At 40.6% G+C, this 120,418-nt stretch overlaps 8 protein-coding genes across 12 annotated transcripts; 4 read left to right on the top strand and 4 right to left on the bottom strand.

The window, feature by feature from the left end:
* Window positions 1–5,583: 5,583 nt before the first annotated feature.
* LOC115781361 (very long-chain acyl-CoA synthetase-like) lies at window positions 5,584–18,823 on the bottom strand. 2 transcript variants are annotated; one of them, XM_030730992.1, is made up of 10 exons: window positions 18,304–18,823; window positions 15,334–15,543; window positions 15,090–15,245; window positions 11,724–11,848; window positions 11,429–11,623; window positions 11,251–11,341; window positions 10,742–10,940; window positions 10,561–10,658; window positions 6,300–6,430; window positions 5,584–6,197 (listed from the first exon to the last, which is right to left on the bottom strand). In XM_030730992.1, the coding sequence occupies exons 1-10, from the start codon at window positions 18,761–18,763 to the stop codon at window positions 6,021–6,023; spliced, it is 1,842 nt and encodes a 613-aa protein (XP_030586852.1). In that variant the 5' UTR covers window positions 18,764–18,823; the 3' UTR covers window positions 5,584–6,020. The 2 variants fall into 2 exon arrangements, 1 of the variants encoding a protein (XP_030586852.1); XR_004020078.1 differs by lacking the exon at window positions 10,561–10,658 and having other exon boundaries at window positions 6,063–6,197; window positions 18,304–18,802.
* A 3,554-nt stretch (window positions 18,824–22,377) lies between these two features.
* Window positions 22,378–37,452, bottom strand: cep152 (centrosomal protein 152). 2 transcript variants are annotated; one of them, XM_030731662.1, is made up of 27 exons: window positions 36,921–37,452; window positions 36,694–36,812; window positions 34,141–34,250; window positions 33,947–34,007; window positions 33,146–33,445; window positions 32,633–32,795; window positions 31,774–31,914; window positions 31,142–31,281; window positions 30,641–30,841; window positions 30,338–30,485; window positions 30,136–30,227; window positions 29,888–30,051; window positions 29,565–29,766; window positions 29,329–29,433; window positions 29,114–29,244; window positions 28,881–29,009; window positions 28,507–28,807; window positions 28,159–28,416; window positions 26,532–26,663; window positions 25,795–26,448; window positions 25,454–25,529; window positions 25,155–25,322; window positions 24,989–25,073; window positions 24,388–24,470; window positions 24,083–24,239; window positions 23,892–23,995; window positions 22,378–23,804 (listed from the first exon to the last, which is right to left on the bottom strand). In XM_030731662.1, the coding sequence occupies exons 2-27, from the start codon at window positions 36,781–36,783 to the stop codon at window positions 22,993–22,995; spliced, it is 5,007 nt and encodes a 1,668-aa protein (XP_030587522.1). In that variant the 5' UTR covers window positions 36,784–36,812; window positions 36,921–37,452; the 3' UTR covers window positions 22,378–22,992. The 2 variants fall into 2 exon arrangements, with proteins under 2 accessions (XP_030587522.1, XP_030587523.1); XM_030731663.1 differs by having other exon boundaries at window positions 22,378–23,765.
* Window positions 37,453–38,982: 1,530 nt separating this feature from the next.
* Window positions 38,983–44,069, top strand: galk2 (galactokinase 2). The gene is made up of 10 exons (XM_030731953.1): window positions 38,983–39,193; window positions 39,282–39,370; window positions 39,805–39,928; window positions 40,063–40,156; window positions 40,270–40,416; window positions 40,590–40,688; window positions 40,799–40,951; window positions 41,143–41,353; window positions 41,973–42,174; window positions 43,551–44,069. The coding sequence occupies exons 1-10, from the start codon at window positions 39,144–39,146 to the stop codon at window positions 43,756–43,758; spliced, it is 1,377 nt and encodes a 458-aa protein (XP_030587813.1). The 5' UTR covers window positions 38,983–39,143; the 3' UTR covers window positions 43,759–44,069.
* A 141-nt stretch (window positions 44,070–44,210) lies between these two features.
* Window positions 44,211–60,416, bottom strand: atp8b4 (ATPase phospholipid transporting 8B4). Of its 2 annotated transcripts, XM_030731951.1 has the most exons (29): window positions 60,258–60,416; window positions 59,930–60,055; window positions 59,461–59,522; window positions 56,819–56,877; window positions 56,623–56,736; window positions 56,437–56,535; window positions 56,274–56,335; window positions 54,858–54,930; window positions 54,603–54,673; window positions 54,367–54,446; window positions 54,046–54,204; window positions 53,828–53,916; window positions 53,232–53,428; window positions 52,901–53,109; window positions 52,261–52,304; window positions 52,005–52,170; window positions 51,733–51,921; window positions 51,419–51,534; window positions 51,121–51,285; window positions 50,925–51,036; window positions 50,714–50,819; window positions 50,370–50,511; window positions 49,795–49,978; window positions 49,082–49,305; window positions 48,278–48,361; window positions 47,536–47,781; window positions 47,307–47,445; window positions 47,097–47,227; window positions 44,211–46,887 (listed from the first exon to the last, which is right to left on the bottom strand). In XM_030731951.1, the coding sequence occupies exons 3-29, from the start codon at window positions 59,492–59,494 to the stop codon at window positions 46,558–46,560; spliced, it is 3,624 nt and encodes a 1,207-aa protein (XP_030587811.1). In that variant the 5' UTR covers window positions 59,495–59,522; window positions 59,930–60,055; window positions 60,258–60,416; the 3' UTR covers window positions 44,211–46,557. The 2 variants fall into 2 exon arrangements, with proteins under 2 accessions (XP_030587811.1, XP_030587812.1); XM_030731952.1 differs by lacking the exons at window positions 56,274–56,335; window positions 56,437–56,535; window positions 56,623–56,736; window positions 60,258–60,416 and having other exon boundaries at window positions 59,930–60,204.
* A 6,102-nt stretch (window positions 60,417–66,518) lies between these two features.
* On the top strand, window positions 66,519–79,572 carry sqor (sulfide quinone oxidoreductase). Its single transcript, XM_030731817.1, has 10 exons — window positions 66,519–66,663; window positions 67,358–67,562; window positions 67,730–67,900; window positions 68,006–68,059; window positions 68,168–68,362; window positions 68,455–68,664; window positions 68,873–69,056; window positions 77,978–78,045; window positions 78,163–78,341; window positions 78,431–79,572. Exons 2-10 carry the CDS (start codon window positions 67,365–67,367, stop codon window positions 78,486–78,488), a joined length of 1,317 nt encoding a protein of 438 aa, XP_030587677.1. The 5' UTR covers window positions 66,519–66,663; window positions 67,358–67,364; the 3' UTR covers window positions 78,489–79,572.
* A 684-nt stretch (window positions 79,573–80,256) lies between these two features.
* ctdspl2a (CTD (carboxy-terminal domain, RNA polymerase II, polypeptide A) small phosphatase like 2a) lies at window positions 80,257–91,834 on the top strand. 2 transcript variants are annotated; one of them, XM_030731891.1, is made up of 13 exons: window positions 80,257–80,570; window positions 82,697–82,908; window positions 84,818–84,953; window positions 85,272–85,418; window positions 85,603–85,830; window positions 85,967–86,060; window positions 86,559–86,670; window positions 86,775–86,861; window positions 86,994–87,056; window positions 87,156–87,235; window positions 89,123–89,249; window positions 89,357–89,452; window positions 90,660–91,834. In XM_030731891.1, the coding sequence occupies exons 2-13, from the start codon at window positions 82,720–82,722 to the stop codon at window positions 90,723–90,725; spliced, it is 1,425 nt and encodes a 474-aa protein (XP_030587751.1). In that variant the 5' UTR covers window positions 80,257–80,570; window positions 82,697–82,719; the 3' UTR covers window positions 90,726–91,834. The 2 variants fall into 2 exon arrangements, with proteins under 2 accessions (XP_030587751.1, XP_030587752.1); XM_030731892.1 differs by lacking the exon at window positions 80,257–80,570 and adding an exon at window positions 80,696–81,408.
* An 8,239-nt stretch (window positions 91,835–100,073) lies between these two features.
* Window positions 100,074–106,192, bottom strand: parp16 (poly (ADP-ribose) polymerase family, member 16). The gene is made up of 7 exons (XM_030731961.1): window positions 106,129–106,192; window positions 105,034–105,230; window positions 103,731–103,868; window positions 103,438–103,644; window positions 103,117–103,288; window positions 102,621–102,765; window positions 100,074–100,792 (listed from the first exon to the last, which is right to left on the bottom strand). The coding sequence occupies exons 2-7, from the start codon at window positions 105,220–105,222 to the stop codon at window positions 100,657–100,659; spliced, it is 987 nt and encodes a 328-aa protein (XP_030587821.1). The 5' UTR covers window positions 105,223–105,230; window positions 106,129–106,192; the 3' UTR covers window positions 100,074–100,656.
* A 1,364-nt stretch (window positions 106,193–107,556) lies between these two features.
* Window positions 107,557–119,013, top strand: scamp5a (secretory carrier membrane protein 5a). Its single transcript, XM_030732565.1, has 7 exons — window positions 107,557–107,755; window positions 108,587–108,662; window positions 108,790–108,909; window positions 109,796–109,952; window positions 110,037–110,138; window positions 115,733–115,850; window positions 116,714–119,013. Exons 2-7 carry the CDS (start codon window positions 108,656–108,658, stop codon window positions 116,900–116,902), a joined length of 693 nt encoding a protein of 230 aa, XP_030588425.1. The 5' UTR covers window positions 107,557–107,755; window positions 108,587–108,655; the 3' UTR covers window positions 116,903–119,013.
* Window positions 119,014–120,418: the final 1,405 nt, after the last annotated feature.

Below are 120,418 nucleotides of genomic sequence, written 5' to 3'. Positions count from 1 at the left end.
GCATACCAGCCACATATATAAAAAAAAAAAAAAAAAAAAAAAAGGTAATCAGCTGGAACTTATTGCAGGTCGTGGTGAAGATCTGCATGAATTTCTAATGCAAGGTGATTACCAGAAAAATTCACACATCTTGACTGAGGAAAAAAATAGGACTTCTGGAGCTTTATTTCTATTAACTTTGCCAAAATGACACACACAACATAACTTTGTCTTGAAATGCATTAATATAATAAATGATACTGTTATATAACACAGTGTTTTACAGAACGAGAATACATATATAAATAAAAAAAAAATAGGACAGGTTGTTTTTGGTCTGATGAACGGAAATCAGCAGCGGAGGCGCACTACCATAAACCTTAGGGTAGATGCGCAAGAAAATTTAAGCAGCTACTGGCTTGAACTGCGGCTCAGAGTTGACGGCTCACTTGACCACGGTTGGTAAAAAGGGCGGTGAGGAGGAGGAGGAGCGCAGACCCAATGCCAAAGGTTTAAAAAACGCTTCATATGTAGCTACCGAATAACCAAATAATCTACATCAATGATTTACAGCATAATGCACTGCTTTCACTCGTTTTATGGATTATTACTTTAAAGCCGCTTTAGATTGCATTAGTGGGACCAAACAAACCCCAAACAGATGATGAGAGGAGTAGCATCCCCTCTTGCTGAAGTTATTGGGACTGCTTAACCGGCTTTAACTGATGACTACCAACACCTGCGTGAGGCACGGAGGACGGCTCATCAATAAAAAGCTGCCGGTGAACACGAAGAGAGGCTGCAGACACTCACAAGACAAAAAGACGGAGCTTTGCTTTGCTGTGGTCCCTCATACAGAGGGGTGGGTGTTGTTCATAACTTTTAGTTTTGCCAACAGCCACTGGCAGTTAGGGCTTTAAGCAAAAAAAACAAACAAACAAACAAACACAAATCACAAAACTAACCAAATCACCTGCTATATCAATATAATAATAAAATTAGTACATGGAAATACACGCTTTTTTTGTTTGTTTGTTTGTTTTTACATTTTCTCCACATTTAACCAGAAAATGAGTACAGTCAGAGGTTAAAATTGCATTTGGCAGTTGGGGGACTCTAAGATCAGTTGTAGTGGTTCAGCGTGGGGAAAAGAATCATAATTTCTGAGAGCTTCAGGAGATTTTCTTTGTGAACTGGCTGTGTCTTACTTTAGTGCACATGTGTCAAACTCAAGGCCCGCGGGCCACATAATTTCATATGACTATTATTAATGGCCCCAGTAAATAGCGCTGACACCACTTATACTACAAATCCCACTATGCACCGCAACAGCTGCGCAGGTCAAGACCTGTGCACTAACCCGTTTTCCCGCATTGCCTTGACTTTGAAAAAAAAAGAGATTTTCAAAACAGGCTGTGTCTCTTTTCCCCGCCTGCGATGTGTGGGTAAAGGAGCAGATTGGTCGGGCAGGAGAAGATACAGAGGGAGACCACAGGTGAGCTGACAGTGCATCACTGCGTCACACAGCAGGAAACGCAAAGTCCTAAAGACAGAACGCATCACCAGCACCGTCACCGTCATCAGCTTGAAATATTATTTTTTCCTGATGTGATTCTTGAAGAAAAATTAAAATTTATATTTTATTTAATGTGTTGAGGAAAAAGTTCCTGTATTCTGGCCATTCAAATTCATATTGCTGATTAAAATATTTTCCGTTTTAGACTGTTGGCCAGTGACTTAGACTGTTTTCAATTTTGGCCTGTTCTGTGACTGAGTTTGGCACCCCTGTTTTACTGGGACCAGTTCTCACAGACCTGCTTGTTTACAGCAATCACAAAGCAGCAAATACATACGTTTGTTCATGTAGACATGGTCAAACTGACCTGCCAAAGGTAAAACTGAGCATCAGAACTGGTATTTAAATAACTTTGAATGTGGCATGTTTTTTGGTGCCAGGCGGGCTGATCTGAGTATTTCAGAAACTGCTCATCTGCTGGGATTGAGCAGTGTCTGAAATACTCAGATCAACCCTGCCTGCCACACAGCACCACCTCTACACTGAGCTGTGCACTTGAGCCAGAAGTCAGAAATGGGACAGCAGCAGACAAATTGTTTGTGTGCAGTTTGTGTGCTAACCTGTACATGCAAAAAAAAAACCATACAGGCAGAAAAAAAAAAAAATTAATATACTGTAGCATGATGTTTAGTTAGTGTTGCACAGTAGGTGGTAGAAATGACACCAAAAGAGCTATTTTATGCTTTGAGCACATGTAATTGGTTCTTACATATGGCCTGCTGTGTTTTACACAACATAAAGGTACAGTCTGTTATGGAAAACTTCATCAGGACTTAGAAATAATGTGCAATATAGTGAAGGTTCCCATGAAACTACTATGCTGACCTCTTCACATCCAAAATCAAACCCTGTGCTACAGGTAGTGACAGTGACTGAGTTGGGCTACCTGTAAGTGGTATAATGGTCAAACACTTGATAGTTTAAAATGATATTGAGGTCCCGAGGAGAAGACTGCCTTCATGATCAGCTCCTTGTGTCATGGATCAGCTAACATGGATTCAAACGGAGGACTCTTTACGAAAAGTTCACAATTTTATTTACAACACAGATAAGTCACGAAACAAAGTGAGGGTCCAGATGGCAGGGTCCGGATCCACAGAACAGGTAAGTCCAGAAACAAATGCAACGCTCTCTCAAAATCAGAGAACTCCTCTCAAGAAGCACCAGAGAAATCTGCACAGAGGAACACTGGTAAGAAAATGGATATTTGCCAAAAAGCAATTCAGACAGGAATAATGAGACGACTTAACTAATGTGGATAGCACAAGAATCACAACAACTGAAGGTCGCTCATCTGTTTAAGTAGATGCAGCCAAATGAGATGACACAGGTGTGCTCATCACCTCCAGGTGTGCTCATCACCTCCAGGTGTGCCGAGCAGGAGAGCAGGAACCCAAGGAGGACCCACCCACTGTAGCACAAAGGTGGGGTTATAGACACACAGACAGAGAAAGAAACAATAAACCAGCCTGGCCAGCTGTCACACCATGACACCTTGAGGGTAGCTGCAGCAGATTCTCCAGATGCTCTTAAGAGTCTGCTAAATATAGATAAATTGTTTGAATCATAAAGACATAAAATAAAAATCTTTATGGTAAAAAGTACATGTGGAGGTTTTGTGTCTTCATAGATCAACTTTGTGTAAATTGTAAACTGATTGGAATGTACAAGAGTCAAGACAGGAGACTTAAAAAATGTGGAAAAACTGGGATGTGTTGTTGAAATTGCTTTCATTTTTCTTAAGCCCTCACTAGGGTTTAAACACCTGGCAGTCTCCACCTGTTGCTTTTAGAACTAAAGAAGCTTCATTAGTGAGAGGTGAAATGTGTTTTAAAAACTTGGAGGTCCAGTCACCTGTTTTTTTCCAGCTCTTGATATTACCATGACCTGGATCACTGAAAACTTGCACAGACACAAGCTGCGTAATCACAGCTGTTCCCAGTTACAGATGATATTTTATTTCCCACACAGCTCCAATACTAATTCTTATGATAGCTACTGAACGAACAAACACGTACTTACAGTAAGCACACGGTGGACCCACAGTGATCTGTCCATCTGACCCTGCCTTGGTCACCACTGCCAGCCGGCTAATGTGAGAGTGAGTAATACGCCCCCTGGTGGTACCTGAGTCTGCGAGCAAGGCTGAGCCTGTAGTAAGACTGAGTTGAGGGTTAATGAACCCTCGACTTACAAATCTCTCCACACGTACAAATTGCTGCACGGATATGCCACGGTACAAGTGCAGCAAAACTCACGTAAAAAAAAAAAAGCAGCCCACTGAAACGCTGGGTGACGTGTATTTTCAGCGACCATGGAGTTTCGACAGGTACCTGCTGCTTGTAGACAGGCAAAGGGCCAGGATTCCCTTTTATACTTTATTTATTCATTTATTTATTTTGACGGACCAGAGTTATTTGGGCTGGTCCTTGAAATTACTGAATTAAAGTTTTTGATACTCCAGCTTCTATTTATTACAATACCCACCCATGTTAATAGTTTTGCTGTGGATGTACTGCACGAAAAAGAAAACACAAAAAACACATCCATTAATTACAGGTGACCTATTTTTAAATAAATGATTTTGAATTTTTTTCTTTCCTTTCTTTATTCTCACGGACACTTCTGCTGTAAATATCTCACAAACAAAGCGTACAGCTTCCATGTCACCAAAACCTCAGCAGACACAATAAAGTCATCCTGCCCTTATCTCAATAGCATCATAGCAGCATAAGCTGCAAATAAAGTGAAGGAAAGTTTCTTCACCCTCCGCTGATTAACCTCTGAACTGTGACGTGCTCAGATTTGGACTGATGCGATTGGTTAGAATTAACCTATGATAACTTAATAAATGTTACCTTTTAAGGTTGTTTTAAAGAAGAAAAATATATTTAACCATTTATTTTTTATTTAATTGAAATTAAAACCTAAAAGCTTAAAGATCAGCCAAACACATCCAGCTGAAAACCTGTGTGCTTATCACAATAAACAGTGTTTGCTCCATATATCTTTTTCCAGGAATTGGTTGTTGTCCATTGCACTGAATTACTAAGTAACTGAAACAGCCTCACGTTTGTTAGCAGAGGGAGAAAATAGTGGTGCTGAAACACGCTGCTCAGTGTAGTCACTGCTTTAACAATCTCAGTGTTTTCTTTTGGTTTTTTGTTCCTTATTTGTATGAAGATTTCTCCAAAACTCTGTTAACCAGTCTGATATATTAGTAGCCTTTCTTAGCGCTGTGCAACGCTTACCTCCATCATTGTTTCACAGAATCATTATCAAGATGCAACGACAGCAAAAGTGGCCAGGTGGTGTCACTGTGGAGATGCGTGTCACATTATTTCGAAACCTCGATACAATTCCGGAACAATTGCTTCAAACATTTCACAAACCCTCCCTTTGCCCATCAATAATTTGAGCAAAAGAGGAGGCTGAGGGTGGAGCCGATTTAAATGCAGAGGCCAACCAAATGGACTGAACCATCTGCTGTGACTGAATGGGGAGAATGGAGTTTCCTTAAACTTAATGTCGCTGTAGTTTCCTCCATTGATTTTTGAGTAGCATTCTGTTTAGTTGACCTATTTTATAAAAATAGCCTATTTTCATGATTATGTTTTTTTTTCTCTCTCCTTTGGGTTATAATAAAAACCCACATTTTGAAAAGTACACCTGTCCATCCTTTAACCCTGTAAATAGATTTATGTTTTGTACCAGCAAATCTGCAGCATACCACAGGGTTGGAGTTTATTTACCATTATAGTTATTTAACCAAAACAAACTTGGTGCCCAGTTATTTCTGCAGGAACTCGTTTTCCTCCCTTCAAACCAAACACACAGAAATCAACACTAAAGTGAGTTTGAGTGATTTTTTTTTTTTATAGATGCTTAACAGGAAACAAATTCAGTTCACACTGAGGACAAAAGAGTAATTTTTAAATCAAAAAGCTATAAATTTCATTAATTTCATCAGCTTTCTCTAACAAGTTTTTTAAAGTGTTATTTTTACCACAGTGATATCCTGCATAAAACTGTTCACTTATTAAAAATAAAAATAGAAATAGACTTTATTTAATAGAGAAGAGCAGCTTAAATTGTACCGAAGCTATAAAGAGGGCAAAACAACAAATGAATGATAGAAATATATACTCGCTCCCACACTGCCAACAGCCTACACGGACCAGAATGCAATGCAGCAAGAAAGCTCACAGCAATCAGTTTAATCAACTAGAAAAACTTGCTGAGTGAAACCATCACTACACTCACAGCTCGGTGCATCAAGCTCAAACATGTTAGCCTGAGGAGGAAAAATCATTTTGGGGGTGTGCATAAAATCCCAGCTAAAATAAAATTATGGAGGAAAAGACAGAAAAAAATGTTTTTACACCTTGTCATTAAAATGTGCAGCCAACACACTCATTAAAGTGATCCCCTAATATGAAAAGGTGGATTTTTTTGTGCTTTAAAATTAGATTTTGATGCTTCCTGCTATAACTGAATCAAATACATCTGGTGTGAGTGGAGTGTAATTCTTCTCTTTTTCATTCAGAAAGTAGAGCCGGTCTGTTATTTCATTTGTGTTGAAGCCCTGCTCCACCAGTTTCGTCTTTATTAGCTTGAATGTGCCTGTAACATCCAGTGACACCTGCAATAAAAATCACAGTGGACGAAACAAATCATGTTGGCAACAAAAAGGCTAAAGCACAAATGCATTTGAAAAACTGGAAGATAACTGGAGTAAACTTGCTTGAATCCTGATAAAGCGTGGCCTGGCGTAGGTCGGCAGGAAGTTCTCAACATGTTTAAAAACAGCTGAGGAGTCAAACTTCAGTCCTTCTCCTAAAGTAACAGCAGCCATCCCAGCTCTTCCCTCCTGACCTGATAACAAAAGTTAAATAATCACAAAACAGGAGTTACCTGAAGTTCAGTGTTACTAATTAAAAGCAGGTGTTTTTCTTTTGTTTTCCAGCCTGTGCAGTACTGTGCAAATGTCTTGAACCACCCCTCATTTCTTTTTCAAAGTTTTTCTTTGGACATTGGCTGCTTTTTCATCCATTTTCAGTCCAGCCCTTGTACATGACCATTTTCAGAGGCATGTTTGATGGGCTTGACCTGAAAAACATGGAAAGCATTGTGAATCCTCATACTGTATGACAGGCTAACCGCAGACGAACAGCGACAGGATTAATGACAGACGGGATCTCAAATTCTGAGACAATTTTTTAGATTCAGTATGTAAATAAATATTTTTAATCGATAACCAGACTTTCTGACCTGGATGTACTTGGGTGGTAGATTAGTTTTGAGGAGTGCCACCTGTGTCGCCCTGCAGAGGTGTCTGCAGCAGCACAGATGTGAGTACACAGAGGGCACACAGAGATCAGCCTCCCAGGAAGGAAACAGGGGAGGTTAACCAGGCTGGCTTCAAAAAGAGAGTCAGACCCATGGCTATTGATGTTAAGCTGTTGTGGGTGTACTGAACCAATGCCAGCTCCAGGTGGTCTGGTTGGAGGAGGTTACATAGTGAAGTGCAATTTCCAACTCTTGTTTCAGCCGTTCAGTCTATTAGTCTGTGGATGAAAACTTGATGACAAACTGACCTGTGAGCGGAGTGAAAAACAGAATTCCTTCCACACACAGGATGTGAACTAGACGATGTCTAGTGGAATGCCTTAGAGTCTGAAAACACGCTCTGTTAGCAGTTGTGCTGTTTCTAATGCTGTGGGAAGTTTGGGTAGCACATCCAAGTGCACTGCCTTGGAGAAGTGTTCAACAACAGTCATTATTGTGGTGTTACCTAAGGAGGGCGGTAATCCAGTCACGAAATCCAGGAATCCAAGAAGATGTGGGACCAAGGCCTTCCAGAAACAATTAATGGTCTGATCAGTCCCACCAGAGGAGGGTTGGAAGATTTATTCTGTGTGCAAACAGTACATGCCCCTATATATTCTCGGACATCTTTGACCAAATTTGGCTACCAAAACAGTCTTTGGAGAAAGGTTATTGTTCTGTGAACCCCAGGAAGACAAGTGAATTTTGCACTGTGTTCCCAGTGCAGTCTCAATAGCTATATATGGCCTCCGCCCTTGGCCGCCGCCCCACAAACATTGCACCTGACCCCTAGGACACCTCCTGCGGGTGGTGGGCCTACAGGAGGGCAGGCCCATGTCATACCAGGAGGAGACTCCGAGGCAGACCCAGGACATGCTGGAGAGATCTCTTGAATGCCTGGGAACACTTTGAGAAGGAGGAGGTGGCTGGGGAGAGGGAGGTCTGGGCTTCTCTGCTTAGGCTCCTGCCACTGCAACTTGGCCCCGGATAAGCAGAAGAAGATGGATGGATAGATGGATGGATGGATGGATGGATGGATGGATGGATGGATGGATGGATGGATGGATGGATGGATGGATGGATGGATGGATGGATGGATGGATGGATGGATGGATGGATGGATGTGCCCAGTGCAATACTTGAAAGAGAGAATGGAAAATACTACAAACAGATGATTAGGTGGCCCACCCACCTGGACAGGCTCGTTCTGCTGAGCTGTGCGAACTACTGACTCAATTTCCCAGGTGAGTAAGACGACCACACAGGAAACAGCAAATATGCAAGAAAGAGCATCTGGTTTGATGTTACAAGAACCTGGAAGGTAGGTAATGGTGAAATTGAACCTGGCAAAAAACAATGAACACTGGCTTAGCGAGAATTAAGGCGCTTAGCTGTTGATGTATGTCAGGTTCTTGTGATCAGTCTAGATGATAAATGGCTTATCAGCCCCCTCCAGCCAATGTCACCATTCGTCTAAGGCCAATTTTACTGCTAACAGTTCCCGGTCTCCTATGTCGTAGTTGTGCTCTGCTGCAGATAGGCAGTGAGAAAAGGCGGCACCAGGATGCATTTTGTCATTGATTCTCTGAGACAATACTCCACCTGGAGCTGTGGTGAACAGTTCCTCGAGATGATCAAAGATGGCCTAGTCTAAGGTGTTCCACTGGGAGAAGTTAGACAGGTTAAAGATGAAACAACTTTGTAATAGTTTCTGATGAACCAGCAAACCCCCCAAAACTTGCAACTGTTTTCTGGTGGCGGGAACTGGCCAGTTGACTACTGCTTCAACTTTGGTGGGGTCTACCCAGATACTGTCTTTTTCAGTGATATGCACCAGAAAAGAAACTGACTGAATATCAAATTCACACATTTCCCCTTTAACAAACAACCAGTTCTCCAAAAGCATTTGCAGTTCATGATGGATGTGGTTGTGATGTTCTGTGAGGCCCTTTGCAAAGATCAGGATGTCATCTAGGCAGATAAAGCAGTTGAGGAAGTCTCGGAGGACAATATTGACTAGAGCAGTTAGAGAGTCAAACTCAAGGCCCGCAGATCCGGCCTGCGATATAATTATATTCAGTCTGCGAGATAATTTCATCACTCCCGTGGAAACACTTTGCATCTTCCTTGAACCTCATGCAATATTTTTTTCTACAGTCAGACTTTCTCCTTATTTTTTGTCTTAAAGTTGCAGGCTTCTCTCTTATAAAATTGTTACCACTCTCTCTGCTTCAACAACCATCCATGTATCCTTAGAGAAATGGGGGCAAAGCAGAGTACAGGTAGTATGCAAATTGTATGGAGATTGAGTCTGATTTACTAACATGCGCACAGTGATGAGAACAAAATAGGCCAGTAGAAAATGTTTCATAAATTTTGTGTGTGAACTCACTTCTTGTGAATGAGGTCCAGAGGTTTGGATCGATGAGACCAAAGTGGAGGTGTTTGGTCATAATGCATAGCACCATGTTTGGTGAAAGCCATCGCAGCATATCAGCAGAAACATTTCACACTAACTGTCAAGCATGGTGATGGAGGGATGATGTTTTACATTTGTTTTGCAGCCGCTGGACGTGGGCACCTTGCAGTCACTGCACCAAGGATAACTGATACAGATACAGATCGATCACATCATACCAAAAACAATCACTTTGAGCTGTTGCTGCTGAAGGTTGTTCCACAAGTTAATAAATTGTGGGATGTACTTTTCACACACAGCTTCTACACTTTTAGTTAGTTTTTGTTAAATAAATAATGACAGTGTAATATGCCATCTGTTTTTTTTATCTGAGTTTATATTTAAGTCATTTTAGAACCTGGCAAGGATTAAATTATTTTTCATTAGGTTCTTATCAAAACCTTAGAAGTAAAAGTGGGTCGACATTCTTTTAACATGAATGTATATTATGTGAGGTGTATTCAGTTATCATGACGGATGCCCTTTACCCCCTGTAATCACTGCTTGAGATAAGCTGTGTTGAAATAAAAGAGTGTGACCCTCTGACAGACAAAGTAGGATGAGCCTGCTGCACTCTAGTGTCTCAGGCTCTAAAGTTAAAAACTTTATTTACTCATGAAGTCAAATGTGTCAGTTACAGTTCATGGCCACCACATTAACTTCAACTGACTTACTAAGTGCAAACACTACTGACAAAGTAGGGTAGGTTTCATGATCCATGACATTAATGAACAAGTTGTCCTTTATTAAATATGATAATTCAGAATATCTGAGAATTTCTATATTAAAGTAGCGTAGGTGTCAGATTTGCAGTGTTATATCAGCTGTCAAGAAAACAAGGAAACTTTCCATAGTTTGAATAAACACACCAATAAGTAAAGTTTCAAAGTTTGCTGAGGATTTTAATAGCTAAAAGTTACCCATTTATCAAGAGTTTGGTTAAATATTTTGCAAAGGAAGAATGCTGGAACAGATTGCAACACTTTTTGATTAATGATTTGTTTATAAAATTAACTTTGGTGTACTTGTGGTGGATAAGAGCTGTTGTGTAATTTTGTTCCTTATACATCACAACATCATTTTATTGTTGTTTTCACTGTGCTGCTGTGGAGAATATGCAATATGCATTCCTCACTCAATACAAATGAATGAACACAGTGTCTTCTTGAACATCTTGTTATTGTTTTTGGCAACAAGTGCAGCAGAAAGCAACATTTACCTGGCACTTTGACTCCATAAACATTGGCCTCTTTAATGCAGTCAGCCAGTGTGAGGATGTCAGCCACCTCAGCTGTAGCTACGTTCTCTCCTTTCCATCTGTCAAAAGTTTTTTGTTTTTGTTTTTTTAGTGCTTCGTGTGAACTCCGATTTTTAAGCTTCAATTCAAAAGATGAACTCACCTGAACGTGTCTCCAACACGATCACTGAAGTAAATGAAATTATCCTCATCGATGTGCAGCAGGTCGCCGGTGTTGAAGTACAGATCACCTTTCTTGAAGACATTATGCAGCTTCTTTTTCTCAGTTTGCTGCAAGTCTCTCGCATAACCAACAAATGGAGATTTTGCTGTTATTTCAGTCACCAGAAGTCCAGGTTCACCTGATCAAATTAATTATGAAAGAAATAATCTTTGGGGCTGTTACATTTAAAGGCAGCATACATGACATTGTTGTAAAGACGTCATATTATTGAGTCTTTTAAACATCCACTTTGTGCGTTGTGAAGTACACTGTGGCTGAGCAAACAATCTGTAGAATTAGGAAAGCACAGAAACTGTTTTGAGCATTTATAAAGATGCATGGGTGAGAACTTTAGAAATAAAACAACAACAAAAAATGGACAGAAAAAAAACAATAACCATCATCAGTGTTATAAGCATCAGTATTATAAGTTATATGTGGCAACAGACCTTTGGCAGCCTCTATGCAGAAACCAGATGAATCCCTCAAAGGCTCTCCTTTGTCTATATCATATTTGATCACAGCATATGGAAAAAGCCACTGCAAATTTAAAAGAAAAAAACTGGAACACTGCTTACTGAGTGACAGGTTTTCCTTCTTAATGTGGACTCAAACATGGACTTTTACCTTGTTCAGGAAGGTGTCTCGCCCAATAGCTCCCACCTTGCCGCTATAATTCAACAGAGAAAAGTTCCCCTCAGTCGCTCCGTAAAATTCTCTGATTTGAATGTCTCCAAACCGTCTTACAAAGTCCCTCCAAACATCTGCTCTCATCCCGTTGCCTATTGCAAGTCTGACTTTGTGGTTTTTATCACTGAGTTTCTGTTTGAAGAGAAAAGAAGAAACATGAATTTGTTTGCTGTTTTTGTAACGTTTCTGTGTGTGACAGTAGCATTAATATTGATGTTATGTTGGTACAAACCTGTGGGGTGTTGCAGAGATAACGCATAATTTCTCCTATGTACTGTATAACAGTGACGTTATATTTTCTACAGTCGTCCCAGAACTGAGAAGTAGAAAATTTACTCCTCAAAACAACAGGAATACCTGCACACAGCAACAGATAACAGCACACTTTCAAGAGTAGCAATGGCAGCAGTCACTATTTTTCCTTTGTCAACAAATTAAAAAAAAAACAACCAAGCAAAAAACACATGAAACATAAAAATCAGCCAACAGTGTTTGCAGCAGATGATTTTGTTTCATCTTCATGAAAGAGAACTGAGTATGAACTAGTGGAAACACAGCAATAGTTTGCTTTTGATTTGGATTCCCGGTTCATTGTTGGTTTTGCAGTCCTGACTGTGTTCCAGTCTGGAATTGCACTTGGTGAGAGGCGGTGAGCTGGGGTGGGTATTCTTGTATCCCCTCAATATACTCACTCACGTGGACAATGATGGAGACCTGGAGGGGCATGATTGGGAGCAATGATCTGCCTGATCTGAGTGATGTTTTGTTATTGGACTGCTGTGCAAACCACAGTTTGTCCATAATAAACAGCATGTTCATAAGTGCACGTGGCACCAGGATACACTAGGTCGCAGGTTGATGATGAATTTTGTAATCATATCATCAGATCTGCGGCCATAAGTTCTGGACACTCGGGTGAAGAGAGGCACTGAGCTGTCAACTGATCACCACCTGGTGGTGAGTTGGATCAGCTGGTGGGGGAGGATGCTGGATAGACCTGGTGCACTTAAACTGTATAGTGAGGGTGTGGCAGAGGCCCCAGTCCCCAAGATCTCCAACGCTCACCTCTGGCAGAACTTCAACAACATTCCAAGGGAAGCTGAGGACATTGAGTCTGAATGGACCATGTTCCGCACCTCCATTGTTGAGGCTGCTGCTCAGAGCTTCAGCTGCAAGGTGGTTGGTGCCTGTCGTGGTGGTAATCCCAGAACCAGATGGTGGTCACCAGAGGTTAAGGGAGCCAACAAGTTGATGAAGGACTCCTATGAAGCTTGGTTGGCCTGTGGGACTCCAGAGGCAGCTGACCAGTACCGGCAGACCAAGTGGAACGTGGTTCTGATGGTGGCTGAAGCAAAAACTCAGGTGTGGGAAGAGTTCATTGAGGCCATGGAAAAAGACGAAGCGATTCTAGCAAACCATCAGGTGACTCAGGAGAGGAAAGCAGTGCTCTACTCACGCGGTTTATAGTGTGGGTGGGGCACTGCTGACATCAGCTGAGGCTATAGTCAGGAAGGAAGGAAGGAATACTTCGAGGACCTCCTTAAATCCTCTGACACGCCTTCTGTAGTCGAAGCAGAGTCTGGGAATGAGGGGGACGACTCGCCCATCACTGGGGGCGAGGTCATTGAGGTGGTTAAAAGGAAAGGAGGTTCCTTTCTTCAGATTCAAGTGGAACAATGCAGTTTTCATCCTGGTTGTGGAACGCTGGACCAGCTCTTTATCCTCTCGAGGATATTCGAGTGTGCATGGAACTTTGCCCATCCAGCCTACATGTGTTTTGTGGACTTGTGGAAAAAGCATTTGACCACATCCCTAGGGGTATCCTGCAGGAGTATGGGGCTTTTGGCCTGTTGTTGCAGGCCATTCAGTCCCGTATGACTGCAGTGAGAGCTTGGTCTGTATTGCTAGCCATAAGTTGGACTCAATTTGTCAGAGATGCCCTTTGTCACAAATTCTGTTCATAATTTTAATGGATAGAATTTCCAGCTGAGCTGGAGGAAGTGGCTGGGAAGAGGGAGGTCTGGGCTTCTCTGCTGCCCCCATGACCTGGTCATGGGTAAGCGGAAGAAAATCAATGGATGGATGTTTAGAGTATGAATTTAGAGTATTTAGTGCTTTTAAAGTGCTTTGAGTTTTCTTTCAGTGTTCCTGCCTCCTTTGTGTTGCTGTATCGTTTTCTCTTGGCTTCTCTGTAGCCCGTGCCTGTCCTGTTCATTGTGCCCTTTGTTTTCTGCCTACAAACAACTCGCACCTTCACAAAATGTGTGGAGGCTGTGTTAGCTCCCGTCCAAAAGAGGGGCGTCTGCATCTTAGCCTATTTAGACAATTGGGCTCTTGTATCAGGCTTCAGAGAGCAGGCAGCAACACAACTGTTTCTGTTACACACTCAGGCACTGACTTTCCCAGTGAACTTTCAAAAAAGCTTGCTGACTCCAAGCCAACAGGTTTCTGTCCTTAAGCTGGAAACACGCTCGGTTCCTGGTTGCACACATTTTTCAGAGTACAGTGTGGCCGCATTTCATTGCTACCTCACCCCATTTTCAGTTGGGACACAGACTTCATTTCCCAACAATCTTATAGTTTTTGGGCAAGATGGCGTCCATGACTGTCATTTCAATAACAATAACCGCACTTTGTATGCCAGCTGTCAAGCATTTTTGTCCAGTTCTGATGGGCGAGCATATCATAGGCAGGATGGACAATTCAGGCAGAGGGTGACATGCTCAAGTGTAAATTATACCACCAATTTTGGAGAGATTGCATGAGCAGCACCTTTCTCTGATTTTAGTGGCCCCTTGGTGGTCAGCAAAATCGTGATATGCAGTGATAATCAGTCTGTTGTCAACAAGGCCCTGGCAGCTACTTCTATACAGGGACCTCCTCTCTCAGGCAAGAGGAGAGATAATCCACCTTCTCCTAAAACTGTAGTGGGTGAATGCTTACCTGCTGAGAGGTCAAAGGGTCTGCCCCCAAGCATGGTGGCAATGTTCCAAAGTGTTAAGGCTTCATCCAGTACAGGGTTGTATACAAATGGTGAGCCTTTGAGCAATGGTGCCAGGACTGGCATGTTCTCCCATTCCAGTGCTCAGTTGTGGATGTTTAGATATTCCTGCAGGAGCTGTTAGATTAGGATTCCTTTCCTACAATGAACATGTTTATTTGGCAGCTATATCACCTTGTTGGCTTTGACAAGGTGACACCAGATGCACATCCCCTTGCCATGCAGTCCTCTGAGTGAAAATGCCTTGTTCATGCCAGAGATCAGAGGCCAGACTTCTTTAAACTGATAGAAAGTCAGCAGTAACTCAAAAAACAAATAAAAATCCCCATTCATTATAAGCAAGGCACACAGAAGAGCATCTCTGAACACTCAGTATGTTGAACCTTGAAGCAGATGGGCTAAAGCAGTGGAAGACCACACCAGGTGCCACTCCTATCAGCTAACAACAGGAAACTGAGGTCACAAACTGCACGGCCTTACCAAAATTGGACAACAGAATACTGGAAAACATTGTCTACACACAATAAAATGCAATATTCACTAACATCTGACAGATGTTTCAATAAAAACACGCAGTTATTACCAAAGAGTGCATACCTCTCTCAATGGCCCCAGTGAAGACGAGGAGGCCGGTGCTGTGATATAGAGGGAGGCTATTATAAATCACATCTTTGGAGTCCACTCCTGATATAGCCAGAAGTAAAGACAAGCTCCACAGTTTGCCATGAGTGACCACAGCTGCTTTAGGAAGACCTGTTAAAGAAAAGCCAGAGGCCCAGGTAGTGAGTCAACAGTTTCTTTTATCAATGAATCGTGAATCTCAGCACCTGAAGTAGTTTACCTGTTGTTCCTGAGGTGTATATGTAGACTGCTGGACTCTGCAGGGTCAAATGTGACCTCAATGCCTTGGGTAGAGGCTCAGAGGAAGCCTCATTCATTTTGTCTTTGAAGCTCTCCAAACCTGCAGTTTTGCATCTGTCAGTTAAGATGAAAACAGTGACCTGCTGTTCGAGCAGATGGGGCAGGACCTCCTTCACTGCATCCAGTAACTCTAGAGGAAAAACAGACGAAGGATGGATGTTCTTGTATTTTAATAATCTTCAACTATATCTTCTCCTGCAGCTTTGTACTTGTAAACTTTTTCACATGACTGTAGGTTCCTTTTCAAGTTATCCCCAAACAAACAGCAGGAATAAAATTACATGATATTATTATTACATACAAAATATCAATGACTGTGGCTGCATTTTATATACTGCTTCGAAAATTAAAGGAACACTTTGAAAACACATTAAAAAAAATTATGCCGTTTAATCTATACTGAAAGTGTTAGGAATGAAAGGATGCCACATCATTTGATGGAAATGAAAATAATCAACCTACAGAGGCTGTCATGGGCCCTGTTTGCATTTAGTACAGTATTCCCTGTGAGTTACACCAAATAAAGCTGAGTTTAAGTTTATTCCCTGTCCTTCAGTACTGTAGCTCCTACTCTGCCTGAAAACATCAGGGCATACTCCTAATGAGATGTCTGATAGTGTTCTGGGGGCTCTCCTCCCACATTTGGGCCAGGGCATCACAGAGCTCCTGGACAGTCTGAGGTCCAACCTAGGGCATCGGATAGACCGAAATATAATGTCCCAGAAGTCTTCTAATGGATTTAGGTCAGGTGAGCTGTAGAGGTCTCTGTTTCCCTCACTGACCCACCACCAAACCAGTCATCCTGAACAATGTTACGGACAGCATAAAGTTCTCCACAGCTTCTCCAGACCCTTTCACATCTGTCACATGTGGACAGGGTGAACCTGCTGTCATCTGTGAAAAGCTCAGGGCACCAGTGGGGGACCTGCCAATTCTGATATTCTGTGGAAAATGCCAAACTATGCAAAACTAGTGAAGAAACAGTCTGAGGAAGGAAAAAATGTCAGTGGCCTCCACCTGTAAAACCATTCCTGTTTTGGGGGTTGTCACATCGTTGCCCATCTAGTGCACCTGTTGTTAATTTCAGTAACACCAAAGGAGCTGAAATTGATTAACAACCCCCTCTGCTACTTAACCAACTAGATTAATATCTCAGAAGTTTAATTGACTTGATGCTATACTCTGATTAAAACGTTTTTGAACAGTGTAGATCAGTATAAATTACTTTTGACTTGACTTTGTACCTGATTTCAAAGTCAAAAAGTCCTGGGGGAGGGGGGGTGAGGCAACAAATCTACCAGTGGAAACCTATATGTACATATAATATATGAACTATTACCTTGTCAATGCTGTTAATGCTTTACATGCTCCTCAGCTATTTAGTTACTCATTACTAAGACAGGGATTTGTCCCCTTCCAAGAGGATACAGATAAATTTGAGATTCAAGATTGATTTGTGGTACAGAAAAAAGAAAAAATATAACATTTTCCTGAAGAGGTGGACTACATTAGTTTTATTGACAATTGTAATTGAATCTTTATCACACTGTGAAGTTAGTAAATCTTTTTTTTTTTTTTTAAAGCCTGTCATGTCTGGTAGTTTTCGCAATCAGAACATTGATCTTGACAGGCAGGAAGAAAAGAGTAAAAAGAAGAAGAAGGGAAAAAAAGGTAGAGTAGAGAAAACAAAGCAATCTGATATAGATGAGAACTTATCTATAAGTGTGATTGTCTTTAGATGAGCAGTTTGCAAGTTCCCAAGGACAAGTAATACATCATCAGCATATAAGCTTATCTTATAGTCTTTGTTTTCAGTTTGAATTCCTTTAATATCTACATTTTGACAGATTGCTGCTGTTAGTTGCTCAATGAAGATGACAAAAAGTGAAGGGGAAAGTGGGCAGCCCTGCCTGGAACCCCTCTGCAGACTGAAGCATTGGGAAATAAGATTGTTTGTCCTAACACGTGCCTGTGGAGGGCTGTATAGTGCTCTGATTCAGTTTACGAAGTATGAGCAAAATCCAAATTTGTGTAAAACTGCTAGTAAAAATTTCCAATTTACTCAGTCAAATGCCTTCTCTGCATCTAAAGAGACAACTGTGGTTTCTAAATTGTTAATGGAACAGTAATCTATTACGTTGATTGGTCTGCATGTATTATTGGCTGAGTGTTGACCCTTAATGAAACTTGTTTGGTCAGGATGCATAATAGATGGAGTGATTTTTTTCTAATCTTCTGGCAAGGATTTTGCAAATTATTTTAAGGTCTACATTTATAAGAGAGATTGGGCGGAAGCTGTATGGGAATGTAGGGTCTGCTTGGTTTAAGAAGCAGGCTGATGTTGGCAGACTTTATATTTGGAGATAGTGTGTGATCATTCTGAATTTCAGTAACCATTCTGGGAAAAGTAAGTGTTAGCATAGGCCAAAATTCTTTATAAAACTGCTGGAAAACCATCTGGACCTGGGGCTTTATTATTTGGAAGATGCTGTAGGACTTCGTGGAATTCAAACATAGAAAGAGGAGCCACAACCTGTTCATCATGTAGTTTTGGCAGATTTATGTAGTTAAGAAATTCTTTAATGGAAGCATCAGATGGATTAATCTGTAAGACTAGAGCTTCAAAGAAGTCTTTAAAAGATTTGCTTATTTGTTGTGGGTCATGAGTAATGTTCCCAGTCAAGTCTGGTTAGCGAGGAATTTTATTCCCATGTTCAAAGTTCTCCAAACTCCATCTCTGACACACTGTGGATACTTCGGATTTTTACATGCCACTGTAGTTTGATGTCAAATTATTTATTTATGCATTTATTTGATTACTGAGTGTTCAATAAATGTGTTCTGTACTCTGTCCACCACTATAAAAAGCAGACATAAATGCAGATCCTACCTTCAGCTGCTACCAGAGTTTTGGCTCCGCTGCAGTTGAGGCAGTGTAACAGAGACTTGGACCTGATGTTGTTGTTGAGCAAAGTCCCGGAACATCCAATCTTCACCAAAGCCAGCCAGAGCCACAGGAACATCGGCTGGTTCTCCAGGAACAGCGCCACCGTGTCACCTTCTTTTATGCATCCAGACTGCAAAAGCGCTCTGGCGGCTTTGTTGCTCAGGAGATCTGCATCCCGGTACGTGAACGTTTCGTCCTTAAAGTAAATGAAAAGCTTGTGCGGCTGCGTCTTCACCAAGTCTAAAAACCGGTCCAGGATTAAGTAATTAGTCCGCATGCACTTTAAGATGAAGCGCCTTACTTTTATTTTATAGAGCACATATTGAACATCCTGGAAGAAGTAAGGATGGCGGAGTAAAAGGCCACCTAAAATCAAAGCTGCGCACACTATCCAGACCAGCATGTTTATCTCTAAGATGTCCTGATGAAGAGAGAGCGCTGGTATAAAAAGGGGTGAGGGGGAGGAGGAGCCCAGACACAATGCCAAAGGTTAAAAAACACTTCATATGTAACTACTGAATAACCAAATTATCTACATCAATGATTTACAGCATGATGCACTGCTTTCACTTGTTTTATGATTTTAGTGCTTTATAAAGCCCCAGGTGACCACTTTAGATTGTATTAGTGTAACAAAACAAACCCCAAACAGATGATGAGAGAAGTACCATTCCCTCTTGCTGGGACTGTTTAACAAGATGTGACGACCAACTCTGCCCCGCCTTCCTTTTGGTCTGTTTGTGTAGCAGGTCATCTCTGCAAGCACTGAAAGGCTCATGTGGCTCGTTTCCAGTCAGTGACACTGGCCCAATTACCTGGGCCCAATGTGTGCCAGTGCTCTATAAAAGTGCTCACAGCTCAGAGCTTTTGCTGGGCTGTGGTCCCTCATATAGAGGGGTGGGTGCTGTTCATAACTTTTAACTTTTAGTTTTGCCCACAGCCACTGGCAGTTCTTGTCTGTTGGGGCTCTAAACAAAAATTTTGGTGTATATTGACATTACGTGCAGTCATGGAAACCAATGAGCAATTAATTTTAAAAGACTTGTTTTTCTCATCCATTATGCAAATCTCCTGTTCCATCCGTTCTCTTCCACTTATCCAATTCAGGATTGCAGGGATCAGGCTGGAGCCTATCCCAGCTGTCACAGGGCAAGAGGCAGTGTGCACCCACGACAGGTCACTAGCCTGTTGCAGGGCTAACATAGACATGTAGACAACCATTCACTCACATTCATTCCTAAGGCCAATTTAGAATCAACAGTTAACTAATCCACTAACTGCATATCTTTGGACTGTGAGAGGAAACCGGAGTACCCATGCAAACATGGACAGAACATGCAGACAGAACAGGGGCTAACCACTGTGCCACTGTGCTGCCACCTATTGGATTGCGATCTGATGACCATTGAGGCCACTTGAGTACAGTGACCTCATTGTTATGCACAAAATTGAGATAATCTGAGCTTTCTGACATGACATGTTATCCTGCTGGAACCATCCACTGCTGTTTGTTTCACACAGCTAAAATATACAATAAAGCTACAGAAGATAAAATAAAATATGCAAATGAGCTGTTACCTTAGTCTGATACCATGTTTAAATCAGACAGCTCGCTGAAGGCTGATGACAGCAGTCCTACTTTATATGGGGGGGGACATGGTGTGTACTAGACTATATTTATTTCAAGGCTTTAGTAACATTATTTTGTCACTGAATTTCACTATGTAACTGTAAAACAATAAAAAATGCCCATTATTCCAGTCAAACTTTACTTTTGTGGCTTTTACAATGATTTTTTTGCCCTTGAAAAGCTAAATTTCTAATTTCATTTTTAGGTGAAAAATGTGCAACATTTGAGAACCACTAGTAACTGGCATTATATGGGACAATGACAAATTTGTAAAATCATTGCCTGAACCACAAAAAAGCACAAAAGCAAAGTTTGGGGATCAAAAACATAATTTTAGTTTGTATACACATACAGAACTAGAAACACAGTTTAAACCCAAAGACAAGACAAAAGTGGAAATTTGTTACCTAGAGTTGTTATTAATATTAATTATTAACATCTACAGCATCAGAATATTTGGAAACACTCCATCAAAGCACAGGACAAATATCAGCCCTGAGAGCAGTGATATGCACACTTTTTTTTTTCAATGCAGCCTTTAAAGACTCATTCACTAGCACACTTAAACACACAGATACAACAGATACAAACACACACACACAAAAACACATTGGGGGGGCAAAAGTTCTTTTTTTTTTCTGTAATCCCTGGCCACAAGCAGCAGGTTGTGTATAGAATATAAGCTATAAATGAATTTTGAATTATAAACTCACAACACGTAAAACAAATGTAAAAATTAAAAGAAAAATGGCTTAATGAAGACAATAATTTACGAGAGCTAGCGATCCCCAAAGAACAAAAAGCAAATGTCAATTTAAAATTTCAGCCATGAGCACTGAAGCTGCCACATTCATTCTCACACTTCAGGCCTGAGAGTCTTCCAGTGTTTTCAGGCTGACTCTAAAACCTTCCAAAGTACTGCACTCTGATACTTTGTGGAAATAAACTCAACATCCCAGCAGCTGTAACTGAAAAACAGTTTTGCTCAAATTTAGAAGCTCTCATTAACCTTAAACCCATAATCTTCTAAACTAACACCAAACTTGTCTTGTAGTTTGTTTCATTGTTTGTCTCTTTGGGGTGCTGTACTTTAAGAGCCTTAACAGGGGCATGGTCTGCATTTCATCTAAATACACTATATTGCCAAAAGTATTCACTCACCCATCCAAATCATTGAATTCAGGTGTTCCAATCACTTCCATGGCCACAGGTGTATCAAACCAAGCACCTAAGCACGTAGACTGCTTCTACAAACATTTGTGAAAGAATGGGTCGCTCTCAGCTCAGTGAATTCCAGCCTGGTACTCTGATAAGATGCAACAAGTGCAGTCATGAAATTTCCTCGCTACTAAATATTCCAGTCAACTGTTAGTGGTATTATAGTAGAGTGGAAACGATAGGGAAATGACAGCAACTCAACCACAAAGTGGTAGGCCACGTATAATGGCACAGTGGGGTCAGTGGATGCTGAGTTGCATAGTGTGCAGAGGTTAGCAATTTTCTGCAGAGTCGATCGCTACAGACCTCCAAACTTCATGTGGCCTTCAGATCAGCTCAAGAACAGTGTAGAGAGAGCTTCATGGAATGGGTTTCCATGACTGAGCAGATGCACCCAAGCCTTCCATCACAAAGCACAACGCAAAGTGTCAGATGCAGCGGTGTAAAGCATGCCGCCACTGAACTCTAGAGAAGTGGAGATGTGTTCTCTGGAATGACAATCTGGCAATCAGATGGACGAGTCTGGGTTTGGTGGTTGCCAGGGGAACGGTATTTGTCTGACTGCACTGTGCCAAGTGTAAAGTTTGGTGGAGGGGGGATTATGGTGTGGGATTGTTTTTCAGGAGTTGGGCTCGGCCCCTTAGTTCCAGTGAAAGGAACTCTTAATGCTTCAGCATCCCAAGACATTTCATGCTCCCAACTTTGTGGGAACAGTTTGGGGATGGCCCCTTCCTGTTCCAAAATGACTGCACAGCAGTGCACAACACCTTTGGGATGAATTAGAGCGAACACTGTGAGCCAGGCCTTCTTGTCCGTCGTCACAAATACACTTCTGGAAGAATGGTCAAGAATTCCCATAAACACTCCTAAACCTTGCGGAAAGCCTTTCTAGAAGATGTGAAGCTGTTGTAGCTGCAAAAAGTGACATCGTATTAAACCCCATGGATTAAGAATGAGATGCCACTCAAGTTCATATACGTGTGAAGGCAGACGAGCAATATAGTGTATATTCATGTTTATTAATGTTCCCATATATCTTCCCAAATAAATGGAGGACTGACAATAAATCAGCTGCTTGTTTGCTGGTGACATTCAGCTTTCATAATAAATTAGTTCCTTTCCAGTTTCAGTTAAATAAGATTTATTAAAAAGACTTCAAGAAATACACACACAGTATAGAAAGACATTTAACAAACATTTAAAACAAAAAACATAAAAACACCAACTGGGACTGAAAAACCTAACAACCACAGACAGAAAACAGGACCCTTGTTTTGCTTATTATTTCAATAACATATCATTTGTTAATTGTTGAGTTTATACTGATGAGGGTTATAACGCCACTGGGGAAAAAAGAACTGATAGAAAAAGAAAAAAATACTTTCCCCCCCCTCTCAAAATCCTGAAAATTCATGACCAAAAAATATTTTTTTCAATGACCCTAATCCTCTTTGGTAAGTTTCAAACATGCTGGTAGGCTGAGTTTGTTAAGATTCAGAGCCAAATTAACAGTTTCCTGTATTTTCAGCTTTTCTGCTGAACTAAGCCAACCAGCTCCTGGCTGTAGCTTCATGCTTAACATGAGTTTTATCAGTCTTCTCTTCTAACTCACCAAGAAAAGCAAAAACGCTGCCCAACAGATCAAACTATCTCTTCAACAATAACTCAACATGCACACACTGCAAGCACCTTTAGGACAGTCTCTATATAATGTAAACATTTAACACTTTATTAAAAGGCACTATTTGATAAAGCTAACTGAAACTGTACCTCACGTCTGCCCTTCATTTGTCATTTTTGTTGGTAGAGGGACTGTCAAAGCCGCTGTCCTGTTGGCACCGTCTCAACTCAGAGAAAAGAGGCCTTGACCAGACTCCCTGCTCCTTCTCACATTCAGAGCCAGGTGTAGGCTCTCTGTGCATACTCCTCTTTGCATGCGCAAATGTCTCGGTGTGAGGTGTGTTCTTGGCAATCTCATTATAAACAGTGAGGTCAGAAACATTGGGGCTGAGGCTGCCAAACTCCCCTATATTGCTGGCTGATACAGAAGACACAGAGAAGGGTTTCACAGGTTCTACTTTCTTTCCTGAGTAGGACAGTCTGGGGACTTGGAAGTCTGTGTCAGAGTCAGCACTAGTCATGCTCCACTCCGTCTGTTTATCGTCCCTAACAGGAGCATCCTGGATGAGGACAAGTTTGCTCTGATTCTGGTTTTCAGCTTTCCTCGAATCACCTCCCTGCATGTAGATCTCCCTGCTTTTACACCTTACAGAAACATTGACGTGATCCATGTGGGATGGAGAAGCCATCTGATTAAAGGGTTTGTAAGAGGGTTGGTTGGTGTAAGCAATTTGGGGCTTCACCCCTACATCCACAGAGGTCTCCTCCTTCCTTGATGCAGGGATGTCCAGGTGGCTCAAAGGTTTAGTTCTCCCATCTGTGGTTGATTTCTGCTCTGAATCAGCACAAGTCATTTCCCTTTGGGATCTCTCCTCTGGCCTGAAGTCAGGAAGCTCAGTAAGGGTTGACAGGTGCTTAGTGAAACCTGCGTTTCTACCTGGAGGGCAACCAGCGGTGGACACGGCCGTCAAACAGCCTGTCAATGCAAAATGCAGAAGCAAACCACATTGACATAGAGGGAAAAAAAATCCACAGTATAACAGTTAAGTAGAATAGCACTCACTCGGTAAACTGTGGTTCTTTCCAGATTTACTTTTGATAGGTGTCTCCAGCACTTTGGCCATGGCTGCCAGCTTGCTTGCAGCATTCATTATTTTCTTTTCAGCACTGCAGAAGACGGGACGATCAATGCAATTAGCCAGAGAAGCCATGATGAAGCAAGCAAACAAGTTGAGGATAATTATGGCCTCTTACCCTGCACTCTGTCCTCCATCTTCCAATAATTCCTGCAGACAGGTCAAATAATAGTGCCGCATCTTTCTGGCAGTATCCTGCCTCTCCCTCTGCACCTCTCTGCGGATCATCTCGGCTGCACGCTCTCGACTTTCCTGGAGATAACGCAACATGTCTCCTGAAACCAAAAAGGTAATCTGTTTTATTTACAGGTACACCAAGGAACTGACTTGGTGAGCTTTATACTTGTAAATGAATGTGCAAATACACAGAATTTGGCACAAAATAAGATACATGTATACAATTTGCCCAGCACTAACACCAACCTCTGATCTTTTCTACAGTCATCAGGTACTGCTGCTTCATCTCCTCCAGGCCTTGCTGAAGATTTTGATGCTGACCAAAATTTCTGCAAACAAAATAATCAACAATTATTAAATATGTATTGTTTTAGACTTAAACTGCATAGTTCAGAAACTATCCAACTGTTAACATATGGGACAGTCCTTGTCTCTTTTTGCTCTTTCCTAATATGGATCAGATAAATAAAGAGCAAATCAAATAATTATAAATTTAAATGTAGTAGAACCAGAGTAAAAAAGCTTTAATAGACCCATGACCCGGCTTTGAAATCTCTTAATTTCTTTACAGTTTGTAATTTTCCCCACAGATGAAGATGTTGACATAATTTAGATACTCCAAGTTTAAAGTAAAGGTCCTGCTCAAACGACTTATCTCCAGACATTAAACTTTATTAAAAGATAAAATGGGAGAAGCTTGTTGAGTGGCCTATTTGAACGTGTAGCTCAGAAATGTATTTGTTTGTGAAGCCATTAGTTTTTGACACAACTGAAATGCAGTAAGACAACAGTATACAACAATATTCCATTGTACTTTAAACTAAAGGTGAGAATAAGAAGTACAAACCCTGAGGATTCTTTGGCTCGCTTCACTTCCTCTAACTGTTGAAGATGTTCCTCCTTTACCCTTTGTAAGCTGCTTTCATGCTCATCTGCAGTAGACAGCATGTATCCCATCAGCACAGTGCCAGCTCATGAAAAAAATATTTACAGAAGCATTTTAAATGCACTACCTTTAAGATGCTGCATGGCAGTTTTGTGCTCTCTAACACTGCGCTGGAGTTGCCGACAGGTTTTCTCCAAATGTCTCTGGAGCTCCTGGTTCTTCTTCTGCAGCTTACTTAGAGTTTCACTGCACTCCTTCCTGCAATGAGATTGTTCCCTCCGCTGGGATAAGACAGCTGAGAATAAAAGACAATGGCACATAAACTAGTGATAACCACTATTGCTGCAGTCAATGAAGAGCATGTGATTTTGATATACAAGTAGAAAGTTTTCATATCTTTTTAGGAGAGAAGAGCACATTACGCACTTTGCATTTTCTTGATTTCTCTTGCATGCTGTTCCTGTGTTTCCTTTAACACACGGCTCAGATTCTCTTCACTCATCTGTGGAAGCAAAAATGAAACCTTAAGGAGGGGAAACAAACAAGTTCCCACTTAAAAGACATAAACTTAAAAAAAAACAAAAAAAAAATTAACTGCTGCACAATGCATTCAGGGCAACACTTGTAATAAATTAAAATTTGAGAAGAATTGTGTGTAGATTTCTTATTTGTCTATCTGGTTACTCTAGCATTTACCTCTTGCAGAGTCATTAAACTAATCAATTCATTAATCGTTTATTTCATCTTGAGAAAAAATAACAACTCACTGTTTTCCACTCCTTCTTAGCCTGGGCTACTGCTCTTTTCAACATGTCTCTGCATGACGATTGGATGATGTGTGTTATCGTAGCCTCTGATTTGGCCCCGCTGGTCCTCTGAGTGTCTTCAGTACCCTGGTGATCTCTCTTAGGATCCCTGAGAAGTTGGGCCTGGACCTCTGCTAGCACTGCCTGAAGCTCTGCTTGTAATTCATCTCTTATCTGCTGTCTCTGAATCAGCTCCATCTCTGCATGCTGGCATTTCCACTCCTCTTCTCGAGCCCTCACAGTTTGCTGAAGCTTGGCCTCCATCTGCAGGAGCAGCTCCTTGTTCTGGAGATCAGCATCCTCTCTGGCTTGGTGCACAGTCTGTTCCAGCTTTTTGCACTGCTCTTGTAGCTTGGCTTGGTACACCTGCTCACTGCGGGCCTGGATGATGGCCATCTCCTGCTGTTTGTCTCTGTTCCAGGCTGCTCTTGCAGCAGCTAACTCTGCTTTCAATAAGGCAGCTTGCTCTCTGGTCACTTGCTCCAGCTGGCTCTGGAGAGCTGCCAGTTCCTCTTGCAGCTCCTCCATCCTTTGTACCCCAGAGCTGTTCTCTTCCTGCTGGTTCTTGTGCTTCCCACACCCTTGCTCTTCTGCTTCCTTCAGGGCTTGGGACACCTAAAACATTTAAATAAATAAATAAAAAACCCAATGGCAGCAGTGACACTTTCCAAATCATAAAGATAAAAACTATTTCATACCCGCTGGTCTGTGCGTTTTTCTTGCAGTTGTTCCCATTTCTCTTTCTCTGTTAGGAGAGCAGCTTGGTATTCTGGCAATGAAGTCAGATCCTCAATCCAGCGATTGTAGGCTCTGGTTACTGCGCCTTCCACCTGAAACATAAAAAATAAACACATTTTTGTCCTCTCACTGAAACCAAATGATGGAGCCATAATTTCAAAGAAGCTAAAAAGTGTGCAAAGAGAAAATAAAACTTACTATATTTACATATACAATATTTACATAGGTGAAAAATAGTGGCTCCATAGTGTAGGGGTTTACACATTTGCCTAAGAAGCAAAAGATCCCAGGAAGAGATCCCTTTGGAGTTGCATTAGGAAGGACATCCGGTTTAAAAATCTGTGATATCAACACATGCAGAGCTACTTTCTGTGGCGACTCTGTGTGAATAACAGAGCACCTTAAAGTAATGTCTTCTACACAGATGGAAAAATGGCTTTACAAAGACTTGTGAGAGTTAAGGTTTATTTTGATTTGGTGATTGAAAATGTACAGTAAAGCTCGCTGTCTACGGGTTAAATGGAAATTTCTGTGCTGAAAGATATGAAGCTGACATTAAGGGTCTGACATGTCATTTCCTGCCCTCTGGTGAATTTTTATGCAACAATTTCTCATAAATGTTTAGTCAGGGCAATACAAGTGTTATTAAACAGTGACTACAAAGTGACCTGTCATTACCATAATACTGTGATATAAGAGGTTTACGGTACCCTGGACTACAAGCCAAATGGATGATCCACATAGCAAGAAAATCCATTACTCATCTTTTTCTTAGCCAGAAACCAGAGTCTGGTAATTTGATTTAAGTCCAGGGCAACTTTCAAAGAGTGGTTGAGAGCATCATAACAACATGCATCACCGTGTGTTAAGGGAACTGTTCTGTTGCAGACAGGAAGGCTCTGCAGAGGGTGGTCAAGTCTGCACAGATCACCAGCAGCACCTCTGCGATTGTTGAGGACATCTATGTCAGCTGATGCAGGAGCAGGGCTGCCAGCATAATAGAGTATCCCATTCACCCCGCCCATGAACTGTTCTCCCCACTCCCCTGCTGCATCAGAGTGAGGTCAACCAGGCTGTGAAACAGCTTCAATCCTGAAGCTGTTAGACTCAGAAACTCTGCTCCTCACTGACAATATTCATGTGCAATAAAACCACTGTGCAATACAGTATCCAAGGGCCACATAACCAGTTTTTTTTTTTGATAGTTAATTATTCTATGCTATTTTCTTAAACTATTCTATTTATTTGTAAATGCACACTGTACATTTTCTTTTTGTTGCCACTTGCACTGGAAGGACCTCAAACTAAATTTTGTTCCTGTCATGTATTTCATGAGAAGAATGACAATAAAGCTTTTTGAATCCTTGAAACTGACATGATTGCAACCACGGCACAAAAACAAAGCCAGAAGTCTTAAACTGTTTTGCAGTTTTATTAAAGTTATCCCATCATTTGGCAGTAAACACTTTTTTTTTTTTTTTAATTAAAGTAGGTCTACTTTACTAATACAAAATGCATGCACATGTCTGTTAAAATAAACAAAAAATATTCACCTTTAAATATAATAATTAAAAAAAACCCACTGACTTGCTTAGCCATGTCGTCCAGGTGTTTCTCCTGTAACTCTCTCTGAACTTGTTTCCTGGCTTCCTCCACAGCTTTTCTTCTGACTTTTTCAGCTTCCAGTTGCAGCTGCTGTTTCTGGGCACTGAGCCTGGAGTCCAGCTCCTCAGCAGAAATTGTCAGCCTGACCTCATTCTCATCGATCTGACAGCTCGCCTCAGCAATATCTCTGTGTTTCTCTGTCTTAGCTTCCTCCAGCCTCTGAACCCAAGTCTCCTCCATCTGCACAAAAAGAATACAAAAAAAAATGTCTTGCATGAAATACCCATTAGTTAGATGAGGGAGCTGGGCAGCAATTTTTAAAGGGCATACCTTTTGCAGTTTATCCTTCCATGCAGCCTCCGCAGATGCTAAATGAGAATTCAATTGCTGCTGGAGCTCAGCCTCTTTCTCTTTAGACCAGCGAGCTTTGAGTTCCATTACTGAGGCCTGATGCTGAGCCTCAAGTTCACGTCTTAGCTTCTCCATAGCTGTGCCACTCTCTTCTCTGATGAACACCTCCTCCTTCTCTCTGCTGCGTATGCTTTCTTCAAGCAAGTCCTTCTCCTTGCAGACAGATATGTAACATTCTTGTACTGCCAACATCTTATCATTAGCTTCAGAGAGCTGGGTTCTGTGAAGAAAATAAAAAGTGAGCCACAAAAGTCTGAAAATGACATTTTTAGCATGAGGTGGAGGACACTTACTGCAACTGCTGAACCTGCTGCTGGTGCTGTGCCATCAGCTGCTCTACCTGAGCATCGTGTTCCAGCATGAGCTCTGTTCTGACCCTGTTAACAACGTCATCCCTATACTGCTGATGAATCCGCTCAGATCTAAACAAAAAAAGCACATAGTACAAACATGTGAATACACACAACTCAAGAAAGGGGAGGCAGAGAAAGGGTTAAGTGTAGTCTCTTTCACATTTCAGTCTTACCTCTCAGCAGCTTCTTGCTTTTCTTGGTCGAGCTCCTGGATCATCTCCCTCATTTTGGTGCACAACTCAGAATTGGCAGACCTCAGTTTTTCCTCGCTCTCTTTCAGCTCCTTACTCTTCTTTTCTAGCAGCTTCAGTTTAGAGACGAAAACAGTCTTTATTCAAAAAAAAAAAAACTAAGAACACGATAAGTCAGATGACGAACTTCAACCAACCTCCACTTGTTCCTGCAAGTGTTTTTTGTCCTCCTGTAATCTCATCAACTCTTTTTGAGTGTCTCCAGTCAGGTCTGGATGTTTCATCTGGCTGGTCTCTCTCACCTGGGTAAATCACCATGGTCTGCATCAATTACTTAATCACAGTCACTTTCACTTTTTTTATAAAATATACTGATGTTGTATGACAATAAATCTTAAATGAGTGGAGAAAAAGTATTGTTAAGAATGCTCACTGAAGAGTTGAGTTTTGCTTCATCTAACTCAATCTGCAGCTCATTCACTCGACGCTGACACTGCTGGAGTTCCTCTTGCAGCTGACTGATCTTCTGCCGCTTCCCCTTTAAACTACCCAGACAGCGCTGCATCTCCACTCGTAACAACCTTAAAGCCTCATCCTTGGGCAGCTTAGAGTCTGACAGGTGAGCCAGAGCAGTACTGAGAAAGCAACAGGAAAAATGTGTTTTCAAGGGTTACTCTGGAACGTTCAGCCCAAGAGGTAAAAGGCTACAGCCTGAGACAGTAAGGATCACAATGCCTGCTCTATATTCAGTGTTACCTCTGAAGCATGCCATTTTTCCTGTTTGTTTTCTTCAACCCTAGATCCACACAGGATTCAGACAGCTGGTTCTCCCAGTCGCTGCTTAGGTCTATTGCAATAACACCGTGTTTCACCGCAGACTCATACAGGGCGATCTGCTCCTTCAAATCAGCCATATCCTCCTTTAGGGTGAAAATTAAAACACATCAAAAGTTTGTACAACTTGTTTGTAAGAACCAACAGGAGTGGCTGTGTTTTAGACAAACCTGTAAAACTTTGTTCATGTTCTCACTCAGTGCCTTGGCTGACTGTGCCTGCTGTAGTTTGATTTGCATTTGACTCATCTCTTGCACTGAACCTGAAAATAAACAGATAATTAGGCCAAGTCAGTGTGAATAAGAATAATATAATGTGCATTCATGTGCATGTAGTTTGCTCAGTAATGTTCATGTGGACCCCTCTACACACTTGTCTGCAGCAGCTTGGCAGATTGTTGTTGACTCTCCTCAAGCCGCTGAGTGAGAGCATTCACCACTCTGGCTCTCTCCAGTTGCTCTTCTTCTCTCTGGCGCTCCAACAGCTTCACATGCTCCCGTAACTTCTGACCAACATCAAGCTAGAAGCAGCAAAACAACAAACACAAATGTGGACTCTGACTTAGATGATAATAATAATAACAATAATAATCATAAAAACATTTGCCTGTTGCTAAAGTACGCCTTATGGCTAACTTGTTACTTTCTCTACTGCTGAGACAATGAAACTCCAGACCTGTTCATTCAAAGCCTGAGAACTGGAGTCTAGCTTCTGCTGTAGGGCTAACAGTGCAGCCTCATGCTGTTCCTTTATGACAGCCAGGTCTCTATCATGCTGTTCTCGTGCTCTGGACAGGGTGTCAGATCGACAAAGCTCCAACATCTGTTGCTTCATGCTGTCCACTGCAGCATCTGCCACCCTCTGCTTCTTCATGTTCTGCAAACAAAATAAAGGCACTGCTATATACACTAAAAAGAAGCATTCTTATCCAAAGGTTTCATTCATCCATCATGTTTCAATAAGCAACAGAGGCAGACTTCCTTTAAACACATTTATATACATTATTTAGATCATATTTTTAAATCTATAAAGCTGAGACAGCTTTTGACTGCAGTAAATGCATGTTTATTTAGTTTCTTCATTAGTTACAGATAACGATTACATTACTGTCCTGAATTTAGCTTTAAATAACTAAGAAGGTACAGTGATAACGGTGTGTGTCAGCCCAGAACATACCTCCTGGTCTTTCTCGTTGAGGATCTGCACTTGCTGCTCCACTGCCTTCAGCTTCTTTTGCATTTGGACTTCTCTCTCCTTGGCTTCTTCAATCAATCGACTCGCTTCCTTTAAACTTACTGCTAGGCCATCTTTTTCATCTATTGATAATTTTTTTTTTTTTTTAAATGACCATCAGTACCACATCTACCAAGAAATACTACACCTGCTAACAACCACAAGGGGGCAGACATTTTAACTTTAAAGACAAACTGATTTTCTTCTGCAAGTCTCAGTGCTCTAACCTGACAGCCAACCACCCATTTGGCTTACAATGGTGTAATAACCAAGAAATAAAATAAATAATAAAGATAAAAACATTTCTCAAAAGATATAGATGAAGTGAAGCACCATTCAGAGAGATTTTGTTATAACTATTCAAAGTCTTGAGCCAATTACTGATTCAAAGTTCTGGTGATTTTTTTCCACAATTTCAGTTTTACATTTTTCAGGCTTGTAAAAAAAATGTACTAACATTAAATTTGAATGCTGAAATTATAAAAAAAAAAAAATCTCTATAATCATATAACTTACATGCACAGCAATAAAGTAAGATGCACCTAATTTCAGGGTAAAATTAGGGTTGAACAAACCTTTGACGATTACAAACTGATGCTCGAGGTATCTCATGTTACGCCGTGAATCCTCAAGTTTTTGCTCCAAGTCTTCGATTTGCCTCTGTTGAGCTTTGTTCAAAATCTGCAGCTGGGCAAGCTGCTCCCTGTCAGCATTTTCTGGAACCAAGATCATTTTTTTGTTTAATTACGGTCATTTACCAGGGTGAAGAACAATTCTCAGAATGCTACCCACCCTTCTTTCCCCAAAAAGTCAGCTAGTAAAGCTTTTTACCACTGACGAGTCAAATTACACCTTTCTGCCAAACAGCTGATTAGATTTCTTTATGGCACAGAAATATAACCAGGATCATTTTTAACAAACTCCAAGCTAACTGTACTGTTTGTTTTTTTTTAACAATGAATGTTAGGAACAAAACACTCAAGCCAGTGCGCCCCCTTAGAAGCTCAAAATTTATTAACCTCAAAAAAAAAAAAAAAAAAAGAAAGTGGTAAACAGTAGTATAGTTGATAATATCACTACTTTGTATGATGCAAAATAATGAGTTCCTACTGTCTTAACACTTTGCAGTTTAAACAACCTACTTGAAAAAAAATAATTTAAGTGCAGCTGTCGAGACTTCAGCATTAAAAGTAAGAACTATTTCACAGTATTGTTACACTGGTGGTCAAGTTTAGTTTTATTCTTTGTCAGTGACCACGCATACAACTTTGATCTCATAGGAGAAAAGAATGCTTTGTTACCAGATTAAGGTTCTAGGTCATCTTCATCTGCACTCCCTGTGCACGCACACATCATATTTATTTGTCTATATTTAAATGTCAGTGTACTCCAGTGCTATTATTCCATCAATGAAACAAAGACTGTAAGACTCACGTTGTGTCGAGTCAAGGAACTCCCTCTGCAGATGGTTGAATTGACCTTCTTGCTCCACAGACTGTGGCTTAAACATCTTTGGCTGATGGGCAGGATGATGATGATGATGATGATGATTGTAGCTGACTTTGTACTGATTTACACCTCTGTCACACACTTCAGACTATAAACACATTAAATACAAAAGCACATGTATTTTAGTAGTGAAAATGTTGCCGTTTACATATAAAAAAAATTAAATTATTGGCAGACAATGAAAAATGCACAACTACAAGCTGCCAGTTAACACGATGTTATTTTAAAGTGGCATTTAAGGAAATTTCATACAGGGAGAAGCTAAGTATGATTCTTATAAAAACTAAATGCTAAACTTTTAAGTGCTAGTAGCATTTTCATGCTATTATTTATTCAAATGATTATAGGGCACAATGACTTAAAACCTTAGAGGAAAGAACAGCACGGTAATAATTAGAACCCTTTTGATGGTTTTCAGTGATGAAATGGTCCACTCACTTGAAATTGGTGGCTTTGCTTGTTCATATATCCTCTTTCTCCATTATATTCCACATGATTACCAGCACCCTGAGGATATGGTTTAGACTCAAACTCAGTGGAAAAATCACTGGTCTCTGTCATTTTTTCTGTGCCCATGCTTGTGCATGTATAATCTGCTTGTGTGAACTGATGATCCTGGTTCCAGGTGTGAGGCAGAGGTTGACTTTGAGGGTGGCTCTGATGTCCATTAATGTGAGCAGCTCCATCCTGATATGCATACTCATTGCTAGAGCCTTCATCATAGTGCTCTTCATAGTTCTTTAGAGAGACAATAACAGAAAGAGTGATTCTTCCCCCCCCTTGGAGCCTTACATACATACATAGTGGCCTTTTTTTAAATGACAACAAAGATTTTTACATCATGGTAATTTTGTTCTTTTGTAAACAGAAATGGGCCCATAGGCATGGCAGTGCAGATTAAAAGTTATGACCCCAGAAAAAATATGCATTTTCTTTTTTAGCATTACAGGCTTTGATTCTGTTGCAATTTTCAACATCTAATCACATCATTGTCATTTTTTGCAGGGAACATGGTTAACAAATCCAGATTAGCAAGATTTGAAACCCAGAATTAACTGCATTAAAACATTTTGGAATATCTGTCATAGACAGGAGGTAGTATATTATCCACAAATAAAGCCAATAAAATAAGTATGCCCATGTAATATACAATAATTTTTATGACTAAAATAGCTCCCTCACTTGAGGATTTAATTCCAGAAAGCAAAACTCTACTCTAAAAGCAACCTAACACTCTACCTGTGCATGAGGAGCTGGTCTTGGATGATCAGACCATTGCTGAGTCCAGCTGGACTGTGGGCTAAAGTAGAGAAAGCAAAGCAAATAATGACTGATGTTTCAGTGCAGTGACAATAAGTTTGCCTGTCTTGAACCACATCCAGAGTTCTCTAAATCTGACATTAATAGTGGTGTCATCAGCAGTAACGTGTTACCTGTTGCCAGTGTTTTTATTACGGCGTATAGTATATTCCAGATCTGGGGAGGAGGAGTCTATGCTGTCTTCCAGCATGTCATCAGGCAGGTCTGTGAGCAGCTTGTGTAGCTACCATAAAAAAAAAAAAAAAAAAAAAAAAAAAAAAAAGAGAGAGAAGAGAAAAAAAAACAGCACATGGAAATGAGTCACCAAGGTTGCGCCGCAACCAAGTTATAAAGTAACAAAGATATAGGAAAACACCACAGCTAAGCACTCACTGACAGCTTAAAAGGCTGTCAGTGAGTTTATCTCCAATTTTGAGAAACACTTGTTCCATTAAATTTCATTACAATATACTGTGCAGATTTACTAAACCAAAGTCAGTAGAGCTTTACCTCAAAAACACTTTCACAAGCTTTTTGTTTGCATGTGAGATTTTTAAGCATATACTCAGATTAAATGATTAATCATGGAAGGCTATTAAGCTACAACATTCTGTGTGTAACTGTAAACATTTAAACACTGATTGAATTTTGTACATCCTTGCACTGTGAATCTTAAGCCTTTTTGTGAAGAGACAATCTCCTGCTTCGAATAAATATTCACACATTTTGTTCATATTGTACACATTTATATTCATACCTTTGTGACTGAAATTGATGAACTTGCTCCAAAAATCACTCATCTGGACCAAATGCCAAGTCAAATTCCCCACATGTATAAATACACTTTGTTTTGAGTAAATGTACCCTTGTTGATTATTTTGACATTTACCAACAAAATGGCACAAAAAAGGAAAATTCTTCAGTAACGGACTGACCAAGATTGCTTAACAAACAGTCATGTGTGATGAAACAAGCAGAGCCAGCTAGACTTACTTCCCATAAGGACTGCTGAATACTCCTCAGATCCTCCACTGTGTCCACAACCGAAGGACCCATATTATCCCACTTACACATTCAACAAAATTTGAAAAGGCACTTTTGTTTCAGCTGCGAAACCACGAGATAACCCCTCAGCCTAATCTGCCTGTAGAGAAGGCCTTCTGTGTGAAACATCCAAAACGTGCCTGGCATGTTGTCGGCTCCCTGTGGTATTGTCTTGTTTGCCTCCCAAAGACCTCCATTGTTTAGACAAAACATATAGCAAAGTTAACTGGAGCAGAAACATTCCAGTTACTGCTGGCAAACATTTTCTACTCGAGCAGCTTATGTATAAGTAGGCTATAACCTCAGAAAAAAAAGGAAAATAAATCTATTTAATAATTACTATTTAAAGTCCTATTAAGCTAAGCCCTGCAGCCCACTAATAAGATGTTCAGCAAATGCATCCTAACACTTTCTCTATTGTAGCCAAGTAACCTAAATAGACAGAAAGTGGGGAAGCCAGAGGGCAGAGCTGGTTTCAGTGTGACACACCTGGAAGGAGGCCTTTTCCTTGAGCCAATAATAACTCAGGCTCACAGCACAAGATTGCAGATGTGAGTAATAACCGTGAAATTCAAACAATGCACATGTCAGTGATTTCCCAGACAGCAATACAAGCTCACAAAGACAAATATGATCCACAGAAACAGCACAATCTGGTAAATGCACAACCAGGATATGCATTATCAGTGTGTAACGATGATAGTAAATGTAAAGCAAGAAGAGATGAATAATGACTGCTTATCATTTTGTCATTTTAGTACAACCTGAGCAGGTTGTTGTGTTCTCACATGTTGAATAACGTGCACAAGGTTTCTGACTTGTTGACTGATATCAGAAACTATGACGGCAATTTTGCACATGGTAAATGTCCAAAGACAATTAGCTTAAAACCTGAAAGTCACTAACAGATTTTTATAATTAGGATTTCTTAGTTTTTTAAGTCCAGAAACAAGGCTTATACAATTGAAGTACCACTGTACAGTGTATCACAAAAGTGAGTACACCCCTCACATGTCTGCATATATTTAAGTATATCTTTTCATGGGACAACACTGACAAAATGACACTTTGACACAATGAAAAGTAGTCTGTGTGCAGTTTATATAACAGTCTTCATGTAGCGCAACAATTCGTCTTTTAAGATCCTCAAAGTTCTTTGCCATGAGGTGCCATGTTGGAACTTTCTGTGACCCGTATGAGAGAGTGTGAGAGCGGTACTACAAAATTGAACACACCTGCTCCCTGTGCACACCTGAGACCTAGTAACACTAACGAGTCACATGACATTTTGGAGGGGAAATGACAAGCAGTGCTCAATTTGGACATTTACAGCTGTAGTCTCTTAGGGGTGTATTCACTTTTGTTGCTGCTGGTTTAGACATTAATGGCTGTATATTGAGTTATTTTGAGGGAAGAATAAATTTACACTGTTATATAAGCTGCACACAGACTACTTTTCATTGTGTCAAAGTGTCATCTTGTCAGTATTGTCCCATGAAAAGATATACTTAAATATCTGCAGAAATGTGAGAGGTGTACTCACTTTTGTGATAAACTGTACACAAATCGGTCCAACAACGGGATGTACAACTGTAACACGTTATCTGAATAACTTTGAAAAGCTGCAGCTGTGAGTGTTGCACCTCTTGCTCTCTCGCGTAGTCCTCTTGGTCGTATTCTTCTTCATCTTGCTGGGTTTGAAGCGCAGCACTGTCAAAATCAATAGACATCATGCACACCCTCCTGGTGCTTTAGGGGGATGCTGGGAAAACACGTACAACAAACTTAATTTGGCTTCAACATCAGCTAACAATTCAAAGTAACTAAAATTACCCATTGATATAAACCAACAATATATATTACAGCTTACCCGTTGGAAGAAAAAAAAACGTGGTAGACCTTTCCTTTGTTGAGCTTCTTAACCCTTTATCTGAGTATTAGCTTTAACTGTTAGCCACGCTGCTGTTTACATTACAAAACAGTGAAGCTAACTAGCCAGCGGTAACTCCGGCCATGTCTAAAACAAGGGGGGGCCCAGCCGTATTCTAGAAGTCTGTGCCAAATACATTTAATTAGAGATGCAGATTTATCACCCAATATGGGCCAGTTTGCGAGCATTTAAGCTAGAAGTTAAATTTGTAGTGGGCAAAGCTAGCCCCTGCTAGCTGCAGCCTCTGTAAGCAGACTCACCCACTTTGAAAACTCGCGCGCGTTAGCAGCGCCAAACCACAGAGCGGCTTTCCCGAGCTGACTGCAGCCGGACACTCTATATCACCGCAACTGACGCTCACTCACCGACGCGAAAATATCACTTTAAGGACCGTTTCCCGTTACAAAACATACCAGGAGAGGGTATTTCCAAAGTTTTTCCTTACTTTGAACCCCGGAGCTACTTAAGTCTGTATCCATGGTAACGGTGTTTTAGAATTATGGGTAATGTAGTTCCCGAGCTTCCTTGGAAAAGAATAAGCCTCAAGCCCACAGAAAATATAAAAGTATTAGTAGTAGTAGTAGTAGTAGGAAGAGGAGTATTATGCCCATAAAGAACATTTCCAGTTGCATGAATCATATTTTTATCTGAAATTTTAAAAATTAGAAGTTGAACAAATTATCATCTGATGCTCAACATATGAGTACAAAAACGTTATATATTAATGAAATATCGGTTTAGACTGAAAACTAAAATTTCCCGGGGACTTTTTTCTTTCTTTTTTTAACTATGCCATTTGCATATGTTGCCTATACATGGAATACACATGTGGATGTGGAATACACACACACACACATATTATATACATATATGTGTGTGTGTGTGCCTGTATATATATATATATATATATATATATATATATATATATATATATATATATATATATATATATATATATATATATATATTTATATGTGTGTGTGCGTGTGTGTGTGTTTATTTTGTTTTGTTTTTGCAAGAAAAAATGTAAATGTAATGATGATGAAAAATTTTTTTTAAATTAATTAATTAATTTATTTATTTATTTTATTTTTTTGTAATCATTTTATTGATTAAAATTAGGGCAATGAAATATTTATTTATTTACTTATGATGAAATGTGGATGAAATTTTGTTTGGCTTTGTTTTTTGGTATGTAATGATGTTGAAATATGTCCTTTTAATGATGATGATGTAGTGATGTAATTTTTTTTTTTTTTAAGCATGTACGTATATTTTAAATGAGGTGATATTAGTTTTGTTAGATGGAAATTAGCCTTAAGGCTATAATCTGGCATATTTTACATTGTTACAGATGTTTGTCAATATGTGTTGTCCTTCTTAAACAAATAAAGAAATAATAATAATAAAAAACGTGAATCAACCCCATGCCTTACTGATTTAAACACAACATAATTTGTAGTAAGACGCAGACAAAGAAAAACAACTGGCATATACTCTTTCTTGCCACATGTGTGTTGGAAACAACATCTAGGTCACTTTTAAGCAATCTAGTGTTTCCACCTTGTGGTAAAACAGTGACATAACAGCTAATTTCCAGCAGTACAGCAGGCTTGCAATTATCTTACAGTAACCTACTCATTCATTTCAAAGCAAACCGATCCAGATACCTTGCATTTAATTTGAACTAATTAGATATTAAAATTGAGTCTGTCAAATCAGGAAATTAAACCAGAAAATGTGTGGTCTAATGTACTTTATTTTTATCTTCAGTTTATTTTACTGCAGTTCGTTACCGTTTACATTAAACCAAATAGATTTAAAGTAGGCGACTCTATTTCTTTTTAAGCTCTTTGCATTAAATTTATGAATGACTATATCGTGGAGTGAGTCCATTCAGATTTGTGGACGTGGCCCCGTAAGACACGCCCCCTTTTCCGTCTATTAACTTCCGCATTTTGCCTGTGCTGCCTCAGCTGCTTCAGAGTCAGTTCCTCCTTTGTAGACAGACGCTAAACTCAGCTGAGCTCTGACCAGAGTTCAGCATTTTGGTATCCGGGCGCCTCTTGTGACAGTCAGCTGATCTCGACCCGGATATATGAAAGCTCTGAGCTCTCCTGTCTGACAACAAGTGCACTCATAATTACTTTTAAACGGGTAAAAATGGCCACAAACCCGCCCAAGTTAAAGACTGCGAAAGCTGCTAATGAGAGGTGAGAATCAACGATGTCGCATGGGTATTGTCGTTGTGTAATATTATGATACTTTATTGCTTTTTGTTGTTGTTTTGGTCATTTGCAGGATGAAAAACTTGAAAGAAACATTTGAGTCAAAGTTTGGGGAACCTCCTCTCTTCTATGCATGTGCACCTGGAAGGGTAAACCTAATAGGTAATTTCATACTGTGTGACATATGTTGTAGACTGATTGCATTACAAACTGTTTAATGTGTAGGATTTTTATTATAGGTTAAAATTTGATCTTTTTAATCTGCTCCAAATGACAGCAATTGAGACTTCTGTCCCCTCGCATTTTTTTTTAATGAGGTGTTTCTCTACTGCATTTGTTTTTGTATCTGTTGAACAGATGGACTGTATACTAGTGCGAGCTGGAGATGATGTTAGTACTGCCAGCGGGTGGTCCTAATGTTTTGACCTTGTGTCAAAGTTAGAAACTTTTGTGGCAATATTGTATTTTCAATTTTAAAGCTGTAGATTATTTTCTGTCTGCAGCTTTTATCCAGGAATGTTTTAAGTGGTGCTGATGGAAGCTGATCACAGGCTGCCTCTCACACACAGCTTTTTCATATTGGTCACATTTAACAGGAGAGCACATCGATTACTGCGGCTATTCTGTGCTTCCGATGGCCATTGAGCAGAATATCCTCGCAGCCGTGTCAGTGAACAATTCAGGAACAATCCAGCTGGCCAACAAGAATCCTCAGTACAAGTAAGATGTGAACATTTATACTTATGACTCCACTTTTTTTTTTTTTTTTTTTTTTTGCTTGTGTCATTTATTCATTGGTGGCTGTACAGTATGAGTGTGCATTTTCAGAAAACTTGTTGTTTGTCATTTTACAGGGATTTCAGTGTGTCGTGTTCAGAGGAAATCACCATAGACAGAGACAATCCACAATGGTATTATTATTTTCTCTGTGGAGTTAAAGGTATTCAGGTAAGATGTGTGGTAAGCTCTATATTCTTAAATCATAGCATAAAGTGGTAAAATTACTTTTTTTTTTTTTTCTCAAATATTGTGCCACATGTTGAATTTTTTTTAATTTTCAGGAGAAGTTTGGGCTAAAGCATTTAGCAGGGATGTCCTGCATCGTAGATGGAACAATCCCTCCGAGCTCCGGTCTGTCCAGTTCTAGTGCCTTAGTTTGTTGTTCTGGCCTCGTAACAATGGAGGCAAATCAAAAGTCCCTCTCCAAGGTAAGGTTTTTTTGCATTTAATATACCACGTTGAGGGAAAAATATATTAATTTCTTTACACATTAGAAAAGAAACCCATATTATGCTTAACTTGCTACATAATGTCTATCCTCTCATATTTGAAATTCTCCCATATTTGTTGCTTAAATGAGGAAAACTTTGTATTCTTCCAGGTGGCTCTTGCTGAGATTTGTGCCAAAAGTGAGCGTTACATTGGCACAGAGGGCGGCGGCATGGACCAGTCCATTTCATTCCTGGCAGAGATGGGAACTGTATGTAGCTTGATCACCCTCAACCTGTTGTGTTTGACAAATGTGAAGCATCCAAATGACACTAAATAGACAACAGCTTCAAAACTGTTGGCTTTTGAATTGTCTGCCAGGCAAAGCTGATAGAGTTCCAGCCCCTGCGTGCTACTGATGTCAAACTCCCTGATGGTGCTGTGTTTGTGATTTCCAACTGCTGCGTGGAGATGAACAAAGCCGCTTCTTCTCACTACAACATCCGTGTGGTGGAGTGTCGGATCGCCACAAAGGTGTGGTGATTGCAACCAGTGTCTCTCAAACTGCCATTTGTTGCTATAATGCATTCGATTGAGCTTTTAATCTGCACGACATTCAACCCAAGAACATCACATAGAATTGTTGCAAACACAGCAATGAGCAGCCTCATGTTTATGTGTAATATATTCTGTCAAAGTTAACATCTCGGTGGATGTGTACTCAGATGTTGGCCCAGGCACGGGGGCTGGACTCGAGCAGGTTACTGAAGCTGGCTCAGGTTCAGGTGGAGCTGAAGGCTTCCCTGGAGGAGATGCTGGCTCTGGTGGATGAGGTGCTGCATCCCGAGCCTTACAGCCGAGAGGAGATATGCAAGGTGCTGGGTGTCACTTCGGAGCAGTTTTCGACGGAGCTGCTCAGCGCTAACACTCAGGAAAGTAAGTAACACCTGTGTGGGCTTGTTTCAGAGCTTTATATGAAGTGCTTCATAAGTGGAGTGTGAAACATAATTAACTAGATGTTTGAATGCTGTTATTGAGTTTAATGTCCCAGACTATCTTTCTAAATCTTATAACTAAAGGAGGTTTGGCAGCCAGACTAAATGCAGCTTTTTGACTCTGAGAGCTTCTTGTAGGTATTTTTCTTATTTAGTGCATTGAAAGATCATTAAAGAGGGATAGTTGCAGCTCTAATTGTAGTTTGTCAACACAAAAAGGCATCATATATTTTTATATTGTTATTACTCTGGATTTGCAACTAAAATGTGATATTTATGTTTTCTTGGATTTAAGTGCATTTTATTTAGGTGACTTTAAAGTTCCAACCATATTCTTCTACTCAAGTGACATGAACAGCAATCAGTCACTATTAATGTTTTTCTTAGGTGTGACTGTCCTCTAAGCAACCCTTAATATATCTTTACTTTCTGCTGATACTCCAAGTATTTTGGAAATTATTCCATCATGTTAGATTTTTTTTTTTTCCAGTTCCAGTCCCATGCAGACGTCGCTCTCTCCACAGTTAACCTGGGTTTCTGCCTGTTCTCCTCTCTCTCAGTGACGCAGTTCAAGCTTCATCAGCGAGCCAAACATGTGTACGGGGAAGCTGCACGAGTGCTGCAGTTTAAGAGCGTGTGTGACTCCAAACCCGCAGAGTCTACACGGCTGCCGGGAGAGCTGATGAACCAGAGCCACGCAAGCTGCAGAGACCTCTACGAGTGCAGCTGCTCTGAACTGGACCAACTGGTGGATATCTGTCTGTGAGTACAGCAAACTAAGTCTTCACTGCACAGACTGGGATATATATTAATTAATGAGGGTTTAGAGGCAGGTTGGGTCTCACTGCCCTGTGATATTTCTGAGATGTTCACTCAGTTCTCAAAACATGTTTAAATTAGAGTTTATTCCATAATTTCCACAAATAAGACACAGCTAGTCACACTGGGTCAGTTTAATAGAATCGACAATTGTTAATTGTTAGAAACAACTGTGACATGTCAAAATGCCTCGTGTGTCAAAGCTTATTTACATCCACAGCTGCTTTACATTTCAGAGCCACTATTGAACTTATAAATCTCTAAACCCAGCACACTGAGCCATATTGAGCTTTTAACGCTTTTAAAATCATCTGCTCAAATTTTTGGTTGGTTTTATTTCCAGATACTTTAAAAGCTAATGATAGATGCTGCTCCTCTTTCTATTTAGCGTTACTTTAAATTTGAAACTAAGAGAGTAAAACAGTAGCAGTATACATGCATTGTCATTATCATAAAGTCCTGTGAGTACACCCTATGATTCAGTAGCTTGTAGAATCAACATTATCAGCAATAAGTTGAAGTAATTTTCGGTTTTCTCTAGAATACTAGAATACTTTGGTTTAGAGATGACTTCATGGTCGACTCAGTGACCGCAAGGTGTCCAGGTCCTGTGGCTGAAAACAAGCTCAAATCCTAACTCTTCAACAACAATACTTGCCCACTGGTGTGAGGTGTTTGTGCTGACATACTGTTTGTGGTCTTTGCCTAAAGTGGTGCTGTGCATTATGGCCAAAAATCTCCATTTTAGTCTCATCTGCCCAAAGGACATTGTTCCAGGAGGCTTGTGGTTTGTTCAGATGCAACTCTGCAAACCTAAGCTGTCCAGCTGTGTACTTTTTGGAGAGGATTTTGTGACATTGTGTTAAAACACACCTTAATGCTCCACATCAGCAAACTGTCAAAACTTGTGCTTTCATAGAGGTGCTTAACAATCACTTAATCAAGTGTATTTGACTAGCAGCACCAGGTTGTTACTTACCCTCTTAATTCCTATGGAAACATTAAGGGTGTACTTAGCTATACAAAGGACTGTGTTAGCATTAGCTCTACAATAAGTAGAACCTCACACCACTAGCATGACTGTACATGCTTAGTCTTGATAATTTGGAAAGCAAGTGGTCTTAAATTATACATTGTCTACCTGTGCATTGTCCAGACCTGTCTCTGCTGTGATATCATTTCTGATGTCCCCCCCCCCCCACCTATTTGTGCATTCAAATCTCACACTGAACAGTGTACTCAAATGTTGTGTTTTTTTTTGTTTGTTTGTTTTTTAATTAAAAAAAATGTTGTGTTTTTGTCGTTTCTCCTTGTTGCAGGAAGTCAGGGGCCATGGGATCCCGGCTGACAGGAGCAGGCTGGGGAGGCTGTGCTGTCTCCATGGTTCCCAGTGAGAAGGTGGAGTCTTTCTTACAAGCCGTTCGAGAAGAATACTACCTCCCTGATCCACACAGGGCAGCTATGGAAAAACAAAGTCTGTTTGTATCAAAGCCAGGCGGCGGAGCTGCAATTTTCCTCGAGGAGTGATATACATAGTCTGTGTCTGTTTACACCTGAATCATTCAGTTTCAATTACTGATGGAGGGAAATAAATAGGTTTTTCTTACACTTGGGGCTAATGCTATGATAACTGCTGTTTTTACCTCTTTACTCTTTACAGATTATGCTGTAATACAAGAGCCAAAAATGTACTTCAGTGGTGCACTCAAGCTTGTTTTTTTATTATGTTTTGGTGTAAGATTTTCGTGAGAAGTCATTGTCTGTCTGGTCAAATCACACAATTTGTTTTTTTTTTTTTTAATTTAAAAAAAGGTAGCAAATAAAAAAAAAAGTGCTTTATAAAATGAATCCATCCTCTTAACATTTCAGACACTAACATTAAATGTCAAAAAAGGCCTCAAATTTGCTGAATCCATGTGCATTATTGAAAATACAGACTGGCTGAGGCTGTGTTGTATATACCTCATATGCAAAAGAAATAGAAAAAAGTATTTTTAATAGTTTTTATGATATGAAAGTAGCCTATTTCAAATATTATTCATATAACATGGTAATAAGAGTTAAGTATGAATCAAGTAAATGATTAAAATGTGAAAGGTTGCCACTTTCCTGAGTAAATTATGGATGAATAACCCTTCCATGTGAGAGAGGCAAGGCTGAGATGGTTTGGGCATGTGCAGAGAAGGGCGTGTGGATATTATGGACAAACTATGTTGAACATGGAGCTGCCAGGCAGGATGAAAAGAGGTACATTTAGTGAAGGAAAACATGCAGAGGTTGGTGTGGCAGAGGAGGATACTAGGAATAGGGTGGGATGGAGGCAGATGATCCGCTGTGGTGACCTCTAAAGGGACCAACTTCTATGTGAGTGTTTACTACTGCGGGGAATATCTTAGATATTTCTTTTCCATATGAATCAATTCATGACATTCTACATTCAAATATGTTCATAAACCTTTATCACATCATATCTTACCTGGCCTCTTTCTCGTCTCTTGTTGTGAACAAATGTCTGCTTTAAAAAAATGGTGGTTTAAATAATATTTGTGTTTACCTTCTATCTTTCTTTTTTTTTTTTTTAAATCGGGTTTGTCTTACTCAAAACATGCGTTACAGTTTTTCTTTGTCCTTAAATACACTCAGACCAAAACAGTGATGAAATACTAAACAGAGGACGGCCGTCTTTAACAGAAATTATCAAAGGCACAGCACAGGGTAATGGATCTCAGAGCATTACACATTCCATATTTCAGCTGCATTGCAAATGTGACAGTAAAATGCATTAAAAGCTTGAAATTAGTAATTAATTGTGCTTACCGTCATATTCAGCAGCATCACTTCAGTATTTACAATACTTGTGTTTTTAGCACTTTGGATGTAGATTAAGAAGAAAATGTTTCAGTGCATAGTTTTCAAAGATGGTGCTTTTTGTACTTGTTAACAATCTTCTTTCCTTTTGTAATTTACACTAATAAACACTAATTCCAAAAAAGTTGGAATGCTGTTTAAGATGTGAATAAAAACAGAATGCAATGATTTTTCAAGTCTCACAAACAAATACAAACAGAGGTATTTTACCATTTCATGGAAAATATGATCTCACTTAAATTTTGATGACAGCAACATGTTTCAAAAAAGTTGGGACCAGGGCAATAAAAACCTGGAAACCTAAAAAAAAATGAACAGCTTGAGGAACATTTTCCAACTAATTAGGGTTTACAGATCAACAGATCTAGGTATAAAAAGAGCATCTCAGAGAGGCAGAGTTTCACTAGTCTGCAAAAATGTAACCTACAAATCGTGGAACAATTTCAGAATAATTTTCCTCAATGTAAAACTGCAAAGACTTATATAATACTTATATCTCATCATCTACAGTAAATAATATTAAAAGAGTCAGAGAATAAGAGGAGAGGGACCATCCAACAAGTTGTCAACACTCGGTTAAAAAGCCTGCATCTCTGATGGTACGGGAGTGCATCAGTGCCAATGGAACTGGCAGCGTGCACATCTGGAAAGACACCATCAATACTGGAAGGTTTATACATTTTACAGCAACATATGCTCCCATCCGGACGGAAAGGCCTCGGCTATTTCAGCAAGACGATGCTAAACCACACACTGCAGCTATTACAGCAGCATCGCTTCATAGTAGAAGAATCCAGGTGCTAAACTGGCATGCCTGCAGTCCAGACCTTTCAGCAGTTGAAAACATTTGATGCGTCATGGAATTAAAATTCAAAATGATCTTGTTTTTTTTTTTATTATAATGGTATGTTTCCTATGTTCTGAGTAAAATATGGGTTTATGAGATTTGCAAATCACTGCATTCTGTTTTTATTACTCTTAACTCAGGACCCCAGCTTTTTTGGAACTGGTAATATATTTATTACACAAAGTTTTGTTTTGTAACAGCTAAAACTACTGAAATGTTTTTATTAATCAGAAAAGACCATGCCATTATAATGATACAAAACTAATGCACCAACTCAAGATCAAACTGGATTATTTTCTGAGCAACTATAACTGCTTCTTTAACCTTAGCAATTCATGCATATTGTCTTGAAATGAAACCTAAATGCTGTTGCCAATTTGATTGTTTGCTTGCTTGTTTTTGAATTGGTTCCCTCAGATAACTGTTTTGATTGGCCTTTAATATTCAGCGCCCACATGACTCACACTAATAAAAAACAAAAACGAGGTACACTTGTGTTGCTGATTTGAGCAAAGATTCACCCAAAAGAAGGACACTCTTAGCTTGTGCTTGGTCTGCGGGATCCATGCATATGGTACCCTTTACTGTATGCAGTTTCTTAGAGGTCGAGTTCAGTCTGTGTGTGTTTTCTGCTTTGGAGTCTGTATTGCTCTGGTGCTGCTTTCTGGCGCCCCACCTTCACGTTCATTTGGGGCACACGAAACTTCATTCTTTCTCTTCAACATGTTTTCGATCCAGCTGGAGCCGTGCGCTGTTCTTCCAGGGGAGCAAACTGGAGAGGCTATGCTCGTCCTCATGTTTTTGCCTGAGGTAATCAGCTCTCCGTAGCCCTGTTGGTGGGAGAAGGCATAGGCAGAGCGGCGGGAGCTTGTCCTGCGTACTCGCCTCAGGCTCTGTTCCTGAGGTCCCTGCTTCTTCCTGGACTGCTGGAGACGACGAATCTGTGAGAATACACCAGTGATGGGAAAAGTATGTAAATACACTGTATGTGAGTGTTAAATACAAACATGAGTCACAAATTGTTTTCTTATTAAATGTAGTTGAAGCATGAGACAATGTAAGTACAGCACTGTATTAAATTTACTTAGTTACTTTCCACCAAGTGTTCATTGTTTGCGCAAACTCAGCAGATGCATTGAAGTTACGGCACCTTATCTGTTAAAGTTGGAGCGAGGTCCACCCTGAGGAACCTGACAACTAAGCCGGGTACGACACACACCACGGTGGTGAGCAGAATAACCAGCCACACACTCTTCTCTGACAGACAGTTACGGGCCGTGCCTGGGGAGAAATCAATAGAAATGTTATTTTCTGGTGTCAGTGTCATTTCCTTGCATGTGTCACGCTAAAACAAACTTACCAATAAATGAGAAACTGCTTGGAAAAATGCCAAATAAGCCGTCACTTTGCATTGCAAATAATATGGCAAAGTACACCATCAGACTCCCCCATATGAAGAGGTGATTGACTGCAGTCCAGTAGTGTGTGTCAAGTCCAATCTAGGAGCACAAGACAAAGCTGATTGTGAAGTGACCCCTTTTTATTCAGTGGTCCTGTGTCAGCGTGGTTTGTTGCGTTTACAGTCTCACCTGAACGCTTACGACGATGACCAAGGACGTTGCTATGGTGACGGCAAATGCCTGTTGGTCTGAAAAGGGGGAGCCGTCTTCTTTCACCATGAGAGGGAAAGCCCCGTAGGGAATAAAGAAAAGCAGGAATGACGTGGCCATCCCCTGCAGCGTGCACAGAAAAAACCGACGCTTGTTGAAGAGAAGGTTTTGCTGGCCAGGTTTGTACAGAGTTGGGTAGCGAAGGCTGTTCTGGTCATTGACGTCCTTTAGAAAACAGACAAAGCATAAGGGTGATGTGATAAGACTATATTTTTTTTTATTCAATAAGAAATATATTCAATGATGGGAGGAACTGGGTATTGAGGAAAATGTTCTGCAGCAGTTTTAGGACAGATGATAAGTTGAAGATGATGAGCGTACAGTATAGCTGTACATTTACATGGGATTAGTCACACTAGTCACATGTGAGTTAAATTTAAGCTAGAACCTACTGTCGGGTTAGACTTTTAGGTACATTTGATGGGTTTATCAATCATGACAGTAAAAGAGGCCAACAGTAATAAAATAGTCACCTGTATGACTTCACAGTATCTTGAAAAGAAGAAACAAAAATAAAAGCATAAGACGGCTCAGGATCTTTCCGTTAGAGACTACTGAAATAAATTAATTTGATTTTTTTGTCGTAAATTTAAGAAATGTGTGCAGGTACACTGAAATAAAACTTAAGTGTGCTTAATCTTTATAAAATATTTATTGTTACCTGATCAAAAAGTCCCAATGCCAATACTGGCAATGATGTGTAGACAATGTTGAAGAGGGTGATGAACCACTGGTCGTACACAGTCTGGAGAAGGAGGATGGTGGAAATCTTACAAGAGCTGTTTTTGTTATCCGTACATGATGAACATTCAGAAGAGTATGATATCTCGTGCATGATGATTTATTGCAGCTCTAACCTATAGAAGCATGACTACAGGAGGGTTCAAGATCAGTAACCTTAAAAATAGAGAGAGTGTTTGCCTCAAATAATGCAAACTGGGAGCTGTGTCTGACAGCTGAAGGCTCTGCCGCTGATTCTACTTTTGAAAACTCTACACAAGTTAGCCTACACAAGTACAAGGAGATGGACTTACAGACTGTATTTTGAACTTAGCAGGGTGCCAGAGGAAGTAGCTAATAAGGGTGATCTCCAACAGTGAGCATTTAGATAATTTCTGTATTTCTTCTACCGTTTCTTCTACCAGACTACTCTTACTTCCAGATAAGGTGAACAGAACTCCTTCACCTTTAGTCTATAAGGAACAAAAGGGACTCATTCTGTCTTCCTAAATTAGATTAAGACTGATGGGCCTTGTGCCACCTACAGACTCAGACATGAAGTACTTTTTTCCAGTGGCCCTGAGGTCAGCCAAAGGGCCGGGGCATCATGTTTAAAAAAAAAGAGGCTCCACTCTGTGATCTCTTCAGACCTCCGTGCTTAAAGAGACCTGACAACTGACATACGTAACTAATTCAACACACACCAAAAAGGCTTTAAATAAAGGCTTCGTTACTGTTTTCTTACCTGTGCTGAGAACCCACAGAAGAAACCGTACCAGAAGTGTACCAGAGTAAAGGCAAAGTTCTTGTAGAAGAAATATCCCAGAAAGTTACACATGCGGAAGTAAGACCAGCGTCCATGAACCAGCAAGAGCCTCCGCAGGTACCGGAACTGAGCGAAGGAGTAATCCGATGCCAGAACAGCCTGCATCCCCTCCTGTCCGCTGATGCCAACACCGATGTGAGCAGCTGAGTAAGAAATACAGTGTGTGGATCACTGCCTTTTGAAACTAAAAAATAATTAAAACAGTCTTTAAAACCCCCAGTGATCCTTGTGCCCTATGGATGTGGGCATTCTCATCCTGCAAGAGAACACTCCCACTGATCCTTAAGCATGCCAGTAAAACTTCCTCCCAGAGCATAATGGAGCTACCTGAACCCCTTACGGCAGGGATCAAGGATCCAAGTTTTTCTTTTATTTTGTAACCCATCTCTGTACAAGAGCAGTCAGAGTCTGCATACCTCTTCCAAGGCGTAAAAATTCAATCTACACCACACATGAACCGAGTCCTTGGATGCATTAGAATATCTGGATCCACATCAGTTTATGAGATTCTCTTGAGAACATCAAGCTGATGGCTCCCAATATTACTTTTCAAATATTTGTCAATTTTATTCTTCACTTTGTGACTTCGTACATACTCCATGCACGCTGCATGTGGCTGATGTGAGACTTACTCTTGATCATGCTGACATCATTGGCTCCGTCTCCTATGGCCAGTGTGACGGCTCTCTTGTGCCTCTTCACCAGCTCCACCACCTGAGCTTTCTGCATTGGAGTGACTCGGCAGCAGATGACTGTTTTACACAAACAGGCCAAATCCAGCAGGATGTGCTCCAGCTGTGGCTCCAGAGCGTGAGCCTGAAGGGCGAATAACCACATCACACCTGTTAAGCCTTTCATTACCATGCTATAGCATCAACCCCCTGCAGAGGTGACACTAAACAACAGCTCAGTGTAACATTCCCAAACACTTGTGTGCATCATGCTCTCTGCCCAGGGCACAGCGAGAGAGCAGCTCCCCTGTAAAATGATGTAAATAAAAATCTGTAATAGCGCCGAAGGCCCTCAGCAGTTCATTACAGACATTCAGTAAACAGCAGGTAGAGACACAGCAAAGAACACCACAACCATTTAACAAACAGTGTAAAACCTGCGGGCAGCAGTACCGAAAGAAAAACAAGCACAGAGGTAGAAATTAGCATTGAATTAAAGGCAATCTATATGAAAAATCTTTTTATTTTTATCTTACCAGACTGTGTCCATTGATAACTAAAGCATACTCTGCAATTATAGCTTCTTCGAACACAGAATCATCTGCAAACGTAGCTGTCTTCTCAGCATCTCCTGCACTGCTCACGCGACTCAGGCCGAGGATGTGCTGTTTGGCACTCCTGAGAAAAGAGGAAAGGTAGTGAATCTGGAATCTCTTTGAGGAGATAAAGCACAAGTTTTCAAGATTTTAAATGCACAGATCGTCCACAAATGGGCCATTTAATACAGCAGCACAGCAGAGTTCCTCTGGGACATGCAGTTATTGTGAGAATATCATCCTGATTATATGTAGATTAAAAAGGAAAATATATAATGTGTCACCTGAGCTGCTGCTGCACCTCCTGCAGTGTGTTGCCAGAGATGACAAACACCTCATTCATGTCATCTCGCAGCATGTTGCAGGAGTAGCCAATGTTCATTGCTGTCTCTAATAAAATGAAACAGGTTACAGCCGTGTATCTTTCTACAGTCAAGCCAATATTAAAAAAGCAAAAAAAAAATTTCCCTGATCGGGAGCATCATTCACTGTTACCTAGTTTATCTCCTGTGAGGACCCAGATCTTGATGTCGGCCAGATTTAGACAGGCGATAGTCTCTGGAACTCCTTCCTGAAGTTTGTCTTCAATTGCTGTGGCTCCTAGAAGCTTCAACAAAGTCAGCAGTGAGTCAGCAGTGATTAAATGGGATTGATTGCCTTAGGAGTGTAAACAAAAGGATGTCAATTTTACCTTCATGCCCTGCTCGATCTCATCATAGAGGAGAGCAACCTGCTCTTCGCGATTATCTATTACAGTGCTGGCAAAGAGAAGCCTCTTCATCCAAACTTTGAAATAATCCTCATCGAGGTCTTTGTAGGCCAGAGCTAATGTTCGAAGCCCTTCTCCAGCAAATTCCTGTGAGGAAAATAATGGAAAATCTAGCATCTAACTAAGACGGCAAATTATTAAATTTGTGATCCAGATAGATAGTTCACAGTGTAATCATTAAAAAAGGAGCAGTTATGTTATCCACTCAGATAACACTTACACTGAGGTGTTCTGAGGTAGTGCACATAAGAGTTTCACTGGATGGATCCAAGAGGTCAAAAATAATTGTGTCAGCGCCTTTGGAGTAGAGTTTAATCTGGCCCTCTGGGTTTCTCACTATATACCAAAACAAAACATAGCAAGAGGACAAATATTACACAGATAACAGACAGACTGTCAACTAAATAGTTAGTAGAATACAAAATGATCATACATATTGTCTCTTGTATCTATTTTGTAATTACTGTCCATATAGTTTCATGTTGACTGCTTGTGAATTAATCAGAGCGTTGCTGTTATAAGTGAAGACCTAACCAATGACACTCATTCTCTTGCGCACGTTGTTGAAGTCCAGTATGGCCAGAAGTTGGTAGGTGACAGTTCGTCCCATCTCACACAGTGTGACGGTTTCTGGGGTTCGCGCCCGGAAGACAAACCCAAAGTTTCGTGCTGCAGTGACCAGCGCTCCCTCATCAGGTGACTGGGCCTGGTATGCCAAATTTCCTTCATTTGAACATAAACATCAATCAGAAAACACCTCAGTAAATTATTTCTGATACAGTAACTGCATCATGTATAAAGTTTACCTTCACTTTTCTCCTCTGGCATGACAGTGTGGCACAAAGCCAGCAGCCTGAAAAACTCCTGCACTGCAGGATCCTCCATTTTAATGGCTTCAATCAGGCTGCTGTCATAAAATCTGAACCTTCGGTCGCAGAGAGGGTTGAAGGAAAAGTCCACACAGGCAGTTTTCTGAGGGCACATTAAAGCACCAGCAGAGTGACTGTGTCATATTTGTCTTACCAGAAAGAGAAGAATTTCTGTTTGTTTAAATCTGCTCACCTCAGTAATTTCCACCTTCTGGTCAAATTCATCATAGACGTCACCTAAAAAAGTAACAGTTAATGAACTGTCTTGTCAAAGATTCAGAAACAATTGCGTCTGTAATTGATCCTTCTGAGTTAACTTCAACAGTTACTTTCTCCAAATTATCAGTGTGCCTATTAAACCCCATTCCTACAAGACTGCTCAACGAAGTCCTAAATATGATCGATCTATCTCTATTAATTAGCTGCCACAGGCCAATCTTCAGCCTTTCTTTTATATGAAAAAAAATCTTGAAAGAGTAGTTGTAAGACAGCTAACTGATCATCTGCAGAGGAATGGTTTACTTACTCTGTATGGCATTACCTTGGCCTCCAGTAACACTGAGGAATCTTAGAGTCATTTTAGATTGGGATATGTCCTTCAATACACATATCACTTGTGCAATATCTCTTAAATGCTTTAAAACTAGTTCATGCATTTATTACTTCTAGGTTGGACTATAGTAATTCATTGCTATCAGGTTGTCCTAAAAGCTCCTTGAAAAGCCTTCAGTTGATCCAACATGTTGCAGCAAAAGAACTGAGAGGGACCAGAAAGAGAGAGCATATTTCTCCCATACTGACTGTAAAAGGCCACTAGTGTTAAAGCTCCATACCATATGTTTGTCCATTAATGGAGCATTTGCTGAAGATCATGATGTTCTGGGTGAGGGTGCCTGTCTTGTCAGAGAAGATGAACTCCACTTGGCCCAGCTCCTCACTCAAGGTGGTTGTGCGAGCTTCAGCTGCAGTGCCCACCGGGCTGTAGTACATCTTCCGGTCCCAGTTAATGAAGAAACTGTGACCGAGTCGCAGGACTTCCACACTGAAAGAATGTTTAGCCATTTAGTTTACTGAGTAATACAACCATAGAGCAACATGCTAGTAAGCTGAACATGACTTGTACAATGACTGCATATTTACATATAAAGATTTTACATAAATTACCTGACATATAGTGAAATGGGCACAACAGTGTTGAGGATGATGATGTAGGACCAGAAGGTGAGGAAGCCAGAGAAACCAGCGCTAATCTGAAACTTGTCCCACGGCAAAAACACTCTGAAATTTTTGCCAACATACGTCTCCCAAATAGTGTGCCCAATTGCCAGAATAACCCCCATACATATGAGGAAGGCAAATATCTGAAAAAAAGAAAGAGTATATATATTTCTTTACAGAGCTGTGTCAAATAAAATAACATCACCCAATGATTAGAGAACACACACACACACACACACACACACACACACACACACACACACACACACACACACACACACACACACACACACACACAGTGTGTCAGTCACACTGTAGGCCCGGACTAAAGCTTCCCCTGCTTTATTAACTTTGTGACTCTAATGGAGAGCATAATTTACAAAAACAGCATCATGTTGTTTTCAGTGAGAGCTGAAACCATAAATCCTTGAGGAAAGTGTTTACTGAGGTTACAGATGAAGGACATTAAAGATGGTACACCCATCTGTAATATACAGTCTATACTCCACATTTTTTATCAAGCAAAAGCAAAATAAGCTCACCCACAAGACCAGCGTGTTCATCAGTTTGTCAATACTGGTCCTTTTCAGTTTAGTCCTTCCACAGTTCTGCATCAGTTTGGTTTGTGACCCTGTTGAACAGATGCACAAACAACCATCAGTGTTGAAAGAACAAGACTGTACACAAACCTGTTTATAAAGAAAAGTACAGATGCTGCTAATGGATGTGGAGAATAAAACCATTAAAAACCAACTATTACCAGCAAAGATGACCATTCCAAAGCACCACTCAGTGTTTCTGAGTACACAACCGCGCAGAAGCATTTTTTCATTATCCAGGGGATATTTATTGCCTTTCCAGTATAATGTTCCAGTAAACCTATCTAGCTTGTTGTTTGGAGGCTCACAAATGACTTCTCCTGAGGAACAAAGGAAGGAAAATGAAAACATTCATCAGCTATAACTGCTCAAACTCTCGAAAATTATGATGAGCATACAAAATACAAATGTCATTCTAAAAAAGTGTGTCCAGCAACAAATGATTTGTTACAGAAATGTGAAAAATTGACAAAACATCTCACCATCAAAGTCCATCAGTTTTGAAACATCTCCCAAATCTGAGGTGACAGTCAAAGCCTGACGGACTTTTAGATTGGTCTCGCTGGAGAAAAAAAAAAACAGAAAAGACAGTAAGACCTTAAAAAGCAAAAGTTGCCTGTTTTTGTCAAACATGCGCTTTCAGTCCTCATGTGAATGTTTTGCGAGATTACACTGTGGGTCGCTTCAGTCTTACTTTGCATAACAGCACAGAACTCACCCATCTAGCTCTGCAGTCTCAACATAGCACAGACCATAAGGCTCACTGCTACAGAGAAGGAGGATGTCTGCCTGTGTGTGAATCCAATACAAAAAAATTGCTCAGTGGAGAAAAAAGGCAATGAATCAATTTCCTCATCACAGAACTGTCAGCGGCACTCAGCAGCCCCCAATTCCCCTAAAACAAGCTATTTTCTATATGCTAATATAAAAGGCTGATATTGCAACATACAGTGTAGTAGCATGCTTTACTCACAGCAACAAACTGATTATTCTCTAATTTGATGATATCCCCTACGTGAACATTCATCCATTTTTCATTCTGCAAACTTGAAAACAAGAAACAAAAAAGGTTATAAACAGACTGCAGCTGCTGAATGAAAACATCTACAAATCCGATTCCAAAAGAGCCAGGATGCTGTGTAAACTGTAAATAAAAACAGAATGCAATGATCCAAATGTGTTTATATGCCAAATCTTTAAACTGAAACTTTTTACTATTTTGTAAAAAATTTTAGCTCATTTTGAATTCAATAGCAGCAACTCATCTCAAAAACTTGAGGCAGCATCAACAAAAGGCTGGAAACATAAGTGGTACTAAAAAGAAACAGCTGGAGGAACATTTTGGAACTAATTAAGTTAACTGGCAGCAGTCAGTAACATGACTGGGTATGAAAAGAGCATCTTAAAGAGGCAGATGTAAAGATGAGCAGAGGCTGCTCAGTCAGCAAAAAAAAAAAAACCCATGTCTACAATTTGTGAACCAATTTCAGTATAATGCTCCTCAACTAAACACTGTGAAGCTTATTGTCTACAGTACACGTCATTAAAAAATTCAGAATATCTGGAGAAATCTCTGTGTGCAAGGGACAAGGCTGAAAATCCATGTTGGATGCCTGTGAACTTTGGGCCTTCAGGCAGCACTGCATTAAAAACCAGCATGGTTTTGTCATGGAAATCACTGCATGAGCTCAGGAACACTTCCAGAAATTACTATCTATGAACACAGCTCACCGTGCCATCCACAAACACAGGTTAAAGCTCAGTTATGCAAAGAAGCCTTATGTGCACATGATCCAGAAACACTGCTGTCTTTCTTGGCTGAAGCTCATTTAAAATGGAGCAAAGTGGAAAACTGTTCTGGGGTCAGACAAATCAAAATTTGAAATTCTTTTTGGAACAATGGACGCCACATCTTTCAGATTAAAAAGGAAAGGACCCATACAGAGTTCAAAAGCCTGCATCTCTGATGGTACAGGGGTACATCAGGGCATATGGAACTAGCAGCTATAGCGCACCTGGAAAGGCACCATCAATGCTGAAAGATATTTACAGGTTTTAGAACAACATCCAGATCACATCTTTTTCGGGGAAGGCCTTGCTTCAGGGAGCTGGTCTCCTCACTTCTCAGATGTTTACAGACTGCTCTTAAAAGAAGAGCGGATGCTGCGGAGTGATAAACATGACCCTGTTCCACCTTTTTTTGAGATGTGCTGCTATCAAATTCAAAATGACCTTTTTTTTTTTTCTTAAAATTGTACATTTTCTGTTTAAACAGTTTATGAGCTTTTCAAATCACTGCATTAGGTTTTTGTTTACATCTCACACAGCGTCTCAACTTTTTAGAACTTGGGATTGTAAATGAGAACAGCAGAGGAACACTATAAAGTACCTTCCTCTGATCAGAACCTGTGACTGGCGGTTGTTGACTTGCTGGTCGCTCTTGTGTCGGAACTGAAATTTTTAAAAAGGGGTTACAAATCTGAAGGAAAAAGGTAAACGAACAGCATTCAGAAGAATTGTGAAAGGTAAAAAAAAAAAAAATTGAAACCAACGTAGTCATCTGTGGCATCCTTAACAGCCGTGATTACCAGCACAAAAACCAAAGGCACGATGGTAGTGAACCAGGAGAGGGAGGATATTTCTGGAATTAACTGTGAAAGAAGTTTGCATTAGCCCTCTTTGTTTCCTACATTCATGAAATGGTATTTAAGCCAACAAGCAGTAGCAGTTTTTCCTACCTGCAGTATTAAGAGCACTGAGAAGTAAGCATTTGCCACCCTCTGGAACTGCTCAAACAAGTTGATGGGCAGGAAGGTGAGGATGCTGTACTTTGAGGTTTTGATGTGATTATCCTGAAGGATCACACATTTAGTAACAGCACAGATGAAACCCCCAGAGCCAACACTTAGAGCAAATTCAATGCGGCTAACTTACGGCATAAGAAAACTTGTCATTGTAGTCCCTTGTGTTGGCTTTCACACGACGTTCCTTCTCTACAGAGAGGACATCAGAGAGGAAAGGAACATTCAAAGTAAGACCTCCTTTTTCTTAAGTCTCTCTCTCACACACGTCCCAGAGCAAATTTAATATCAGCCTAAGATTTTGGACATTTTTCTATACTTCTTGACCTCAACTCCAGAGATCCAGCCATCTCATTTTCTCAGCCTAGTCCCAGTTTAAGATCCTAAAATACTCATTCTTCTCTCCGTCTATCTGCGCTGATATTTATTTTCCTGCATAATAACATCTTGAAGTTATAGCAGGATCCTGAAGATCTTATCTCTTGTTATTTTCTAACTGAGCACAGTCATTTGTCTTAGATTGATTTTTTTTTTTTTGGCTCTTTCTTCTAAGCAGATATTTATGACAAAGAAGTCTCAGTTCAGTTATTGGTAAATAAAACGGCAGTTTATTTATGAAGAGACAAACTGAAGACTGTTTCAAGCGCTAAAACGTTCCTTACTGAAGATAAGGAAGATGACTACACTTCAGTATTTTACAAGAGCAGTATTACATAGCCAAACCAACACTGCCTTGTTATGATGCAATGTCTGCCTTTTAGTTCTGTAAACGTGACTGTGGTTGACAAAACTTCCTTTAAAAAAAATGTTACAACGGAGAGCTCAGGCACAGTTTATCAAGTACTAGAAGAGGTTATTCTTGACTTAGGATTTTCCCATTTCTCTGTTGAATTTGAATGCCTTCTTTTGATTATTATTTCAGGCTAAGGTTATAAGTCTTATTTCCTAAACTTTGTATAGACGTTTCATTGAGGGACAAAGACAGGAACAGATTTTTAATTCATACGTGGCGTATCGAAGCGGGTATCCTGATTTTTAGTGACTATTTCAAGCTCCAACTGAATCTTACATCTGTAAGAAATGTAATAGGCTGAGGTACAGTTTGCTCCACAATAAACTGTGCCTGAAGTGGAGTGCCTCCCACCAATTTATAGTTCAAAAATGATTTGCAAAAATGCAGCCATACACTTGCTGACCATAAGGTGAGAAGATATTGATATTACCCTCATATCTAGGTTGACATTAATGGTGGAAACAAGAAATAAGAGAAGCCTTTGCTCCAACTGAATGAGACAAAATCCACCTACTGGCACCTTCAGACCTCATCAATTAGCATGTTACAACATGTCTGACTGATCTATAAAACCAAAATGCACACCCTCCTTTCTCAGAAGCTCAAAAACAACTCTACCACTTCTTGGTGAATGTTAAAATGCTATTATACTGTTGTCAGTTTCGCTTGTCTCATCATCCCGTATGGTGTGCTCACCATGAGCAGAACTCTGTATATGTGACATTTGTAGAAGGGCAGATGGCGTAACCATGGCATCTTAAAAAGGCCGACTTAGTAAACGCTACTTTTCTCTTCCCAGGATTGAACACTTGCTAGGTGAATATATAAACCGCTACACTGTGTAAACACTTGCTAAAGTTTCGAATGACATGTCTTTGCGTGCGTCCACTTCTGTTCAAACACACCTTGCTGGGACATGGTGACTGTCTCAGCCTGCCCTTCTTACCCAACAGCTGAAGACTTCCTCTCACAACTCTGACATTCTTCTCATGGCTCACACATCGACATGATGCATTAAAGGTTATTAATGTGTTTGGTCGTGCTTTCTAATCAGTCTCAATGGGAAAAACATTGCGCGCAAAACGCTGAGACCATTTATCAAAGCACTCTAACTTTTCACACAAAGCTGTGCCTGAAGGAGCGTACGTACTGATAGATCTGTTGTTTCCAAATGAGGTTAAAACATTGTTGAATTATGCATAACATGCCTGGACGGCGCGGCAACAGGATAGACCATCTAACACTGGCGCCTGGGATCATCCTGCTATCACTTACTATGACGATTAATTATTAAGAAAGGCTATTATTCTTCAAAGGACTTGGTCTGCTTAAGCATATAATTAGAAAATGTTTCAATGCAAGTTTGGCCTTTTAACCACAAATTAATCTAATTTTTGCTTCAGCTTGCAGTGAATTGAGTCAGGAAATATTTCAGGTAGCCATTCTGATGGTAATACAGGAAGTATTAAGATGAGCAGTTTTACAAGCTATGGCACATCTTCCTTCCTTAAAAGATAATTACACATATTGTTGAGGAATTGCATCTGTCTTTGCTCAGCACAAGGTCACCTTGCTTTGTACAGGATGCTGCAGATGACAAACACGCACTCTACATACAAAAACATGTAAAAAGCACAGACTGCATAGGCACACAGCAGCACAGAAAGGACAGAAGTTTCATTATCATCTGTCTGAACTAGTGCACTGCACCATTAGAGGATGAGGAGAATGTTAGCAAAGCGAGGAAGGCACAAGCGCTGCCTCCTGCTTTTGAAAGAAAAAACATTTCCTGTATTGTACATTTCTGTGCAGCTTGCATGCCTTAAACCTCGTGATTTAGAAATAAAAAAAAAAAAAAAGATCTTGCTTTAACCACATTTTTGTCCTGCTTTTAAGGAATCCTCAGTCTGTAACGCATCCAGCAGTTTGGAAAAATAATTACAAAATAAATTAAATAATAAATAATTAAATAATAAACATACCAACATTAGGTTTTCTCCTCCAGAATGCCTCCATCTTCTCCTGGGACCTCCCGAGGGTTTCCCTAAAAGGCACATGGAGACCCCACGCTTAACAAACAGAAGTGGATACCCCTGCACTAGCAGAGGTGGAGGAATGAGCAAGAAATGCACCATAACTGTATTACATATGAGATAAAACACAAAGCAAAGTAGTGTCTTTCTGTTTATCAAGCCACTGGTGTAAGCAGCATAACGTAAATCCCCACTGGATTGTGTCTCCTTGAGGTTTCCAGGTGAGCAGCCCAAACCTGGGAGTGTAACCCCCCCCCCCCCCCCCCCCCCCCCCCCCCCAGATGAACTGTACACGGGCTCTTTGTTTTCAAATAAATCCAGTAGCCTATCTTTATTGAAGTTTTCTCAGCCTGTGTGAAAAATAAACATAAATGGTGCCCATACATCTGAAGTGTACCTGCATTTTCCGTGGTCTTACCTCGCACAGGTTTCACACAGGCGCGGGCTTCTGTTATCTCCATGTATCCTGTCATTCACGGCCGACCATTTGTTTCAAGTAGCGCGTTCCGCTGATTTCTTCGCAGCAAACCCTGTGTTCCTCTTCCTGTATAGAAATCACCAGAGATGGAGAGACTCATAGCAAAAGCAGTTCAGCTGTGATGGTGGTGGTGGTAGTGGTGCGGTGAGCCTACTAATAATAATAAAGAGAGGAAGACTGCGGACGGCGTGGGCTGTGGAGGTGGTGCAGGCAGGCAACAAATCAGCGGGGAAACAGAGAGAGGGAGCAGAAACTGACGATCACTCACCGAGAGTGACGACATGGTGATGGAGCTGCAGCCCGCTCTTCTGCTGGGAAAGGTGGATGTGTGCGTGAGTGTGCTGCAATGAACACCGCCTCTGATATCTTGGGATATCATGAAATAGGAAGTATGTTTACTGTGTGTAGCAGGTATGCTTTCGAGACTATTCTGAGAAGACGCGTCACTCTGGCAACCAAGAAAACGGAGCTTAAAAAACGTTTCCATATTTTGTCACATTACAATCACGAACATAAATATATTTCACTGGAATTTAATGTGAAAGACCAACACAAAGTGGTAAACAATTGTGAAGTAGAAAGAAAATTATACATGATTCAAAACATTTTTTTTACAAATAAAAAACTGAAACGTGCGGTGTGCAAAAGTATTCAGCCCCCTTTTCTCTGAGTGCAACCAGTTGCATTCAGAAGTTGCCTGATGACTGCTAATGACTAAAAAGAGTCCACCTGTGTGTAATCTAATCTCAGTACAAATACAGCTGCTCCGTGACGGCCTCAGGTTGGTTAAGAGAATATTGGGGAGTAAAGAGCATCATGAAGTCCAAAGAACACAACAGACAGGTCAGGAATAAGGTTGTGGAGAGGCAGGATTAGGCTATAAAAAAGATTTCCCAAGCTTTGAACATCTCACGGAGTACTGTTCAATCCATTATCTGGAAATGGAAAGAGTACGGTACAACTGTAAACCTACCAAGACAAGGCCGTCCATCTAAACTTACAGGCCGAACACGGAGAGCACTGATCAGAGATGCAGCCAAGAGGCCCATGGTGACTCTGGAAGAAATGCAGAGATCCACAGCTCAGGTGGGGGAATCTGTCCGGAGGACAACTATTAGTCGTGCACTGCACAAATGTGGTCTTTATGGAAGAGTGGCAAGAAGAAAGCCATTGTTAAAAGAAAACCATAAAAAGTCCCATTTGCAGTTTGCTAGAAGCCATGTTGGGGACACGGCAAACATGTGGAACAAGGTGCTTTAGTCAGATGAGACCAAAATGGAACTTTTTGGCCAAAATGCAAAACGCTGTGTGTGGTGGAGAATTAACACAGCACATCACTCTGAACACACCATCCCCACTGTCAAATATGGTGGTGGCAGCATCATGCTCTGGGGCTGCTTCTCTTCAGCATGGACAGGGAAGATGATGGGAAGATGGATGGAGCCAAATACAGGGCAATCTTGGAGGAAAACCTGTTTGAGTCTGAAAAAGACTTTAGACTGGGGCGGAGGTTCACCTTCCAGCAGGTCAACAACCCTAAACATAAAGCCAGGGCTACAATGGAATGGTTTAAAACCAAACATATTTATGTGTTAGAATGGCCCAGTCAAAGTCCAGACCTAAACCCAATCGAGAATTTGTGGCAAAATCTGAAAACTGCTGTTCGCAAATACTCTCCATCTAATCTGACTGAGCTTGAGCTGTTTTGCAAAGAAGAATGAGCAAAAACTTCACTCACTAGATGTGCAAAGCTGGTGGAGACATACCCTAAAAGACTTGCAGCTGTAATTGCAGCAAAAGGTGGTTCCACAAAGTATTGACTCAGGGGGGCTGAATACTTTTGCACACCGCACTTTTCAGTTTTTTATTTGTAAAAAATGTTTTGAATGTTTTGAAATGTATAATTTTCTTTCCACTTCACAATTGTATACCACTTTGTGTTGGTCTTTCACATTAAATTCCAGTGAAATATATTTATGTTTGTGGTTGTAATGTGACAAAATAAGTTCAAGGGGTATGAATACTTTTGCAAGCCAGTGTATTTTAATTAGGCTTCCTTTATTTACAGTTTTAGAGCGCCACTACCTGGTGCATTGCTGAAAGTCAGGTATGAACTCCTCCACTAAGCTGATGTCATTCTGTGAGTCAGCTTTGACACTGGTTGGTGCTGTTGGTCTGTTTGTGCTGCAGCTGCCATCTGGAGCCAAGAAGGGGAAATTCAAGCTTAAACTAACAAGTTATAATAAATAAATAATGCAAATGCAGCTTCAACTGTTGCACTGGTTTCATTCTGTAAATAGTATCTAGCTGCACATAGTAAACCCAGTTATGTTTGCACCGCCACCAAACGAGTGTAAAACAGCAACATGAACACAAAACTCATAAATTCAATGAAAACAATAGCAGTGAATTGATATTTTTAATATAAAATGAAATATATTTGAGCTTTTGGTTTATCACTCCATGATTAATAAATCATACACGACACCATAAATAAATCCTGATACACACTTTTATGTATTCAAGCTTTAGAAGCATTTGAACTGAGCATCAGTCATAAAAAATGCCAAGCACACTTGGCACTCAGCTAAAAGAATTGTTCAAATCCTCATAAATATAAATGCAGTCTCCAAAATATTAGGACTACCTCTCACTAATGCAGAAGAGACTTCACCTATCAACAAATGAACAATTTCAACAACAATGAAACTAGTAGAAACAAATTTATAAAACTGTATTAGTTTAGCTATACCTTTATGTGATAAATAACAAGCGATTACTAATAAACTACTTGGGCTTGTGCTGCAATGATTTATCAGCCAAGTAGGCCAAGTTTTTCATTACCAACTTACAGTTGAAGTGGATCAGTAGAATTCAGCTGAGAGAGGACAGTGACTTTATTGGGGGGGCCTGGACCCCATAGGCCCATCCATAATGTCAACCCTGGTGTAATGTTTGATAAACTTACCAGCATCTCATGTCTATGATCAACAAATGCACCAAGAAACACTGAAAAGTGTGGGTCATTACATTGAAATGTTGATATAAAAAAGTGTATCTTTATACAATAAAGTTCTTGTGCTGGCAAAGATTATACAGTGCATTCAAAAATACTATTAGAAAAGTCATGTTAATGCAACTGTAATCCTTTTGTCTTCAAACATTACACAGTAAGATCTGAAACTGTATGTGAGTGCTGTTGTGGGTATAAACTATGTAAGTTGATCCCTCACAACTGTGTAGTTAATCCTGTATGGATGGGGAAAAGGGCAAAGGGCAAAACAGTACACTGCGCTGCCAGTGTGATCACTCTTTGTTACATTACCTTTACAAGATGCTACCATATTAACATTGTTGTATCAATTTACCTAACATTTATGACATTGTTTATTAGGAACCAACAACTTAGAGGACAGGGTTGGACAGTTTTAAGAGTCATACCACAATTACACCATTAGATGTTCCTCACTAAAACAAGCATCAAGACACCCCTCCTGTTTGGGCCAAGCAATATAAGCTGTAAATTAGATTGCCATTGGAATCAATGTGCAAATGCTGTCTCATTTACTGAGCTCTTCTTCAACATAGAGGTGCACCATGGCTCGTGTTTTTGTTGTGATGGTTTCACATTTGGTTCTGTGGTTGCTGTCATCCAACAGTCTTTGCATCAACCTTTCAAATAAAGCAAAACAGGCGAAATGTTAGAAAGCACAAGTTCAATTAAATAACAGTCTATGTAGATCTTTTTGCAGATGATTGTTAGCATTAATTTATTGATGTGAAACTATTCTAACAGCAATCTTTCCCTACCAAACATGTTTATAAAATGTTCTGTGTTGTGTTATTGTAACGTATATCAACAGGTGAGCAAAAGGTGAGGTTGACTCAACAGGGATTCTAAAACCACCTGATGCACTCATTACAAAGGGATCAAGTGGCATCAAGGGACATGACCAAGGTTGTTACAGGTAACTAAAACTAAATGGAAAAAAAGTAGAAGTTAAATTTTAAAAAAAGCATTTTAGTTAACTAAAAATAAAAACTAAAGAAAAGAAAAATAACTAAAATGATTTTGCAAACTTGGAAAACTAACTAAAATAAAATAAAAATATAGTAGAAATAGGGAGGTCTGGTGGCGCAATGGTTAGCATTGTCACCTCACAACAAGAAGGTCCTGGGTTTAGAATCCAGGCTGTGTGCAGTTTGCATGTTCTCCCTGTGTCTGTGTGGGTTCTCCCCGTGCTCTCCGGATTCCTCCCACAGTCAAAAGACATGTTTATGTTTAGGGATAGTTTAATTGGTTTAATCTAAATTGCCTCTAGGTGTGAATGTGAGTGTGAATGGTTGTCTATCTCTATGCGTTGGCCCTGCTCCTTCAGAGTGTACTCTGTCTCTCACCCTATGACAGCTGGGATAGCCTGCAGCCTGTGAGTCAATTGCTTTTAAAAGTTCTGCTCTTATTGTGATACCTGTGCTGATATTCTTAAATTTTGCCTCTGGCATATTCCCTTCACAAAACAGCCGTTAAAAAGCCTAAAACTAACACTGAAACTAATAAAAACTAAGGTAAAACATTTTCAGACAATAAAAACTAAACTGAAACAACCAACCCCCACTTAATATTTATTGTTAAAAGTTTAAATAGATTTTAGTAAACAATAAAAGGAATGCTGCACATGTATATCCACATAAATAAAAAATAATTCTGCTCAAAACTGTGTGAAGTATATTAAAATGGATTTCAACTGTGCAAACAATAAATCCTCTGCACTTTGCAGTTGTTTTTACTGCACTACAACCTTCTGGGTGGCAGGGAGAGTACTGGTGGGGACAAGAGCATATTTCTCCCATATCCCATATTGGCTTCTCTTCATTGGATTCCTGTTAAATCCAGAATTGAATTCAAAATCCTTCTCTTCACATACAAGGTCTTGAATAATCAGGCCCCATCTTATCTTAAAGACCTTATAGTACCATATCACCCCAATAGAGCACTGCAGCTTCAGCCTTCAGCTTTCGGATATCTCTCCTGTGGAACCAACTCCCAGTTTGGGAGACACACACCTTCTCTCTTTTGAAGATTGAGCTTAAAACTTTCCTTTGTGATCAATCTTATACTTAGGGCTGGATAAGGTGGCCCTGAATGCTTCCTTAGTTATAGCTATAGGCCTAGGCTGTGGGTTTCCTGTGATGCACTGAGTGTTTCTTCTTCATTCACCTCTTTTCACTCTCTCTGTGTTTATACACCACTCTTCATTAGTTATGTTATTGTGTCTTTTATCATGTCTCCCTCTCCGCACTCACCAACCGGTTGCAATAGATGACTGCCCCTCCCCGAACCTGGTTCTGCTAGAGGTTTCTTCTTGTTAAAAGGGAGTTTTTCCTTCCCACTGTCACCAAGCGCTTGCCCATAGGGGATCATTTGGACTGTTGGGGTTTGTTCTCTGATTGTTGGATTATTGTGGGGTCTTTACCTTACAATATAAAGTGCCCTGCAGTAACTGTTGTTGTGATTTAGCGCTATACAAATTAATGTAATTGTATTTTAAAAGAACAAAGAAAACAAAATGAATACATAGAAAAAGCAATACTTACTCCCCTTTATAGCCCAGACAGTGAGCTGTCTTGGAAGAGGCTTGCGATCTCAGAGTGTTTTGTTTTTGTTTTTTGTTTTGTTTTTGTTTTTGTTTTTTATTGCACAGCTGCTCGTTTCGCCCAAAACTCAGAATTCTGTCTAAAAAGTACAAGTGAACTTTTGCCATTTAAACTTTGGACCAGTTTATATGGTCCAAAAGCAGATGGCACATAAGGGGGAGTAGAGATCTGAAGCAGGAAAACCAGTTTGATGAGTGCAAATAAGCAGAGTCATGGTGATGATGAAAATTTCTGGATGTAGGGCACGGGAAGATTTTTGCACCAAATTTCACAAACGTACACATTTTATCGTGTAGTCTGATGAGTCATTTATGTGATAAAAATCTGTGGGCGTTGTACACTGGAAAGTGACCAGTATTACAGCCATAATGATGGTTTAAAGGGCAAAGACGTAAACTGCTACTTAAAACCTCAGTGACTGATCTGTCACCGAATTGTTTATTAAAAACAGAAGCATTGTCAAGAGGCATATCACACTGCTGGTCCACCAATAGCTCAATGGGAGGCACGTACAAGTCACAGTTTGTACCGTAAACACACTTTGCGGCGCTTCCCGGACTGAGTACGTGCCGCCTGGGCGGATATGTTCCCGACCCGCCCACTCCATGGTGTCTTCGGGTCACATCCAAAGGTGTTTATGAGGGCTAGTAGTGCCAGATTCGACGACAAAAGAAGAACATGTAACACTCCAAAAAAAAAAAAATAAATAAATAAAATAAATTAAGTATAAACTTTGAGGAACTGCATTGCACTCTTTGCCAAAATAACCAAGATAAATTCGTCTCTCTGTACTTTAGCAACATGAAATTTTAAGTGACGGTTAAAAAAAAAGTCGCTTGTGATTGGTGAAATGCCTCGAGGGCGGGACCAAGAGTGTCAGCTGCGGGTAGGGCTTGAGTGCGGTCCTGGTACCTCCTTCACTGAGGGAAGGTTAGGTCCAGCTGAATTCTGCTCGCACCTAACAAGGATTTTGTCCAAACTGTCGGAAAGGCGGGCGATTAACAGCGCTGGTGGTTGAGGTAGGCTCGTGTTTATTGACGCACTTTTAGCCGAACGCCGTGTTATCAGGTCTCTGCCTGTGCAGGAATGACTGTAATGGTGCCAGCTTATTACGCAGCATGCAGCAACAGTGGCTCAGCACAGAATGGGCTAGACTGGACTCCGATAAAAAGAAACCTGTGTTTATGTGTGTTTGTGCTAGTACTGCAATAATTCTGATATATGGTGCAGTGTTTGTAGTGTCTAAGTCAGAATATTTCACTCTGTGTTGAGCAGTTCTGCTTGTGTAACATTTTACAAATCAACTTTTCAAGACCCGCTTAAAGCACCGTTAAATGGTATGAAATTCTAGATATTGTGTTTTTAATCAGGCCTGGTGGGTTTTTTTTTTATTACAATAGCTGTGGGTAGAACCACAGGTAAACCACAAAATCATGGCCTTAGTGTCCCCATTCAGCAGACTAGACATTTAACCTATTAAAAAAAATAAAATACTCAGACAATTGATCTGAATTTGAAACCCTGCAAGCGTTATTTCCACCACTCATGCCTGTAAAGAGCAAACATGTTTCCTTTCTAGCAGCTGATGGCAAGCAGTAAAGGAGGAAGTAGAGATTGTTGTCATGAGTTTTAGTGAGTTTTAGCACCAAATAGCAAAGTAACCCTAACAGTATAGCTGGTGCTGCACTAAAATAGCTTGTCCTTATGGTTCAGACGCAGGATGGCTGCACTGCATCATCTTAGGCACTGCCACCCAAGGAGCATTGCTGTCTCTCATTTTCACACGAGCAGCCATGCCTCTGCCAAACAGCATTACAAAATGCTTGTGCTGGGAGGAGGAAGTGGCGGTATCACAATGGGCGCCCGGATGAAGAGGCTGGTGGGAGCAGAGAATGTGGCTGTGGTGGAGCCCAGCGAAGTAAGGATGAACGAGAGCATTGCAGTAACCCGATACACACTACATATTATGGCTTTCAGTCATTGGTCTGTGACTTGATCTTTACTTTTCTGTTACAGACCTTGGGGGGGAAAAAAACACTTACTCCAAAGCTTGTCAGAAACTTTTTTTTGCGGTATCTTTTTCAGATGCACTACTATCAGCCAATATGGACTCTGGTTGGAGCTGGTGCAAAGACTGTAGCATCCTCGGGTCGTTCCACCGCAAGCGTTATGCCATCTGGAGTGAAGTGGGTGAAATCTAAAGTTCAGGAAATTAACCCAGAGACAAATACTGTCAGCACAGATGATGGGACTGAAGTAAGTTTACATCAGGAATCTGTTATCTGCCAGTGTCTACAGTGAAGTTATAAAATTGCTTACAAATGCTGTGGGTGTGTGTATAAACCTTTCTTCACTCTGCAGATCTCATATGAATATTTGATTGTGGCACTTGGTTTAGAGCTCCATTACGATAAGGTGAAGTCACACTTTATAATTATATTATACTTAATCCCATACTTTATCTATTATATTATCTGTCTCTACCAAATTACATCCCAAGAGATTTAAAATGTGTGTGTGTAGATCAAAGGACTGCCAGAGGGGTTTGAGCATCCAAAAATTGGGTCTAACTACTCGGTCCAAACTGTGGAGAAAACATGGAAAGCACTGCAGAATTTCAAAGAGGGAAATGCTGTGTTCACATTCCCAAATACTCCTGTGAAATGTGCTGGAGCACCACAGAAGATCATGTACCTGTCAGACGCCTTTCTCAGGAAGGTACTTAAATCTTTTAGATCCAGTGATAATGATGAAAACTCAAACGTGGCTTTCCAAATTTGATGAGGATTTTTTTTCTGCTTCTATTTAAGACAGGGAAAAGACAAAAAGCCAATGTGATATATAACACATCACTGCCTGTCCTCTTCGGGATCAAGAAATATGCCGACTCACTGTGGGAAATTGTGAAAAAGCGTGACCTACAGATTAACCTCAGGCAAAACCTGATTGAAGTGCGCGCAGATAAGCAAGAAGCTGTTTTTGAAAATCTTGACAAACCAGGTGAAACCAAAGTGTTTGAGGTAACCATAACACTAACTTTAACTTTTAGTGCTATATTGACTGGTTTGTTCAGTGCTTAGCCTGTTTCATAATGTGCTGTGTATAATTTCCTTTTATATACTGAAAAGATGCCTGAGAGGCTACACCTTTCACACCTTTGTACCTAAATGTATAACAAATCTGAAAAAGAAACTCCACTGAATAACTAGACTTTGCTTGTTTGCTTAGTATGAAATGCTTCATGTTACACCACCAATGGGACCCAGTTCAGTGATTAAAGGTAGTCCACTGGCCGATCAGGTGGGCTGGTTGGATCTAAACAAAGAAACTCTCCAACACACCAACTATCCAAACGTGTTTGGGATTGGAGACTGTACCAACCTTCCCACAGCAAAAACTGGAGCAGCTGTCGGTAAGTGTGCAAATAGTTTGAACGTTGGTCTAAGAAAAGGCTGGAAAGCACTCTGTTTTGCTTCGTTCAAAATCCGTAGCTTCCTCTTGAGCCAACTGCTTGGACCTTCTGGGGGTTTTTTTGTTTGTTTGTTTGTTTTTTAAAGCCACTATCTGCAAAAACTATATTGCCCAATCACCCGTGGAAACAAGACTATAAAAAAAAAAAATGCTACCCCACCCTATAAATTTGATACTGCAGGGACATTACTTATTTTATCTGATAGGGTTGGTCACTGTGTCAAGTATTGCTTTGTGTGAGTTTGATTGGATCCTTACGTTTCACAAAGGAGGTTTTTATGTATTAGATGTGAACAGATGGTACAAAAGTTTAACCCCTTATGCCTGGCTAATTTACATTTCCTGTCACTGCAATAAATGTCATTTCCTTTAATGATAAACTACAATTCAAGCAATTTAGTGCAATATACCTCAGACTTTAGATTTATCATCTCATGTCAATTAAAAGAGAGTCAGCCTAGTTAGCCATTCTTCCTGGAAAATCCCACCATGGTTTGTTATACAGGATGAAAAGATTGTGTGAACAGATGTTATCAGGTGTTTAAGTCCAGATTTTGCCAGTCAGGCAGAGTCAGACTTGTCCTGAAGCCACTCCAAATTTCTCTTCTTTGTATACTTCAGGTCATTGTCATGAAGAAACTTTCATCTTAGTGTTTGGTGTCTGCACTCAAGAACTGGTTTTGGGTTCTTTCCTTGATTTCGCTCCATCCAGGTTGAGAAGTGCCAACATTAACGTTACAGTGCGTAATCTTTTCGCCTCTAGATATCAACAGATCTGTTGTTTTCTTACCCATCTCAATTCAAGCACATAGTCCTAGCTGTGGTGGCTGCTACAGAACAAACATGCTGTAGTCGGCCAAGAGAGATTTAAAAAACATTCAAATCAGACTGTACCCCATAACAGCTGCAGCCAACCAGCTTGTTTCTGCTGCTGTTTGTATAAAAATAAATTTTACATTCTATTTTAACATGTTTCAATAATATCAACACTTAGTGGTTTATTTCCTGATTTATTGCTAATTTGTCAATTAAATATGTTATGCTATTTTATGTTTCACCCCTGAATGACCTCAAAAACTCGATCCATTCTTCATCTGTTGTGAGTGGACTTGGATAGCAAAGTAACTCTGCACCGGATCCACCCTGGAGTTTTTCCCTGTTGTGTAGGTCGTCAGTCCATTGTTTATCTCAGCTGTTAATGTCACGTGAGGAGCATCCACTTTTAATTAGTTTGGAGTAGGCTGTAAAACTTTGAATGGAGTCCAACACGAGTTGATGAGTCAGTGAAGCTTACTTCTGACCGATACTGTTGCTGAACTGTTGATATGCTGAACTTTTCTGTCAGTAAGCGCTGCTGTTTTTGCTGCTTTTAGCCAGCATTAGTGAAACTTTCTTTGAAGTGGATGTAACATTGTTGGACCCTGAGGCTTAGTGAACAAACTCTCATACAATGTGAAAATGTAATCAAACTGTTTATCAGAGGGAAAGTGCAATTTGTAGGATACAGGATCCTAACATTAGATGGTATAATATTACCTTAATATTACTGGACAGCTTGTCAGCTGTCCAGAGATGAGAGAGTCACATGTCTAATCTGCTGACAATAAGTAATGACAACAATATCTGGAATAAACAAGCATGTTAATGCACGTTTTTGTGTGTTAGTCCCGACTTCATTACAGGAGATGAGGCTTGAGGTGAGGAGAAAGAGGATGACAGTAAGACATTAAGGTGCCCTAAACATGCACTATATTGAATGAATGAATGATACTTTATTGATCCCACAGTGGGGAAATTACAGTTAACAGAACACCCATCCAAGAAGACAAACAAACAAACATGGGGAGATAGGTGAACTGTGGCCATGCTGCCCCCTTCTGGAGGCACCGCCATTAAAAAAGATTAAGATTAAGATAGTGTTTATTTGTCACATGCACAGTTATACACAGTACAATGCACAGTGAAATGTATTCACTGTGCAAAAATAGAAACAATATTGAAAACATTGGGATGAGTGATGAAAAAAAACATTTCATACTTTGTATACATACAAACATAAACAGTCGCCTCAAAGCGCTTTGTATTGTGGGTAAAGACCCTACAATAATACAGAGAAAACCCAACAGTCAAAATGACCCCCTATGAGCAGCACTTGGTGACAGTGGGAAGGAAAAACTCCCTTTTAACAGGAAGAAACCTCCAGCAGAACCAGGCTCAGGGAGGGGCAGTCATCTGCCACGATGGGTAGGGCTGAGGGGAGAGAGACAGGACAAAAGGCATGCTTTGCAAGAGAGCCAGAGATTAAAAATAATTAATGATTAAATGCAGAGTGGAGTATAACAAAGTAAATAAGGTGAATGAAAAGAAACAGTGCATTATAGGAACCCCCCAGCAGCCTAGGCCTATAGCAGCATAACTAAGGGGTGGTTCAGGGTCACGTGATCCAGCCCAAACTATAAGCTTCATCAAAAAGGAAAGTTTTAAGCCTAATCTTAAAAATAGAGAGGGTGTCTGTCTCCCAAATCCAAGGTGGGAGCTGGTTCCACAGAAGAGGGGCCTGAAAGCTGAAGGCTCTGCCTCCCATTCTAGTTTTAAGTATCCTAGGAACCACAAGTAAGCCAACAGTCTGAGAGCAAAGTGCTCTATTTGGGTGATATGGTACTATGAGGCCTTTGAGATAAGATGGGGCCTGATTATTCAAGACCTTATGTGTGAGAAGTATTTTAAATTCTATTCTAGATTTAACTGGGAGCCAATGAAGAGAAGCCAATATGGGAGAAATATGCTCTCTTTCTAGTCCCTGTCAGGACTCTAGCTGCAGCATTTTCAGTCAGCTGAAGGCTTTTCAGGGAGTTTTTAGGACAGCCTGATAATAATAAATTGCAATAGTCCAGCCTAGAAGTAATAAACACATGAATGAGCTTTTCAGCATCACTCTGAGAAAGGATGTTTCTAATTTTAGAAATATTGCGCAAATGCAAAAAAGCGGTCCTACATGTTTGTTTAATATGTGCATTGAAGGACATATCCTGGTCAAAAATGACTCCAAGATTTCTCACAGTGTTACTGGAGGCCAAAGTAATGCCATCCAGAGTAAGTATCTGGTTTGACACCATGTTTCTAATATTTGTGAGGCCGAGTACAAGAATTTCAGTTTTATCTAAATTTAGAAGCAGGAAATTAGAGGTCATCCAGGCCTTTATGTCTTTAAGATATTCCTGCAGTTTAACTAATTGATGTGTGTCATCTGGCTTCATTGATAGGTAAAGCTGAGTATCATCTGCATAACAATGAAAATTTATGCAATGGTTTCTAATAATACTGCCTAAGGGAAGCATGTATAATGTAAATAAAATTGTTCCTAGCACAGAACCCTGTGGAACTCCATAATTAACCTTAGTGTGTGAAGAAGACTCCCCATTTACATGAACACATTGGAGTCTATGAGATAAATATGATTCAAACCACTGCAGTGCAGTACCTTTAATACCTATAGTATGCTCTAATCTCTGTAATAAAATGTTATGGTCAACAGTATCAAAAGCTGCACTGAGGTCCAACACGACAAGTACAGAGATGAGTCCACTGTCGGAGGCTGTAAGAAGATCATTTGTAACCTTCACTAATGCTGTTTCTGTACTGTGATGAATTCTAAAACCTGACTGAAACTCTTCAAATAAACTGTTCCTCTGCAGATGATCAGTTAGCTGTTTTACAACTACTCTTTCAAGAATTTTAGAGAGAAAAGGAAGGTTGGAGATTGGCCTATAATTAGCTAAGACAGCTGGGTCAGTGATGGCTTTTTAAGTAGCGGTTTAATTACAGCCACCTTGAAGGTCTGTGGTACATAGCCAACTAATAAAGACAGATTGATCATTTTTACAATTGAAGCATCAATAATTGGAAAGACTTCTTTGAACAGTCTAGTAGGAATGGGATCTAATAAACATGTTGCTGGTTTGGAGGAAGTAACTATTGAAGTTAACTCAGAAAGATCAACTGGAGCGAAAGAGTCTAAACAAATACCAGCAGTGCTGAAAGCAGCTGAAGATGAAGATAAATCTTTGAGATGGTTATGAATAATTTTTTCTCTAATGTCTAAAATTTTATTTGTAAAGAAGTCCATGAAGTCACTGCTAGTTAAAGTGAAAGGAATACTCGGCTCTACAGAGCTCTGACTCTTTGTCAGCCTGGCTACAGTGCTGAAAAGAAACCTGGGGTTGTTCTTATTTTCTTCAATTAATGATGAATAGTAAGATGTCCTAGCTTTATGGAGGGCTTTTTTATAGAGCAACAAACTCTTTTTCCAGGCTAAATGAGCATCTTCTAATTTAGTGAGACACCATTCCCTCTCCAGCTTTCGGGTTATCTACTTTAAGCTGTGCGTTAGTGAATTATACCACGGAGTCAGGCACTTCTGATTTGAAGCTTTCCTTTTCAGAGGAGCCACTGTATCCAAAGTTGTATGCAGTGAGGATGTAAAACTATTGACAAGATAATCGACCTCACTGGGAGCAGAATTTAGGTAGCTGATCTGCACTGTGTTGGCACATGGCACTGAAGAGCATAATAATGAAGGAATTAGATCCTTAAACTTAGTTACAGCACTTTCAGAAAGACGTCTACTGTAATAAAACTTATTCTCCACTGCTGTGTAATCCATCAAAGTAAATGTAAATTTTGGTGATATCCCATTCTTAATATATGGGGTTTAATATGATGTCCGCCCACCCTTTGCAGCTAAAACAACTTCAACTCTTCTGGGAAGACTTTCCACAAGGTTTAGGAGTGTTTATTGGAATTTTTGACCATTCTTCCAGAATTGTATTTGTGAGGTCAGACACTGATGTTGGAGAGAAGGCCTGGTTCACGCTCTAATTCATCACAAAGGTGTTCTATCAGTGCAGGTTGACAGGACTTGGCATGAATAACCACAGTCTTATGTTATTTCCATTGCAATTGAGTACCGCTTCGATGTGGGTGGAGTTGATATGGCAGTCTCTTGACGTAATTTGTATGTGGCTCAAAAACAAAACACAACACAACAATGGATGTGATAAAGGCAAGCTAACATAGCTAATGCCAGTTTGAAATCATCATCATGCATAAGTCACCCGTACAGTGTTTAATGGATAAAAGTTATCATTGTTATATATTAACCCTATACCACTGAACGTGTCATACTCGACTCAGTGTACTTCAAAAGTGCCACTGTTCACATACTTGTGGCAACAATTACCATAATCACCCTATGTTAGTTGCGAAGTGCAGTTTCTCAGCTTTCAGAAACCATTTGAATGTTTCCGATAGGACAAACAATTGTGTAATTACAGTAATTCAAAATTTCTGTGATCAGCCATGTTAACCAGCTGTTCACGGCCAGTAGGGGCAGGTAATGGGTGCTTCAGTGGTGATCACCTAGAAGTACAAGGGTTATAATATGTATTCTGTGTGCACGTTTGTGATGGCTCTCATGTTGTAAAACTACCGCTGCAAACTGTCGGTCTGGGCATTCAACTGGTGCTTTGTGTGCCTCCATTTTCTTGCTGTTGGGTTTTAAAAATGGCACGGTTAATTCTGGTGAAGGAGTCGCTCTCATGTCTCAACTAGTGACGACACTCCCTGGCCAGTCAGTGGCATGCTGTTCTTCCACGTCACATTTTCGGATCACTAGAAACCCCGGCTGAGTCGAGACACGCTGAGTAGATACTAATGGAAATGCGGATTTAGTGCACTGGTGAGCAGTCATGTTGGAACAGGATGGGGCCATCCCCAAACTGTTCCCACAAAGTTGAGACCATGAAATTGTCACAAATGTCTTGGTATGCTGAAGCATTAAGAGTTCCTTTCAGTGGAACTAAGGGGCCGAGCCCAACTCCTGGAAAAACAACCTAACACCGTAATCCCCCCTCCACCAAACTTTACACTTGCAATCAGACAAGTGCTTTTCTCCTATTCCAAAAAATTCTCTACATACTGTTCTTGAGCTAATCTGAAGGCCAAATTAAATTTGGGTTCTGTAGTGATTTAAGTGCACTATGCACCTCAGGATCCACTGACTCCACTGTGAATTTTGCATGGCCTACCAGTTTATGGCTAAGTTGCTGTCATTTTCAATCACTTCCACTTTGTTATAGTACCACTAACAGTTGACTGTGGAATATTTAGTAACAAGGAAGTTTCATGACTGGACTTGTTGCATAGGTGGCATCCTATTTCTTGCACAAGAGTTTGTAGAAGCAGTCTGCATGCCTAGGTGCTTGGTTTTATACACCTGTAGCCATGGCAGTGATTGTAACACCTGAATTCAATGATTTGGATGGGTGAGTGAGTACTTTCGATAATATAATGTAGGTGTAATCCTTCATATCTTGAGTCTGAAGGTGCTGGTGTAAATTTAAATGTCTCTCCACAGCACAGGAATGCCTACAGTGTCTCTTCTTCTCCACCTTTGGTGTACTGCGCATGTGGCCGGTCTCTAGCCACATATAACATATAGTTAGGAGGGAGATGTACTTTCCAGTCACTGTATTCAAATATGGTGGGAGACCATGGCGGCTTCCACAAACCAGCACCCCACTCCCATGTATTTTCAGTGGATTAATAAGTTTATGAAAATGCATCAGTTTGTTTGGAATATGTAATTGCACACTAATAAATGCATGAGTACACTATCCTTTTTTTAAAAAATTTTTTTCTATTAATTAAGCTTTAAAAATTACTCCCCATACCTTTAAGTTGATGAGCAGCAACCTGGTGTTTGACAGAATTGAAAATCTGACTGGATTGTTCAGTTTTGAGTTCTTTAAAAGCTGTTCGGCAAACTTCACAAAGCTGTTTTATGTCTTTTACAGATAGCTGCCTCTGTATCATAAAGGACAGACTAATGAAGTGTTGCTGGGATTATTGAACTTCTGGCAGGTTATCCCTTATGTGAGGAGCACTTCTGTTAGTAACTTTTGGGTCCATGACTGAGGAGCGTCCTGCTTTGTCGCTCAGTTTAACCTATCAACCAACTTTAACAATAGTCTTATTTCTTTCATGATTTCTGAGGTCACTGGGTTCCTGTTTTGTAGATTTTTTTTCTTAATACTTAATAGTTTTGTTTATAGATTTTGACAAAGAGTTCCTTTTGTTTTTGTCCTGATGAATTGTTGGATATTGTATACACAACTGTGTGTGTGTAAATCATGTTTTTGCTTCATCATAGTGGCTTAAGCAATACCTTTTGTAAATGTACTACTGACTGCTTTTCTTTTTTGAGTGTGGAGGATGTTTCTGTTTTTAGCTCCACTAACAGCTGTAGTGTTAACAGTGTCTGTCCATCAGTTCATCTGTCTGTCCTGTGGTTAGGTTTGGTCCAGAGGGAAATGTGTCGGTGACGCATGTGCTACAAATTGCTCAGATTTTGCTGTAGCCTTCTTTAGGATTTGGCACAGTACCTACTGCAAGCATCTCTGGCTTTAGATGTTTTAATAAGCTGCCGGGGCTTTAGTCAAGGCTGATCTGTAGATCAGTGAAGTTAGAGAGGACAATAGTCTTAGACTCTGCTTGCAGTGTTTGAAGTATTTTTATTCTACCACCTTTATCTTGATCTATTTCATCATTTCCTCTACATGTCTTGAAGGGTGGGGGTGCTGTGTGATTGATTTAATTGGTAGTTGCTTTAATTGCATGCCTCAGAGTTGGGACCTGCCTCCTTTGCATCCATAGGTTGTTCTTACTTGAAGTGGATTGAATGTCATTGACTTCCTATGTTTGGAAGCATAGAGGTTGGACTCTGGGGCAATGGAAAAAGGTCATGTGGTCTGAGTCTGGAGTTACCCTGTTCCAGGGTGATGGGTGCATCAGGGTAAAAAGAGAGGTAGATGAAGTGATTTACCCATCATGCTTGGTGCCTACTGTACAAGCCAAATGTTGTGAGCTGGGGTTGCTTCAGTTGGGCAGTTTGAATTTCAGCAGAGTTGTGTGTCCAAAACATGAGGTCAGATGACTACCTCAATATACTGAATAACCAGGATTTTCCATTAATGGAGTTTTTTTCTTGCCTAATGGCACAGACACATTCCAAGATGACAGTCCCAGAATTCATCTGGCTCAAATTGTGAAAGAGTGGCTCAAGGATCATGAGATATGATTTGCACTGGATTGGCCACCACAGAGTCCAGACTCTCAGGATCACAATGGTTTAACTCTTACATCATCGATATAAGATCCATCCATCCACTTCTGTCGAGGGGTGGGTGGGGGGGTGGAGATAGGGCAAGAGGCAGGGTACACCCTGTACAGGTCGCCAGCCTGTCGCAGGGCCAACACAGACAACCATCCACACAAAGGGCAATTTAGAGTGGCCAATTAACCTAACCCCAGTAAGTGAGGAAACAGGATTACCTAGAGAAAACCCACACAGACACGGGGAGTGAGAGAGGCCTGAAACAAGGTCGAATTGAACCCAGGCATTCCAGATGGTATTCTAACTGTGAGGCAGCAGTGCTAACCACCGTGACACCGTGCTGCCCATCGATATACGCTTTCAGTGAAAAACCTATGTAACACTAGGTGGAAGTAAGTGTTGTGACACTGCATAAGCTTATCAAAGTGTTATCAAATCTAAAGATGGCCCAACATACAGTTGGTTCAACAGTGTTTGCCTTTTTTTCTTTTTTTTTTGGCTGGACAGTGTCATTGTCGGTATGTGTAGTCCAACTCAGTGTTAGTATGCATCTCTTTTGTTTTGTGCATTTTTGGACCTACAACCTAAGATAAGCATGGTTTTGGGATTCAGACCTACTGAGGAGGGACTGGGTTGGATATTAGCAAGACTTAAACTTTTTTTTTTTAATCTCCTCTCTCTCTTTTTAGCTGCACAGTCTGCCATCTTGAACAGAACTATCAGCAAAATACTGAAAAACGAGAAACCAGATAAGAAGGTAAGTGAGTGTGTGCTGTGATTCACATGTTTAATTTTGTACATTGAAGCTTCTACTTTGGAAATATGACTATGGAAAAACATGCAAACAGATAATCTTTCATTTTCTTGTTTATAGTACGATGGGTACACTTCATGTCCGTTGGTCACAAGCTATAACACAGTAATCCTGGCAGAGTTTGACTACAATGGACAACCACTGGAAACGTTCCCCATCAACCAAGCCAAAGAGAGACGATTGATGTATCACATGAAAGCAGATGTGATGCCTCACCTCTATTGGCATGGCCTTCTCCGGTATGTTTAATTAATAGCATTAGGTTCATGGCAGCGAATCTTTCCACGGCACCCGCAACAACGCCTTGTCTTTATTTCTCTCACAACAGGGGGCTGTGGGGTGGACCAGGACCTTATAGGAAAATCATGCATCTTGGGATGAAATGAAACTTCATCATCAGTTTGGATCCGGAAGAAAATTCATCCCATTATTATCTCTAAAATGGCGGACACGCACATGGATAGGGCAGTAATGTGAATATTTTTAACATCATGGTTAATCGCTCTCAGAAGTTGGATGAAGATAGAGTAATTTTTAAAATATCATAACTGGCATTTAAATACTGCTTTTGCTATTACTGAAGAATTAGATGGCTGTCATGATGGAGATGGTCAAAACTACCTGTAGCTCAGTTTTTTGGTACTTCTGAAAATATGGTGGATGGCTGACCTTGATGTTTTCATAAGGGAGCAATGAGATCTGTATTGGGGCCCAAGAACAAAAGTTTGTAGGACATTGTTATTCCATGTTGTTCCCATCCCCCTCCCTGATGCGGCAGGGTATAAAATTGAAACCTCATAGGCAAATCTAGACTGGGTTGTTTCACTTTCCTCGGATTGTCTCTGCTGAGTTATATATGTAGTCTGCGTGGCCAAAATTTATAAAGTAAAGTTTACTCTATAAATTTGGCCAAAATTTATAGAGTAAAGTTTACTCTATAAATTTTGGCCACGCAGACTACATATATAGCATATATAGCAGAGCCAGTTTTGTAGTCAGTTTACTGAGTAAACTGACTACAAAACTGGCTCTACAACCCTGAGGGTATCATGTTGTTAGTAGCCATTAAGAAAATTATACAACTATTACTTTTCCCCAGATTTCTAGGCTTAAAATTGTGTGCATTTGGTGAAAATAAGTCATCATGTGTAAGATGTCTCATCATTTAAGAATTTAAAGTGTTCAGCTTTATTTAGACACTTTATGTTTTAAACTGATTATTCACGCTACGAAATAATGTGTAAGAGTTACCATTTGCAATGCTTGCGCATTAATACACAGAAGTGCTTTTTATTTTTAATACATATATTTAGACTTCAGTGGAGGAGATTTTTGTACATGGTGATTATTTTTGTGTCAGTTCTCTAATGAGGTGCAAACATCTTGGTGGCTATGCAGTCAATGCTAACCTCATTGTCTCAAAAAGACTATAACAGACCAGTTTATAATCATTAAAATGACTGAAACTTATAAACCTCATGTCAGAGTGTTATTGAAGTAAAATATGAAACATCACATATGAATTGTGGATTTGTGTTGGATTTAAATAAATATCAAATAATACAACTACAATATTGTATTTTAATATACAGGTTTGATTTGAAATTAATCCAGGACATCAATAAATTTATGTCTTTTGGGCCATTTTTTGCAAGTGTCATGGTCCACAATCAGATAAGCGAATCACTATCAAAGCTGTAGCAGGAAGTACACTCTTGACTACATGAACAGTTTTCAAACAGGGGCAAGCCAAAATTTCAAAGCACGTCTGTGGAAAATTGCCTAGCTGAAATATTATTATTGGCTGTCAGATGAAAACACTCTTGATCTTGAATGTCAGAGATGTCAGGATTTAATTCATGCTGACAGTTGCTTGTTTCCCTGTGATTTTTTCCAACAACGGATAACCTGGATTTGACTAAAAACTGATAGCCTGTATAAATTATGCCATAATATTAAGACACACATACATATATATGGCAAGTTTATATATATATATATATATATATATATAAAATATGGCAAGTTTTTTCTTCTTAATTATTAAAACTTCTGAACAACCTTGGACAATGGCTGGCAAAAATATGCCAAACCCCTCACAATCTAGTGAACTGATACAGAGCAGTTTGCGGATTCTTGCAGTCACACAATAGTACCAGTAGGGATAAAGTGCGATAGAGAGCCCGGGTCCAGCTGCGCACATACTAAAGCCATTTTCCTGTTGATTGCGCTCTCCGCCACGTTGGTTTCCTTACGTGTGTGTCACATTCTTCTGCGCACCGCGACGTTATGTTTGTGATGAGGCGGGAAATGGCGTCTGCAGACATGGTTGTTCTGTAACTAGCTTACCGAGCGACGGACACAGCTGGCGGCAACAACCACGGCCCGATCTCTATCGGTGCCCGCCCCGGTCGCGGCCGAGAGCTGACAACGCTGCGGCACTTTTTGAAGAGCTTCCTAGATCATCGGTAAGTACCGAACAACGTCAACATGTAAACAAAAAGGTTTGCCCCCACGAAAGCCTGATTCCTGCTAGCTAGCGGCTAACGCTGGTTACTGAAGGGGGCGTAGTCTCAATAGCTAAGGATAGTTACGGGAGCGAACAAAATGACGCGTTAGCCACGGTGAAGTTAGCCTTAATTAGCTTTATTTGGCTAAATAATTAGAGGATAGTTTGCATGTTACACGTAGATATGTTGTTAGGGACACACGAGACGTGCTTTGGGAAGCGGAGGGAGTAATGTCATGAGATGGCTCTTGCTACCTTTGACGTTTTGTTAGCTTGCAAGCTAACTGTAGCTTGGTTAACGCTAGGTACGGAATCCACTGACAGGCAGTGTCTGGTTGATGTTAGCATTAACAGCAGATCTGTTGAGCCCACAAGTGTCAGTTATGACCACTTAAAGTCGGCGCTGCGCTAACAAATGTGGGACACCGGCGTCAAAGCGGTGTTCTGTGTGTAGTGTTGATGCTAAATATCAGCAGTTGGCTAATCTTAGCGGTAGCTGACGGCGTTGGCGTTAACGCAGCACGTCTGATGTTACATAACGACAGTCAGCGGTACCGTTTGCTGTCAGATCTCAGTCAGCAGCAACTGAACAAACATATCACAAAGCTTCTCCTCTAAACACCAGCTGAACTCGAATAACCCCAAAGCTTCCTATATTTTTTTCTTTAACTTCTCGTGTATATCATGTGAGCCGCCCACTCTGCTGACCTGTCCGGCTTTCACGCATTTTTGTTTTGGTAACTTTTACTTTCCTCTATGTGCTTGTGGAGTGGCCGTGACAACTAAAAAAGGCAAAGGTATGCGTTTTGTCTTCACTGATTTGTAGAGCTTCCTAAATATAGACGAGATTGGTGAAGTATGAAATCCATAAATCATGGGTTTGTTGCAGAGCTTTAGCAGGCAAATGAAGAAGCGGATTGATAACGGTTTCTGTGTAGGGAGACAGAAAGAGGATGTGAAAACTGTAAACATAAATAAACGTTACAACTTTAGTATCTCGCTTTTTTGCAAGAGTAAACCAGAACCATACACACTCATGTCTTCACTTATACTGTGCATATGACTTGTATTTACACACATTTCATGCAGCACAAATTTGCATTACAGAAACATTGATGATATTGTGAGTTTGAGGAAATTAAGCAATAAAGAGCTGTTAGGTCATCATCTTTCTTTAGGCTCTGCCTATGTAATAGAATATTTTTTGTTAATTGGGTTTTAAACATTTAAGTGCAGACTTTTTTTTTAAATAAGGTAACTCAGAGTCCTAACCTTTGCCATACTTGCATAGTAACGCCTACCACTTCTAAGCCAGGAAAAACCCTGACATAGTTTATCTTCCAAAGAGAGAAGTTATTATGTCCTGCTAAACGCAAGTCCTTGTTGTGTTTAGAAATGTTTGCTTTGTGTTTATGTAAAAATGCCGGTCTTGCTTCATGTTGGCTGTCCAGTAGAACTGAAAGTATACCAGTATTTTTAGGGAAATTACTCATAGAGGAGCATGTGCAATTTTCTGTTGTTTCTGACCATTTGATAAATAAGTCTTTTTGATACTCGAGTAAATTGAACCACACTTTATTAAATAAAGGCTCATAATTTTGATCACGTTCCAGATGATTTTTCCTTAGAGGGAAGTTTTTTTTGTTGTTGTTTTGTTTTTTCCCTTTTTTTAAAGGTGGATTTGATTTACTCGAGCATAGTCTACATATTTGGTCAAAAATAATGAGGAAATGCAACGATTTCTGTCAAAAAGGTAAAGCTGACTCATTTTCTTTACCGTTTATGGACAGATCATACTTACTTTTGTCTATCAACCCCCAGAGACCTATTCTGAGTGAGGAAATACCCTGATCTCCTGTATTTGCTGTGCTGTACTCGAGCTGTTGAGATGCACAGACATTTTCAGATTCCTCTATTCTGATTTTATTAACCACTTATTTACACTCAAGATTGAAAAACTGTTCCTGTAAATAAATTATTTAGATTTTAAAAGGTAAAATGTTGTGGAACTGTGGTAATATAATGTAAATGATTGGCTATCAAACCTTTGTACTTACTTTCCTCCATGTTTTCCCTCCTTGTCAGATTTTTCTATGTGACGTCGGTGCATGATGAAGCTGAGAGTGCGTAAAGCTCCTCAGCAGTCGAACATAGGCCATCGAACCCATCCATCCCAGGCCAAACGGAAACACTGTGAAGTGGAGCCATCACCGGTGAGAGGTCGAAGCAAAATGCAGAAGAATGAAACAGGCCTGTTCTCCACTATCAAGAAATTCATTCGTGGAAATGCAGTCAAGGTAGGCACAGCTGTTTTTATTTTATGTGTTGTAATGTAATAGTATGCCACAGGAACACATGCACCTACTTCAAAAAAAAAAAAAAAAAAAGACAAGCAGTGCCCAGGCCTCTACTCTATGGCTGATGATGTGACACAGTGAGTCATACGTAATTGTTAGTAGTATTTTTAGAGACTGAAAGGATAGGTTTACCTGTCTCAAACAACTGTTGGGCACATAGTGACACAAAAGATGGATATTTGGACTGTAAGAAAAAAATAGCATTGGAAGGTGCATGCTTCATTTGTCTCAGACTGCTGAAACCTCCTGTTTGGAACATTGTTGTTTGTGTGTGTGTGTGTGTGTGTGTGTGTGTGTGTGTGTGGGGGGGGGGGGGGGGGGGGGGGGGGGGTGTATTTGATTCTTTTAATTTTGAGTTCAGTTTAAAGAGTTCCCAGTGTGGATTTGCTTGTTTCAGTTTGATATTTATTAGTTTTAATCTTTGTTTTTACTAATATAATGTGGGTATTATAATGTCACGGGTGAGGTTGCTCAGTGTGTTCTCCTCTCTGTCCATAACCTAATGAAGAAGACATGGAAACCACTTTAGTTTGCCACCAGATTAAAGTGAAATCAATTTTATTGATTGATTAGGTGTTCTTGGTGATAAATGCCTGACTAATATTATTGTAACTGCAATCAGTTTTCTAATCAGTGTTCTAGTAGCTGCAGTTCCAGCAGCATCAGACAGACTAAGGATAAAAACATGTAGAAAATTTCTGCGTCACCAATTGAATGCATGCAAATACAGTGACAATGTAACACATTCATTTTAAAGTAGGGCTTCCCATGGTGGTGTTAGCAGGGTATGACTTAACAAGTTGCGTGTATAAAAACATATTTTTTCATCAGAGAATCTAGATCGCACCTCAAGCATACTGTAAATAAAATACTTGGTGAAAACATGGCACTTCCAGACAATTTTAAAGCAAAACTGCTTCAGAACAGATTGTGTTCATCACAAGTTACCATGGTGATGTAGCCAGGTTAAAATAGAGCCAGTTTTGTGACACTAAGCATAGCTCACTAACCCATTAATATTGGCTCATAGTTAACCTCTCAGATTCTTGTTGTGTTGACAAATTTAAACACATAATCTGGGAACATTTCCTTTTTTTTTTATTGATTTAGTTTTGTGAGCACACAAAGTTGTTTGTTAGACTTCTGTAAGACAAAAACAATTTTTTTTATTTCAGTTAACTAAAATAAGTTCTAGTTTTTATCATCAGTATTCTTGCTTAACGCCTCCATTTACACTAAAGGTGTCTTTTCCTGTATGATTAGAAGGAACTGTCACATTATACTAAACATGTTTACTGTTTAGACACCACACTGTTGTTTTTAGTGGGCGTGATATTAAATTATTGTGTATAATTAAATGGTAACTGTAGCAGATGAACAAAAAAGTAGTACAGGTGATGTGCAGTCCTTTAGAAATCACCATTAACCTAACATGCATGTCTTTGGACGGTGGGAGGATGCTGGAGTACCCTGAGAGAACCCCCACAGACAAAGAGAGAACATGCAAACTCCACATAGAAAGGCCCCAGCAGGCCAGTGGATTCAAACCTTGAACCTTCTTCTTATGAGGTGACAGCATTAACCACTGAGCACGCTCCGCCCCTCTTAAACAGACCTCAAATTTGAAACAAGTGCCATCACATGCATGTAAAACGTGCACAATGAGAAATGAAACATGCATCTTCTGTAGTGATGTCATGGCAACTGCTGTCAATGTCGCAGTGCTGCTAATTCTCATTTCAACATGGTAAAGATTTCCATACTGAAAGAGTAAAAGCTGTGGAAAAATTGAAGTGATGTAAATTTGTTGCCTTGGCTGGTGTGTTTTTTGTGTTTTCTTTCTTTTTAGGTGGAGCAGGATATTCCTGCCAAGAGGAGTCGTATTGATTGTAATCCCGACAGTGATCTCATTACTTCAACACCACAGACTCGAGGTCTTTCCAACAAATCCGTGTCCAGAGTTTGCCGGAAAAGTCAGAATAAAGGTATGACGGGCCAGTCTGTAGTAGTCATCCTGAGTGGAGTGTAACAGATTATATGCCTTTTATGTACGTACTGCAGTTTACTGGTTCTCAGACTTCAGAAGCCAGAAAGTTTTATAATTGCATCAGTAAATTAAAATCATATTTATCCAACTTTCACTCCATATTTTCGCTCTAGTCATCTGTGCCAAACCTGCTGTGGTTCCATGCCCTAAAGTTCGAAAGCCACTGCTGTAGTCAAATACAGAAAGCAGCACAAGTATTTCTGTTTGTAGGTAGTAATGAAGGATATGTTGTCTTTTTTTTTTTCCTTTTGAAAAGACACAATGACCTGCCACAGTAAACCAATTAAACCAAACGGTAAACTGGAGGCCCCCGTCGACTCAACGAGCAGCCCGCCGCGCACCACCCTGCTTGGAACCATCTTCTCTCCGGTCTTCAACTTTTTCTCACCAGCAACCAAAACTGGTAAGAAAATAAGTCAGTAGCTGATAATTTAGGCTAAAACTTTTTTTTTTTTTTTTAAATAAGTACAGTTATTTTAGAACGTCATAAACTGCAGTTTTTTTTTTTTTTGTTGTTTTTTTTTCTCTAAAGAATTTCCAATGTGTGATTGAAACCCGCATCTCTTATTTGTATTCCCTCTTTTAAGCCACTCCTGGCTCTGATTCTCCCGGCCAAGCCATGGAAGCGGAGGAAATCATGAAACAGCTGGACATCGAGCAGGCTGAGGAGATGCCGAGCAGCACGCTCACATCCACAGAGGGGATCACTCCGTGTCACACTGCTCCGATGTTACCACAGAGGCTCCACATCACCTCCGATACAACCATAGAAGAAGGAGAGATCGTCACTGAAACTGACATGCCCCCATTAACAGGTGCGACCACTCATATTAGGCCTAAGCCTCACATAAGCAGGGACAGCTAATGTGAGTTATTTAGAATGGAACAGTAGAAGCTGTTTCTCAGGATTATTGCATTTTGATTTCTGTTGAATCTTTGTGTGTCTGTCAGCTCCTGGGTGTATGCCAGATGGCAGCTACCCACACTCATTACCCTCAGTTCCAGCAGAACCCTCATACGATGAGGACTGGGAGGTTTTTGACCCGTAAGTTAATCAAATTTTGCACTTTTTTTTTTTTTTTTATTTAAACCAAACTCTAAATATTATAATTCCTTTCAAGAGATTTTTGCAAAAGTAATTAGCTAAGTAAAAAATTAATAGATTTATATGAATAACAACTTCATTGTTATTGAATTTAAATGTGCACTTTGGGCAGTAAACCCTGTTTGTGTTGAGTTGTGTGTTGTGATTCCACTTGAAATCACATCCAAGGTGACTTTGCGTGCTGGTGTTGAGCTTGTTGTAATGTGAGACTTTCAGCCACCAGATGGCAGCAAGAGAACACTTTAAGCCTGTGCGTGATCACTGAGGATATTTTTACTCTTCCAGTGAAGATAAAACATTAGTGCTTTGTTTTATTTTTTTAATCAGACCTCTGTAGTATTAAAATTGAACCTTTTGTCAAAGGTTCAACTGGTACATTTAAATGCTCGTGATTTTTGACTATTGATGCTTTTCCTTTTGGTTTCTCTAAATTCTAAGGTACTTCTTCATCAAACACGTGCCTCCGCTGACAGAAGAGCAGTTAACGCGCAAGCCGGCATTACCTTTAAAAACACGCAGCACACCGGAGTTTTCTCTTGTCCTGGATCTGGTAAGCAGCAAAAATGTTTCTCATGCTTTCATCTCAAAATTTAAAAAAAAAGAGAGACAGAGACAAGTTATTCCCCTGTCAATTTCTTTTTTCCCTGCTTCCAGGATGAAACTCTGGTTCATTGTAGTTTGAATGAGCTAGAAGATGCAGCTCTGACATTCCCTGTGCTTTTTCAAGATGTAATATACCAGGTACTGATGGTTTCAATATCATTCTCCAGTTCAAGGGCCTCCCCCTTTTTTTTTTTTTTTTTTTTCCTTGCAGTTCTGCTAAATTCTTCTGTCTTTTATTTTCATTTTTTCAATGTATTTTTCAACCTGCAGGTGTATGTTCGATTGAGGCCCTTTTTCCGAGAATTTCTTGAGCGCATGTCTCAATTGTATGAGGTGAGAGACGTCTTTGTTAGAGTGCAGACAGTATTTGTTTAGTCTGGCCTGCTCTCAGATTAAATATTACTCATTTATTGCTGTCCATTAAAATTTCAGATTATTCTCTTCACTGCTTCAAAGAAGGTCTACGCCGACAAGTTGCTCAACATCCTGGATCCAAAAAAACAGTTAGTAAGGTCAGTGGGAACGTGCATCCAAAGATAAACAATGCCTACTTTGTAAAATGTGCGTTAGCTGTAGTGTAAGGGACGAATAATACAAGATAATTTAGCAGGATATGGACCTGTATTTAACTGGCAGGGTTTGCCAGCTTTGTTCTGTACTCAGTCATGGAAGATGATCCAAGATAAACATCTAAAACTTTTCGGAGGATTAAGGAAAAAAACCAAAAACAACAAAACTTCCTTGAAGGTGTGTTTTATAACAAAGGCAGAGGTTGTTTTACAGTGTCCTTTCCAACCTTCAAGTTCATGTTTGCTTTTCCAGCAGGTTTGCGTTACTGGAAAAACCATAAAGCTCCTTCCCTTCCTCTGCAGTGTCTGTCTTGTAAACAGATCTTCTGAAGTGATCAGACTCCTCAGCATGCTGCTTTTTTTGTTGTTGTTTTGTTTTTTTGTTGCTGGTATTGTTCAGGCTCTCTGTTTCAGTTTAACAAGGAGAATCAATAAGAAACTAAGGAATCCGCACACCAAAGCACTCCCGGAAATTATTTTTTTTAAATCCAAACAGACCTTCAAAAAGTGATGTTTCTGACCCGAAACGTCACGTTTTTGAAGGTCTGTTTGGATTAAAAAGCCTGGTTCTGCTGGATATTTCTTCCTGTTAAAAGGGAGTTTTTTTCTTCCCACTTTCACCAAGTGCTTGCTCACTGGAGGTTGTTTGATTGTTGGGGTTTTCTTTGTATTATTGTAGGGTCTTTACCTTACAGTATAAAGCACCTTGAGGCAAATGTTTGTTGTGATTTGGTACTACATAAATAATTAAATAAAATAAAATTGAACTGTAGCAGTCTATCAACCAAAGCAACCACTGGGAGGTTTTTGGTGTAGCACCTTCTTTGCAGCCATTTTCACCCAGCAACAGCCAGAAACCCCCACGAACCACTGCCAACTAGTCAGGGAATACACATTTTTCCTGAGGAGCTGGTGGCTTTCTCGTGTCCAATATGGCCGACAACTCTTGCGCAATGTGTGCATGACATCACGTGAGAAACTTCAATGTCTTTAGTAGTGTATACATTTTCCTGCTGAGTTTATTGGCTCAGTCACTAATTTTGGTTCTTCTCGTAAATCTTGGTTATGCTAGGTTTCAAAGTGGTGGATTGGCTTTGGTATAAATCCTCACACTCACTGGTTAACAACTTGTCAATCACAAGTTGTTAACCAGTGAGCGTGCTGTTTCACAGTCAAACCCACCCCTCATCATCACATCAGCAAACTCATCTTGATGCTTCAAAACGCAACTTTAGAAGCCAGTGAGTGACATCACAGTCCATCTTTTATTCTGTGATTCAGATCCACTTTTTAACTAATCAGCATTTGACCTTAGTATAGCATCAGTCATGTCAGGCTACACTCTGGTTGGTGCTATGCTAACAAGCACAACGGCGTAGGTTGCATGCCCAAAATGACTCTGCGTAGCCAAACACCTACACAAACACGCTACCACGAGTCCCACTTCACTGCCACTGCTCTCCCAGGATCACTGTTGTGGTCCTCTAACTTTTTGTCAGGGTGTGTCCAGAGTTTCATTAATGCCTTATGCTGAAAGCACCATTCACTTCCTTTTCATTCTTTCAAAACACATCTGAAGTTCCTGTTGGACCGCTTGCATTTTTGGATGAAACAGTTGGGAATTTCATTTCTTCCTGCCACCTGACTTGTGGCCTCGGGTAAAATGTAGTTCTTCTCCTGTTAGAATAAAATCAGTGTAGATCTTTTCATGTGTTGTTTATTGATCCACTATCTGTAAGCATTATTCGTTTTGTTTTTAAGAGAAGAGGGATTTAATAACTTATAGAGAATAAATCTCTCATGCTGCATTTTTCTTCTTTTTTCTTTTAGACATAGACTATTTCGTGAGCACTGTGTGTGTGTTCAAGGAAATTACATTAAAGATCTAAACATTCTCGGGCGGGATCTTTCCAAGACGGTAATAATTGACAACTCACCCCAAGCCTTTGCTTATCAGGTAAAGTTCTTACACCAGAAAGCCAATTAAAAAAACAAAAAAACAAAACTGCATTGTTGTCCATGACTTTGTGACAAGTGGATAAAAAGAGATTGTGTATCTTTCAGCTTTCCAATGGAATTCCTATTGAGAGCTGGTTTGTGGATAGAAATGACAACGAGCTTCTAAAGCTTATTCCTTTCCTTGAGAAGCTTGTGGAGCTGGTATGTACTTCAACTTTTAAATATTTGCATCTGTGCAGTTAGACCAGTGGAAAATAGCCACTGCTGGCAGTGTGCTGTGACCGTTCCACCTACTCTTCCCCACAGACATTCTCAGCTGTGGATTCGTAGATGTGGAATTTCTAAAAATAAAAATATTAAAATGAAGACATTTAAGGTGATCTAGGGGGGGTAACATTATTAGTATTAGCAGCTCTGAGACAACCTGTGTTACTTAAAGTTAAATAAAAGGTGAATGTGCATTAACTTTGCCAGTTTTAATTTTAGTGCTAAAAATAGAGATCCTATATACAGATATGTGTAAATTATTAAAACAATCAAAGTATGTTTCTTACTTTCCTGCTTCTGTTCAATAGCACGAGTATACATACACACAGCGTAGGAGGAGCAGTCGGCAGCAGCATGTGTTAATGTTTGGGAAGAGGACATTGTTGAGGAATTCAGGAGTCTGGATATTTTGGCTATTTAAAGTCTGATAAAGAAGCAGCACGTTTCCACAAAGGCAGCTGACATCATGACAAGACACAGTGCCAGTAAGCACAGTCAAAAATGTCAAATTTAAGCAGCTGATCAAAGTAACTTTAGCAACTCCGCGGCATAAATAATTCTCTGATGGCTCTTTCCCAGCCACACATGGAGTGTGTGGAGCCGTGTTCGCTGCCATATCGGATTGGCGGTTGCACGAGTTGCATATCTGATCCATATGAGCCTCACTGCCCACTTCACTGAGACAGTACTTCACTTCATGAGCCCCGTGTTCCCGTGAAGCATAAGATTTGTGTCAGATTTGTTCTTCATTTACATTTGAAAGCTTCTTGAATTTGAACTGAGGAAATATACAAAATCTCTTCAGTGTGGGGTTTTTTTTTTCTATCTGTGGGGTTTCCCAACAATTTAAAACGGTTTGTTTCTATACAGAAAGGAAGTATAGAGGTACTATTTTTGACATTTTATTTTGTGTTAATAGCTACTTTATTTCATTGACCAAATTTTAGTTTTCCAGGTTATTTGGTACATTCAGTGAACATTTCCTGGTTTTAAAAAAAACTGAGCCCTGTCCTATTTACCTACATTTTTATATGAGTGCAGAGAAGACCTTCTGAACACATGATCAAAATGAATTACAGTATAAAAAGTTTAAAGTCTTAGTTTTAAACATCAGTTCCACCTTTTTTTTTGTCCGTCACAGAATGAAGACGTCAGACCGCACATCCGTGAGCGGTTTCGTTTGCACGACCTCCTTCCTCCAGACTGAGGTGCTAATGTTCATCTTTCAAGTGAAAGATGGGGAAAAAAGAAACGGACTCAAAGAAGGATGTATTCAACAGATTTTTCTTTGCATACACAACATTGCCATTATTCTAATTTTTTTTTTTTTTTTTTTTTTAAAGTCATGCAAAAAAAACAAGAGAAAAGTATGTTTGAGTCCAAAAGTCCTGGATGTTTTTCTACACACGCTCAGAACTGAGGTTTCTTAGCTCATTTGCTTTCAGTGCGACCTTACAGACGGCCTCCTCGAAGGTATTTTGTCATTTAAAAACCATTTTTTAGATTGACAAAACTGAATGTCTCACAGTGTTGGATTCTATGGACCTTGTTGGTTTCATCCTGACCTCCAATGGCCAGTCAAACCTGTAAAATATTCACTCTAGTTACCTGTAAATATATGTACATAATTGTTTTGTTTGTTTGTTTTTTCTTTGAGGTTTTTAAGTCATTTTATTTTCACCTCAGATTTTAGTATGTACTCTTGACTTTTTTTTTTAAAACTGATAAAATGTTGTTTTGTTTGAACTTGTTGATAAGCAGCTGCTTTTCTGTTGTATGCCTGCGTTATTCCTGTGATGCTTTACTCCATTACATGCAGTCGTCTGTTTATAAGGTGCAGTTTTTAAAAAAAAAAAAAAAGAAGAAGAAGAAAGTGTCTTTGGGAGAAAAATGTTCCTGAAATGATATTTTAAAGCTATAAAATGTACTCGAGACTAGGGTCTCAAATGAATACGAAGCCATAATGGCACAATCTTAATTTTGGAGATTTCTATTTGATCGTCCTCTTTCAAGGGGGGGTGGGGGGGTTCAGGCATCTTGCACTTTGACATCCAGCCCTTTGTAAGTTGATGTAAACTCTTGTCACTTTTCTACACGGGTGTGTATCGCCTAAATTTGTTATGTGGGAGAAAAATGAAATTGTAGCACCAGCAAATTGCCAACATGTTTGCTTTGAATCTTCTTTTCTGAGACGTCTTGTATGTGGGATCTTTGATGTAGGAGTCACGAGTTTTATTGACTTATTGAATGATCACTCCTGGTGTATTCAGTGTTACTCAATGGTTTCCTTGAAAATAAATACATTTTTATACAACATAAGGCTTCCCATCAATAATTCAAACTTCAGTTTTTTTTTTTTTCTTTTTCAAAGCGAAGACAACATGCAGAATGGTACAGATGATTGATAAAGGTGGAGATGCTCCTTTCTGTTTAGTCTGGGATCAGTGCAACAGGAAGGAAATAAGTGGGGGTCCACCTCAAGTCAGCAGCACTGGTGTAGGAAGAGGAATAAATCACAAGGTCAGTCAGGTCAGCATTAATGTTTCAGGATCGTTTTGATGTTTAGACCAGTGTTATAAAGCTGTGAGATTGGATCAGATGGAGCTTACCCCCTGAAAGAGCCCCCAGACTCAAAGGAGTGAGCTTGCTTTTAAGTTGGTCAGCAGCCACATCATGTTACCTAGTTTGGACCGTATCACACAGTCAGAGGTACAGACAGGGACTAGAAAGAGTCAAGTCAAGTTTATTTATAAAGCACGTTTAAAAACAACAGCAGTTGACCAAAGTGCTGTACATTTAAGATAAATAAAATAACTTAAAACACAATGTAAAAGAGATAGTTAAAACAGGAAGCATAAAATTATAAAAACAAAAATAAAAGAAAACAACATCAGTAATGTATCCAGTACTCATTTTGATTTAAAAGGCAAAGAATAAAAATGGGTTTTCAAACGAGATTTAAAGATGTCAACTGTAGGGGAGGTCCTGATGTGAAGGGGCAGCTTGTTCCATAATTTCGGAGCAACGACTGCAAAAGCCCGATCACCTCTATGTTTTAATCTTGACCTCGGTACAGTTAAGAGCATTTGCTCAGCAGACCTCAGTGATCTGATGGGAGTGTGCAGGCTTATAAGATCAGAGAGGTAGGTAGGTGCTAACCCATGCAACGCCTTAAAAACAAATAATAAAACCTTAAAATCAATTCTAAAACTGACTGGTAACCAGTGTAAGGATGCAAGTATGGGGGATATATGGTCTTGTTTATGAGTGCCGGTTAGTAATCGTGCTGCTGCATTTTGAATCAGTTGCAGACGACGAAGTAGCGACAGACTGACACCTGAATAGAGACTGTTACAGTAATCGAGTCGAGATGAAATGAAAGCATGGATAGCTTTCATTTCAGAGCATATTTCTCCTATATTGGCTTTTCTTATTTGACTTCCTGTTAAATCCAGAATTGAATAACCAGGTCCCATCACATATTAAAGGTATTTTAGTATCATAGTATCCCAACGGAGCACTTTGCTCCCAGATTCCAGGCCTACTTACGGTCTCTTCAGCTTCTAAAAGTAGAGCCTTCGGCTATAAAGTTAAAGGAAATTTTGAATTGCTGTTTAATTTTGTTTCCCTTTACAGTTATTTGCCAATTAAATTTATGAGGAATGCCTTTGGTGATAAACCAGCTAGAAATCATTTTTAAATACCTTTGTTTTTAACCTCCTGAGACCCAAGCTGCTGTTTGGGATTCATTCTTAATTTCTCCAAGCTATTTGGGTTTAACTTTGACCTGATAAGTATAACAGCTAAGCACCATCTTTAAACAGAACAATAAAGTATATCCTCATGTGGAGACAGTGGGTTTTAACATAAAGTGACCCTTTAACAAAGCATAAAACACTTTATTGTGCAGAATAAAGTGTAGGGTGTACAGAAGGACACAGCAGGTTCAAATAATGTCATGAGCAGTACTGGTTGAAGTCACATCAAGTCAGTGAAGCCTCAGCTCAGGGACAATTACAAACCAAATACACTTAGGAAAAAAAAAAACCTGGAGGACTGATTAAGGTTGAAAACTGGGTTTTTAATGTTATTCAATTCCTTTCACTTCACTTTTACTTATAGCACCAAATCACAATAAGCAGTCGTGCAGTGTGTAGCCTCTTCATATTTTTTAATATAGTTTTATCTTCCTTTGTAAGATTGTTGCTCTGCTGTCAGCAGACCCAGCAAAGCAAAAACAGTGATCTAAAAACATTCTCACTGTGACCTTTCAGGGGCTCCGTAGTTTCAGACTGTCTTATTAAACTGTCTTTACGTCCTCCAGGATTTTTCACAGAGCACTTCTGGAAAGCAAAGTCATTAAACAAATGAGTGTTGTTGCTTTGCGATTGTGGGGCTTTTTTTATTCAACAACTGAAATAAAACAATACAAAAACCTTTTAAGATGCTAAACAGCCAATTTGAATGTTTTAGTTGCAGTAGAAGCTACAATATTACACAATTATTTCATTTTTTATGACTTACTGAGGACTAAGTATGCTTCTACAGCAGTTTGTCACAAGTTGGATAAAGAGAAAGGAAATGGCATGCAGTAACCAATGACAATCTCCACTGTGAGCTGATACACTTGGTGAAAACAGACATTTTTTATTGGTATGTACACAACCTGTTTTTATTCAGGTACGAACCTTATGAGGTGTCCTGATCAGATAACCTGCTGATGTCTTAATCCTTTTGTTCTTTTGAGAAATAGGTCATTACCTGATTGCAGGTGTACACTGAATTGCCCCCTTTCAGAGGTCATGTGACTCCAAATACAAAGGGGGGGCAGTCTCTCCACCTTCATCAGACTTATCTAACAGGGTTGAGATGGAAGACTTGTTTCAAAAGAAAATCATACTGTTGATAGTGTCAAGATAAGATGTGGGGATCCATCCAGTGACACCCACCTGCCCCCCTGCTCTCATCTATTGGCTGCTGGTGGTGGGAGGAGGTTGTGGCTCATAAATTACAAAGCCTGTGATGTGACATGCCAGGGGCCCAGGGAGATAAAAGGTGCTGACAGGTGCTCTCACCTCAGGATAAGATCAGGCCGATCAATGATGTGGATGCTGTTGTTTCTGAGTTCCCTGTTGGGGGCGTTTGGGTCGGAGGAAGCATCCCCTGCGGACGCCCAGCAGCTTCAGACTCTCCACTGCCCGCCCTGCGAGCAGATACACTGCTCCTCCCGGCGGGTGCTGAAGCTCCAGTGTAAAGGGGGTATCACTACTGGTGTCTGCGGTTGCTGCCCCGTGTGTGCCAGAACGGTGGGGGAGACCTGCGGGGGAACGTGGGACTATCTGGGGAAGTGCGATGAGGGGCTGGTGTGCTTTTTTCAGGACTCAGCAGCTGATAAACCGGGTGCAGAGCGCAAAGGGACCTGCAAAGCAGGTAACAGGACTGTTACCCTCAAATGATGACAAGCACGCAGTGCACGTCGGGTCCTTGGGTGGCATTTTAGCACTCATGAAATATGATATTGATTTTGCATCACAAAAAAAAGATGATCAGTATAAATAAAAGATTGAGGTTTATTTTACTGATTTATTAATATTTCAAGCAAAACATCACGTTAATTTCAGCAATGAGATGAAGTAGGCAAAATGCAACATTTAACTCTGAAGTAAAGTGGGGTCGAACTACAAAGACACATAAAATATTCTTTATATTATTCTTTCACTGGAAGTCAGTGTAGCGGGAATGGTGCCTCTGTGGTAAACCTTGTTTATGAGCTGTGAAGTCTGATAGTGTGGTCAAGGCTTCCTTTGAATCGAAGGTTTCTGAGCCATAATTACTCATCTTATCTGTCCCCGATGAAAAGAAGTGTCACTGTTATCGATACACTATCAGAGCTTTTACAGTTCTCTTGGTTTTTTTTTTTTTTGTTTTTTTTCTTGCTGCTCAGAATATAAAGTCTGATTCTCATTCAGAGTTTGTTTAAATCTGAACAGTGATTGAACCGCTGGACACAGAGAGCTGCCAACCAGAGTGCACCAAGGAGTACTGTCAGGCCAACCCTTCTGCAATCTGCTCTGCCAGGTGACTGTATTGAAGTTTTCTTAATACACACCCCCCCCCCCCCCCCCTTTTTTTTTTTTGGAGGGTTTTTTCTTAATGCCTCATCTGTTGCATTTTTTTTTAACAATAATCTGAATTTCGTGCTCTGTAGGTCTACATCTCTGGAGAAGAAAGAGTGCCAGGGCTCCTGCCAGCACACCTCCTGTTCAAGCTGTCTGCTGCTGAAGCGTCCATCGTGCTCTCAGACCTGCGCCCCGTCCGATCCTACCTGCCTGCAACACTTTGGGAAGTGTGTGCACAATCACCTGACTGCACCTCACAGTCCCATATGCCACAACAACCTCCAGGTAGCAGGAGGAACGTTATAGAAAAAAAACAAAAACATCAAATTTATCCCTAATTTTTCTTTACTGTGCTCTGAATCCAACACTCGCTTTTTTTTTCTTTACAGAGTAACTGCGAGGGGCTTTTTGCGTGTTTGGTCCCGGACTGTCCGAACTAACAGGAAACAAAGAGGAAAACGTGTAGCACAATGTAAAAAAGGCAGCTATGTTTAAAGTGTGTGAATATCTTGATCAACAATCACCATTTTTCTGCAACAGAAATTTATGTAAAATCCTGTCAAATGATTTGTATTTTAAATCTTATATTCTGTACTGTTATTATGAGCTGTATGTTTATTTATGAGGATTATGAGGCTGGATTTTTATTATTCCAGCTTTTAGTTAATGCTGTCGAGTGACGTGCACTGCTTTATACGAGCTCAGACAGTTCTTATCATTGTTTTGTTTTTTAAACATACTTTCTTGTATATTATATTAACTTCTATGTGACAATAAAGTTTAAATCATGTACTACGTCATGAAAACCCTCCTGCTTAGTAAACGGATATGTCAAATTCTCTCTGTCACGTGGGTAAAATATTAAATTACATCTTAAATTACTAGATTTCCCTATCAATGAATGAATATTCTAATCCAAATTATTACAGTCTCAATCAACCCCATAATGGCCTAGAAACAGCAGTAAACAGATGATTCATAAAAAGCTGACTAACATGATACTTTACAAATAACCTGCCTGGTGTAAAGAGACAGTTCTGGGGGTTTTTTTGTTTGTTTTTTTTAGCTATATTAGAGATAATACCATTGTATCTTACAGTGAGACTACCTATTTAAATACCGTATTTAGTAGTAATAATAATAATAATCTTTCAATAATCTTTCTAATATGTTAAGACCAAACACCTGCACCAATAGCAAACTAGCTTCCTTTAGCCTCAGCTGAGCTCAGGTGGCCAGACCAGTAAAACCACAAAAAAAAAAAAAAATGCTTCCCTTGCTTTAGTGTCAACAGGTACATTTTGAAAACATTCTCATTTACATAACCACACATTTATAAACCACATAATCAACAGGCTGAGAAGGAAAATAAGTGCAATTTCAGCAATAGGTATCAGTCTGTCAGCTGCCATAAAGTATTATCACCAGCCACTTTATTAGGTACTTTGCTAGTACTGGGTTGGACCCGTTTTACCTTCAGATTCAACAAGGTTGAATCATCACACAGTTGCTGCAGATTTGTTGGCTGTGCATCCAGGATGTGAATTGAATCTGGTGGCTGTGGAGTACAGTGAACTCATTGTCATGTTGTGCCATGGTGTGTTATCCTGCTGGAAGCAGCCATCAGAAGATGGGTGCACTGTGGTCATCTCCTTCAAGGTTCAACATGTTGTGTATTTAGAGATGCTCTTCTGCGTACCTTGGCTGTAACAAGTGGTTATTTGAGTTACGGTTGCCTTCATATCAGCTCAAAGCAGTCTGGTCGTTGTCCTCTGACCTCAATGAGGTATTTTCACCCAGAGAACTGCTGCTCATTTTCTCTTCTTCAGATTGTTCTCTGTAAATCCTAGAGATGGTTGTGTGGGAAAATCCCAGTAGATCAGCAGTTTCTGAAATACTCAGATCAGTCACATACAAATTCACATCCTCATTCTGATGCTCGATTTGAAATTCAGCAGGTCGTCTTGACCATGCAAGGTCAAGATGACCTGATTCACTGATTTGCTGCCATGTGATTGGCTGATTAGTTATTTGTGTTAACAAGCAGTTGAATAATAAAGTAGCTGCTGAGTATTCATTGCAATTTACAGATCCAAGAGGATATCTAAAAGCACCAGACCGTACTGAACTCTGACAGGCCAGTTCTCGCCTCTACCTGTACGTGAGAGTTTCGGAGCAAATGTTAGTACATAAACGCTAAATTAAGATGGTAAACGTTATACACGACTGCAGACCTGTCTTAGGTTCAGACCACTAAACAGTGAATGTTGAATCATGAATGCATGAACCAGCTGCAATAAAAGCAGGTTTTTCTAAATACAACAAAGTGAGGCATAAACATTTAGAATAGGAATAATGTAGGTACACCCTCTCTCTTCTGAGTGATTACTTCTCATTTTGGGAGTTCTTCCTGCTTCACCAGTGAGTCCCCTCTACAGTTGCTGCCCCCTTCTTGGTTGATGGTTATTGAATAACAGACCGTTTATGAGGCAGCAATAATGAAGCCTGTGCATAAAGGGAATAAAGTGTGGACCAACAATGGGCAGTTTGTTCTGTGACCTTCAAATGTGAGCCATTTCTGATGAACAGAAGCAGTTTATCTGAAGGATTTCGCAAGACGGAATTGGTTTTTAACCCAAAACAAAGGCCTGCAAAGTCTTTCATCTTCTTTTAAACTTGCTAGTCAGTCGTATCTGTGACATAATGAGACATGAAAATAATATTTGGTGTTTAGTTAAGCTACAGAGACTTGTTTCTCAATAAAGACAGACACCCGAGAAAGGCTGAAGGTGCTGTACTACCATTATTTATGAATAAATTAAATAACGTTAACACGAGCTTCACAAATGTTTTTACCCTAATTTCATTTGTCATTTTAAACTGCTGCACCCAAAAATAAATAAATAAATAGATTCTCTTTTCTACCTTCCTTGAGCCGTTAATATGCACACATCAGCATATCAGGTATCTATTAGGAAAACAGCATCTGTCACCAAAGCAGGCCGCCTCTGTTATCAAACCCATATATCACTCTCACTTTTTTCTTACTGATAAAAGAACCACAGTTAAAAGAGAACCGTCTGTGTGCCAGCTGTAATAAATGTGCCCCTGTCAGAGGTAACCCACATTTGAATGCAACACAAAACCTGAGAACAATAGAAAAGTACAGCAGACTATTATAAAAGAGACACCTCACTCCGATCCTTCACACTGTTTACATTAAAGAAAGTCATTTTAACCAGATGTGCTGTCTTTAAGGATACACGCCACACTTTGTTTTTATGCTGTCAGGATACACAAGCATAGCTGAAATTAATTTTATGATCATTATAAATCCAATACTGTGCAAGAGTTTTGAGCCACCCATTTTTAAAATTTTGCTAGGAAAATAGGTGCAGTGATTTAATGAAATGTGCAAATATACATAGAAATACACTAAGGCAAAAACAGTTTGCACAATTCTAAGAAGCTTGAAAGTCATTATTTGGTGTGGTGGGTACCGGAGAGGCCAGTCCATTGTTCCATTGTGTGTTTTTTTCCATCCTCGTATCCTTTTACTGCATTGGCAGTGTGTTTGGGATCACGGTCATGCTGAAATTGAAGCTGCTGCCAATCAGACACTTTCCAGATGGTATTGCACGGTGGATCAAAATCTGACTACTTTTCTGTGTTTGTAATTCCATAAGTTTTTTTACAAGATCTCCAAAACCACTGGCTGAGATGCAGACAAACCACGACAGGGCCTCCACCATGTTTTTACAGATGGATGCAAACGCTCACTGTTGTTCCTCTCTCCTGACTTCCTCCATATATATTGAGGACAATTTGAAACAAAATTTTCAGATTTAGATTCATCACTCAGTCAGATCTGTTGCCACTGATTATCAGTCCAGTTCTTGTGTAATTTTGGCATACCTCAGCCACCTGAGACCATTTCTGATGAAGCTTCAGTGAACAGTAGATGGATCAACTGAAGGTCCAGGTGCATCTCTCAGATCCTGTGTCAGGTCTTTGATGGATTTTTTTTTCCCCTTGCTCTTTGGGAATAACCTTGGTGGTGTAAAAAGACAATTATATGCCTAGATTCAAATAAAGAAATGGGAACAAATGATGTGTTTTGGGACAGGCTGCTAGTAACAAAGTGCCTAAAGCTACAATTTAAAATGACCTGTTATGTGTAGACAGAACACTGGTTTATCCCTTGAGTTAGGCACCTTTTTTAGGCTTAATGAGTCAAATGGTCAGTGTTAAGTCACTTAAGAGACAAACAAAAAATTCCTCTGAAAATGGTCAGGTAAAAGGATAAAAATGAGTGAAAACGCAGCCAACGTTAAACCAGCTTGTAATAAATGCATACATTTAAAAAAAAATTATATTTATTCTACACTTTTAAAGTTAGTTAAGATTTAAAAACATATCAATGTATTAACTTCTAAAGCACAGAGATTCAAAGCCAGGCCTTTAAATATTAAGAACTTAAAGTGGAATTTCAGTTCATTATTAATGCCTGAAAAACTGATTAGTGATAATAAAAGCTCAGTTAACTAGAAATTCAGTGCACTTCAAACCAGAAACAGAAAACAAAATAGACACTGATTATTTAAACAAAGATTACTGTGATTTAAACAAGTTGATTTTCTTTGTTTCCCTGTGGTTGCTGAAATTGTGTCCTCAGAGGACTAAAACAACGCGGCAACAGAGCTTAGCTACAAAACCGATTGTTTACTAAATCATACAAACTCCAGCAGAAACACAGCAACAGTCTGAAAATGAACAGAGACCTGCTTACAGATTTAATTAAAATGAATACACACGATTCTCATAGCTGCTATCTGAAAAGATATGCTATCTTGAATTAACAGTAATGATAACTATACTCTATTATACATTGTAAATAAAGAAAAGAACTATAGGAGAGAGAAAACAGAAGAAAGGTGCATAAAACTGTCTTTTCCCCCTCAGGCCTCCAGGACGGCACTGCAGATCAGAAACATCCGGGCCATCTGTCCTGTTGTCGTGTCACCTGAATAGTCTGTTCCAAAAGGACACAAAGGTGTTGGAGTTCAAGGCACCGATGAATATGAGCAGAAGAAGGTAGAGACTCATCATGATGGCAAAATGGTGTCTGAGGAGCCATGAGCGGCTGCGGGAATGCCTGAGGAAGAAAAACCGTGATCATCAGCACAGAACAGTGAGCAAACGAACCTCATTGTCAGGATGAAAACAAGCATCCATCTATTTTCATCCGCTTATCCTTTTCAGCTTGTCAGTTTTCTTAACTGATATATCAGTGAGGGTCACAGGGGAGCTGGCGCCTATTTGACATTGGACAAGAGGCAGATTACACCCTGAACCTGGATTCTGTTTAACTTTATTCAAATAGGGATAATGCACATTAATTAACATGACTACTCAGGTCCATCCAGCTGGCTCTGGGTTTAAGCAGAGATGCCTACACCACTCCTGCCACAGCCATCTCCTTTAGTTCTTCCAGGGGGACATCGAGGCATTCCCAAGCCAGCCAAGAAACAAAAACTGTCAGCATGTCTGCCTTGAGGTGCAGCATCCGCTCTTCTTTGAACAACAGTCTTTTGGGAGAGGAATGCTGTCTCAGTCTTGTCTGGTAGAGGATTCTAGCTGCTCAGCAGTGATGGGTTTTCTTCATCAAATTATTTGTTTCGTGATGCTCCAAATGTTTTCAATTTGTGAAAGTTCTGGGCTGCAGGCCGGCCAGTGCAGCACCCGGACTGCTCAACTGCGAAGCCATGCTACTGTAATAGATGCAAGTATGCGGTTTAGGACGGTCTTCCTGAAATATCCACGGCCTTCCCTGAATAACACACCATCAGGATGGGAGCATATGTTGCTCTAAACCCTGTATATACCTTTCAGCACTGATGGTGTCTTTCCAGATGTGCAAGCCGCCAGTTCCATAGACACCAATACAGAGGAATCAGTCTCCATGTTTTCCAAAAAAGAATTTCAAACTTCAATTCATACGACCACAGAACAGCTTTCCACTTTGTCTTAGTCTGTTTAAATGAACTTTGACCCAGAGAAGGTCACGGCATTTCTGGATCATGTTCACATTTGGCTTCTTCTGCACGATAGAGCTTTAACCTGCATTTGTAGATGGCACGGTGACCTGTGTTCACAGACAGTGATTTCTAGAAGTGTTCCTGAGCCCATGCAGTGATTTCCATGACAGAATCATCTATGTTTTTAATGTCCGAGTTCCTGAAGATCACAGGCATACAATATTGATTATCAGCTTTGTCCCTCACACGCAGAGATTTCTCCTGATTTTCTGAATCCTTTGATGGTATTATGTTCTGTAGATCATGAGATATTCAAAGTCTTCGCGATGTTACGTTGAGGAAAATTATTCTGAAATAGTTCCACAATTTTTAGACAGTTTTTTTGTAGACTGGTGAACTTCTGGCTGTTATAATAGCCAGAGGCCATCTTTACTTCTGAGAAACTCTGCCTCTCTAAGATGCTTTTTATACCCAATCATGTTACTGACCTGCTGCCAGCTAACCTAATGAGTTCCTCCAGCTGTTTCTTTTTAGCACCACTTACTTGTCCGGCCTTTTTTCTGACGCGTCCCAACTTCAGACGTGTCGCTGCCATCAAATAAAAAAAAAAAGCTAAAAGCTATTTTTCTTGAAAATGATGCATTCTCTCAATTTAAACATTTGATGTTTTCTTTGTTCTACCGCAAATAAAATATGGGTTTAAGAGATTTGCAAATCATTGCATTCTGGAGGACACTCAGATAAATGTGAACTTTTCAAGTTTTCACGACTTTCAACTTTCTGGTTTATGATGCAATAATGTGCCAGATGTCTAAGTTTGTATGTATGAAAAGGCGTTAAACACATGCAGACATCAAAATTTTTATCTCTAACATGGCTTATGAATGCTTTTAATCATCCATTACATGCAAGCAAGCTGCATCATTTGTCCCAGGAGATTCTTACCTGGCCAGGTGCCTTTGCTGAGAGTAAACAAGCAGGTACTTGACTCGTAAAAGTTGATTGTTGGTGACTACAAAGTATTTCTGTGGTACATCCCCTCCTTCACTGTTCTTTGCCCTCGAGCGCTGGCGGTCTATGACTTCAGAATCTGAAATGAAAAATGAGTGGGAGGCTGATTTAAAGAGCAACAAGCAGGCAGAAAATTCTTAGAAAGGATTTATACAGTTAATGCATAATTTTATATCTGATATGAAGGTCTGAAATACATTCAGGACAAAATTTAGACAACTTCTTTCCCCACAGTGTGCCATATCATAGAAGGGAGCTATCCCTGCCTTGGTACAATGTGCAGTATTAGGTGGGAGTGAGCCTGTGTGGCTGTGTTTCAGTGAGTTGGACTTTTTGGTTGCCATCTCAAAGCTTTGTAGCCGATGTTTCAGACATACTTCATTTAACTGTAGCTGAGGATCAACAGTCTGCGTTACTGAGTTAAACATACCTTTTTTCTTCACCTGGCACTTAACATCTGGATGATCAATGATTTCACACAAGGCGACACAGCTCAGTAGTGGACCTAGGATGCTTTCTCGCCAGCTGCTGCTGTGGGGACTGTAGAGGACAGCCATACTGAGGTCACTAGTGAGGTAGGTCCCCTCTCCAAACACAGAGTTCTGCAAGTAAAAAATGTCCACATAAAGGTAGTGTATCGCTCTGATTACCACTCCAGCATTTCAGCATCCTCTAAAACTCCTCCTACTCCTAAAGATCTATTACTTGATGCAGCTCTATTAAAAAAAAACAAAGATTTCAGTAGACTGACCTTGTTGAGGTGACAGTGCAGCCCGTTGTGAATGATCGAATGAAAGTTCTCCAAACGGCTCCCATGGAAAGCATAGAAAACATCTCGTCCTTCCCTCGTCCTCTCAAACCTAGCGTTCATCTGATCAGAGTACTCCAGCTCAAACAGGAAGTCTGGCACAGGCGCAGACATCCCTTCGTTTTCCGTCAGACTGCAGAGTTTGGCATACTGGTGAAGATCGGAAAAACACACTGTGAACATAAAAGCGAGTTGTAAAAGACGCTGAGGTTTATGCCTCTCTGCCTGTAACATACCTCTTCTTTCTGTAGTGTCTTTACAGCAAAGCTCTTTGAAGACAGAATCCAGTGCGCGAGAGCCAGATGATGATCTCCTTCTCCCGATCGTAGTCTCACCAGTTCTCTCACACCAGGCAACGAGTTCACATCTGCCAGCTAGAGAAGAAAACAATCCTCCCTTTTGATCATATTAACACGACCAAAGTCAACGTCTTTTACTCCTTCAAACACGCATCTCTGAAAGTGAGAAACCACTTCTGCCATTAAAGGCTTTGGTTTCACACTTGGACATGAAAGTAATTCCGCACAAAGACAGAAATCGATAACATGAACAATATATATGCATAAATATTCTTTTGATAAAATTTTCAGTAAAAAAAAAAAAACCCATAAACTTATGCATTACACAAACAGAACCAGCCTTTCATTTCTCAGCAGCAATAATTCTCAGTCAGATTTAATGAGTCAGATAACAGCATCCTATAATTTTAACGAGTCGTTTATAAAGTGGTCCTCGTAAAATGATCAAATCCTTCTATGAGTAATACTTGACATAAGGCGACCATTAACAGCCCATTACTGCCACCAAGTGCACGTATATCATATTACATTTTATCTGTTTCTATTTTATCTGAAATGTAAATGTAACTGCTATCATTGTTTCAATTATCTTAAGAGGCTATACGTCAGATAAAAATAAAAATATTCTTTCTTGCCACTCATTTACCACATGATAACAGGCCAGACTTTGTGAGTGGGAGTGCACACTTGCTACCTATTATTTACTGGGTATACTTTTTGTGAAGTAGCTATAAATCCATTTTATGTTCCACTGTTGAGTCTGCCATCCCTCTGTCTTTCTGTGTGTGTGTGTGTGTGTGTGTGTGCACATTTTTTTTCCCCGCCACATGAGGCTATGTATAATTTTTCATGTTAATAAGCATGTTTGTGCTGGGATACCGCTATCCATAGGTGGGATGATCATTCTGATCAGTTAGCTGTGTGAGTGAATATATGGCTGCTATGCCAGACTATATGAGGTGCAGTTGATGGTGGTTTTGGTGTCCTTGATGCTACCCCCTGAGGCTGTATGAGGTTTGTATGATTAAACTGGAACATTTAGGTAAGTATGTACACCAAATGGTCTTGGAAAGGCCGGGCCCACATGATTTTCTCTGTGCCTAACTATATTGTGATTTCTGTTGCTTCTGTAGGTGAGGCCCCACATTAGCTTTTAAAACAGGCTCCCAGATACTTAAGGCTACCACTGGCCTATAATAGAGGATCTTCAAGAGGTTCTGACAGTCACTTCAGCGCTTACCAACTCCTCAAAGTCCTTATTGTCACCATTTAAGTATCGAGGAGGGAATGGTCTGAGCAAAGAGTCCCTCTTGTAGCTCTGAGCAGCAGCAACAAAGAGGCTGCAGCGTAGGTCTGCTGCTACAGGGTCTCTTTGCAGGCAGGAGCACACCAGCTCTCTGACTGCTTCAGGTGGCAGCGGTGGCTGCATTCCCAGCACTGTGTACAGAAAGATAAGATAGCACAAGCATTAGTGCAGCCAAGATCTAGGTTATGCTTTAAAAGCACAAAAAACAATCAAACTCCCTAATGATAACATGTTTACGGGCTAACAAAAATGTAAGACTGCAGTCAACAATTACTTATAATATGGATTCATTTACTGATTTTCTTCCTTGATTTATTACCTCATTTTGCATCTTATGTCTTTAGATGCCTTCCTATCTGATTTAGTTTTTCCCATCACGCTTTAAGTCTTCATATTCAAGAAGCCCTCTCCTCATTTTTTAAAATTTAATTTGCTGATTTATTTTTACAATGAAATGCTCATAAACCCCTCAACTGTTAAGACTACTATAATATTATTTCACTCAAATCCTCACATTAAAAGGAGGATGTTATAATTCAACATTTGCCCTTTCTGATGAATACTGTGGCAGTATGTAATCTCGCTGCCTTTTTTTTTTTACTTTTACTTTGAAAGGGGAGACATGGTCTGCTTGGGATGCAAAGCCTGACACACACACACACACCTCACTCCTAGTTTTTTAAACTGGGGCACTGGCTAAGCTCAGCACCTCTACTACTTTAGCTTCTACTAAGTTAGATTGATCCAAACCTTTAAGACCAATATTAGGACACAAATGGAAGTTCAATCACAGTTATTAGTACTGATTTTTATTGTTACTGTATCTAGTTTCTAATGCTGTGGAAGGAGCGACGTTTGCGTAGCTAACATTAGCTGAGCCACTACAAGTGAGCATATCTGTCGCCCTTTAATAAATACAGCTTTGTCGGACTACTGCAGGTCGCTGTAGGTAATGGGGATACATCACTGTGGCACTCATATCTATTAAATTTGGCAGACAGAGTTTAGGAATATAATATTTGCCCTTACCTTCAGTCTTGCTTAACTCATAGCACTGAGGGAAAAGCTAGCGTTAGCTTCAGGCACTGCTGCGTTCAAGCGCAGTTCTGCCTTTTGGAAACTATGTGCGAAACACATCTGATAGATCAGCAGCTGAAAAAAACGTGGGAACCGCGCTGTTAAAGAAGTTTGGGACAAAGGCAGAGCACACAATTGGATTCGGTATAAACGTCAGTGTATGTTAGGTTTGCCGCCTATAAAATTTCGTTCTACTTTCTGGAGTCTAAAATTTACCAGGACACCTGAAGGCAGCATTCACGATGCAGACTGTGCTGATGTTTCAGAGAGCCATCTAATGTTTGAGAGCAGAAACTAAACATCACTGCTTCAGCTGCTGCCCAGAATTAAGGCTGTGTCCACAGCCAGAGCGTGGGCTGGCACAATAGAGAGTTTTGCGCCATGCTTCATTTCTTTATATTTTGTTATGAAAATGGGAAATAGGTACACTGGTTTAAATATGTGTAAACATACATGGAAATACAGTACACGCCTCACATTTCTGCAGATATTTAAGTATATCTTTTCATGGGACAATACTGACAAAATGACACTTTGACACAATGAAAAGTAGTCTGTGTGCAGCTTATATAACAGTGTAAATTTATTCTTCCCTCAAAATAACTCAATATACAGCCATTAATGTCTAAACCAGCGGCAACAAATGTGAGTACACCCCTAAGAGACTACACCCGTAGATGTCCAAATTGAACACTGCTTGTCATTTCCCCTCCAAAATGTCATGTGACTCGTTAGTTTTACTAGGTCTCAGGTGTGCACAGGGAACAGGTGTGTTCAATTTTGTAGTACAGCTCTCACACTCTCTCATACGGGTCAAATAAAAGTTCCAACATGGCACCTCATGGCAAAGAACTTTCTGAGGATCTTAAAAGACGTATTGTTGCGCTACATGAAGACTGTTATAGAAGCTGCACACAGACTACTTTTCATTGTGTCAAAGTGTCATTTTGTCAGTGTTGTCCCATGAAAAGATATACTTAAATATATGCAGACATGTGAGGGGTGTACTCACTTTTGTGATACACTGTATGTATGTGTATATGTGTGTGCGTTCAGTTTTTTGTTATTCATGTATTGCACTTTCATATAAATTAAACACTACTACAAAAAAAATCCCCATGTACAATCATATTTGTTTATACTTCCTATTAAAAAGTGGTATCTTTATTAGAGGAGTGTAAGATAACAGGCAGCCAATCAGGTCAGGTTGTGTAATGCCTCCTCTGATTTTTAACACTGTGCAGCCATTGGTGAAGGCCTGAAATTTTTCTGCTTTCTGATTGGTCGGTTCAGGTCAGCAACAAATCCCATATTTTTCTCTGGGCCGTGGTCCTACCCGGGCGGGTACAGCAAGGCGATGAGGAGCGGGCGGGGCGGGGTATGTGCGTAAAGAAAAGACCTTACGTCACGTGACCGCCTCTTACTCCCAAACCCATCATTTGAGGAATAACGCGACATTTTCGTCTGATTAGCGCCAGATCCAGTTGTTTTCGCCGCTGTGCTTTAATACAAATGAAATCGTAGGATGCAACTGAAACGGACGCAGGGATTCTAGCGACATTCACGGACGGAACCGGAGGTAGGACACTGCATTTTCATTCATTGCTCTCCAGCTAGAGAGGGAGGGAAATTATTGTATTTTTTTTTTTTAAAGCAGATTATAACTTCGGTAAAACCTCAAAATGTGTAGGACGGGCTGTTTACTGTGATGAGTTTGGGCTCGACTTGCTCGACGTCCGGATGAAGAAGCAGCCCCGACTCAGCAGCCTGTCGCGAAGGCTGAAGGACGCTCCTCCATCGCCCGTAATCACAATGCACTGTGTCCCACCGCAGCATCACTGCTGCCAGCCGAAAGAAATACACGCTTAAGACAGCCGGAGAGTCACAATGCATAAAAGCAACCTCAGTCAGACTGTATTTTCGTGGCACAGATTGTTTTATCTCTGCCAGAAAGGTGTCCTTCAATCCACCATACATCCACCATGACATGCACTGCAAATATGATTTTCTAACACAGTCAAATATGGAAGGTGGTTGATCGTAGCCTATTAGCAGTGATAAGGAGGTAAACAGACAGCGACGCTATGTATAGTCCAGTCTTTAAACTCTATGGGTCGCTAATACGCCTACTTTGCACCCAAAGGATATACATTTGAGGATCACGACAAGGCCACACTGTGTCCTGACGCGCGCATTACACCGCTAAAATATGTGGCCAAGAAAACAGGTTCATCTGGTGCTCTTCAGGAGGCTGGGTACCACCATGGGTACCACCATGGGTACCACCATGGGTACTACCATGGGTATCTCCTTCCTCCAAATCGTATCAGAATGTAAAAGTCTTTTATTGCAGTGATTGTGGCCTGATTGAGTGATGTTACACTCAATCATACACTTCTCTGCTGTGCAGTTTGGTTTTCAAGGCAGCTGAGACTGAAGTCTGTGTGCCTGGTTTGCAAGTGGAGGAAAGCAGTGAATCATGGCAGGTGAGCTTTCCTTTCCCCTTCGTCCATCTTAATGCACAGTCAGTCACCCCATTTGTAAAGGTTAAATAAAGCCTCTCCTGACTCGGTTTCTTCATGTGTGGCACTGAGTTATGTCTTTGTGTCCTAGAAAACAACTTCCCCCCCCTTCCTCGCTTCATCCCCCTTAAGCCGTGTTTTTACCAAGACTTCAATGAGATCCCAGACCAACATCGCACCATGTGCAAGAGGCTGTACTACCTTTGGATCTGTGAGTGCTTTTTTGCTTTGCAGTACAATTCAAAGTCGTCAGTATTTGCATGCACCTCGCAGTAAGCCATTAACCTGTCTACTCATCCTCCTCCTCCTACTGTGCTACTTTGTTTTACCCAAAATATTATGGGAACTAAAGAGTGCAAACACTCCAGTGCAGCTGGGAAGCCAGACTGACCGGTCTCATGCCACAGAGCCAGATATCCACGGTTTTCATTTTAGAAACAGATCCGAAGCACAACTGATTGGTAGAAAATGAATGGCAATTATTTCTGTTATTTGTTAACTTTGTTTCTTTTCTGTGATTGAAACCCAGATTTTGGTCCACCGATGAGAGAAAACCAGGATTTTTGATGCTATGTTGAGCTCTCAAAAACTTTTATGTCCTCTGTTATTAATCACTATTCATTACTATTATCTGAGACCCACCAACTCCACAATCAGTTATTATCTGCTAATCTAGAACACAAATTTGTAAATAAGTTGTAAAAGTAGATAGCAGCGATGTGTCAAATTGCTACATTCACATGAGCATTATGGTGTGTTTTTTCATTATCACATAGGTTCTGCTATTTGAAAACAAAAATGTAAGTCTGGTGAAAAGATAGTTTAGTGTACACATTATGTTTGGGACTTGTAGAGTAGAAATGATGTGCTGTGTGTGTGTTAAATAAATTGTACCTCTATATAATATTTTATTATTGTAGTTTTAACTCTTTAATTTCTTTAACTGGAAATATGGTATTACATAGTTGCTGATATTCATGGTGATTAAATCCTGCTGAGTTATGAGTAATACAGTCTGTGGGGTAGTGTTTGTTATTCCCCCCCCCCCAGTCTTTTATGTTTTTGTCATCCTTCCTCCTCCTCTGTGACGCTGATAGTGCATAGTGCCACACTAGCTGTGAATCTGATTGGCTGTCTGGCATGGATGTGTGGAGGCGGTGGAGCTACCAACTTTGGCATGGCTATCCTGTGGCTCATCCTCTTCACCCCTTGTTCCTACGTGTGCTGGTTCAGGCCCATCTACAAGGCCTTGAAGTAAGCCTGTTTCCCTCTGAGCGACACTTCTTCCTGCTGTTCTGCTGAATCAGATCATTTCTGATGATTATTCTCCCCCTGCAGGACTGACAGCTCTTTCAACTTCATGGCTTTCTTCTTCGTCTTCATGGCCCAGGTGGTGATCAGTATTATCCAGACTGTTGGCATTCCAGGCTGGGGAGTGTGGTAAGAGTTTGTATTTGTTTATTAAAAGTGATGTATACAGACAAAAATGCAAATTAACTGGGATTTATAGAGCACTTTTCTAGACTTATAGATCAGAAAATTCTCACTACTTCTATAGGAATTAAGAGGGTAAGAAGCAGGTGCTGCTAATCAGATGTATTTGAGTAACAGATCATCAGTAAGTGTGAACACCTCTGTTAAAGCAGAAGTTTTGGCAGTTTGCTGGACTGAAGCATTCAGGAGTATGCTAACACAATATTCCCACGAGTGTGTGCATCCAGCAAATTCACCCCAGACCATGCCAAAAATAATTTTAGAGAAACTGCAAAAAAATAAAATAAAAAAAATCCAAGAGTACAATTAGAAAAAGACTGAACAATCTGTCTGACAGCTAAAGCCTGGCCCAAAATTGGGTCATGCAACAGGACAGTGATCCCAAGCATAGCAGCAAATCTCCAACAGAATGCTGTGTTGAGACCTTGAGAGAGCTGGGCATCAGTGCTGGCAAACCTCACTGAACTGAAGCAACACTGTAAAGAAGAGTGGGTCAAAAATTTTCTACAATGTGAAAGACTGAGAAAGTCATACAGCAAATGATTACTTCAAGCTGTTGCTGATAAAGGTGATTCTACAAGCTACTGAATCATGGGGTGTACTTAGTTTTTCACAGGACTGTATCAAGTCCTGGGCAGCATGGTAGCTAGCACTGTTGCCTCACAGCAAGGAGGTCCTGGGTTTCAATCCACCTTGGCTGGAGCCTTTCTATGTGGCCTTTGCAAGTTGTTCTTGTGTTTGTGTGGGTTTTCTCCAGGTACTCCAGTTTTCTTCCACAGTCCAAAGACATGCACTTAGTACAGTTAGGTTAATTGGTGATTTTGAATTGCCCATAGGTGTGAGTCTGAATGGTCACCTGTCTCTCTGTGTTAGCCCTGCAATGGACTGGCAACCTGTCCAGGGTGTACCCTGCCTCTCGCCTTATGACAGCTGGGATAGGCTCTATACCCTTGTATAGATATATAGAGGATTATGTTATTTTTCTAATGGAAGGTTTGACCAAAATACTTTCCTAATCCAAGTAGCTTTTTGACATTTAAAGAGGCTCATTAACCCTCTAAAGATTAAGCCATCACAGGTGGTAACCCTAACCCTTCCTCAATCCTGCCCTAATGGATTTTTTACTGGAGGAACTGTGAATAGGTTTTGATGTATGTCTAGAATGATTATTTTCTTTGTTCCCTGATTGCCAAAACTTAGGAGAACAATTTAATAAATTAAAAAAATGACATTCTGCCAGCCTTGATAGCTGGGGATCGGTCCCTGGCCACTACCTGACACATTGCATCCAACCCCTACAACGCCTCCTGCGGGTGGTGGGCCTACAGGAGGGCGGGCCCATGTCTCCTCCTTGGGCCGTGCTCAGCTGGGCACAACGGGCCAAGGTCCAGCCACCAGAAACCCTCCCTCGAACCCTCTCCCCAAGATGGGGCCCCTGGCAACCTCATCACAGGCAGGGCAAACTGTTCCCTTGATGTCTCTTCCATAAGGGTCATTAGAATTGCTATTTTTCTGGCCCCTCACCCAGGACCAATTTTCCTTGGGAGACCCTACCAGGTGGCAAAGCCCCCAGACAACATAGCTCCTGAGATCACTGGGACACACAGACCCCTCCACCACAATAAGGTGGCAATTCCCTGCGGAGATCGTCAATACAAGCAGTGGAAATGAGAGTTTCCTCCGAAGGGTGGCTGGCCTCTCCCTTAGAGATAGGGTGAGGAGTGCAGTCATTCAGGAGGGGTTCAGAGTAGAGCCGCAACTCCTCCACATAGAAAGGAGCCGGTTGAGGTGGTTCAGGCATCTGACAAGGATGCCTCCTGGGTGCCTCTTGTGTGAGGTGTTCCAAGCACGTCCTACTGGAAGGAGGCCCCGGGGCAGACCCAGGACATGCTGGAAAGATTATATCTCTTGGCTGGCCTGGAAACAAACACCTTGGTGTCCCCCTGGATGAGCCGGAAGAGGTGACCGAGACAAAAACAAAACAAAACCCCAAGGAGCAGCCCAAACAAAACCCGGCACACCGACCAGGGCGGGCGGAGGGGGCCAGGAAGGAGGGCACAAGAAAAAAAACAAAACAAAAAGGCAACAGTCCAAAAAACAAACCAGGAAAGAAACAAAAAGCGGCAGCACAAGGCTGGAAAAAAGTCCATAACAAAAACCACACAGTTCTGGAGGCCGACCGTGCTCCCAGCGGCGGCGGCGACGAGGAGACAGGACTGGACGCTGACTGCGCTCCCAGTGGCGGCGGCGACGAAGAGGAGACAGGACTGGAGGCCGACCGTGCTCCCAGCGGCGGCGGCAACGAAGAGGAGACGACACAGGAGGCCGACCGTGCTCCCAGCGGCGGTGACGAAGAGGAGACGACACAGGAGCCACAGCAGGCCTGGACTCTCCTGAGCCCAGGGCGGTCGAGGACTCGGGGCACTCAGAAGACCCAGGACACTCGGAAGGCTCGGGCTGAGCGGAACATTCGGATGACTCGGAAGGCTCGGACTGAGCGGAACACTCGGAAGACTCGGAAGGCTCGGACTGAGCGGGACACTCGGAAGACTCGGAAGGCTCGGACTGAGCTTCAGGACTCCCCGGCTGCAGTGCAGGGCGCGCAGCCGTCTCCTCCAACAACTGGGACTGCTTAGCAGATCGATCGGGTGAGTCTGATGATGGAGGTGAAGACCGAGGAAGTGCAGGCAGAGTGTCTGTTTCCCTGGACAGCTGGGGACTGTCTGATGGAGAAGGCGTGGAGGATAACTGGGAAACTGGCAGTGTGGGATCTGACTGAGAGCTAGGGGAAGCTAACTGTAGGGAAGCTAACGGAGAGCTAGAGAGAGCTGACACTGGGGAAGCTGACAGAGAGCTAGAGAGAGCTGACACTGGGGAAGCTGACCGAGGGAGAGCTGACTGAGGGGAAGCTGACTGAGGGAGAGCCACAGAGGCTGACTGTGACCCTGCTGCTGCAGCTAACTGAGACTGTGACCCTGCTGCTGCAGCTAACTAAGACTGTGACCCTGCTGCTGCAGCTGACGCTGAAGATTGATGTGAAGATTTCAACCAGGCTGCCCCCACCCGCCGAACAGGAACAAGTGCTGGGAGCTTCACAGGGGCTGGCGGAAACTGGGGATACTGGGAATGAGCTGACGCTACAGCTGACTGGGGAGACTGGAAATGAGCTGGTGCTACAGCTGACTGGGGAGACTGGGAATGAGCTGGTGCTACAGCTGACTGGGGAGACTGGGAATGAGCTGGCACTACAGCTGACTGGGACGGAACGGGAGCTGGAGCAAAGGGAGCTGACACTGGAGGCTGAGGGGGAGCTAGAGCTGGGTGAGCTGGAGCTAAGGGAGCTAGAGCTGGGTGAGCTGGAGCTAAGGGAGCTACAACTGACTGGGACAGAGCTGAGGCTGAAGCTACAGCTGACTGGGACAGAGCGGAGGCTGGAGCTACAGCTGACTGGGACAGAGCGGAGGCTGGAGCTACAGCTGACTGGGACAGAGCGGAGGCTGGAGCTACAGCTGACTGGGACAGAGCTGAGGCTGGAGCTACAGCTGACTGGGACAGAGCGGAGGCTGGAGCTACAGCTGACTGGGACAGAGCGGAGGCTGGAGCTACAGCTGACTGGGACAGAGCGGAGGCTGGAGCTACAGCTGACTGAGACTGGGATTGAAAGGAGGCTGGAGCTACAGCTGACTGAGACAGAGCGGAGGCTGGAGCTACAGCTGACTGGGACAGAGCGGAGGCTGGAGCTACAGCTGACTGAGACAGAGCGGAGGCTGGAGCTACAGCTGACTGAGACTGGGATTAAAAGGAGGCTGGAGCTACAGCTGACTGAGATGGAGACACAATAGAGCGTAGCTGAGGCTTGATACCTGCGGCTGCAGCTAACGCTGAAAACTGGTGTGATGGCTTTGACCTGGCTGCCCCCACCCGCGGAACAGGAACGGGTGCAGAGGTCAGCCCGTCCGTGGCTGCCCCCACCCACGGAACAGGAACGGGTGCAGGGGGAGCTAAGGGAGCTGGAGACTCTGAAGCGCTGACTGAGGACGAGGGCTGGGTGCTTCTCACCCGAGGAGCAGGGACGGGTGCCGGAGAGAGCCCATCCTTGGCTACTCTCCTCCTTGGAGCAGGAATAGGTGTTTGTGGGGTTTTATAAACATCAGTTTCAGGGAAAGGTTGAACATGAGTATTATGCACAGTTTGATAGTTTGGTTTAGCTGGCTTGGGAAACTCAGTCACGGGGCCGGAAACACAGATGGCAGCCCTTATTGCAGCATTTGAATTGTCCTTCATATTGGCACTGAATGAATAATGGTCCTGATATACTGGCTGCATAGTCTCCCCAGACAGATGATTACTGTTCATGGAAGCCATTTGCTGGTGGTGTAGCTGGAGAGTGTGGCAAGGGTGGAGATGGAGACTCGAGGGTGGAAACAAAGTCCTTAATCCAAGTCGGTAAATAGTATGAATATTGGGGCCAGGAGCGAACCAAACGGTAAATCTTTTGCCGATACTCCTCTTTCTTTGCAGGGGATGCCAAAATCCACTGTCCCCGTGTAATGAGGAGCTGGATCCACATAGTTCTGGAAAACTGTGTCCGATGGGTCCGTACGTGGTTGCGTCGTTCTGTCACGGTGGGGGCTGTGAGCTGGGAGGGGTGGACCCAAATGCAGGACTCGACCACGACTTAACTAAAAACTGCTTTATTTCCAAACTCGAAAAATACAAAATACAAAATCTCAACCAAGGCCAAAAATCAACTGGAAGCCTGGGAGAAAAGAAAACCAAAACTCTAAGCGAAAGCACACAGCTAAGGGCTTAAATACACACAAGGGGATTAGGGCAAGTGGAAACAACAGGGGACGACAGGTGAACCAAATGAACCTAATGACAAAGGGGAAGAAAAACTAAACACAAAACACAGGGAACACGAGACTGTAAAACAGGAACTGACTAAATATAACAGACGCAGACCTAACACTGAAAACTTGACAAAGGGAACATACACAAAAAACAACAAGGGAAACTAAACAGCATACTCAAACAACAATATAACTATAAGAAACACTAAGAAACATAACCTGAAAAGTACAACAAAGAAAGCTACACAAAAGAACCTCAAAACACTGGGCCACCGGCCCAGGACCATGACACGTTCAACCATGTTATGAACGTTGATATTGCAAAGTTTGCCCACCAGAGGGTGTTCTGCAACTTCCTTATTGGCCACACTTGTTTGCATCAACAAACACAACAACCAGCTGATGGCAACAGAGCATGGGGAATTCATAACTTGTAACAATAAAACAAGCTTATTTTTAAGTTGCACTATTATATTATCTTAGTGAGGACTCATAAATAGCTACACATAACAAATGTTAGGGAAATCTGTTTATATTTTGTGTGTACAAAAGAAAGAAAAAAAATCGTCCCATATATCAGATTTTTAAATCTGATATATGGGCTCTAGATAAAAACATCAAGTTTATTATATCATTGAAATAGATCTTGTTGTGACTGCATGATGACTCTTTTGTGTTCCTCTTCAGTGGCTGGCTGGCCACCATCACCTTCTTCAGCACCAACATTGGCTCAGCTGTGGTCATGCTGATTCCCACCATCATGTTCACTGCAGTGGCTGTTCTCTCCTTCATCGCCCTCTCAAAGGTGAGTGATAGATTTTGGCTGGAAAAAAATAAGAAAGAAACCCAGCTTCATGCCACGCTGTGGCAGACAGGTGTTAGGACCAAGGGGGTCCGAGGGGTAATGAGGAGGGAGCAGAAACATCAGGGAACACAGGTGAACAGAATAAGACTAACAAGACCAAGGAAGCAAAACAGAATACAATCCACAAGAGACAAAGACTAGCAAAGTAAAACAGGTAGTAACAGACGAGACAAACGAAATGTAAAACAGAAGCCTGAAAACTGAAACAAGTTAAACAGACACTCATGAAAACAAGGATCACAAGACCAGCAAAAACAATGAAACTCAAACTATTACTCAGATGCAAAAATATAAAATAAACATGAGTTTACAAGTCCAAACCCATTACACTTGATTACATGATTACAATTTGGTGGTAATTACTTTTTCACATAAGTCCAGCTTTGGATAACTTTTCCCCCTCAACAAATAAAAACCTAATTTCAAAACTGGATTTTGCATTTACTTGGGTTATCTTTGTCTAATATTAAAATTTGTTTGATGATCCGAAACATTCAAGCGTGACAAATATGCAAAAAACTAAGAAATCGGGAAAGGGGCAAGTATAGTTTCACGGCACTGTATTTTGCAGCTTCATACAGATTTTTGGGGTCTAGAATTGCTTTTTGATAATAAAAGTTGCCAATACATGGTCATGACATTGCCATTGATATAAAAAGTGTGGTGCCACTACAGAAAAATGATAAAATGTAACTTTTCTTTGTGGTAATTTGGTAAATTTTACAAGTCAAAAGAAATAAATTTATACTTAAAAGACAATAAAATGTCTTTTGAATCCCATCTCTCCGTTCTGTCTTTCATAGGTGCATAACTTCTACCGTGGCAGTGGTGGCAGCCTGGGTAAAGCCCAGGAGGAGTGGGCTACGGGTGCCTGGAAGAACCCCCATGTCCAGCAGGCAGCCCAGCAGGCGGCCATGGGGGCTGCTCAGGGTGCCATGCAGCAGAACCAGTACTCAGCAGCTCCCACCTACAATTACGACGAACCGATGTAGGGCAGAGGAGGGGGCCAGGTGGCCGAGTGGGAGAACTAAAAAGGGATCAATTAAGAACACAATTCAGAATTAGGTGCCCGTCATGATAACACTGTAAGCTAAACTCAAACAGAACAATGTAGAAGTCATGTTTTTGGTGCAAATGTACTGGGATTTCAGTTTTTCACTTGATTCACATTATTATTGACAGTAATATAAAAAACAACAACAACAAAAACTGTTGTTACTGTTGTTTTATGCTGCTCAGTTTCACCTGGTCAATGTTGCTTTCCAACAGAGACAGCCTAATATAGGTAAACCCAATCCCCTGAGCATCATCAGTTTATTTGAGTAGGTGGTCTCCAATGTCACTCTGTAAATTTTTGAATGACCTTTAATGTGATATTTAAGGGACCGAAACAGCTATATTGTTAAGGGTGTTTACTTTTATTAGCCTTGAAGATCACCATTGCTAAAACGTTTATTTCTCAACTGCTGTACTGGACTAGCTATTCGCCTGACAGCTAAAGTCTTGTATACAAATGTCAAGAAACTTTTATTTCCCATTTGACCTTTTTGGGAAACACCCTAATTTATTTTCTTGCTGAGAGTTAGATGGGAGTATAATATCATCCCCATGCGTCAACAATAAATGGAATACCTTTGCTAGTAGCTAGCTAGCTTAGATTAGCCAAAAGACTGGAAATAGCTGAAACAGAGAGCTTAGCTTTATCCGGAGATAGCAAAATCCACTTAGCAGCAGCTCTAATTATCTGACTAACTTGTTTTATGTCACTTAAGAAGCTCTTATGGGCTCGACACATGGGGAGTGTTGTTGCTCCCACTCAATTCATTTCCTATGGAACTTGTGCAATGAGGCGACAATCGCTTGCTCTCCTCCAGCCAAGCAACCAGCGAAATTCGTGCATGTGAAATTTTGAGCTCGTACATGTAGACGTGCACATGCGGGCAGGCGACCCGACTCAGCAAAGTTCAACTTTTGTCGCAGTTGCATGGCACTAAAACCAATCAGTGAGGGTTCCATTGACTGACCAATGAGCGGAGAGTATGCTACACGCTGCAGTCTGCAACCACTTTCAACATAGAGGAAAGCATCATTTTAGCTGTGTTTGACTTTCCTATATTATATGACACTTCACACAGTGATTATCAAGATACACATAAAAAGGCAGCCGTATGGAAACTGGTTGGTGCCAGGGTGAATCTGTCCGGTAAGTTTTCTCCACTGTAAGATTAGTGAAGTCTTATCTTAGCATGTGTATAACATCAATATTTACTATCACTACGAATACTGAAATGTCAAAATCCCTCCAATTTCATAACCAATCAAATTTCTTGGAGACAAGTGACGTGAGACAGCGATTCGCAATGCTGCCGTCGCTATCGCGTCCCGTGTGTTGGGTTTCACCCCAGTGGCGATGAGGGCCAATTATCGCTGTCGTTTGTCACTCCCCGTGTGTCGACCAGAGGCAGATTTTGTTACATTTTAACAAAGCCACACTAACTGTTTCTCACCGTTGAGTAAATCGATGTCCAACTGCCCAACTGGTTGGCGAGTGGTACCTGGAGGTTGCTGGCTGTGAAATCAGTCAAAAAGAGCATGCTACACCAACAACCCCCTTGTGATTGCTTTAGTCAGTAGCAGGTTTCCGCAGTCGCCCTTAGTTTGACTCGAAGACACTGACTTGTCTGCAAACTGTCACTAACTACTTGCCAAGTGGCAGTAAAACTTGAAAAAATGTGTCTTAAATTAGAAATGGAGAGCGTTGTGCTGTTTGAAACACGTTGGGAGCACCGCTGAGGCACAACTTCTACTTTGAAGGCAAACGCTCTGTTTCCAGTTTGCACTGCAATTTGCACAGTACCGTCACAGCGCTGAGAGTAGCTACACAGTGTTTGTAGACAAGTTGGCATCTTCCATGCAACCTATTGGCAACCGTAGCAGTCTGCTAGCAACCAAAGCAAATGTTATATTTATCATATAGATATGACAGTGGTATTATTGTTCATTTCTTTACTTACAGCAAGAAATAAATTAGGTCAAACTACCTATTTGTTAAAGATGGTACAGTTGAATTAAACTTTGGTATTTTCTTTTAATTTTGCTTTAATACCAGTCAAGAAATTCATCATCTTTTTCTGTTTTCTTCTTTTTTTTTTTTTTTTTTTTTTGTTGAAAAAATTTTTTTAAACCATCCATCCATGAACTAAAATCAATGTTTTAAAAATAGAAATATGGAGTTTTTGTTCTGGTGACCTTTTTGTCAGTTTAAGTCTTTTTTTTTTGACATTCTCAGGAAAAATGTAATAGCTGTTTTTAAATTCTACCTGTAAAGCCCATAGAGCTTCAGTATGTCGGGCTTTTGTCTCCTTATAACGCCCCTATTAGACCATTCAGGACATTTGGTTTTGTTGGTACATACTGATTATATGTTGAGCAGGCTGAGTTTAGTTAATATATTTCTTTTATTTCATGTTACAGTGAAGCACACGCAGTATTTAAAGATTGCAGTTTATTGGTCAAACATTCCAAATCGATGTTATTGTACAGGTCAAACTGAAAGAAAACCAAAACACTTGCAGGTTATGGTAAATAATAGTAATAATTGTTGTAGGTGGTCATAACATTGTATGGAGTAATGGATGTTTACTCCCCCTTTGGCAAATTCTCCCACTTACCCCTACATGTAAATGCTTCGATGACTCCTTGTTTCTGAAGTTCTGGATTTCAGGCCTTAGTGTGTTATTTCGTGGATGTTGGTGTTATTCCATGAGTCGGTGTAATATGAAATCTATATAAAAGAAAACAGAATATTAAATTCAATCCAGTTATTTCTTTATGGAGTGAAACTTCACAAAAGGACATTTGTGTGTAGCCCCGGTGAGGCCTGATGTGTTCGGTCGGAGACGGTGTCGTGTTGGTTTCTCTGAGTCTTTGAAACCTTCAACGTTCTGTAGATGGTTCTTACAGTAATACAGTATTAGAATTAAAATAGTGAAGATACCTGAATGCTCATTACTTTAAAGTCTGTGAGTCGTCTTGTCTGATTGTGATGACGTGGTATTCAGTAGGCTGTTTGTTGTATTACTTCTAAGTTGTTTGGTTTTTGTACCAACCTCTTTTTTTTCTGTGTATCTGAATGATGTGTGGGAGAGTTTGAAGCACATGTTTTGTTGTGTCTTTCTGTGGCTGTGCGTAAATGTTTTTAATTATAATTTTTTCTCTCTCTTTTTTTTGTTTTTGGGAAAAAAGTAAGTAACGTTTGCACTGGTTTTCCTCTTGGCATCAGTGCACAATGCATTCAAAGTGGAGCAATACTAGCTGGGGTCCTGCTGTGCAGCCTTTAAATACAGGGTGAAATATTAACAACCCCAACCTAAAGTGTCATAAAATGAACAGTTAGCCTGTTTTCGAGTTGGACACCGCTTGTATGATTTTACAGTTGCATAGCATTTTCACCAGCACATACACATACAGAAGTAATGAAGTGTAACCCTGTATAAAGTACTATACAT

The sequence above is a fragment of the Archocentrus centrarchus genome, chromosome 6 (genome assembly GCF_007364275.1).
Source record: "Archocentrus centrarchus isolate MPI-CPG fArcCen1 chromosome 6, fArcCen1, whole genome shotgun sequence".
NCBI lineage: Eukaryota > Metazoa > Chordata > Actinopteri > Cichliformes > Cichlidae > Archocentrus > Archocentrus centrarchus.
The sequence above is the reverse complement of the archived record's forward strand: the minus strand, read 5'-3'. Positions and strand labels throughout refer to the sequence as shown.

Coding starts and splice junctions, on each gene's coding strand:
- ctdspl2a (XM_030731891.1), top strand. CDS start 82,720: ATGATGAAGCTGAGAGTGCGTAAAGCTCCTCAGCAGTCGAACATAGGC. Junction 82,909..84,817: donor TTCGTGGAAATGCAGTCAAG/GTAGGCACAGCT, acceptor CTTTCTTTTTAG/GTGGAGCAGGATATTCCTGC. Junction 84,954..85,271: donor CCGGAAAAGTCAGAATAAAG/GTATGACGGGCC, acceptor CCTTTTGAAAAG/ACACAATGACCTGCCACAGT.
- atp8b4 (XM_030731951.1), bottom strand. CDS start 59,494: ATGGAGGCATTCTGGAGGAGAAAACCTAATGTTG. Junction 51,535..51,732: donor CAAGAGAATGAGTGTCATTG/GTTAGGTCTTCA, acceptor TTTGGTATATAG/TGAGAAACCCAGAGGGCCAG. Junction 49,306..49,794: donor TGATGTCAGCATGATCAAGA/GTAAGTCTCACA, acceptor TTTCTTACTCAG/CTGCTCACATCGGTGTTGGC.
- parp16 (XM_030731961.1), bottom strand. CDS start 105,222: ATGCAGCCACCGCTGCCACCTGAAGCAGTCAGAGAGCTGGTGTGCTCC. Junction 103,645..103,730: donor AGACACTACAGAAAGAAGAG/GTATGTTACAGG, acceptor GATCTTCACCAG/TATGCCAAACTCTGCAGTCT. Junction 103,289..103,437: donor TGCACTGTCACCTCAACAAG/GTCAGTCTACTG, acceptor TTTTACTTGCAG/AACTCTGTGTTTGGAGAGGG.
- LOC115781361 (XM_030730992.1), bottom strand. CDS start 18,763: ATGCTGGTCTGGATAGTGTGCGCAGCTTTGATTTTAGGTGGCCTTTTA. Junction 11,342..11,428: donor GAGACACCTTCCTGAACAAG/GTAAAAGTCCAT, acceptor TTAAATTTGCAG/TGGCTTTTTCCATATGCTGT. Junction 10,659..10,741: donor CGTGTTGGAGACACGTTCAG/GTGAGTTCATCT, acceptor AACTTTTGACAG/ATGGAAAGGAGAGAACGTAG.
- sqor (XM_030731817.1), top strand. CDS start 67,365: ATGGCTGCACTGCATCATCTTAGGCACTGCCACCCAAGGAGCATTGCT. Junction 67,901..68,005: donor GCACAGATGATGGGACTGAA/GTAAGTTTACAT, acceptor TTCACTCTGCAG/ATCTCATATGAATATTTGAT. Junction 68,665..68,872: donor GTGAAACCAAAGTGTTTGAG/GTAACCATAACA, acceptor TTGTTTGCTTAG/TATGAAATGCTTCATGTTAC.
- scamp5a (XM_030732565.1), top strand. Junction 108,910..109,795: donor GCTGTACTACCTTTGGATCT/GTGAGTGCTTTT, acceptor TGACGCTGATAG/TGCATAGTGCCACACTAGCT. Junction 109,953..110,036: donor CCCATCTACAAGGCCTTGAA/GTAAGCCTGTTT, acceptor CTCCCCCTGCAG/GACTGACAGCTCTTTCAACT.
- galk2 (XM_030731953.1), top strand. CDS start 39,144: ATGGCCACAAACCCGCCCAAGTTAAAGACTGCGAAAGCTGCTAATGAG. Junction 40,689..40,798: donor TCCTGGCAGAGATGGGAACT/GTATGTAGCTTG, acceptor ATTGTCTGCCAG/GCAAAGCTGATAGAGTTCCA. Junction 40,952..41,142: donor AGTGTCGGATCGCCACAAAG/GTGTGGTGATTG, acceptor ATGTGTACTCAG/ATGTTGGCCCAGGCACGGGG.
- cep152 (XM_030731662.1), bottom strand. CDS start 36,783: ATGATGTCTATTGATTTTGACAGTGCTGCGCTTCAAACCCAGCAAGAT. Junction 26,449..26,531: donor AAAAACGCACAGACCAGCGG/GTATGAAATAGT, acceptor TAAATGTTTTAG/GTGTCCCAAGCCCTGAAGGA. Junction 23,996..24,082: donor GATGGAGGACAGAGTGCAGG/GTAAGAGGCCAT, acceptor CGTCTTCTGCAG/TGCTGAAAAGAAAATAATGA.